The following is a 144,179-nucleotide window of genomic DNA, read 5'->3' as shown; positions in this document are numbered from 1 at the left end:
GAATCTCTTCTCAGTTTTAGATGCTGGCAGTGATGCTCCACTGAACCCAAGAATTCAAACCATGGCAAGCCTTTTAGATAGGATTGAAGGAAGGATGTTGCAATTATCCAGCTAGGCAGGGAAGCACTGAAAATCAGGTTGCTTGAGATTTGAGTCCAAGGAGGGTTTTGTACTAACTGAGACTTTGTAGAAACTGAGTTAAGCTGTTTGTGTATTTGTTATTTTACCCTTTGAAGTAAATATCCCTTTATAAAAGCTGTTCTTACCCTTAGTGACTAAATGGAGCTGGGGAGTTCCCATAAACCTGAGGGAATATTATCAGTGGAGCATAGAACTATTTGTAGAGAGTCTTATATAATTCAAAACACCTTCAGAGTGGGGAAGGAGTAAAATGTAAACCTACCTGACCTTCATGTAGTAAAGTTCAGGGTAGTTAATATTACATATAAATAGTTGGTTGTTGTCTTTCATTTTTGAAGAGGACCAAAATGACATTGCCATGTCAGAGTCAAGTTACAGTGTGTCCAACTGTAACTTACTTAATGTAAGTTAGAATCTCCCATGCATTTAATCAGTTCCATAGTTCTTTAAAAAGACCTTGAAGAATCCTTGCATTTCTTTTTTGATGTGAATGTCTTTGCATGAATTCTCTGTAAAATAATCTTTTAGGCAAACATACATTTGGCTTCTGAACAACATCGAAGTTGCGCTCTCCGCATAGAATTTGAATGTTTGGCAGTTCAACTGGCGAAAGGACCTGTGCCTGGTACCTTATCTTGCCAGGTGATCTTCAGGATCTTCCTAAGACAATCCAGATGGAAGTGATTTACTTTCCTGGCATGGTGCTGGCAAACAGAGTAAATAGAAAGTAACCATATTGGGTAATAGAAGCCAATGGGATTGAAAAAGACTTCCTGTAGAAGATGTTTGACCTGAGTCTTGAAGACAGCCAGGAATTTTAAGAAGGTGAGTAAGGAGAACATCTCAGGCAGTTAATATAAAGACATTGCCCACCATGTGAGCAGAAAAGCAAAGTCAGTATGACTGGAGAATAGAACATGTGCAGGGAGGTGTTAGGAAAGAATTCTGCAAAAGATAAGAAGCATCCAGGTGGTAAATAGATTTAAATGACAAAGATTATATTTGTGCCAGAAGTTAATAAAGAACAATTGTAGTTTGAGTGGAGGGTTACACAATCAGACTTGTGCTTTAGTAAAAATCCCATTTACAGCTGAAGAAAGGATACTTTAGAATGAAGAGAACTATAAAGCATGAAGACTGATAAGGAGGGTATTGCTATAGTACAAGGGAATAGAGAAATGAGTGGAAGTGGGGAACTACACAGGGAATGTCACTGTGTGAATGGAGAGTCATAAAACTTGACTCAGGAGCCTGTGCTCATGAGAACCCACATAGCATGCTATATGCAGAGCATCTAGGAAAAGAAGAAGAAGCTAATTTTCCTCAGAATCATAGAATTTCAAGAGTTGGGAGAAACATCAAATGTCATGCCTTGACCAAGAATCCTTTCCACAAGATCTTGGAGAAGGGACCATTTAGCCTTAAGAACTTGGGTGACGGGAAATCTGATTACAGCCAACCAAGGTAACCCCTTTGACTTCTGCACAGCTCTGACAGAGATATGTTTCTGTCTACAACTATCTCCATTCCTTCTAATTCTGCTCTCTAGGAACCATCAGGGGCAGGTGGATGATGCAATGGGTAGAGCTTTGGGCTTAGAATCAAGAAGACCCATCTCCATGATTTCAAATCCACCCTCACATGCTTACTAACAGTGTGCCTTGAGCAAATCACTTAACTCTCTTTGCCTCTGTTTCCTCATCTATAAAATAAGCTGGAGAAGAAATGGAAAACTACTTCAGTATCTTCACCAAGAAAACCTCAGATGTGGTCATGGAGAGTCAGACATGACTGAAACAACTAAGCTACAATAAAAAAAGCCTAAACAGAACATATTTTCTCTCTTTTCTACAAATCAATGCTTTAAGTTTTTGAAGACATGTTTTTCTCCTAGAATCTTTTCCTCATCAGGCTCACCAATGCCATCACATTCATGCATTGTATACACGTTTGACCTCTTATATATGTATGCTATATAGACAGATAATATAACTAGAACTACGTACACACACACATCCCTTCACACACATATAATTCTCTTAGTCTCTTTCATTATTTGTTTCTCTCTTTGTATCTCTCCATCAGTCTCTTGTCTCTTGCTTTCTCACTCTATTCTCTCTCTCTCTCTCTCTCTCTCTCTCTCTCTCTCTCTCTCTCTCTCTCTCTCTCTCTGTTTTTTCTCTATCTTTTTCTGGTTCTCTCTCCTTCTCTTTGTCTTGTCTCTTTCTGTCTATCTGCTCTCCTCTCTTTCCCTTCCCTCTTTCTTTTTCTCTCTTTATCATCTATCTTATTTATTTGTTAGGAAGTGATCTCCAAGACCAGTAAAAGTACTACCTTCTCTGTAGACTGAAATTCCTTCTTGACCTGCAAAGGATACTGACCTGAAAACAAGGACACCTGATTTGGAATAGGGTGGAAATTTAGTAAGATATTTAGAGTCAGAATTGCTGAGTTCAAATTCCATCTTTCCTCTTTACTACTTATGTGAACCTGGGCAAATTGCTTCCCTTCTCTGGGTTTCTGTTTTTTTTTGGTAACAAGAAGCATTTGGGCTTGATGGTCTCTGATAATCCCTCCTGCCTCTAAATCTAAGATGTTATGATTGTATGATCTCTGAGATCCCTTTGTAACTTTTAATCTTATGGTGTGATACCCTGGATAAAGTGTTGAACATGAAATCAGTAAAACCCTGCTTCTGACATTAGATTGTTTGGGAACCGTAGACTTTCACTTCACTTTCCTAAATCTTAGTTTCATCATCCATAAAATGTCTTAATGATGTCTGTAATATCAATCTCCCAGGGTAATGAAGCTCACTCTATAATGAAAATAAATAAATAATTTACATAGAGTAACTGCAAATGTAAACAACAAACAGATGTCAGTTGTTAATGTGGGTCTATGAGTTCTAGTTCTATCACTAATAAACCAGAGTTATGGGCATAGCTTTTGATACTACATCCCAGGAACCACAACAATAAAAGAAAAAGTTGGACTAGATCAAGAGACCTTAGCCTTTTTTTATGTCTTGGTCCTCTTTGTCAGTCTAGTAAAGCCTATGGGCTTTTCAGAAAGTAATTAAAAGGATGATGAATCACAAGACCATGTATGTATAAGCACAGGGCAGAGGATTCCCATCTTATCAAGCATTTTCCCTAGCTTTCTAATGCTCAGATGGTTTGAAAACCATGTTGCCAGGGCCATCATTTCCATCAGAATCAGGACAGCTAGGTGGTACAGTAGATAGTACACTGGTCTTGGAGTCAAGAGGATAGAATTTTGAATCTGACCTCAGACACTGTCACTTACTAGCTGTGTGACCTTGGACAAATCACTTAACCTTTATTGCCTGTCATCCAGGGCCATTTCTGGTTGTCCTGATTCATATCTGACCACTGGACCCAGATGACTCTGGCGGAGAAAGTGAGGCTGGTGACTTAGCACAGTCCTCCTGCACACAAATCCAATTCATGTGCATGTTATGGCATCACCTCCCTGATGTCATGGTATTCTTCAAGAATGAAAGACAAACATCATGAACTTATCAGAATAATGTTTTTAAGTGCATAAAATACATAGGATGACAAAACCAACTAATTATATTAAAATATAATTATAATTTTTTAAAAACATCTAGATCATAGATCCCAGGTTAAAAGACCCTCAACCTAATGTATGTATGTGTGTATGTATTCAAATATGTGCATATATATATATATATATATATGCCTTCTATCTCTTTAATACTGTGATGCATTAAAAGTCAGGATAGGAATGACAGTAATACTTCTGGTTTATCTCTGTGTAGTTGGCATAAGGGAAAGGAGCATAGTTTGATAGTGTCCTGCATCATTTTCTTAATCTTAGCTGAATCTGGTTTGGGACACTGTCCTAGCAACTTTGGTAACAGAAGCTGTCAAATTAGACCAAATGAGTATAGTAAGCAGATTTCTATTTGAGTCTTTATTCTTTCTGACTTCAGTAAAGGTAGCTTTGGTATTGAATATTTAAACCAAATGTTTCACATATAGTAAATGTTCATTGTTGTTAAACCAGTATTAATGTTGTCTGGAAACCAGCAAGAAACAATTTCATGGTTGAATTTTCCTGGATCCCAGGTTCACAGATGATAGTCCTCTTTAGAGGAATTTGAGATTTGACGAAGGCAAAGCATTAATGTAAGTTTGAAATGAATCTTGGTATGCCAGATTATTGTACATCTTTTTCAAGATGGAATTTTGGTTTTGCTTTACAGGTTAAATAAATAAATAAATATGTATATATTCACATATATGTATTTATATAATAAAATATAAAAATATATGTACATCATATGTATTTATTTATACACATTTACATCCTTACAGACAACTATATGGAAAATTCGTTTACAATAATTCTCATGTTTCTCTCTGACTTCTATTATAATTTGTAATGTGTTTCTATTGAAATAATTTTGGCTACAATATAAAATGACTCATATTGGACAGTAGGGTGTTTTATATCACATTCTCTTGTGACATACTCCCAACTCCTTGGTGTGGCAGACAGTACATGTATTTATTATTAGTACCATCTTAACAAATTAGGAAACTGAACCTCAGGAAAGTTAAATGACTAGATGACATAGACAATAAGGAGTAGACCTAAGATTTGGGAGGTAATTTGGTAGAGGGCACTCCTTAGAAACAGGAATAAAATCTCTAGATGGTCAGAGGATTTGTGTTTAAACTGGTGATTTGGGACAAGTAATTTAAACCTTCCTGGACATTTTCTCAACTATAAAAGGAAGGAAAGTGGACTAATCAACCTGTAAATTTCCTTCCAATATAGATCAGTGAACTCCTCACCCAGTTCTTTCCCCTATCATGCTATCTCTCATACTTAAGAATGTCAACATTCACTCCAAGGGGCAATTAATCTTCAATAATGCATTCCATGAGTATTTTAAGCTCCTAAATAATACTTTAGAAGACTGAATTTGAAGCCAGAGAGACTAGGGTCACTCTGTCATCTACTACCCATCTAACATTGGGCAAGTCACTTTTAAAATTCTCTGTGTCTCAGTTTTCTAATTTTAATTGATGAGGTCAGACTCAATAACCTCTAATTTCATTCTAAGCTCTAAATCTGTGATTCCTTAAGAAAACAGTTGAAAAGATAATGAATCATAAGACATATACATTTTTGTATAAACATGGGACCAAGGATTCCCATCTTTTCAGGAATTTTCACTAGCTTTATGATACTCAAACGTTTTGAAAATCCATGTTGCTAGGGCCATTGCTTCCATTCTACCAATCTAGCAGAATATACTGATCAAGAGAGCTTCAAGGTGATATATGGAGCTTTTCCTCCCATTCAAACACAAACAGTTCTCGATCTCTAAGGGCCAGGGTCTTCATATTCCTTTAAGTAAGGAGCTAATCCTGCTATCAATAATGCAAGGTCATCTGACCCACAAATTGATAGCAAAGAGACTTGAAGTACACTACCCAGTACTTTATCCAAAGAACAGCTTTGAAGATATTTTTGTTTGCTTCCATAGCTTGATGACAGATATATCGAGGACCACTGTTCTATTGGGCATTAAGAAATAACAGATATGCAAATTGTGAAATAACACTTACGCAAACTGTCTGGCTGACTGGCCTTCTCAAAGGCATAGAGCAGTTCTCCCTAAATGAATGTGCGTAAGGCAAGGTTGACATGTCATCCCTGGTAAGATGGAAAATGAATAAACAAAAGGACTTCAGCCTGAAAAAATATTTTTAAAAACATTTTAGTATCTTTTCCCAATTGCATGTAGAACAAAATATTTTGAGTTTCAAATTCTCTCCCTCCCTACCTTCATTACCCCCTCCCAGAGACAGTAAGCCATTTTATGTAGGTTATACATATGCAATCATGTAAAACATAATAGTCATATTGTGAAAGAACATAGACTAAAGAAGACTCAGACCAAGAAAAAATCATGAAAAATGTGAAAAATACTATCTCTTGCTCTGCATTCATACTCTTAGTACTGTCTCTGGAAATGGTAGAATTTTTCATGAGTCTTTTGCAATTGTCTCTGATCATTGTAATGTTGAGGATAGCTAAATAATTTATACTAGATTTTTATGCAATATTACTATTATTGTGCACAATGTTCTCCTTCACTTTGCCTTAGATCATGTAAGTTTTTCTAGGTTTTTCTGAAATCCTTCTGTTCATCATTTCTTATAGCACATTAGTATTCCACATATCCCATATGTTCAGTCATTCCCCAATTGATGGGCATCATCTTAATTTCCAATTCTTTGTCACCACTAAAGGAGATTCTATAAATATTTTTATACAAATAGGTCCTTTTATCTCTGTTTTTAATTTTTTGGGGGATAAATAATAGTGCTATTACTGGATCAAAGTGTATGCAGCATTTTATAGTCCTTTGGACTTAGTTCTAAATTCTTCTCCATAATTGTTATATCAGTTCACAACTCTACCAATAGTGCATTAGTCTCCCACTTTTCCCACATTCCCATCAGCATTTTCTTTTCCTGTTCTATCATATTAGTCAAGTTGATATCTGCCTATAAATATGAATTCTGTTATGATGTTTATCTTCTGTGAAGTGATCCAAACCTCTGATTCCTGGTTTTTAAAATCTAATCCTTCATGTATCAACTAGTTTGAGGAATGTTTTCAAAATGAATTCTTTGGTCTATTTTTATAAACCCTTCCTTCCTCCTGCTCACATAAGGTGTGCAGGCAGACACACACACACACACACACACACACACACATACAGAGAGAGAGAGAGAGAGAGAGAGAGAGAGAGAGAGAGAGAGAGAGAGAGAGAGAGAGAGAGAGAGAGAGAGAGAGAGAGAGAGAGAGAGAGAGAGAGAGAGAAGCCTGGACAGTAACTACATCTATGCCCCATTTCTTATAACTCTTCTCTTATAGATCTTAATATTATCTCTGTTCAGACTCAGTATCAATGATAAAGACTTGCAGACATCAACTGACCCATAGCCTTTGTACATCTGCCATCTGTCTTAGATGAGATTCCAATTTTTTCCCATGTCCTATCACCCCACTACCACTTTGGCAGGATTAAGTCTTTGAAAAATAAAGAATCTATTGAAAGGAGGTATCTTGTATCTTGAGGTTCATAAGGAAGAATATGAGGTGATCCTATTAAATCTTTCATTAAAAATGTTAATTCCACATTTCTGTTATGGTAATATCTTTCCAGCTGAGTAGGCAATATAGCAATGGAAATAAGTATTCTTTTGGAGTGTAAAGGAAGATCAGTGTGGACCCTGTGGAATGGGCTGCATAATTCTCTGCTTTTTTTTTCTCAGATTTTCTTGGAAATTGCTTTTTATTTCTTTTTCTTTTGAGGGTGGTGGTGAGGGGTGTTTAAGGGAGCCTGTGAGTATTTCAATATGGGACTGTCAGAAGAGCTGCTTTTCTTGAATTCCCTTAAATAGCCTTTAATCCAAAAATGAAATGAATGATTCTTTTCCACCAAATTGTAGCGTGTGTGTGTGTGTGTGTGTGTGTGTTATCTACAAGCTAAGTTAACTAGTTGTTTCGGTGTCTTGTGTGTCCACAAGATCCTTAGTGTATTTCATGATAGAAATTTATACATTCACAGAACCACAAAGCTAAAAATGTCTTGAAAGGTTAATGCTAAGATTTCTGTTTCTGGTACAACTATTTTCCCCACAGTAAAATTTACTGAAGATAAACTGACTTAAGAATCATATTCCAGCCCTAATTTTAGTATTGAACTTTGCCTAAATATTTTTCTTCTCATTTTCCCAGTTATTCCCATCTCTTTTGTGCTTTGGTTATTATGGGGAATTGTGGGAAAATGGATATATGTTAGGGTCTACAGGAGACCAAATCTACTTTGAACACCCCAGTAAATCTGGAAAAGTGCATTAAAAGAAACAAAGACAAAGAAGTGTTATATTAAGTGAAAATAAATTAAATACCTATAAATTCTTAATTTAGAAGAAGACTAATAGAATCTTTTGGAAGAAGAAAGCAAAGATAAAATAGGGTAGGTAGAAAATAAATGACAAACAAAGCCTACTAGTAGAGTACTAGTAAAAGCAGTCCAGGGGCTCAAGACGTGAGAGGAGACAGAACCCACTCATGGCCAATATGAGGTGACTTCAAGCGCTCCATCTGAGAAGGAGACTGAGAACAATATCCAGCATGGGGTGATCAAGATTCTTCATCTCAGTTCTGGAAGATTCAGGATCAGAAAAGTACCCAATTCTTAGAGATGGAGGGACCTAATTTAGACTATTTTGGCAGCAGTGAGCAGAAGAAATTAGATTGAGGTGAGCCTGGAGGTTGGCATACTGTCTGAAAGTCTTTTACAACAGTGTGATGTTTCCTTGACTTGTTTTCCAGATTGTTTTTGAAAATTTACATGTTATATTTTCTTCTTTTAATTTTTTTCATTTCTTATTATCTCACAGAGTTACTATTTTCTTTTCAATTCTTCAATAAAGTTTACTTTCTCATTATTTATTTTATGTCAACTTGTATATTATCCATTGTTCTAGTAGTTATCAATAGAGTAGGGAAACTTTTTTCTGTTTCTTGATATTTGAAACCAGAAAAACTCACAAATTTGCTTGCCACATTGTATATGCTCCTAATTTCTCAGGATTTAGAACTAGGAGGGACCTTAAAGAGTATATAGTCCACTTAGAAAAACCTGGAAAGGGGAGGGGGAAGGGAAGGGAAGGGAGATAGAAAATATGGAACTCATAAACTTGCAAATGGATGAATGTTGAAAACTATGTTTGCATGTAATTGGAAAAATAAAATTAAAAGAAAAGAAATTATGAGGGACAGGACTTCAGAGAAGTCTGTAAAGGCTTGAATTAGCTGATGCTGAGTGAATGAGCAGAACCAGAAGAACTCTGTACACATTAAGAGCAACATTGTATGATGAACCACTATGGTGGACTTAAATCTCAACAGTACAATAATTAAGGACAATTCTAAAGGACTTGTGATGGAAAATAACATCCACATCCAGAGAAGGAACTTTGAGCTTGAATGTAGACCAAACTTACTATTTTCTATTTAAAAAATTTATTTTATGTATTATGCTTTTTTCCCTCTCATGGTTTTTCTACTTTTTGATTTGATTCTTTTTTCACATCATTGTTTAATATGGTTCTGTTTAATGTAGTTATTCATGTATAAACTATATTACATTGCTTTCTATCAGGGGTAGGGAGGAAGGCAGGGAGGGAGAGAGAGGGAGAAAACTGTGAAACTCAAATCCTTACCAAAAATAAATTATTGTTGAAAACTTTCTTTCCTTATATTTGGAAAAATAATTAAATAAAATATTTTTAAAAACAAGAAAAAGAAAAATTTGAAAGACTTGCATGAACTGATGTTGAATGAAGTGATCAGAACCGGGAAAACATTGTTCACATTAACAGCAGCATTTTGAGATGACCATCTATGATGGACACAGTTCCTCCCAGCAGTTCAGTGATCAAGAACAATACTGAAAGACCTGTTATGAAAAATGCCAACCACAGCCAGAGCGGGGGAAACAAATTATGGATCTGAATGCAGAACAAAGCGTCTATGTTCGCTTTTTAAAATTTCTTTTGTTTTTTCTTTCTTTATCATGTTTTCTCTTTTAGTTCTAATTCCTCTTTCACAACATGACTAATATAGAAATATGTTAAACATGACTGTACATGTACAACTTTTATAAGATTGTTTGGTGCCATGAGAAGTTGGGAGGGAAAGGAGAGTGGTAGAAAAATGCAGAACTCAAAAACTTGCAAAAGGATGAACATAGAAAACTATCTTTGCATGTAATTGAAAAATGAAATATAGTAAAGAAAAAAGAGCACATAGTGACTCTCTTTCAAATTTTTGAGTCATTGAATCAGAGTCCCTCTAGACTGAATTTCTCCATCTCTTCCATTGAAATAGTGTGACACTTTATCCAATGCTTTACTAAAATCTAAATAACAGATTGAAAAGGAAACAAGAATAACCTGTTCTTGATTAAATCATTGATTTTTTTATGATCATTGCTTCTTTTTCTGGATCTTCATTAATTGTCCATTTAATAATATGGTCTAGAATTTTAAAAAGTATAATTTCTGAGAAAATGCTTCACAGTGACCCAGGATTGTGACTTTAGACAGGGTTTCTTAACTTTTCTTATGTCCTGCATCCCCTTGTCAGTCTGGAAAATCTTTGGACCTCTTCTCAGAATTATGTTTTTAGAGTAACTGAAAGAAATACTGAATTTCAGTTAAAGGCTAGCAAAAACAATTTTTTCCCCATTTAAATTAATAGACCCTTTGAAATCTAGTCACTCCTTGGATCACAGTTAAAAATGTTTACTTGAGAGAGTTCCTTCCAGTTGTGGGTGGTCTCTGGATATAACCTATTTGTTCCTGAAATAAATCTCTAAAATGTCCCCAAAACCTAATTTTAAAAGTGAATTTGTTCAATTTACAATAGATTATATAGTCCTACAATTTAACTAATACTTCCCTTATTTGTCTTGGTGCACATATAGCAAAAGATCACCAATACTAACAGTTACAAATTATTTCAGAAAATCAATGAGAACATCATTAATTGCTGGGTCATTGACTAACCCAAGCGGTATTTATGGTATCTCTTATAACTAGATATCTAAGATTAGGGTATCCAAAATTATTTCAATTGATATAAAGTCCTCTGCCAATATGTCCAGGTTTATTCATATTTCTCTCTTTCATATTCTCTGTGTTGAAGGCAAGTGGTCCTTCAGGCTTTTTTCATGAATAAGTATTCCATCTCCCCTCCATTCCTTTGCACATGCTCGTGCATTGATAGCATTACCTCTTCTACTGCATCTCCTACATAAGACATTTCCATATTACCCTCCTCCTTTCTGTTGAGCTCCAATATTTTTGAAAATACTTTGGATTCCTTATTGTGCTCACTTATTTGTATGCATGTTGCATTCCTGCCTTGAGGGCAGTAATTATTTTACTATTGTCTTTGTATTCTCAAGATATAACACAAAGCTTTGCACATAGTAGATGTATGATAATCCTCTCAAGAAGCTTAAATTATATTTTATTTCTGTTAAAGTCTTGTGATGAATACAGGACCATATTTCACCTTGATTTCTTAAGACCAAAGAATGAGGGCATCCTTGCCAGCATTTGAGATGATCTAATGAACTGCATATTCACATTTTGGGGGTGAGGAGGGGGAGACGGAGGGAAAGAGGCAGAGATAGTTATATGCATGTGTTCATATACAAATATGCATTTATGTGTGTATCCTATATATACATATTGTATGTATTGTAGTGTGTGTGTACAAAGAACATGGAGAAAGTTCATTTTTATTGTAGTTTTAAGTCATAAACCTGCTTGTGGGGCAGTAATATTCCTGCAAGCATCTTAATTGGCCAATTACAATCCCTGTAGGATGGCTACTGAATTGGTCTCTCTTTGGCAAACACATTTTGAAAGTCCTGATAATCCAAAGAAATTTTGACCTCTTTGCCTTTAATTACCTCTGGTAGCTCTATTGTACGTGAGATCATTATTGCATTGGAAAACTATGGCCATGGTCTGTTGAATATGGTGACTGTGTCATAATAACCATGGTAGTCCAAATGTTACCTAGTCATCTCTATATTAGTTATTCTCCTTCAAACTCGTATTCTGCTATAATCCTCTGCTTTGCCCATTGAGTAGAAGTTTCATACCACATTAGCCATCTCTACTCACCTACCCATTTGCTCTAGTTGCCATATGGACAGGTGTTACCTTACAGAAAAGAGTCAATCCCTATTTTCTTACCAAACTCCTAATACTGTATCTTCCTGATATGTAAGAATCTATCTCAGCCTTCTTTGCCTACAGTAGTTTACCCTCTACTTGAGACCTCAAAATTTCTTTACCAAGGGGGTAAGAATAATAATCTTTTCTGTTGCTTTAAATTCCTTTTCAGTTTCTTAGATTGTCCACAAAAAAAGTCTTGCCAAAACTATCTACTTTAGTTATGAGCAATTTAAAACTCCTGTCCTTGTTCTAATTCCACCTACTTATTGAAGCTTTGTCCTACAGTACCATTGGAAGAAAGTGTTCAACAAATCTAAAAACAATGACTTTACCTGGACTGTTTCTCTTGTAACCCCAATGACTGGAGAGGTCTCTGACAAAGTTCCCACTTTCATTAGATCCAGATTCCTTTGCCCATCTTCTAAATTCCTTCAGGTATCTCTGGTAAGACTTTAACACTTCTTCCATTCTGTCAACTTGTCCCTCAGCTGTACCGTCAACTCTGTACTGTTACCAATTACTACAGACAAATTCCATGCCCTTCTCTGTGATCCTTAAGATCTTTGTTTTATCTCCTCTTGAAAATCTTAATCAACTTAGCTTCTTTCTAGTTTGAATGGATCAATAGCCATTGAAACCCACTAACATAATATATTGTCATATCCTTTGTTCTCTACATCTATTGATAAATTCGCAGTAGCTCAGTCTTAATGTAGTAATAGTTCACCATCAAGAGATGTCTCTCCTCTATTAATGGTACCACTTGATTCAGTGTACACCCACCCAGTTTCCCAATGTCAAAGTCCAATTTCCAGAGATGCTGGATTAATTCTTTAAAGCTGGTCAAAAAAAAGGATGTTTTTTCACTCCATTGGTTAAAAATGGACAAAAGATGCAGATAATGTTGGGTCACTGCCAAAAGGAAGAAAAAGGTAAGATTCTCATGATCATGTATGTTGTCTGATACAAATTATTTGCAGTTAATACCTTCAACTCTTGTCATTTTTCCTCACCCCCCCAATTTTATTTGTGTGTGTGTATATATATATATATATATATATATATATATATATATATATGTATATATCTTAGTTGTTTGCAAGCTGTCTTCTCCATTAGATTGAATTCCTTAAAATCAGGATGTTTTTGAGAGGTGGGTTGCCTTCCTTTCCAATCTTAAGTGTTCAGCACATAGTAGGTATTTGATAAAAGTTTGTCTACTGAAATAGACTCGTCTAACCTGTTCAACACCTATACTAAGCCTTCAAGGGGAGATGTGCAAGAAGAAGGAGGAGCTTACATGAAGTTATGTTTTGGACTCTAACCCAAAGCTATAGGACATGATCCTATTACTGATCTCCTCATTGATGTCTTCTCTGTGTGTGGGCTCCAGGGTAACCCAGAACATGCCCCTAGGACCCCCACACACACATCCAAATACAGACATGCCACATGAACTCTTTACTGCTTTGCCAGAGGGCTGGAAGCCAGGTCACACAGAGGAAACACTAGAGAAAGTAAGAAAAACATGTACAGTAGAACCTACAGTAGAACTATCCTCAGAGGGATGCAAGTCTTTCCTAGGAAATCACTGCTACACTCTCCCACCCTGCATGTAAAACTTAGAGAAGGTAAACTCGTTTAACAATCATATTCTAGCACCAATTAAATTCCAACCCAAGTTTTTTCTTCTTCTCAGGTACAGGTAGATGCTTTAATGTTCATTTTTAGATATAATTCCTGTTATGTCTCTGAGTCCCTATACCACTGATAACATCTAGTTTCTTTCTAATTCTTCTATCTTTGGTTAACAGAGAAAGAGCAGTGGACTGAGTTCCAGAAAATCTGCCCAAGGGATGGGTATCCTAGAGTGGTCTGGGCCTGTATTACAGAAAATGTGAGAACCAAAACAAAAGTCCGAGGGTGCTAATTTGTGTGATAGCCCCAGCGCTGCTCTGCAGTCATCAGACATCTGCAATTGCTTAGACGTGAGGCGCACATGGACCAAGGCATTTCTCCATAGGAACGCCTCAGTTCCTGCCCATTTGGCACCATGTCATTGTGTGTGGCTTGTTTTTGACAAATCTTGGCAAAGATTCCCTAACAAAAAGCAGAGTCTGCTGTCGTGACTCCCTCTGCAGCAGGGTGCTCCATTGCCAACTGTCAAACCAAATTTCCAAAGACAAGCCCTCTTTTTTCACTGACCTCCTCCTTTCTCATTGCTCCACTTCCGCTGACGCTCTCATTGCCTTGGGGTTAACCAATCAAAATCCCTTCTGAATAATTCCAGTGCAGTCAGTTCCAAATAGAAAGAAGATAGACAACGCTTAAGCCATTTAGGAGGATGGGGGATTAGAGGTGGGACTTACAAATCTGTCTTTCTACAACAGTCATTTTGTCCATATTCAATAAACCCCTCCACAGAGACAATTGTTTATTCCATTAAAAAAAATCTCAATGGAAAGAAGTGAAAGCAGGGGAATGTACAAAATGACTATATAAATGAAAATGTAAATGAAAATAAGCAAAACCAGGGGAATACACAAAATAACTACATAAATGATGATGTAAATGAAAATAAGGTTAAAACAAAACCTAATTTTGAGTGATTTTTAATGACCAGTGGGAAAAGAAATACGTCTTAGCTTTCAAAAGAGGAGTAAGGAAGGGACTATGGGTATGGAATACTGTACATAATATCAGACCCTGTCACCATGATAGTTTCTTTGGTATAAGGGAGGGTCCTTTGGGGGTAGGGGAAGCAGGGAATGGAAAAAAAGCTGTGATACAAATTGGAAATAACTGTGATACAAAAATAAAACTCAGAAGGAGATTTCTTTATTCAGTCACTATAATTTCTAGTCATCCCAAACTTGACTTCCAGTTTATCTCCTAAACTTATTTTTGTGGGTAAAGTTAGCACTTTGGTGTTACCTCTGGGAGAAAAATTACTACTTCCCTCTCTAGGTGGAGTAATTGAAGTTGAAACAGGAAATGACTTTCATCATTTACTGTATTTTGCTGAATTATGTTATTGTCAAATATAGTAAGAATCATGCCATGTTTTAATAAGAAACAATTGAAGAACAAGATGATTCTCAACTACACAAAATGAATCAAATCTTTTATTTAGAATGATTCTTTTTGAGGACAGCTCTACTTGAACCCTAGTCCACTCAGTATCATTTGAGTGAATGGGTAACATCTTTTTTCTATATTTTCTAAATAATTTTGAATCAAGTACGTATAAGTACTTCAATATTATCATTTGTTCTGGGATCTTTTCAATAAAAGCATCTTCTCCAATAGAACAAATTGTAAACTAATCTTCACCTTTTCTTTTAAAAACAATTTTTCTGTTTTTGGTTCCAAATTCTCTTCTTTCCTCTACTCCTTCCCCATTCTTTGCAAAGGCAAGAAATATTTATTCTACATATGAAGTATTGTAGAATATGTAAAACACATTTCCTCACTAGTCAGTTCATGTTTTTTCAATTTGTGTGATTCTTGTCTGTTCTCCCATGAATCTGGTACAGGACATCCACCCAAGAAACTGAGAATCTTCCCCTACATCTTTTAACATTCCCTTCCTACCAGTCAACCACACAAGCTATCTACAGCAATAATGATGATGATAATAACAACAACCTTAAAATTTGCAAAACATATTCTCTCCATAATACCAATTGAACTTGACATCAGTCCTTTCAGAGCAGCACTATTGTCCTAATTTTACAGATCAAGAATTTACAACTGAGAGAAGTCGAGTGATTGAATTATGTTCACATAGATACTAAGTGCCTGAGACTGTTTAATAATAATAGTAATATTTATGTAGTGCTTTGAAGTTTGCAATACACTATACAAATATGATCTTGGTTACTTCTTCACAAAAAACTTGGGAGATAGTTGTTATTAATATCCTCATTTTACTGATGAGGAAATTGATGTATTAGTGATATTAAATAATTTGATCAGAGCCACAAAGCTAAGTGCTTAAGGCAGGATTCAAACTCAAGTCTTTTTGATTCCAATTCATTGTGCTGCTTGGGTTAGTATCTAAGGTTATATTATGTGAATTTGGGTTTTCCTGACATCAAGTTCAACACTCTACCACTGTGCTACCTAATTACATCTAGAATTTAGAGATGCAAAGAGATTTGCCTAGGATCACAATAACGTGGGATTAGAAGTGAGACAAGAACCCTGGCCTTCCCAACTCCAAAGTCAACCTTTTAACATTCATGCCAGAATAACTATCATTTTTTAAAAATACTTTGCTCATTTCTTCTTTCTATTTCTTTTATTTCACGCAAATTCTTCTGTGAAATTCTTCAGGGATATGTGACAACCTACTCATACCATATGTCACTCCATAACACTTAGGGTGACAAATTATAATTGTATTCACATGTTATTTGTGTGTGTATGTACATATACATATAGATAGTCATTTAATATCCTAGTCATGATGATTTTTTTATGCATAGCCACTTTTGAATTAGTGTTTTTCTATTCTAGTAGTTTAATGTTGATGACAATATGAAGGAAAAAGTGGACTTTTCAAACTTGAATTGAATTTTTTTGAAATGACTTTACTTTTTGCTCTTCAACCATGGAACTCTGTAACACAGACAGACTAGAGCAATAATTTCCTTTTTCCTCCTGAAGGCAGTGAGCAATCATGCTTCCAGCTGGATTTCCATGTTCAATGTGAAGCCAATTTTCCGTTAGCTGATTGGGAAATCTTGGCAGACATCTTACAATAAGAATCAAGGTTGACATGGGAGAGGCTTGATGAGGCAAGACTTTATTTTATTTGTTTGTCTGCCCCCCAATAGTGGCAAGCAGGATGCAAGTGACTGGGTGAAGGTCAGTTTGGGAAGAATAAGATGAAGTTCCAGATTCCATTCATCCCAGTACCACTTTATCACCAAAAAGAAACTGAGGCTCAGAGAATTTAAACAGTTCACCTGGGTTCCTATAAACTTAGTAAGTGTCTGAGTCCTAGTGTAGCATTCTATCTACCATAGGATTGTCATGAAGATCAATGAGATTTTATATGTGTGTGAGTATACACACACATACACACACACAACACACACACATTCCTAACTTTAAGGTATCAGCTATAATTTTTAGTTAAATTGACTCCAACTCAGAACAAGAGGTGTACAACTTAAACCAAATTCTTCTCTATGGAGATGAAATTGAAAATGAGACTAGTTTTGCTGTAAAAAGTATTGAAACTGATTTCACTGTTTAATTAGCTTAGGAGACCAAGGCTTGGGTTCTTGTCTACAATGAGTGCTCCCTCTCCTTGCTAAGGGTGAGTAAACCTCTTTTTTGTTAACTGTAAGATTAATTAACAATGTCTCATTTCAGTCTCTTTTCATACAAAAGCTACCAGAGGACCAACCTCTGAGTCAGCCCAACCCATCATAGGGTTCATGTTTTCTCTCTGAGGTGGTCACCACTGGTATGTTTTGTTTTGTGATCCTGGGAATGTACTACCTCCTCAACCTATGTTGAGACTGTCTGTCCTTTAGGCTGCCATGCCACCTTTCCCATGAGTCCTCTCTGATCATTCCTACCTTTCTTTCCTAAATCAAACTATTCTCCTCTAACTACTGACTGATTTTGATCCCAGCAAAATTTATACTAATTAGTTCTCTGTGATTGATTACACAAAGTGCCAGGAATTATTCTACCAGCAATGTGCTAAAATCACAGTTATGCTGATTTAGGTACAATCTTAGTTGCAGTCAACAGAAAAGTGGCAGAGGTAAATATTGATTCCATAAAAAGAAAATGTAAATTAGAGATGGAATTTATACAATACTTTATGATTGGCAAAGTTATTTATATAGATTCTAAGAATTGTTACCATCAGTAATGAACTTCTTATCACTGGAGGCATTCAAATAGACTGAGTAACCATTTGTCAGGGAAGTTTTAGAGGAAATTCATGCTTCAGAAATGAACTGAACTATATGACTTCTAAATACCTTTTGTTTAAATAGTATGATTCTGTGAAATTTTTTTTTAATAGTTGTTAGAAATAACAGAAACATCACAAATTAAGAAGAGACTTCATGGATAAAATATTTAGACAATTGGCAAAACTCTTTCCCTGTCCCTATATGTTATTTCCAAAGGAGATAATCTCCTGTTCAGTTCATCCAAAGCTTTCCATGTCTTAGAAAAAAAATGTTAAAAATGTTGGGAAAATTCTCTCCACCCATTCCTTTGGGGAGGGATAGTTTCTTAATTCCTCTGGGGTGGAGCCAAATTTTGATGTTCAAAAACTTTCTTAGAAATGAAGTATGGTCAAGATATTCATCCAAAGTAATTCTGTAGGGGAAAGTGGGGTGGGGGATTAGGGTCTAGAATTACATGGAATGTGAATGTGACCCATAATTTCTAAGAGGGGAAGATTTTCCATACATGGGAACAATCACGATATCAAGAGAAAGAGATTATACCAGTTAACTTTTGCTTGGCCAGATGACATAAGAATCATGGAAATTATATTACTATCTTTGATTAATGGTATGTTGAGTCAACTAAAGTAGTATAGTGAAAGCCCACAGTTCTGAATATAAGGTGGTAAACTTTTTATGTCACAATATTTTGCCACTTCCTTTTCTTGGACTCAATGAAGTGAAATATTGATACAATAATAATGTTGGAATCAATAGGTATCCCATTATAATTGTTAATATAATCTAGGAAATGCATCTCATTATGAAGAATGAAGAACTAATTTTACCAGGAGATTAATGTCATCTTAATCCATATCTTCCCACTGGACCCAGATGGCTCTGAAGGAAAAAAGACTGGTGACTTAGCACAGTACCCTCAAACTCAAATCCAAATCACATGCATATCATGGCATCATCTTCCTGATGTCATGATCTTTTTAAAGAATGAAGGACAAAGGGAGCAGCTAGGTGGCACAGTGGATAGAGCACTGGCCCTGGATTCAGGAGTACCTGAGTTCAAAACCGGCCTCAGACACTTAATAATTACCTAGCTGTGTGGCCTTGGGCAAGCCACTTAACCCCATTCCCTTGCAAAAACTAAAAAAAAAAAAAAAAAAAAGAATGAATGACAAACCATGGAGTAACCAGATGGTCAGTGTTTCATCTCTGAATCATATGTTTCATATCTATGATAATGATACACTGAGCTACTCTTATTCCCCTGTCTGTCCCCTTTCTCCAGGCTTGGAGGTCCTATTTGACCATGATGCTTTGACCCTGGACTAGGAGATCAGACTATGAAACCAATAAATCAATCAATTGGCAGACTTTTATTGAAAACCTACTAGGTGTTTGGAGATAAGTACAGTTGCCCTCTGTGATATGATTTCAAATTAGGATATATGGGGGGGCAGATTACTTATATTATACTTCATAGCTTCCAAGTGCTCTGGGAAATTTGTGAGTGGTGGTAGAATGTGGATCATTCTTGTTCACATTTCCTTCTAAGATCTTCCTGAATGATTTAGACCCTTTTGAGTATTGGATCCTTAGGCCTAAGCCTAGCCTAAAAGCAGATTGCTTTTGGCAACATAGAACACCACATGTCCCTTTGTCTACACTCAAACATACATCTCATCAAGTCCTGGAGCCTTCTTAATGTTTTGGGCTTAGAGTATATACAGAGGTGAGTTCTTTACCAATCAGTCAACAAACATTTGTTAAGTATTTCTATTTTTCAAGCTATAAATGTGGGAAAAACAAAAATCACCTGCCCTCAAAGATAATACATTCTAATGGAGGAAGACAACCCATAACAGGAAACTTTAGAGGGGAGATATTGGTCTAAATCTGAGTCTCTCATGTGAAATAACTCAGTCAATTCTTGCTTTCTTAGAAATTTCTCAGCAAATAGTACCTTTTTGGGTTCATCTCATCATGTGAAAGAAGCATGATACATTTTCCTAGAATCTTATGATTAATAATTAAATACAATAATAATAATAATAATAATAATAATAGTTGTCCATGTTCAAAGAATACCTTGTCATCATATATATCATAATACACAATGATGACATGACTTGAATATTATGTTTATTGTAGTTAGAGGAGTGTTTTGCAAAGACATTCTTCTCACTGGATCCTAGAATTACAGAAGAATCCTTAGAAGAGTTCTGGTCCAGGAGGAAAGTGAGACCTGGAGAAGTGAAGTGACATGTCTGAGCCATTCAAATAATAAATAGCAAGACTGGAATTTGAATTCAGGACTCTGATCCAAAATCTAGCATTTTTCCCCTTGCTTGTATATTACATGTATTCACACACATGAACATAGAATATAGACATTTTCAGGTAGCCTTCCCATTGCACTTAGAGCTCATCACTATTTATTATAGTACCCAAACACCACAGCTAAATCATGACTTAGGAAAAGAGCCTGGCCCTGTGATTTCATTGTTATAGAGAACTCTTAAATAAGTTCCTTTTTAAAAGACACCTCCACAATTTGGAAAGTTGCCTAGACTTTATAATGACATCAGATCCAAATAGAAATGGGAGCTACACACCGTACATAAGGCTACATGTGGACATATTTTAAATGTACTGTTATTTTTTATTGTATTTTCATTTATTTTGTTGAATGTTTCACAATTACATTTTAATTTGACTCAGGTCACACTGGGAAATGTTATGGAATGCAGTCCAAGGTTTGACAACTCTGGTTTAGAGCACTGAGAGGTTTATATGATTTAGAGGACATATGTATCAGAGATGATCCTTGAACTTTGATTTCCCTAGCTTCATGGTCATCCCACAATTCACTATAGCACACTACTTCTTTCTAAGAGAGGACAGGTTGGGGGGGGGGGTTGGAAATAAAATTATCTATAGGAAAATTAAGTGGAAACTTAGATCTGCCATATTTGGAAGGAACCTTAGAGTCCATTTAATTCAGCCCATTTCCAGGTAAGCATCTCCATCTAAAACAGTAGTGATTATTCATCCTCTGAAAACCTTCAATGAGGAACAGCATTATCTTCCCATCCAGTCCATTCCACGTTTGAACAACTTTATTGGTTAAGACATTATTTTTTTTACTGGAAATCAAGTTTAAACTTGCCTTCTCTTAGTTTCCTACTCCTTAATTCAGTCCTCTTCAACCAGATCTTGTTCTAGGTGGCAACAGTGGATAGGGCCTGGAGTCAGGAAAACTCATTTTATTAAGTTCAAATCCAGCCTCAGACATTTACTAGCTGGGTGATCCTGAGCAAAGTCACTTAACCCTGTTTGCCTCAGTTTCCTCATCTTTAAAATAAGGTGGAAAAGGAAATGGCAAACCACCAAAAAAAAACCCCAAAGAGGATTATTTAAAAAATGGAAATAATTGAAATCAATAAACAACAATGATCATGTCTTGATCATCATCAGAGCCGATCATCTTTTATCTAGTCTAAACATATCCACTTTTAAGCTATCCTAGTATGGCTTGATTTCAAGGACCTATACCACCCCAGTAATTTTCTGGGCATATTCTAGTTTGCTAATTCTCAAGAATCTTTTGTTTTTCTGTCTCCAAGACCCAGAACCAATACCTAGAAACACTGTAATTATTTAACAAATGCTTTTTGATCAAGCTGTGATTCTTTCAGCTTTTGGGAATCTATCAACTCAGATGGCTACTTATGACATAATGGATAAATCCTAAGGGGTTGTCTTACTCTAATAGAAGTAGAAGTTGAGACTTTTCCAGCTGAGACTTTGCCATCATTAGAAAGTGTTAGAAGTGTGCCTAAACTGTAGTATTTATTACTTCAAGTGCTTTACTCTATCTTCCATTCCAGGTTGAGTCTTTGTAGCCCATCAATAGGGACAAGGAAATGGACTGGACTTGTGAACTCCTTCACAGTGGAAACACAGTTGAGAAATCCTCCTGTACCAATGCTGGTAGCATATTCTCAATAATGAGAATTATTAGTCTTAGAGAACAGCCTGGACTACTTGCCCAATGCTGTGATTGTTGTTGAGTTGCTTCAGTTATGGCCAGTTTTTCTTGATTCCATTTAAGATTTTCTTGGCAAAGATACCAGTGATTTGCCATTTCCTTCTTCAGATCATTTTACAGATAAGGAAACTGAGGTAAACAGAGTTAAATGATTTACCCAAGGTGCTCATAGCTAGTAAATGTCAGGGTCTGGATTTGAATTCCTAAAGATAAGTCTTCTGCCCCTAGGCTCTGTATTCTATCCACTGCACCACCTAGCTGCCCAGTGTTACAAAACCAGCATGTGTCAAAGATGGAATTTGATTCTGTTTTGACTACTTCATTCTTGCCTCTTAACTCATTAAGATTCTTCTGAAGATATGATTGCCTTCTACTGAGCACAGAATTTGAAATGTAGGCTGTCTGGTATAGAATACATTAAGTCCCATATCTCAGATACCATCTCCTCTTTAGTGCATTTATCACATCCACTCTTTTGACTGTTATGTCATCATATGTTGACTCATATTAAGCTTGCATTCCACTAAAATCTCTTTCAGATAATAAAGTCACATTTTCCCCCATGTCTTTCCTGAGAGAATAAATGAAACATAACTGTATGTACCATTTGACCTGAAAAAAGAGAAGCTTAATGAATAATTTGATCATTCTCTGGTCTTTTGACTTAGACATGAAGGAGATGTTTCATAAGAAAAAGGATTTTAATTCCTAGAAGGAAATATTAACTCCAAGAAAGAGTTAATGAGGATGAACATAGAGTCCTTTTCTATAGGGTTCTTTAAAAAGACATATCTGTCTGGGAAGATTTGTAGTGATTTTTTCAAAGCTCAGGAGAAAGGACAAATTGACCTCTGGGGGAAAGTTCTATCCCTAAGATTCAGTGGATGGCATGATCTTTCTGGTTACATTTCCAGAGTTATTTGCAAAGACCAATTTGAGGTTAAAACAAACATATGTTTACACTCTCAGTTATCATGAAACTTAAACTGAAAAATCAAGAGCCAAATTTCAGCTTAAAGTGCAAAGTGGATGAACTATCTACCCTGGTATTAGGTTCCACCTTCTTGGAGGTCTTCAAGTAGAATTTGGATCATCCCTTGTAGAATAAGATATAGAGGAGGACTCCTTTTAAGGTCTGGTGAAGACTTGATAGCCCTGAGAACTCCTTCCAACCCTGAAGTTCAACTATTCTAGTAATCTTTTTCTTATTTAGCCCTGATGTGAATGGTGCCCTACAATTTCCAAGAGGTTCACCATTCTTCCTGAAATACATGAAGAAGATTCCCAGTGAACCAACCTTTTTAGTTTTGTAACAATGGAGTGGGTTGTATTTTAGGGGAAATATTGGTGACCTACTTTTAAATTGGGTGCTTCCTGCTGAAACTTCAGTTTAACTCTTTTGCTCAGTTGGCACGAAGAAAATGTATTCAAGACACAGGTTATTTAGCAATGAATGGCCTTTTGGAAACACTTTTGGTTTTTAACATTTGGCATCAATGAGCTTCTGGTGCCTATACAAAGAACACAGACATCTATAGACAATCCATGGATTGTTATAAGCAAGAAGCCCGGTTCTTTGCCTTGGAGAGGAAGGGCACATAGAATTTCTACACAAGTAAAGCTATTTCTAAATTTGAGATGCCATGATTTATCCATTCAGAAAGGCACAAACCAAGCTCTGTGTCCCCCTCACAATGAAGAAATGGCCAAAAATGGCTTCTTCAATGACTGAGAACTTCCAGAACTTCCCACTCTTCCATTCTTTCAATAGTCACCAAATCATCTAGTGTCATGATTTATTTTTTAACCCTGGTCTCTCTTGTTACCATGGCATTGTGCCACAACCAAGAGAACTTCCTCTAGGCCTCTAATTCAAGGTCTAAAACTTCCTTAGTTCACAAGGAAAGATCAAACCTCTTATCCTAATTAACTCTCCCCTATCTTTCAGCTTTATTCTAGCACCGTTACCTTACAGATATACTATTTACAAATAAATTCCATCCCATTAAATTGATGATATTGGTATGGGCCCATGGATAGAGTGAAAGATATAACCTCTTAGACCTATCTTATTTAAGAGACTTTTATATTTTTATTGTAAGCACTTGACGTGTCAGGGGGGTATGGTGTGATTTGATCTCATAGACTGAGTAATAGAGTAGAATAAGAGCTGTCCTTAGAGTTAAGAAGACCTAAGTTCAGGTTTTGTCTTGAATTCATAATAGCTGTAATTATGGTCAAATTGGTTCTTAGTGCCCCCAAACAATTCTCTCAGACTTTAAGTTTCAGAAGAGTTTCTGATCTAATTGATGGAGAGCTTTTCCACCTTGGGAATTCTCAATGAATCAGAAGTACAGATTATATATCTTCCCTTCCCTAAAAAATCTGTATTACTATTTGGTATTTCCATGGTTTCATTTATTCATTTATTTATTTATTTATTCATTTATTTATTTATTTCATTTATTTATTTAGGGTTTTTTGCAAGGCAAACAGGGTTAAATGACTTGCCCAAGGTCACACAACTAGGTAATTATTAGGTGTCTGAGACCAGATTTGAACCCAGGTACTCCTGACTCCAGGGCCGGTGCTTTATCCACTATGCCACCTAGCTGCCCCATGGTTTTATTTTTTAAAATAATCTGTTTGCAAAGCACCTATCATATTTTTCTTTCTTCATCACTGCCCTCCGATGAACAAGTTAGATCCCAGAATCTGACAAAGACAAAGGATTTCCAGTTTTGGTTTGCACTGCTGTTGTATTCTGATGAACAGTCAAAAGATCACAGCATATTAAAACTGATGGAACTTCTGGTCCAGAGAAGTCAAATATCTATACTACAGATTGTATTTAGACCTGATGTGAATGGTGCCTTACATATATTCACTCTCCTGGATGAGGGCAGAACCAGATTAAAATTCAATTAGAGAGTATTTAACAAAATAAAAATATAATTAAATATAGATATTACATTTTAAAAGCTAAGACAATATGCAGTCCACAGGAATTCTTTTGGGCAGATTAGTAAGATCCATTTTTATTTGAGCTTGATGTAATTGATTCAGTTCAATTCTTTTCTTTAAAGTGAGAAAAGTGGCTTAACTATGAACATGAAGTCATTATTTCTGTCTTAACTTATGGATTATGGTCCATAGCATTAAAAAAAATGAGATTTGATCAGTTTGTATGGGAATTCCCTCTACCAGATGCAGTCCATTTGTAATTTACCTCGAGTCTTACCTCCTAAGCCTCAATAAATTTAAAAAAAAAGTCAAGTTATTTGCTCATGGTCACACACTAAATGACAAAGGTAGAATTTGATTCTAGTTTGGAACTCTAAGTGGGATGCTATATAGTTTCTCTTAACATGGTAATAGACCCTGGTATTAGGATATTAAAATAAAGCAAACATTGACTAGGAGTGATTAAAATACAGCTATATGGGGCAGTGAAGACAAAGTTTAAGTCTATATCTGGAACTTCGGACCCTTGATATGAAATTTATCCATTAGTATGCAAATAATTTCAATCCTAAAATTTAAGGCTCTTAAAGACAATCCATTCTGGTGCTATCTCTGCAGGCAGGCCATTGTGACATGACATATATGTGTTTACCAGCTCTTCTGTGCTGGTTACCTTAGAGACTAGTGTTCCACCCTCTTTCCCTCCTTCCTTCAGGAACTGAGATCAGCCAACTACAGTTAATGGCTTCCAGATCTGCGGGAATGGGAGGCAGGATATTTTGCATGGAGATTTTAGGAACTGCCTTTTAAGATTTAACACAGTCTCATTTGATCATTCTTTAAGATAGGAATTCTTAACCTAGGTTCCATAAACTTATATGTTAAAAAAATACAACTAAACATAGATAATATTTACATTTTCAAACCAAGACAATATGTGTCCCACAGGAATACTTATATATAGATTAGTGGCCCTTATATAGTTTAAATGTGTTTGTTCATAGACTCTTCTAAAATATTAACATACATGCTCATAGGCTCCAAGTTAAGAGCCCTTATCCTAAAGGATGATCAAATGACACTGTGTCAAATCTGTAATGTATACACATATACATGTGTATGACATACATATAGACATATCTATACAGTACACATTACAGTATATTTATGTATAAATAAAAGGCAAGTCCAAATATACCTACATGTGAATACATGTACATGTAGATATATGCATGCATGTGCATGTGAGTATATGAACACAAATATATTCATATGGAGGGAATAAGCTATATTGTGCTTATTTTATAAGTACTATCATTCCACAATTGAGGAAACAGATAAATTTGGTTAAGTGGCTTTCTCAGGGTCATATAGCTAATAAAGATTTGGAATCAGATTTGAATTCATCTTCCTGACTCCAGACCTTGTGTTTTTTTAATTGTGCCACTTAACTTTATATATCTATATCTATATCTATATCTATATCTATATCTATATCTATATCTATATCTATATCTATATCTATATCTATATCTATATCTATATCTATAAACATAGATTTATATATATATGTACATTTTCATATATATATTAGGTGGCACAATTCAAAGAACTATATGTCAATAAAATTAATGTGTTATATATATTAAAAGATATATATGTAATATATATTTATACATATATAAAGAGAGGAAGAGAGAGACAGAAACCGAGAGATTGAGATAACGAGAAATAGAAACAAAACCCCCCTGTATTTTAGTAAAATTTATTTCCTTTCTAGCCTATGTATTTATTTTGTGAATTTAAAAACATAATTCTGAGAAAGTGTCCATAGTTTTCACCAAGCAACAAATGAACCCATGAAACTAAATAGGCTAAGGATTCCCTTCTATAGGATGAGGGCAAAACATTTTAATTTGGCTTGTTCTTCATAGTGAATAGTATTGGATGGTGAACTGTTGTGATATGTTTTTAATTATGATATTCAATTCATATAATGCTACTTGTCCTAAATAGAGAGATAATCTGGGCACAAAAAAGAAAGATAGAATCGAACTGAACTCTACTCTTTTGTAATCTACCTGCTTCATCCATGCACTGACCTACCAGCTTCATCCATCCACTGATCAGAAAAGGAAGTATAGTACAATGAAAAGAGGGACTGAAAAAGACAAGTCAGGAGATCTGAGCTCTAATACTAACTCTACCACTATTTTTAAATATCCTACATCATCTTGGGCACTTCATTTCTCCTGGGCCTTCATTTGAAATTGTCTTGTGCCTCAATTTGTAAAGCAAGGACCTGTATCTTTGGAAACTCAATCAAAACTTATTATGTACTAGGTCCTATGCTAAGTGAGAGAAATACAAAGAAAATGCAAAAGCAAGGTTTGTCATGAAGGAATTTACCTTCCAATAGGGGATACATGTAAAGAAGCACATAAAAAATTAGAAAGTCTTTATTTAGGAGATGGATATAGCTCAACACAAAATTCCTACATAACATAGCCTCATTTTCCTGAAGACTTGCAAAGTTGGGGAAGTCATTACTGCCTGATGCATTCCAATGTCTTTAAAAATCACTTCTACTTAAAATAAAAATCCTACTTTTCCAAGAGCAGTGGTTGAATTTCTCTTTTCTTCTTCTATGAAACTTGAAGGCTATAAATATCCATTGTCAAATGTGCCTGTTAAATTGATTTTTTTATTGCTATCATAAGGTTAGTAAGAATGTCTTAGTGAACTGATACATTAGCTGTGACTCACAATCCAGAGTATGAAAGAATTTTGACTTCATGAGTCTCTTTATAGATAACAACTTTACCAGATATAAAAAGAAGTGTCCAGTATGTTCCAGTGAGTAAATAATCTATTGGCTTTTCAATTTTCCTTCAGCTTTCTCTTATAACCCTACCCTTCTTTTATAATTCCTAATCCCTTAGACTGAGTAGAAGTGGAGAAAATCATGCAACTATTCTGCCTGAATCCATTACAAAATTGTTACATACTCAATTGGGACCTCACTGCTGCTAGGCAATCCTATACAACCTCCTTTATCAACTCAGTACTCCAAACTTCACAGCAGCCCTTTCAAATTTTTAATCTGTCCTCAAACTTCCCTGATTCCCCCTGCCACTGAGAACCTTGCCTCATGTTTATAGAAAAAATTAAGGTCGTTTGTTATGAGTCTCCTCTTCTCCCCTTCACATGATGATGCAGCAGCCTTACTTCTCACAAAGGTTAACCACTCTACATGTTGAAGCAATTCCATTCCATCTTGTCTCCTCCAACAGATTACCCCCTCAGTCATTCCTATTTATTTTCTTTCTTTTATTTTATGGGAATTTGGGTGTCATTTATTGAAGGCAGGTTACACAATTTGTTCTCTTCCCCCATGGCTGTTCCCATTCTATCCACAACATAAGCTACAAAACTGTCCAGAAGGTCAGTGTCTGAAAAGAAGAGCCAGGAACTCAGGACTCACAAATCATTGGAGAGCATATTCTGTCAGTGCCGAATGCAATCCCTCAGGCTGAGTTCCCTCCTGAGCATTATAAAAGGGACTAAGAATGAGTGAGATGCTTCCAGATGCATCCCCAACTTATTCCAGGACCCTTCTCCAAAGCCCATTCCATCCTTAGAACCCTTTGGAGTAGAGGATAAAGAGAAAATAATTTCCCTTATACCCCAGCAGGACCAGCTCTCTGTCAGTTCCAATCATATACACAATTACTTCCCCCAGGCCAAAGTTAATGATCGGCCTCACAGTAATGGAAGGACCATTTCTTTCCTGCACATCCACCGCACCTCCTCCTCTAAATATCTCCTCTAAACATTGTCTATAAACAAAATATTGGAATGACTGGAGGGCTACCTTCTCTATAATTATAGACAACAGCTAACTGAGGCTCTGGGTACCATCCTTCTCTTATCTTCTATGGTCAAATGGTGAGAAGCTCTGATCTACATCAGTTCATTAAAGTTGTCCACTTGCAAATCTCTCTGTCTCTCTGTTCCCTGTTCCCAGCAGCACCGAGGTTGTACTTCTCCAGAGGGTTGAGAGCAGAGTTCCCCCCAGTCACTTGTTCAGAACAGATATCAGTTCTTACTTAAAGTTGGGGTGGACAGAGAGATGTAAAAAATTAAAGAGTTTAATCTCATAGAGAAATTCAAGATCCCAAAAATGACTTTAATTTTATTTCTTTTGCGTAAGCCAAATCATTAGATCTCACAGTGATTTTGGGTGGGTGGGTGGGGGCAGGGAAAAAGCTGTGGATTAGATCATGGCTGAGTGGGGTAGGGTTGATAAGGCCACCGGCCTCACTGGGGAAGTTGGACCGACTGTCCAGCAGGCAGGTAGGTGATATTCCGAGAGTGGGAAAGTTGATAAGCAATGTCCTCTGCAGCTTCTAGCTTACGAGGCTCTATTAGGCCATCTTCTGCAGTGGCCAGTGAATTGGCAATCGGTTCAGCTGTTTTGGAGTCACCCTCTGCTGAGGTGATGGCTGCTTTCTTCTGTTGCTCAGCCTTTTCCACTACAAATCTGGCCCTTTCTGCTTCCTGCTGAGCCGCCTGTTTGGCTTCTACCGCCTCTGTGAACTCCTTCCCAAAGGTCAGATGCATCAAAGAAACATCATCTAGGATGAGCCCAAAGGTTGCTGCTTGCTCTGTGAGGTCATCACTTACTTGTCTAGAGACTAGTTCTCTCTGAGTGATCAATTCTCCAGCATCAAATCGAGCTACCACAGACTTGAGGATCTCAGTGGTTATGGATGGCAGCACCCACTCATCATAGTCCTCACCAATGCTGGTGAAGATTCAGGGCAATTGATTGGCAACAGGTCGGAAAAGAATATGAAGAGTGATATTGACATTCTGTAAATCCTTGCTACCAGTGATTACTGGGACATTCCGTGGCCGGGAACGGCAGTCAAAAAAATTGGTTTCTGTACCCATGGGATGAGAAAATGAGTCTCTTTTCCTACAACAATGTCTTGGACTCCACGGAGCCTATCAAAGATGACAGCTCTGTGGCCAGCATCCACATTATATAAGGCAGAGTTGACAACTCCTCCTACAACAGATAAGCCCAGACCAAACTTTCCAACAGCTTCAAACAGTTTAGCATCCATGTCTTCTTCAGATAGTCTTGGTCTTCTGCCCTCTCAGACCAGACACAATGCTGACCTCCACATGAATTCCCCAACCCCACTTACTGCCCATTCCTACTTATTTTCAATCTCTACTTCTCCTAGTTCATTTCCTACTGTCTACAAATATGACCATGTCTCCCCTCTCCTGAAAAATCCTCACTTGATCTTCCCTTCTCTGCTATTTGTCCTAGATCTCTTCTGCCCTTTATAGCTAGGTTCCTTGAAAAGACCATATACAAGAGGTGCATGCACTTTCTTGCCTCGCATTCTTTTTAAAAATCTTTATAATTTGATTTCTATCATTCCACTGTCCTATTCAAAGTTACTAATAATCTCTCAGTTGCCAGATTCAGTGATCTTTTCTCAGTTCTTATTCTCCTTGACCTCTTCTGCACCTTTGACACTGTTGATCATACTCTCCTCCTTGATATTCTCTTTTCTTTAGATTTATGGAACATCACTCTCTCCTGGTTTTCCGTCTACCTATGTAGTTGTTCCTTTTCAGTTTCTTTCCCTGCATCCTCCTTCAGATCACATCCTCTAACTGTAGGGGATCTGTGCTGGGCTCTCATCTCTTCTCCCTCTATACTATTTCACTTAGTGATTTCATCAGTTCCCATAGATTTAATTACTATCTCTATTTTAATGATTCTCAAATCCACCCTATACTTCTCCAAACTCTCTGCTGACCTTAAATCTTGCATCTGCAACTACGTCTCAGATAACTTAAGCTAGTGTCCAGCAGATATCTTAAATTCAATATGTCCAAAATTAAACTCATTAGCTTCTCCCCAAACTCTCCCTCTTATCTTCCCCATTATTGTAGAAAGCAACACCTTCCTCCCACTCCCTCAGGTTCACACTTAGGTGTCATCTTGGACTCCTCACTATCTCTCACTCCCCTTTTCCCATTTCTAAGCTGTTGCCAAGCATTATCAATGTCACCTTTGCAACATCTCTTGAAAAATGGTTCCTTATCTCCTTTGACACTGCCACCATTTTGATGCAGGCTCTTAATATCCCATACCTGGATAATTTCAATTGCCTGATGGTAGGCCTCTCTGCCTCAAGTCTCTCCCCATTTAAATATATCCTTGGTTCAGTCATTAAAGTAATTTTCCTGAAACAAAGATCCAAACTCCAGGGACTTCCTATTGTTTCCAGGCACAAATATAAAATGCCTTTTTTGGAATTCAAAACCCTTCACAGCTTAGCCCCTTTCTACCTTTCCATCCATTGATACTTGCCTCCTGACTGTTCCATGAACAAGACCCTCCATCTTTTGTCTTTGGACACTCTCTGACTGCCCACACCCCTGCCCCCGCCAAGGCCTGGAGTGCTCTTCCTCCTTTGCTCTGACTACTGACTACTACTCTCTGACTTCCTTCAAGTCCTAACTAAAATAACATTTTCTACAAAAAACTTTCCTCAGCCCCTCTTAATTTCTGGCACCATTCCTCCATTAATTATCTCCCATTTATCTTGTATATAGCTTGCTTTGTAAAGATATGCTTCCCCCATTAGATTGCAAGCACCTTGAAGCCAAGATGACTTTTGCATCTTTTTTGTAGTCCTACAAAACACAGGGTCTGATAGAAAGTAGATGCTTTATAAAAGTTTGTTGTTTGCCTGACACTTGTAGAGCCCTAACTAGAATAAGAGAAATAGTGCTTGCTCCAGAGAACTAAAATTTAGAAGGTACTGACTTTGATTTTGTGCCATTAATTGATTGGAAATAGCTAAGTTTGGCATCTATTAAACAAAATTAATCAAAATAGTAGCTACCAGATAACATGTAATTCCTTCCCTGGCTCTCATACCCTACATGAAGTTCTCATACTCCCACACATCCTTGAGAGTTGTATTACTATATTCTGGGGTTTCTCCTCCCTCCTTCAATTAAATTTTGACATGATCGCTGTTTTCATTTTGCCCCAGACATGTTTTGTGAAATTTGCTTTGGAGTCAAAAAGTACTAGTTAGGGTTCTGAATTCTTGCAGAACTCCTAGGTTTTGGCTACTTATTCCCTATATCGTTACTCCTCTCTTATCATCAATTTCCTCTCCTGTAATATGGAAGTTTTGAGGTAGATGATCCCTAAGATCCAACTCTCCTCCCCCCCTCCCCCATCCCCAGTACTCATATGTTATGATTCTCTGGCCCTAATCCAGTCAAACATCTTCTAAATGCTCTACTTGGAATGGAAGGCTTTGGGACTTAGGGGTAGCTAGAGCCAGGCTTGAAGTCAGAAGGACTCATCTTCCTGAGTTCTAATTTGACCTCAAACACTCACTAGTTGTGTGACCCTAGGAACTCACTTCACCCCATTTACCTCAGTTTCCTCATGTAAAATGAGCTGGAGGAGAAAATGGCAAACTACTCCAATAGCTTTGCCAAGAAAACACCAAATAAGATCACTCACAGTTGAATTGAACAGAAAATGACTGAACAACACAGCTTTATAAGACTGGACCTTTTATCTTGCTTAATTTTTTTTTTATTTCCTCAATGCTTAGCACATTGCCTTGAAAGGAGTAAGTAGAGTTCTTAAGATTGGTTGAATTTGAATTTGAAATGATCATCAAATGGAACAGATTCCTTTCAGAGGACTAGCAATCAAAGGAAATGATTCCAGGGATATAAATCAATATCCCTGATGGGAGAGAACTAGAAAAGTAAGGATTAGAGAAAAGGGATTTGGTGGCTCCCCTTATCTTAATGCTGGAGGACTTAGCTTGATAATGACTTGAGTTTTATTATTGCTGTTTTGTTTTTACAACTATATAAACATGTATAATACTGGGCCTAAGAGCATAGATGAAAAGATGCAAGAGGCTTTAAAGATCTTTACCTGAGTCATGACTTTATAGGATGGCAGGATCAAAGGATCATAGAATCAGAGATAAGTCCAAACTCATCATTTTATAGGTGATGAAACACACAGTTAGCAAAATAACAAAATGGGAATTTGTCCAGAGACTGCAAATCCTGTGAACTTTATATTATATATATTGCAATCTTCTTTCATTTTTAGTTTTTGTCTTTTATTTGAAAGAATTGTTTGGTTAGTGTGGTATTTGCCTAATTCTGTCATGATAACTACTCTTGAAAGTAAAAATTCAATTTAAAAAGGTTTCCAAGACCTGGTTGATAGGCTACTTATTCTTAGTCACATTCTATTCAATAAGATTCTAGATCATTAAAAGAATCCAAATAGTTCCTTACTATTATACATTGTTATTTGTGTTCACAATCTAGCTCTTAATGAGATTATTTGTGATTTTAAAAATTATGGTTAATCTAATAAAATCCAATTCTTAAGAATCTCCATAAGTCTATTTTCATGTTTATGTACCTCCTCTTGGAATTTCCTTCCACATTAAAATAGGAACTCTTGATGTCTAAAGTAGGAAATGGAAATTAGTCTAATTGTTCCGCAAACTTGTATCAAAGTCCTCTTTGGCAGACTCTCACCACTTAATGCCAGGCATGCTGGAAATAAAGGGTACCCTTTCCTCTCTGAAAGAAGCTCAATATGGAGTGGCTGCTCAATGTTCATTGTAACACTTTGTTTAAAATACTTTAACTGTCAAGCAATTTATCCTTTAAATGAAGGGGGAACAGACAGAAGAACACAAGTGCATTGTTTAAATGAAATATGCTTTACCTGTTTCCATTACCCCAATAGTAAGGAATTCATCCCTAGTAGCTATGTTTTGTCTCAGCAAATGTCATTGGTGTGACCAGGATTAAAACCCCAAGGAACAATATTAATACTTTAACCAGAGGCAAATACTTTGGATGTATCAGGGCAATTAGGAATGTTCTAAGGGGTTTGTGGGGTAATCCACATTTTAAAAAATATTGATAAATTTTGTACTACCTTCATTTTCAAATATATTTATTCCTCTCCCTTCCCCAAAGAGCCATCTCTTGTAACAAAGAACAAAAAAGAGAGGGAGGAAATAGTACACTAAAACTAACCTACAAATCAACCAAGTCTGACAGCATCTGTAATGTTGCCTAATCATAATGTGCCATCTCTACAAAGAAGGGAGAGAGTTGAATTTTCTTCTCTCTTCTTAAGGATCTGTTTAGTTACTACAATTGTAATTGCAAGAACACCTACCATTTGAGGATTCCAGTCTTTAAGAGGTTTGTTACTATTGAACTGAATTGAATTCTCTTCCTAGGAGACAAAAAATGACACCTGGGAAGGATAGGGAAAAGTATTAGATAAAGTGGTTCCTCAGCTTCAAAGAAGCAAGGGATTGAGGAGATGAAGGTAATAAAAATTAATGGAAAGAGCATCTTCCACAGTTGCGTAGTGCTTATTTCAACAAATGCTTATTAAACACCAATTATGGACCAAGCATATGTACTGGGAAATTAAGGGAAGGGATGGGAATAAGCATTTATATGGCACCTGCTATGGGCCAGATATTGTGTTAAGTGCTTTCCACAAATATTTGTAAAATATTTTACTCTCATTTAATTCTCACAAAAACCCTGGGAGGTAGATGCCATTATTAGCACCATTTTACAACTGGGGAAACTGAGGCAAGCAGAGGTTAAGTGACTGTCCAGGATCACAAAGCTAGTAAATATTTCAGGCCAGTTTTGAGGATTTAAATTTATACATATACACAAACAGATGTGTGTATGTCTATATGAACTATATATATAATATATATATATATATATATATATAGATACAGGAATCTATTTGATATAGACACATATGTCTGCCTGTCTGTGTGTGTGTATATATATATGTGTGTGTGTGTGTGTGTGTGTGTGTGTGTGTGTACAACATTAAATAATACAAAATAATTTCAAAGGGTAAAGGAAAATGACAACTGGGAGGGATTGGGAAAGACCAGATAGGAGGTGGTACCTGAATTCTACTTTGAAAGAAGCCAGGGATTGATAATAGGAGATGGATATGAGAAGGAGTTGATGGAAGGAGCAGTAACATCTACCACAGCTACTTGGTTTGATACTTGTTTAATCCATGTGGACAGTTACTGAACATTCACTATATTCTTGGCATCCACTCTACACCTAATATTAATTGTTTACATATGATATAAAGGAAATGCATTTTTGAGGGTATGTACTATGTATAAGGTACAATTTTAGACTCTCTAGGCAGCCTAGATTCTAATCTCAACTGTATTACTTAATGTTCTTGTAGTTTTGGACAAATTATTTACCTCTTTGGGCCTCAGTTTTCTTATTTGTAAAATGAAAGAGTTAGAGTTGATGTCTTCAAAGACATGTCCAACATGACCCATGACATAGTCTTTTGACCTTAAGGAATGTGTAATTTCTATATAGGACTGAATCAACTGAATACTAATATTAATTCAATTTAAGAAGCTACCATATGAAATGTTCTCTGACTAATACATATGTAATCATAAAAATATAAAGTGATACATGAAATAACACAATACATAGTTTAGGCTACAGGTGCCATGGGAATATAAACTCCTTTGAGGGTAGGAAGTTTTTGTTTTGTTTCCTTAGCTCCTAGTAGAAATAATAGGTGTTTCATAAAAGCCTATTGAATGAATGGTTATAAGGGAAAGAGCAATGTGGATAAGAGTAGTTAGGGGAAAGGAGGTACTGAGTTAGTCATGAAGAATGAGGAAGAGAAAGAAGTATTGTGAAACAACCAGGAGCCTGAACTGCAAGCTTGGGGTTCAATTTAGTCCAGCAACAAATGTGTGCAGTCCTGGGTGAACAGAGAACTGACCTTGGAGTCTGAAGGACCTGAGCTCAAATCTGGCCTCAGACACTTGCCACCTACTGAGTGACCTTGGGCAAGTCATTTAACCTGACTGCCTTGTGTACAAGAGCAGCTTCAGTTGTCATGAGTCATATCTGACCACAGGATTCATATGACTCTGGAAGAGAAAGTGAGGCTGGTGACTTAGCACATCACAGCCCCCCCCCCCCCGCCCAAATCCAGTTCACTTGATTGTCATGGCATCACTTCCCTGATGTCATGGTCTTCTTTGAGAATGAAGGACAAATATCACTCTCCCTCTGGGTTTCCATTTCCACTCCTCAGTAAAATTAAAATATTAGACAAAATGACCTAGAAGTAGAAGTTTGAATAAAATATGATGCTTTTATATTTTTCAAAGGATGTATTCTCACTTTAATATGTAGTAATAATAATAATAATAATAATAATGATAATAGCTAACATTTACATAGTTTTTACTTTATACTGGGCTCTAAGGACTTTGTTATTATTTCATCTAATTCATAATAACTTTATTATTATTTTTATTATTATTATGTTATTATTATCTTTATTTTATAGTTGAGGAAATGGAGACAAACAGGGTTGTGACTTGCCCAGGGTTACACTGCTAGTGAGTTGGTGTAAGGTCACATTTGAACTTAAGTCTTTCCTGACTCCAGGTCTAGAACTCTATTCACTGAGCTGTCTAGATATCTGTGTTAGAAAAAGGGTGAGAAAGCAGATTTAGGAAAGATTAAACAGTATGTGTGAGAATAATGAGAAATAAAGGTGAGGGGAAAAGGTAGAGTTAGACTGCGTAGAGTCTTTTCCAGATGGGTTATTTTTTTTTTTTTGTATAATGCTTATTCTTCATTATGGAGTATAAGATACCATGACCAAGTGCCCAATGATTGACAGAGATAATAAACACAATGTTAGGTAAAGGGGAGGAAAAGTATTTGTAGGTCAGGGTTGCCAGGGAAGATGCCAATGAGGCATATGAAATTTTAATTTTTCCTTAAAAGCATGATAGGATTTGGATAAGAAGATTGAAGACAAAAAGCTGTTGTAATGTGGATAGAGTGCCTGGAATCTGACAGATCTGAATTTATATCTGACCTGAGAAACTTATTAATTTTGTGGGCCTGGCCAAGTCACTTAACTCCTGTTTGCCTCAGTTCCTTCATCTGTACAATGGAGAGAATTACAGCATCTATAATCAAATAATCATAAAACATTTAGTTCAGTGCTTGGCCCATAATCAGTGCTATACAAAGTTATTGTTGATATTATTATTGGAAGATGGCAAATTGCCATCCTCAGATGGGGAAAAAACAACCTGAGTAAAGACAAGGTGATTGTTTAATCATTGAATAAACGAATAGATTCTTCTTGGGACAGAGTGTATCTTTCTGATTACCTTCTCTTGTTCTTTCTAAAAATAACTTGTAGGGCTTGTGCTTAATAGTATAGAAATGAGAGAGAGGAAATGACTTTTATACTTCATGCTGTGTTCCTGGAAGCCTTGTTGTGAGGGCAACACTCTTACTGTAAATGGCTATATAACAGTGAGTGATGATTATATTCCCATGTATTCATTAAAACAGATATATTTCTTTCTTTCTTTAAACAGACTTATGATTTCATCCATTTATAAGGAACTCCAAGTGAGGAGCTACCTCTGCCAATTCCTAACTACACTTTCCTATGAGACTTAAGAGTCTTAAGAAAAATAATTAGGGCTATTTACCCTGGTTAACACAGCCAGAGACAAACCTTGAACCCAGGTCTTCCTGACTGCAAAGCCAGTTTCATAATCTGCCCTGCTAACTCTCTATATGAACACATGTATGGTTCCTTCATTTGATTTGTCTTTAGAGTCCCTCAACTATTCATTCATTTACCTTATTTCTCATAGCTTTTAGTACCATATATATAGATCAATTTTTCATGAAGAGTATTTAAATAAAGAACATTTTAACTAGGTCATTTATTTTGGTTTTTACAAGGCAATGGGGTTATTAAGTGACTTGCCCAAGGTGACACAACTAGGCAATTATTAAATGTCTGAGGTCAGATTTGACCTCAGGTCCTCCTGACTCCAGGGCTGGTGCTCTATCCACTGTGCCACCTAGCTGCCCCCTTAACTGGGTCCTTTTTGGAAAAGTGTCATATAAGTGAAGACTTTGTAAAAACATAGTCAACTGAGGGGAGGCCCAAATTCCTATAAGTCAAAAGAAACCTAGAAAATCCCAGAAACCCCTGGTGTTTCAAAGGGGCAAGAAAGAATCAGCTGCCTAGAGAGATGAACTAAAATCCATGACTTTCACATTACAATCACATAAATAATTCAAAATTACCCAGGCCTGTCTGTACACAGAGGAAATAAATGATGCCACCCCAGCCCTAATCCTGAAATGCTTTATTTCAATGGATAATCCATATCCCACTCATTCCCCTTTTGGTTTTCTTAGAGGTGGGTCATTAAATCAGAAGTTTTAGCATTTGCTTGAAAAGACTTCAGAAATATGACCTTGGGTAATTTTGATGGATGCATAATATTAGACAGACCCAGGGTGGAGGAGGTGAAATCATCTGTTTGGCCACCAGTCTCTCCCCTGTGCTACATGGAGAGAGGGGAACTGGGAAGCCAGCATTATAACTAACTTGACAGAAATACACAAGAAGGGAAAGCAGCCAGAGCATAAAATATTGATAGGAAAGGATTTCTCAAACTGTGAGAAAGACAGAGTTACAAACAATCCCTATGGTTGGACAGCTATGAAAACAACAGCCACATACTGGAACTTCTAGACCTGAATGGCAACTAGACTGTAATTGTGTCTTGTATCTTCCTGACTCAACATGTGGTCCCTTATGCATCTAGAAGATAAATGCATCAATTCTGGACCCTTTATAAAGAAGACATAACACACACCTCTGTAAAGTGAATGAATAATTATCAAATATCTAGTCATTCAGACAATAGTGGATACAGCACTGGTCTTGAAATCAGGAAGACTCATCTTCATGAGTTCAAATCCAGCCTCAGACTCTTCCTAGCTTTGTGACCCTGGGCAAGTCACTTAACCCTCTTTGCCTCAGTTTTCTCATCTGTAAAATGAGATAGAGAAAGAAATGGCAAATTACTAGAGTATCTTTGACAAGAATCACCCCCACCCTCAACTGTGGGGTCATAAAGTGTCAGTTGTGACTAAAAGACTGAATAAAAACAACAATGAAATTGTGTTAAGTACTGGGTCTACTGCCCTCAAGAAGCTTACAGTCTAATGTGGAGAGAAAACATGAAAACAACTATGTACAAGCAAGATAAATTGGAAATAATTAGCAGAGAGAAGGCACTAGAATTAACAGAGATTGGAAAGTGTTTCCTCTAGCAGATGTGATTTTAGTGGGGATTTGAAGTAAGTCATAAAAGGCAGAACTTGGGATGGTGAGGGAGAGGGTCCCAAACATTAGGAGTAAGTAGGGTTATCTTAGATTCTGAGACTCCTGAATTCTGAAGATAGAATTTCTTCCATGATGCAGAGAAAATGATCTAATGTCACTTGGTGACAGAGTAGAGAGTAGGTATAAGGTATAGGAAGATTGAAAAAGTTTGTGGTTGGGCAGGGTGGATTCGGGAGACAGGTTTTGAAGGATTTTGAATGCCAAGCAGGGAATTTTATATTTGATCCTGAAGGTAACAGAGAGCCATTGAATGTGAATGTGGGGGTGTCATGATCAGATTTGTGATTTCTGGAGATCATTTTGACAGCTGAATGGAAGATGGACTGGCTTGGGGAGAGACTTGTAGTACGGAGACCAACTAGTGGGTTAGTGAGATCAACTATGAGATGATGAGGGACTGCACTAGGGTGGTGACAATGTCAGAAGAGAGAAGAAATGCACAAGAGATATTACTAAGTTGGAAGGTACAGGCTTTGACAAGAAATTAGATTTAGGGGGTGAGAGAAAGTAAGGATCCAATTTGAAATGTTCAATAAGCAATTAGAGAGAAGAGGTCAGAAGAGAGGTTAGGGCTGGATAAAATTTGACAATCATCAACAAAGAGATTATAATTGAATTCATGGGAGCTGATGATAGCTGATGATAACACTCCAAAGGTTGTAAAAGCACTATTCTACAGAACAACACTGAGACATGGATAGTGTGCATATTTTTATTCCCTTTTCACAAAAGAGGAAACTGAGACCCAAAATGATTAAGTCATTTGTCATTAGTCTGGCAGCTAAGCAGTATCAGAAAATGTCAAGGTCAGCATTTTTTCCATTAAGTTGGGAAATTTGTCTAAAATGGCAGCAAATGTTATTTCTTGGAGTTTTTATCGTTCTTCCACTTGGCACACTTGATCACAACTTGGTCATATCTGTTTCAAAGTAGAAAGAAAAATACAAAAATCCATCCCCATATGTTAGAAACAAATTATCTCATTGAAGAATATGAATTCAGTGTTTATTGTGAGTAGAAACAAAACATTCAAAGTCTCTGATTGTAAGCACTGAATGGAAACTTTCATCTTACTTCTCCATAAAGTACCTTACTACGGTATCTTCTGCAAGAAAGACACTCAACATCTGTTTTTTAGAGGGAATGACATTTTTTTAAAAAATGTTTAATAGATATGTTTCATTTTTATATTATATATATATATATGTGTGTGTGCTTTACTCTCATTTCCTGAAAGAACTTTTTAAATATATATATATATATATATATTTTCAGTTACAAATTCTCTCTCTTACTCAACTCCACCCATTGAGAGGGAAAGAAATATGATACCCCTCATACATATGAAGTCATGCAAAGCATTTTCCCATTAACCATGTTTTTAAAAAAAAAAACAAGAAAAATAAAGAAAGTGAAAAAATATGCTTCAATCTGCAACTCAGAGTTCATCAGTTCTCTCTCTAGAGGTGGATAGTATTTTTCATCATGAGACCTTTGGAATGTGATGATTCATTTGGCATTATTCTGGACCAATTTGTTGGCGCTTTATTTTACAAAGTGCCTCACCCTGTCAGCTGCAAAGACTTACAGCCTCAGTCCCACAGAGTTAAGCCAACATGATGGAAAGAGGAGACCCATTGTCTTTCCTGCTGTCAAACTAAGAAGTCACCTTCAATACTGTACTTTGAATGGGTGTAGAGCAGGACTGAGAGTTCTAGATTTGGAGACAGAGAACTGGTGTTCAGATACTATCTCTATTACATGTTATTTTGTGAATTGGGCAAGTCACTTTACCTTAAAGAGTGGATTGTACTAGATGTCATCTGAGGTTCCTTCCAGTTCTAAGTCTGTGATTCTCAGGTAGAATAAATGTGCCATTCATTCTATGTTATTGACTAATATCTAAGGCATTAGGGATGGATGGGTGGGAAGCTGTCTTGGACTTTTCCTTTATCTTTGTTGTTACCTCCTCTTCCACCCACACATATATAGTGAAATATTCAGGGGTCATTTGCAAAAATTGCACATGGGTGGATGGTAGCAGCTTCATGGGACCTTAATCTATGTAAAAGTCATCAACTAAACATTTATTAAAAAGTGCCTCCTATATACTAAGAGTTTGGGATGCAAAGAAGTGACAATATTGTCTCTTCTCTCAGATCAATTGGACAGATAAACTGCTGTTATTTCTTTTTTTCATAAACACATGTAAAGATAGTCTTCAACATTCATTTTTGGGGGGTTTTTTAGTTTTTTTTCTTGTAAGGCAATGGGGTTAAGTGGCTTCCCAAAGGCCACACAGCTAGGTAATCATTAAGTGTCTGAGGTCAGATTTGAACTCAGGTACTCCTGACTCCAGGGCCAGTGCTCTATCCACTGTGCCACCTAGCCACCCCAACATTCATTTTTGTGTAATTTTCTCCCTCCATGTCTTCTTTTCCCTCTCCCTAGCATAGCAAGCAATCTGATATAGGTTTTATGTGCCCAATTATATTAAACACATTTCCATATTAATCATATTGTGAAGAAGAAGCAGAACAAAAAAGGAAAACCATGATAAAGAAAAAAATAAAAGGTGAAAATATTATATTTTGATCAACATTTCAGACTCCATAGTTCTTCCTCTTGATATGAATGGCATTTTCCGCTACAAGTCTTTTATAATATAAGTCTTTGCTTTGAACTGCTGAGAAAAGTCTATCATAGTTGATTATCATATAATGTTGATGTTAATGTGTACAATGTTCTCTCCACATAAGTTCATCTAAGTCTTTCCAGGTTTTTCTGAAATTTGTCTGCTCATAATTTCTTATAGAACAATAATACTCTATTATATTCCTATATACCATAACATCAGCCATTCTCCAATTGATGGAATCTTAGGTGATGATTCTTTAAAAGAGGAGGTAGAGATTTTCAAAAAATAATAATAAAGTCAGTGAAGCAATATTTGTTAAGTATCTACTATGTATACTGACATGTGTACTATGCTAAGGGCTCAGGATATAAAGAAAAGCACTCACAGTCTAATTGGGAAACCAACTTGCACATGACTACATAGAAACAAAATGAGTACAGAATACACTGGAAATAATCCACAGAGCAAATGGACTTTTATTAAGGGAATCTGGAAAAGTATCTTATAGAAAATAGGATTTTAGCTGAAATTTAAAGGAAACCAGGGAAGCTAAGAGTCAGGGATGAGAAAGAAAGAATTCCTGTAAATGTCCAGTGAGTAGATGGAGGGTCTTGTAGCAGAAGAGTATTAATGCAGCATGACAATAATATATAGATGGAGGGCCCTAGGGAGTGGGGAGCAGCTGCCTGCCGTACCCCAAATCTGGTGGAGCTGTGTGAACAACTACTGTGACTAGCAGTGGAAAGTGGGTGACCACTTCTGTGCTGTCTATGAACTGCTGTGGCTACTGTGGGTTCCTAGTGCTCCCCAGTGAAAATTGGAATCTGCAGACCAAGACTAGGGCTGGAATTGGACAAAGCTGAGCTGAGCCAGACAGTGGATGAACTCTCCGACTAGCTGCCCACCAGCCACAGCAAGAGTCTTTAACAAAATGGACAAAAGGAAAAACACTTCAGATGGAAACACTCCAATGTGGGGTGGAGGAGGAGGGAAGAAGAAAGAAAAAAAGAAAAAAAGAAAAAACTCTTTTTACATTAAAACAAAAATGTAATATGACTGAATGGCACAAACATGGTCATAGTAATTCTAAAATAGGAATTTTATAATTCCATCTCATTCCACATAAATGTTGGAATGTTTGTAATATGGAATATTATAAAACAGACAGGAAAAATTAAAAGGAAAAACAATGTCTCATCAGTCAGATGAGCTTCGCAAATAGCCCTTAGAATAGACGAGTTGTAGTGAGGACAATATATGTCTTAGATATTGTGATGCAAGACTGCCATCCCACATGCAGACCTTCAGAGAAACGTTTCAATTTACTTCAAGAAATAAATAAAAGGGGGCCAGGAGAAGGTAAAGCACTGATTTTTTTCAGTTGCTTTAAAAAAAAATCCCAAATGGCTGGAGGACCAAAGAGGTCGTGGCCATGTGGAAGCACATTTCACCATTCTGGCTATGTCTATTTTGGCAACTTTTCCTCTCAAGAACAGACTATGATAGGAGAGATAACAAAGGGAGGAAGAAATCTTGCTTTGGGACAACTATAAAATGGCAATATTTGGGAATGATTTGCACCTAAGGGAACTGACTGGTGCCAATCTCCTTCATCTTGATCCACAGTGAGTGTAGGGAGGAGTCAAGAGTATGCAAATGGAGGTATTCACTCTCTAGGAATCATCTGAAGCTAGCTTTCTAAAGGTAGAAACTGAAGAAAAACATTATAGATGCTGACCCTAACATCAATGGGAGCACAATTCTCTAGGTGTGAATCAACTTCTTCTCAGTGTATGTACAATTTGAGACAGTTCTGTCAATATTGTTAATATACTCTAAACAAAACAACAAGAATTTCCAAGGTATCATTAATGTAATTTTATTTGGGGATATAGTGTTCATCAATTTAAAATATATTTAACTTTAAAAATTTTGCTTTCTATAATTACTTAATTACTTTGTAATAAATTGGAACAAAACTTTTTAAAAATACCATATATATATAATATATATTATATATATATATATATGTAGAGAGAGAGAGAGAGAGAGAGAGAGAGAAAGGGGGAGAAGGAGGAAATTCAGCAAAGAATCTAGATAAGCAAATTCATGTCAGAACTACCATGTTTTACATATATTTATATACACACACCCAAGCATATATAGTTTTATACATATATGTGTACACATTTATATATATATATATGCACAAATAATATATATATCTTACAAAGCATTATGAAAAAAATGTGGCATATGTTATTTTCTTTTTCTATTCATTTTATAAGGAAATGGTCATGTTTGTAAAATTCAGAATAAAAAATTAACCTAGAAAAATTTTTTTGAAGAAAGAAAATAAAGGTGATGTAAAAATACAATAGCAATATATTTTTAAAGGGACCAAAATAAAGTAGTAAAAGTTCTGCTTCTAATAAAAAGTCACCTTTCCTCAAATTCCTCACAAATTGTGGTTTCCCACAGGGTCTGTAATCAAAAATCCTCAGGTAGAAGCACAAAATAAACATTCAGAGCATCCCTTGTGACTTGTCTTAAATCTGTGAGATTCTGTTATTTGAAGGGTTCAAGCAGAAAAAGACAGAAAAGGTCCTAGGAGGCAGGACAAGATGAATTCCAAAGTTTCTTCCCACCCTGCAATTCAATGATTCTGTGATTCAAAAGCCCTAGTGGCTGATGAATTGAGTGGTTATATAAACCTTTTGAAAGATAGGTATGTGTCTAAATTCTGTAATGAGTCATGGAATTTTAGTTTTCAAAGGGTCCTCCATGACCATCAAGTTCAACCCATACTCATTCCAATGATGGAGAACTTGCTTTGAAGTGTTCCATTCTAGTTTCAAACTATTTAATTGTTAGAAAGTTTAGCCTTACACTTAAGCAAAACTGTTTTTCTCAATTTGTTTTCTTGTTTTTCTTCCTCAACAATTCTTTAAATGTCTGAAAGTGGTTATTATCCCTCTTATATCTTTTATCTACTAGGTGGTACAGTACATAAAACATTGGGCCTGGAGGCAGTAAGACCTGAGTTAAAATTTGATCTCACATTTACTCATTGTGTGACCCTGGGTAAGTCATTTAACCCTGTCCCTGTTTCCTCATCTGTAAAATGATCTGGAGAAGGAAATGACAAACCACTCTAGTATCTTTACAAAAATAATGTAAAATGGGGTCACAAAGAGTCAGACAATACTGGAGAGCAGCAGACACAGAATTAATGTTATTTTCCTTCTTTCCTTCCTTCCTTCCTTCCTTCCTTCCTTCCTTCCTTCCTTCCTTCCTTCCTTCCTTCCTTCCTTCCTTCCTTCCTTCCTTCCCTCCTTCCTTCCTTCCTTCCTTCCTCGCTCTAGGGTCTTTAGTAGATCCTCTAACTGCAGGATCTCATGTCCTTTCACATCCCTGACTCTCATACTCTAGATGTGAATATCCTCCCCAAAATATGACATGTAGAATTGAATACATGACTCCATCTATAGTATTAATTAGCAGGACAAAGTGCAGTGAAGCTACCACTTCCTCCTTTCTGGAATCTAAGATAATATTAGTTTTTTTGGTTGCCATGTAAAAATATCCATTCTTTGCATGTGAACTTTTTGTCTAATGAAACTCTCCCATCCCATACTTGTGTAGCTCATTTTTTGAACTCACATAAAACTTTGTATTTATCTCAATTATAAATTAATCTTATCTGCTTTATAGATCCAGAGAAATAATTGATAAATAGAAATATGTATAGAATAATATACATACATATATAAAGCTATATACAGGCTTACAGGGACAGCAAGGTGGCAAAGTAGGTAGAACACTGGACATGGAGTCAGGAAGACCTGAGTTCAGATGTGACCTCAGACACTTAATAATTGCCTAGATATGTGAATGTGGGCAAGTGATTTACCCTTGCCAAAAAAAAAATGCATACATACATATTTGTAGCTAAAGATAGCTCTCTCTAATGTGACAGAGGGAAGAAAGGGGAAAAAGAAATTTACATCATAACTTTATTTTATATTTAAAAGGAATAATAAGTTGTACATAATAGATTTGAAGTTTCATGATTTTTTTCTATTAGGTTATGGAAATACTTGTTTTATTTAAGTCCAGAATAAAATTAAAAAAAAATTTTAATCACCTTATTATATTTTACCTATTAGTTATAGCTTCCTAAGACCTTTTTAGATTTTAGATCTATTTTATCCAACATGTTGACTTATCTATCTCAACTTTATATGGAATTATATGGAAATTTATGTGGAAGTGTAAAGAACACTTGATATAGGAATACCCTCCATTGATGTAAATCAGAAACTCATCAGTAACCATTAGTCTTAAAGATTTGCTTGGAGACATTTAAAGGTTTAAATGGCCTACCTATGGTCTTACAGGAATTGTGATTTCAAGATATGTCTTTATCCCAAAACTTCTTGAGACTAAGAAGCAAATTTAGACTTAACATCAATGAAAGTTTCCTAACAATTTGAGCTTTCTTTGGGAGGGAGTGGGTTCCTCAAAGAGAGGTGTTATGAACACTTGTCAAGTGTATTGAAGAAATGATTCTGCTAATTTTAAGATTCTGTGTGTATTATTTCTGGAATAATTCTCTTATTATTAGACCAGTTCTCCAGCATACCAGTGGGATACTCTTTGGGAATGGACCAATATATTTCTTACATGACCTGATATCACTAAATCGTTGGAGACTGCTAAAGCTGATCACTGTAGTTGAACTATTTTTTAATCTTTGGGGGTCCCAGGATCAAGGAAATTGACCTTTCTCGGGAGGCTCTGAACCAAAATCACCTTGGGGTCTAGGTCTCTTGAAATCTTTTTTATTTTAGCATCTCTGACCTAGTGAGTACTGTGCTAATTATACATATTCCTAAAAGTGGTCCAGATCCTTTACTGTCTTCATTCTCTACCCCTTCATATGTTTTAGCCAATTGACTGACCATTAGATCCCATAAACTAGAGATTAGTTGAGGGGTGTAGATAAAGGAAACCTAATTAGCCTACTTACTGACAGTTTTGAAAAATTGGGTGAGATATTGAAATCACTGATGAAATGATCATTTTTCACCTCATTAAGGTAAGTTTGACTTATTCCTCAGAAAACTGAGACCTGACTATGCTACACTCCACTTCTTCCCCCACCCACACTTAGTGAGATGTCTTTCATGTGTATTGCTTTTAAAGTTGTCTTGCTTAACAATTCCACCTTTTGGAAGTCATAGCTCATTTCTTTGCCATGTTTTCCGTTCCGATTTGGGGCTCATCCTTTTTTCCAGGTGTGGTGTTGAGGGATTTTTGTTTTGTTTTAGTTTTTTTGGTATGCATGTTTTTCCATCACCCACTAGGCATACCAGAATTCTCTCTTTATTTCCATATGAAATCCTAATTATTTTCCATCTCATATTTCTAACCCCTCTAGGACTATCTGGATTGTGTCTCTCTGTGCAGAGCAGTTCGCAACACCTCTCTCCAAAGTAAGTAATGAGCACATGCAGTCTACAACTTCAGAACCAGCCCCTCGCCAATCTTCCCCCACCCTTTCCCTAGTATCATTAACCATTACACAGGGTAGAATTCAATACCAGCCCTGGGGAACCTCATTGTACACTCAATTTTTGCTCTCTTTTGGCAGCTTCTCAATCCATGCGCCTGTTTTCTTATCCTGGGCAATTTGAAACAATATTATGAGAATTGGGTTTCATGAGACACGATATCAAATGCTTCACTCGCATCCAAGTATCTAGTGTTTACTGCCTTTCCCTGATCCTTTAGCTCACATATTTGTGATTTTGTTTAAAAACATACAAACAAACCCTATCAAGCATGTTAGGCTGCCATGATTCATTGCCATTAAAGGAAAACATTTTTAGCACTCTGTATCGTAAAATTTTTCAGATGTTTACCATTTTTATTTCCCTTTGCAGGTTAACATCCTTTACTATCTCAAACTGTGTTGCCTTATAGTGACTGAAGGTTCTGGAGGACTGTGTCAATAGATTGTTTGGTCTTACCAAATTCAGAGATTCAACATAATAACTTGCTCTCTGTAAGAAAAAATTGAATTCACAATACTTTTAAATTTAATCTGCATTATGAATATTTAAAATATCAAAAGAAAGTGAAAATGAAGGTACAATCTACTCTGAGTCTCTTTGTTACCAGAGCCAAAATCATTTCAATATTTCTAGATATATCTGGCACTGTAAGAACTATTAAATATTCACTTTCTTATAAAGCTAAATAAGTTTAAAACATAAATAGTCTATCTTCTAAAATATTTATATCTAAAAAGTACTGTTATCTTGATGAACTCATTTATTTTCATAAGCCATTTATAAACTCACCAAATAGGTGTGTGTAGATTAGCCAGTTTGAACACACTCTGGCTATATTATTGGACATATTTTTGTGATAGCCTTTTAGTATGAAGGAACATTTTAAACTGTTCAATAGTAGATGTCTTAGTTAACCATTGAGGAAAGGAAATAGTTCCACTGAAAACTTGAGACTATTGAGAAGGGAAAGAGCATATATTCATTTGTCCACTCAATAACGACTTATTTAGTACTTCTGACATAGTGACTGTGTGACCCTAAGCAACTCACTTAACAGTCTCAGCACCCTGTTGGTGTTCATTGCCATTTGTCCTTTGAATTTAAGTGAGGTAGAGTTATGCAGTCATCAGCCTCACTCTCTCTTCCACAGACTTTGAAGTCCAGTGGCAAAATTGAAGTCAAGATGTCTGGTAATGGCCTGGGAAGGCAGATCTGGGTGTCTTCAGTGTTTCACCAAGCTCTAAGTCCTGCACAGCAACTGCTTCAGCTACTTTCATGGTCATTGGAATAGGTCATCCATCCTATCAATGGAGAAGTCTGGACATACTTCATTGCTTTAGACCATGGTAAGAAAATAAGTTGCAGAGAAGGTACTGATCTGCATTAATAGGAGTTTCCTCATAAAATGTTCTCTATACTGATGAAATCATGGGTTCAATATTTATTTATCTGATGTACAAAAGGGCAGCATGGATCTGGAAAACTGGAATTTAGATCCTGCTTCTTCTACATCCTAGTATATTAGATAATTCTCTAAGACTACAATTTGATGATAAGTTGTTGGCTTTCATTGGAGAAGAGGAATTTTCACTATTATGAAGTTTCCCTCATTGATGAAATCCCCCCAAATATACTAAGAAGTACAATTCTTTGTGTTTTGAACTATCAACTAATCAATAAACAAATATTTATTAAGTATCTACTTTGCTCAGTATTGGGGATACAAAAATATATAAAAATCCTACTAGCATTGGGAAGGCTACATGTAGACAGAGGACTGGCCCTGGAGTCAAGAGGACCTGAGTTCAAATCTGGCCTCAGACACTTAATAATTACCTAGCTGTGTGACCTTGGGCAAACCACTTAACTGCATTGCAAAAACCTAAAAACAAAAAACAAAACCCCCCAAAATTAAGGTTGGGTCATGCCTCCTCAGAGTTTACAATTTACTAAGGAGGGTAGGACACATACAAAGATATGCAGCAAACACCATACACAGATAGGAAAAATCATGCCTGTCCAGAGGAATAGGGAAGGGGGAGAAAGGTGGAAGTGAAGGAGATAGGGTTTTTCCTGTTGTAAGGGCTTTTTTTTTCCTTGCCAGGCATAGAGGACATCTGGATTTTAAGGATACTTAATGATATAACCCTGAACTAAGTGACAGAATGAACAAGAGTATCAGGTGGAATTTAAGGAAGTCAATTCTTGGCCTTTAACACCTTCCCCAATGCCAGAAATTATTCACTCATCAAAGGAAATAAATGGAGTTAAAGCACTGTAGTCTTACATGAAACATTCTTTTGCAGAAAAATGGTGGAGTTGAAAACTGGGAATAATGAGTCGAGACAATTCTCTAATCTCATATTGATTTAACTACATTGTTTTTCATTGCAACCCTTTGCCTCCTCTACACCCATGCCTTTTTTGTCTGCAAAATCAAATTCTTATCTGTATATGCGTAATAACCTTCCAGTCTCCCTCACTCCAGTAGAACATGAACCCTTAAAGGCAAGGACAGTATCATGTTTATCATTAATTTCCTCACACGAATTATGTTGCTTTGAGCACAATAGACATAACAAATGATAGAATGCAACCTATTTGAGAGTAGAAACACTTTTTTATTCTTATCTTAGTGAGTCTGTCATAGTATCTGATACATAGTAGGTATTGAATAAATGCTTATTAACTGATGGATGCTTTAAATTTAATTATTGATCTGAGACCCAGAAAGTAAGCAGTGATAGACCCAAGTTACACAGGTAGTGAGTGACAAAAGTATGGACTAGATTCCAGTTTCCTAACTCAATTCAGTTTCCTTATATAATCCAGGACAGCATCAAGCTCTTGATTAATGCAAGAATCATATGTACCTTCTTGGACACTTCCATCTGTGTCTACTGTGAAACATCCATAAATGGGTTTTCTGGGGATAAAACAATACCTTTTTATGCCTTGAAAAATATAGTTGACTCACTGTTCCATTGGGAATAGGTAAGACTCAAATTGAGTCATCTATCTGGTTCCCTGCCCTATAGATAAATACAAGAAAGACCACTGGCAATTTCTTCTCCTATCTAGTTTTGTTTTTGTGAGAGAGAAACTGAGGGAAGGGATGACTGGAACAGAACAGAATGGAGACCTTATAGGAGAACCTACAGCAGGAAATAAGGGAATTGGGTTGAGACCATTGACTGATGAATGAACAAAAAATCTCCTTTCCCCATCCTATCCTGCTCTCAAGAGTTTTTCAGTTCTCAGGGCCAGGGAGAAACATTACATCTTAGGCTACTGAAGTTAGAGAGAGAGAGAGAGAGAGAGAGAGAGAGAGAGAGAGACAGAGACAGAGACAGAGACAGAGACAGAGACAGAGACAGAGAGACAGAGAGAGACAGAGAACCAAAACAGACTTCACTTTATCTTAATTATATACATTTTTAAATGTCAATTTCAAAGTCTATAGGAGAGAGACTGGATTCATGATTCATTGCTATAGGTAATTTATTCCCACAAAAGGAAATTCCTTCTACTAATGCAGGTCAGCATCAATGGGTGGGCATTAACATTTTTTAAAAAATAAATATATTTATTTTTTTCAACTATATGCAAAGATAGCTTTCAACATTTATTTTTAAAGGTTTTAGTATCCACATTTTCCTCCCTTTCTCCCTTTCCTTCCCCCTCCCCTTGACAGTGAGTAATCTAATATAGACTATACATGTATAACTATGTTAAACATATTTCCATATTAATCGTGTTGTGAAAGAAGAATCAGAATGGACAAAGGGTATGAACAGGCACTTTTTAGATGAAGAAATAAAAGCATCTATAGTCATATGAAAAAAATGTTCTAAACCATTATTGATTAAATAAATGCAAATTAAAACAACTCTGGGGTACCACCTCACACCTATCAAATTGACCTATAAGAAAAAAAAGGAAAACTATCAGTATTGGAGGGGATGTGGGAAAAGTGAGACACTAATAGTGGAGTTATGAACTGATTCAGCCTTTCTGGAGAGAAATTTGGAAACATATTCAAAGGGCAATAAAACTATGCATGCCCTTTGATGCAGTAATATCACTACTAGGTTTGTATTCCAAGGATACCACAAGAAAGGGAAAAAATGCACATGGATAAAAATATTTATAGTATATAAAATATATAATATAGTAACTTTTTGTAGTGTTAATTGGAAATTGAGGGGATGTTCATGAATTAGAGGATGAACTAATTGTGGTATATGAATGTGATGAAGAATTATTATTCTGTGAGAAATCGTGAGTGGGCTGACTTCAGAAAAATCTAGAAAGACTTGCGTGAACTGATGTTGAGTGAGGTGAACAGAACCAGAATAACATTAACAGCATGATATGTGATGAGTGACTATAATAGACTTGTTCTCAGCAGTGCAATGATCAAAGACAATTCTAGAGGATTTGTGATGGAAAATGCTATCCAAAGCTTACTATTTTCAGTTTTTAAAATTTGTTTTATGAGTTTTTTCCCCCCTTTTGTTCCGGTCAGTATTAATATTCAGTAGTAACTGATAGTCCTAGAGAATTGCCTAGAGCACAGAGAGGTTAAATCACCTCCCCAGAGTCTCATAGCCAGTAAAAATCAGAGAACTTTATGAACATTTTCTTTTTTGTTTTTTTACAAGACAATGGGTTATAGATGACTTGCTCAGAGCCAGGTAATTATTAAACGTCTGATGTCAGATTTGAACTCAGATCCTCCTGACTCCAGGGCCGGTGCTCTATCCACTGTACCACCTAACTACCCCTTTTGTGACCATTTTCTATGCTATATCTCTTTAGCCTCTAAAAGCCAAAAAATATCTTTTTCCTAATATTACAGAATAGGAAATAGGCTTAACAAACTGGATTAGATAAGGAGTTAGTAGAGTCAAGTCAAATCAATAAACATTGATAAGTACTCACTAAGTGTGTAAGTTGTTTGTCCTGCGTTCTCCAAAAGGATCGATTACATCTTGGCTGGTGGGTAAATTGTATTTGAGTGAGGCAGGGTTGTACAAAAGCCTCAGCCTCATTCTCTCTTTCAGAGTCACTGAAGTCCAGTGGTGAGACAAAAGTCAAATGGAAATGGTCTGGGATGCAATGAATGACTTTGGTGTCTGACCAAGCTCTAGGCACTTCAAAGTACCTGCTTTAGCCTCCTTCGTGGTTGTTGGAACAAATTTTTCTCATCTGCCCATTCCACCAGGGAAAATCTTAATATGCATGAGGTAGACAACCCTCTAACTCACCATTGAGTTTGAGCTCTTAGTTACCCTCAACCTAATTTAACCCCCATCTGCCAAATTAGTTTACTGGAATGCAATCACTGTGCATGCTATAGCTTCTTGGAGTCATAGGTAAGAGATGGGTGACAGATGCACACCAAAGGTGGATTAGCAGCCCTAAGAAGAACTTGGCTAATATATAAGCTCTCATCATCATTATTATGGAATGGAATTATGGGAAACTGTTTGTTAAATGTTTATATACTAAATGCACTGTGGAATTCAACTAAGAAGTATATGGGGTGTTCAAGGCGAACAAGCTCCTCTGGTGTGTGTGTGTGTGTGTGTGTGTGTGTGTGTGTGTGTGTGTGTGTGTGTGTGTGTGTAGGTGCAAAGAGAAAAAATAGTCCCTGCTTTCAATATTACAATATTGAAAAAAGTTTCTGCTTACAACTACAATACAATAGGAGAGACAACATGTAAATAACCACTGACGGTAATCTCAGAGGGACAGCACAAGTTATTGAGGGATCAGAAATAATACTGAGACATGGGCTTGTGTATGGAGCAGGACCTGCCTTAGTTCAAGACTTGATTTCTGCTGTAGGATTCAGCTTTCTAAAGTCCTCCTGGAAGGTTTTTTCATGCACTCTGATGAGGATGAATATCAACAAGTAATTGTACTGATTGTACTAAGTGCCAAAGATACAAAAAAGGAATAAAAAAAAACCCTGCCCTCAAGGAGATTACATTCTAATGGTAGAGATGTACAAGATGCAAAGTAGAAGAAACTGGGAAAATTCTCCTGAAAAGACAAGATTTGATTGCAGTTTTAATGAAACTAAGGGGCAAAGGTGATGGAGTATGGGGGACAGAGTTGGCAGAGATAAGAGACTGCAGATGGAGGATTGTGTTGGCATTGTTGGCATATGGATCACAGAGTATGTGGAGGGGAGGAAGCTACAGGAAGACTGGAGAAGATAGGGGCCAGATACATAAAAAAATTGTTTTCTTTTCCTTAGAGGCTACAACAAATAAGATCACATCCTGATTAGATTTGTGACTATACTTTTTTTTTTCCAGGGAATTTGGGAGCACAGTGGATAGAATGCTGGACTTGGACTCAGGAAGATCTGAGTTCAAATCCAGCCTCAGACATGTAGTTGTATGATCTTGGAAGTTACTTAACCCGGTTTGCTTCAATCTCTTCATCTGTAAAATGAACTGGAGAAAGGAAATGGCAAACTATAATGGTATCATTGCCAAGAAAACCCCAAATGGGATCATCATTAAGATCCTGACCTGACTGAACAGCAACAAATTCTCTTTTCTATTTCAACTCAGAAATAAAAAGTGAGCACAATTTTTCCCTCAAATACCAAACATCTGTGACTTGGTATTTCCCCTCCTCTCCCTGGCTTCTACAGAAGCATTCTTTTGCCTAAGATCCTGTGATTCAGCACACAGAGATAATTCAGGCAGATAACTGATCTTTCCTATAGTATGAGAGACTTTGCAAGTATATAAAAATAAATTACTTCTCGATTTGTATCAATTAGTTAGTTTCTCTCAGGTTTAAACAAAACTCTAACTATTGCTATTTTGTCCACAGACCCTTCTTCTAGGCCCTGACCCTGTGAGTTGCAGTTATTCTCATAATTCTGTTCTCTAGACCCACTTCAGCTTTCTTGGGCAACCCCCTTTCTAGTCTCTGGAGCAATAGTTCATGCTTTTTAAGGCCTCTGATATATCCTTTTGACTTCTCATTTAAGCTGTTCTTATGAATCTTGCCCATTAGCTCAGCTCCTCAATGTTAACAGGAGCATACACATATAAGTGTTCAACAAATATTTGCTTAGTGCCATTTTTACTTTCATTCTTTTTAAAAAAACTTTGAGTTCTCTTGCATAAAATAATTAATATGGAAATATGTTTTACAGGATTACACATGTATAACCTATATCTGATTGCTTACGACCTCAGGGGGTGGGGGTGAAGTGAGGGAGGGATAGAATTTGGAACTCAAAACTTTAAAAAAACAACAAATTTTATGAATTCTTTTAATATGTAATAGTAGGATAACAAGATACATTTAAATAATATATTTTTGCTTAGGAATCCAAGTTTCTCTGTGTCTTGTCTCTAGCAAGGGACATAAGCTGCCCCTTGAGATATCCTTGAAAAAGTTAACTAGCTTTGGAGTCAGAGATCTACGTTAGAATCCTATATTTCCATGCCATTAGAGGGGCCCTGAGTGAATTGTCAAACTTCTCTGGGACTCAGTTTCCTAAAATACAAAATGAAAAGGTTTCATTAAGTCTGTAGTCTTTAGAATCTGAGTCTATGATTCCATAATAAACCTCACTCAATTCAGAGTCAATAATTGAGGGATTTTGTTGTCATGGTCAACTCTATCCACTACACTATATTATCTCTCTTAAATCCTTCAAAGTACTTAAATATCTTTCTCTCAGCATGGAAAACCTCTTATTTATACCATGCCATCCACCTCCTCCACACACAAAGACACACTCACTCCTTAGGGGAAAGAATATTTCTAGTCTATTAAAAAATTATCACCTTCTTCACAGTCATGCCTTAGCGAAGACATTCAGAGAATGGATTCTTCTAGCCTTTTCTCCAATCCCTCATTACCACTTCACTCATTATTTGTATTCAGTCATAATCACTTTGACCTTTCTCCATTGCCTGGAATGCAGGATCATAGGATTTTGAAGCAGAAGGAATTTCTGGGATCATCTGTTATTCAATCATTTTTTAGTCATGTCTAATTCCTTATGACCTCATTTGGGATTTTCTTGGCCAAAATACTAGAGTGGTTTGCCATTTCCTTCTCCAGCATATTTTGCAGGTGAGAAAACTGAGGAAAACAGGGCTAAGTGACTTGCCCAGAGTCACACAGTTGACTGAAACCAGATTTGAACATCAGGAAGATGAGTTTTCCTGACTTCAGATCTGGTTTTCTATCCACTGTATAACCTAACTGCTGATCCTACCTCCTCCTTTTATTGATGAGGAAATTGAAACTCAGAGAGATGACTTGCTTAAGGTCCCAAAGTTAGTAAGTAGCAGGAAAAAGACAAACTAAATTTTATGATTCCTAATGATTCATAATCTCTTCTATGGTCTCTGTAGATCAATATTTCTCAGACTATTGGTCATAATCTTAGAGTGGTTAGCAGAGCCTGGGGCAGTGGGTGAGAACTCATGGTGATCATAATCATAATCTTGAGAACAATTACAGCTGTAACATGGATGGAACCAGTCCAAAGGGAGGATAGGTGGTGCTGTGGATATTGGGTTTGGAATCAGTAAAACTCATCTTCATGAGTTCAAATGCAACCTCAGATACTTACTACCTGTGTGATGCTGAACAAGTCACTTAATCCTAATTGCCTCAGTTTCTAATCTGTAAAAAATGAACTGGAGAAAGAGGTGGAAAACCACTTAAATATCTTTGTCAAGAAAACCTCAAAAAGCAGTCATGGAGAGTTGCACATGACTGAACAACAACTACAAAAAACAGTTCAGAGACAAACCTGGGTCAGAATCAGTAGACATGAGAAATAACTTCTATCTGAAAAGCACATCTCAGATTGGAGATTCCAGTCTAAGGGTCACAACCAAGGGAGCTACCTGCCTACTAACCTAGCCATCTAGTTCAGGTCCAAAATTCAAAACTTGGGTGGGCCATCTAGGTGACGCAGTGGATAGAGCACTGACCCTAAAGTCAGGAGTACCTGAGTTCAAATCTAACCTCAGACACTTAATAATTACCTATCTGTGTGGCCTTGGGCAAGCCACTTTACCCTACTGCCTTGCAAAAACTTAAAAATAATGATTCAAAATTCAAAACTTGGGTTAAGAACAAGAGGAGAAGTAAAAGCCAAGAAAGGCATGATGAGAGGAAGAAGCTGTAGAACTAATAGCAGTAAGCAATCATTTTGCTTTTTTTTGTCTAATTGATCAATAGACCACTACTCAGTTTCAGAGTCAGCAAGCTGGGAAACATCTTGATCAAGGCAGAAGTCCTCATTCAGGGGACCAAGAAAAGAGACAAGCTCTGGGTCTGAAGGTCAGAAACACATTAATCCTTCCACTCACCCAAGTTTACAACTGGTTTCACACAAATTCAGTGTCATCCTTGAACTTCTCTCTCTTTCTCTGTCTCTATCTCTTTTAGTCTCTTTGTGTGTCTTTCTCTGTCTCTATTAATTTTTCTGTGTCTCTGTCTTTCTCCATTTCTGTCTGTCTCTGTCTGTCTCTTTTTGTCTCTAATAAATTGCCAAATCTTATTTTTTCTGTCTCCACAGAATCTTTGCAGCTCAGGCCTTTATTCCTGACCTCATATATTTTGTTGCAATAGTTTCATCTTTGATATCTCTGACACTGCAATCCATCTAACAAACTGTTTTTGAAATGATTTCCTAAAGTGTGTCTACCCTTACCCTACTCAGTAATCTTCAGTTGTTTCCTCTAAACTATAGGACCAAATGTTAATACATGTTTGGTCTTTAAAACATTATACAACAGGGAACAGCTAAGTGGAACAGTGGATAGAGCACTTACCCTGGAGTCAGGAGGCCCTGAGTTCAAATATGACCTCAGACACTTAATAACTACCTAGCTGTGTCACTTAGCGAGTCACTTAACCCCATTGCCTTAAATAAATACAATTAAAAAAAACCTCTATATAACCTAGTCTCTTCCTATCTTTCTGGCCTTTGTATATATTACTCTTCTTCACTCTCACAGTGAGAGGGTACAGCCATACTCTCCAATTTACTGTTCTGCCCACATGCCCCTCCATGTCCCTTCTAGTTTTATACTGACTAGTCCCTAATATTTGCATTGCTCTCTATTCTTATCTCCACTTCCTGGAATCCCTGATTTTCTTCAAAATTCACCTAAATAATCACCCTCTATTTAAAACCCTCCCTGATCCCCCCTTGCTGATTACATTCTCCATTCCAAAGCTACTGCCTAGCTATTTGATATCTATTGACCTATCTATCTATCTATCTATCTATCTATCTATCTATCTATCTATCTTTCTATCTATGTGTGTAATATATGTATATATATATATGTGTGTGTGTGTGTGTGTGTGTGTGTGTGTGTGTGTGTGTGTGTACTTTTGTACATTTATAGTTTCCCTCCTCTCCTATAGAATTTAAACTTCTTAAGGACAGGGATTGTTTTCATCTTGACTTTCTATCCCTAGTGCTTAGCTTTGTCTCAGTAACAATGACTGTTAAATAAATGTTGACTAATTGATTACCCCAGGATAACTAAACTATTTTCATTCCAGATAAGATCCTGTAACAGTATTTCAGAATCATAATGAACCTCAAAACCCATTCAGCCTAAATCATACCTGAACAAAGACTCCTACTACAACATCCTTGCAAATTAGTCATTCAAACTTTTACTAAAGTCCTTCCATGAGGAGAAATCCAATTTACTCTCCTAATTGATAACACACACACACACACACACACACACACACAAACACACACACTTGATCTCAGAATCAGAAAGACCTGGTTTTGAATCTCACTTCAGATACTTTAATGTTGGGTCACCCTAGGTCAGTTACTTAACTTCTCAGTTTCCTCTTTAAAATGAATATAATAAACATGTATAGTTTATATTAGATTGCTTTCTGTCAGAGGGAGGGGGAGGAGAGGGAGGGAAAGGGAAGGTGGAAGGGCAAAAAATATAAAACTCAAATCCTTGCAAAAAAGATTGTTGAAAACTATCATTATATATGGTTGATAAAACAAATAAATGAAATATCTTAAAATTTTTAAATATGGGAGGTTAGGTGGCACAGTGGATAGAGTACCGGCCCTGAAGTTGGGAGTACCTGAGTTCAAATCTGGCCTCAGAAACTTAATAATTACCTAGCTGTGTGGCCTTGGGCAAGCCACTTAACCCCATTGCCTAGCAAAAAACTAAAAAAAAATTTTTTTAAATATATAGTGCTCATCTTACAGGGTTGCAATGAAGATTAAATCAGATTGTGATTTAATAAACTCATATGTGCATGTGTTTTTAAGTGTGTATAGTAGGTGGCATAGTGGATGGAGTACTGGACTTGGAGTCAGGAAGACTCCTCTTTCTGAGTTCAATCAAATATGACCTTAGATACTTATTAGTTGTGTGACCTTAAGCAAATCACTTGACACTGTTTGCCTCAGTTTCTTCATCTATAAAATGAACTGCAGTAGGAAATGCTGTATCTTTGCCAAAAAAAAAAAAACCCTGAATGGCATCATAAAGAATCAGATATAACTGAAACAGCTGACCAATAAAATGCATGTATTATTTCTATCATGACCTCAAAATCTTATAACTGGTTTAAGCTGTAATGGATTAAAAGTTGATAACTTACACATTATTAAAATTTTTAATGCACCAAGACTTTTGGGACATGTTATACATACATACATACATACATACATACATACATACATACACTATATCATCCCAGGTTTCTTTCTTGGTCCAGATTTATGATTTCATTGGTATAGAAAACACCAACATGGAAACTTCTTTCACTGATAGAGATAAACAATTCATTTGTAATAGTCTAGGAGAATTGTTTGGTACTCTGAAGGGTTAAGTAATTTGACTTGTGATCATACAGCTTGTATTTGTCAGAGATGGTACTTGAATCCAGTTCTTCCTGACTGTAAGAAAACCTCTACCCACCAGGCAATGATGCCTTTTAAACAATTCTAATTGTTAGAATTTTTTTTGTCTCTTGGCAAACTTCAAAGATCCTACTTCTGCTCCTTTCACTAAGAAGCAAATCCAATTCCTCTTCCATGAGAGAACCTTCCAAATAGCTGGAAGCAACTCTCCTGTCCCCCTTGATTCATCTCTTTGCCACAATTACCCTCTAGTTTCTTCATTTTCATAGGGCATGATCCTGAAGCCCCACACTATCCAGAAAAACACCTCCCAGAAAAGATGAAAAGAAAGAGGGACTGAAAGGTTTGGGAATGGTACATATCAAAGCTAGCCAGAAATAGCCTAATGCAAATCGGCAGGTCATCCCAGAAATATTTCTGGTTTTTCACCATTTCATCCTGAGTTAATTTTGACCTGACAAACCTGACTGGTCAACTAAGATACTTTCTCAGCTAAAATCTCCAGTCTGTCCTGACCCAGCCTTCTCTCCCATTCTGATGGCTACCCCAGCCACAAGAGTGGCTGGGCTCTCAGCCCATAACCCAGGAAATGTTCATGTAGAAATGAAGCTTCCACATTCAAGCCAGATTTGTGGTGAGATTGTGCAAACTTTACAAGGTCAAAAAGTTCAGTTGGCTTCCACAGCCTTGAAAGAGGGAGATTTCTCTCAACTTTTCCAGACCCCAGAAATGGAGATAATTTGTGAGAGAAGGCTTGCACAGGAAATGGGAAGTGTTTTCTCTTTCACAATGAACAGTGAGGAACTACATTATCTGAGTATGTGAATGTTTAGACTTGGGTTCAACCTAAATCTAGAAATGCAAATACACACACACACAGACACACACACATTTTTAAATAATACTTTATTTTCCTTCAATTTCATGTAATTAGAGGATCTATGAAATATTCTAGAGAGAGGAAGCAAGGAAGGGAGGGAAAAATAGCATGTGTCAGTCTACATTCAAATGCCATCAATTCTTTCTCTGGAGGCAAGATAGCATTTTTTATCATGTGTCCTTTGGGATTGTCTTGGATCATTCATTGTATTTCTGAGAATAATCAAATCATTCACAGTTCTTCAATGTACAATATTGCTTTTATTATGTACAATGCTCTGCTCACTTTGCTCTGAATCAGTTCATATAAGTCTTTTCAGTTTTTTCATCCTGGTCATCATTTCTTATAGCATAATAATATTCCATTACAATTATATACCACATATATATCCATTCCTCAACTGATAGGTATCCCCTCAATGTCCAATTATTAGCCATCATAAAAAGAGTTACTATAAATATTTTTCTACAAATACATTCTCTCCCCCACTGAACTTTTAAAAAATTTCTTTAGGATACAGACCTAATAATGGTGTTGCTGGAATAAAGTGTATGCTTCCAAATTATTATCAAGAATGGCTGAATCACCAACAGTACAACTAATATTGATTTTTGCATTGTAGAGTAAGGAGAGAGGGACAGAACTGGCCAATGAGATCATAATTCTTTGAGCATGATGTCTATGCTTGTAAGCCTGAGAAGAAATTTGAAGATCCTGAAATTTGTGATGATACATCATAGAGGGACCTTGCTCCCAATCAAAGCATGAACTTGTATTACTTAACTGTTTTCTGTAAGCTTGTATTATGCTGATGAAAAGTATTCAAATGGTTTTTGAGCCAGAAACAAGTATGTACATAAAATGTATAACCCAGTGAGTAAGAAGGAAAAGAGGGAACAAGTATCACTGCTGGTAGTCGAATCTACTCTCCATTTCCTGGGCCACCATGTGGCTGTCAACACTTCTTGTTTCTTCTGTGTTCTGTTTCTTTTTCTCTAATTTTAAAACAAAACACAGAGATGGAATGGACCAGATTATATCTTATAAATGCAGAAATCAACTAGTATCTATAGCAGAGTTTGCTTGCAATCAGAGTAGTCAAGTCAATCTGAGGAATAACCTGCCTGATGCAATCCAACAATGAATCTACTTAGCAACTAAGATACCAAAATCCTATAGGCAATAAAATAATTTGACCATTGGCTCTACTGAGAAAACTTGGTAGGGTAAATGTGTAGAAGCAGCCCCTCTAAGTTTGCACCAACTAGAGAAGTGGGTCCTAATCTCATAAGTTTTATGATTTGTTTTTTCTTTATTTTTCTTTATTTGTAAAAGCTAATAGCTATTAATTGGCTATTAATTAAATCAAAGTCTTGGTTATATTGGGATAGTAAGTCACTGGTGATCAGTACTGAGGGAAACATACTGAATAAGGGATCATGAGAACTAGAACTATTAAGCCACTCCTTGATTCCTTAAGGTTATTCCCAAGAACTCTGAGGGAAGCTGTAGCCTTGCTCTGGGATCTGATTCTTAGTGGAAGTGGAAGTGGAAATTTGGAAGAGTAGCTCCAGAGCCTTTGAAGATTTTTGTAAGCTATATTGCTGGTAGTTATAGCCATTCATTCTCCAACTACTGGCCATCCTAAAATGCAATGTGAAAATGAAAGACAGGGTTAGGTGATGAACCTTTTTATATTTAGCAAGGCTGGTCCTATCACAACATATTCACAGTCTGTCCCTGGACTTGTATTTGAGAGCTTCAATCCATCTTTGTAGTGTCTATCAGTGTTTACAAGCCTATTGGCATTGCTTTAAAAAATAGAGTGACCTCCACAACATGATGAGGTCACAGAAGAGGGCTTTAGTGAAGGATCTGTTTAAATATCTCAAAAAATTCTTCAGATGAATTTAAATGAGGTTTAAAGTAAAAAGGATGGAGGAGAAGAGAAGCCAAACTAGCTATTATAGAAATAAGATAAAATTCAGAAAGTATAACTGTGACCTTGATTTAACTGATAACCAAGTAACAGCAATTAGCTTTTACAAGAGGGAAAAAGAAAGGATGAGCCAAACAAAAACTTATGAAATTGGGAGTCCATGAAAAACTAAATAAACTCAAGAAAATAGCAGTAACAAAATTCCAACATGTCATCCCTAAACACAATGCACAAAATTCAGACTATGAGTAAAATGAAGTAGAAGTAAAATGAAGTTCCTCCAAGGAGGAAAATTTAACTTCACAGGTATCACAGAGACTTGATAACAATAGAAGCATGACAAGAATGTAATTCTAAATAAGACTTCTTCATTCAAAAGAAACAAGTGTGAGGGTTGAGAAAGGGGAAATATGAAATTTTGTATTTTAAGAAGGCTTATGTGCATGTGAGGAAATCTCAGAATCAGAGGAGAAAAATATAACTATCATTTGGGAAGAATGGATTCATTTTATGTCCTTTTTTGAGTAGCATCTTTATTTTTTCCATTCATATGCATGTGTATATTTTTAAGTTACAAAATTTCCTTCAACCCTCCCTTCCCATCCCCCTCCCTTCATTGGTGAACTGTCAGATTAAACTTGTACATACATATTTTTGATAAACATGTTTACAGATTAGTCATTTTTGCTATGAGGAATTAGGATTAAGGGAAAGAGATATATAAGCGTTCATCATATTCTGCAGGGTTGTTTTTGGTTTTGTTTTCTTTTATTTTCCTCTGGATGGGGATAATATTGTTTATATCCAATCTAATACAGTTGTCCTAGCTCTTGAATTGCTGAGAGGAGTTGCTTCCATCAAGGTTGATTATCTCACAGTGTTGTTAATGTATACATTGTTCTCTTGGTTCTGCTCTTTTCATTCAGCATCAGATCCCATAAGTCATTCCATGCTTCTCTAGAGTCGGACCATTTATGGTCTCTTATGGAACAACAATATTCCATAGTGTTCATGTACCATAACTTCTTTAGCCATTCCCCAGTTGATGGGCAGATTCAGATTCATTTTATCTCAATTCAATTCTGCAAGTTTGTGATGTGTACAAAGTACTAGTACTATTTGATATAAATCCTGAGGGAGAAACAATAATAGTAATTAGCACTTTATGGCTTACAAAACACCTTACAAATGAAATCTCATTTTTTCCCCATCACAACTTTGGGAGGAAGGCACTAATACTATCTCCTTATAAATGGGGAAACTGAAGCTGACAAAGATTAAGTGATTTGCCCAGGATCATATGACTAGTAAGTGTCTGAGAACAGAATTTAACTCACCTTCCTGATTTCAGTTCCTGTTGTATATCTATTGTGCCACTTAACTGCAAGTAAGATATAATACCTGCTCTTAACACATCTTACAGTTTAGTAGCATGAGGCAAAGGTCCCTTACTTTTTGAATATGAATCTTCCATAGGTTGATAATAGAGTCACAGACTCTGACTATTCCCTAACTGTGGGCATCTGAAATACTAGTGAACCAATAGGAAATTGGGTATGAATGGACAAGACCAGCTTGAAATATTGAAGGCAATATTCAAAGAGTTCATGATGACATTCTGGAGAGAAAAAAATCAAGCTTTCTTTGATGTCCAATTTAGATTTGAGGAGGGTAAATTTCAGAGAATTTAGGGAAAAGGTGGGTAGGATCCTGATACCTAAAATTCCTGGCGAGTCTGTTTCAAAAGACCTGGAAACTCATAAGAATGAAATTCTGAAGATTTCAGCAAAAATTATACTAATGAGGAGGGACAGGAAGAGCTCCTAACATGAATGATGTAATTGTTGTTGGTGATTTGTTTCTTGGGTTCGGCTCTACCTCACTATGAATCACAACTCAGATTCGGAAATGCCGCTTGGAAAGAAAATAGAGATTTATTAAAGGAAGTTACAACATATTAAGAAAGTAATATAAAAGTTAAAAGAGTTTACAGAGAAGACCATGTGGATTGCTGGTAGAATAGGCCAGGCCAACTGACCAGGGTTCAGTAGGAGGCTGGAAGGTAAAAGAGAGCAAGCCCCTCCCTGGATCTCCTTAAATTCTCCCTCAGAGTCCATGGGAGGGATGGTGACCATGGAAGTGACCCTGGGGTGACCCAGGTCCCACACTGGAGATTTCACCTTCTAGGGAGAGATCTCTTTTGGGTGGTCTTGGGTGTTTCCAGGGCCTGTGCTCCCTGGCTGCCCTTCCTGAAGACAATGCAATACAAATCAGGTTGAAGGTCAGGCCCTCAGGTGTGGCCTAAATTAGATGATAAAGAAAGAAGATTCCCTTTACAATGCAAACAAAAGATTTATAAAATTTGTCTCCAGCTGATCTTGTCACTCCCATGCCCAGGTTTCTCTGAATCATGAAAAAATGGGGAATTCACTGACCTACTCAAGTTTTAAAGGACATGTATAGGAGATGGTAAGAAGAGCAGGTGTTGAACATGAATTGAAAAGATTAATAGAGCTGTAAGGATTGTATCAGGAGCTTAAAATATGGGCAGTAGTTAGTGTTAAAGACAGCAATAAAAAGGTTCTAAGGCATTGGGAGGAAGCAGAGAACAAAGAAAGGATAGGGATATTGGTTGCTTAGATTATTTGGAATAAATAATAAAAAGGAGTGAGAAGGATGAATTGTTGGATTCTTTTGTTTTTCTTCATTCTTCCAAAGAGAATAATTTTGTTTTTTTGTGGGAAGGATAGAACAAAAATGGTTAACAAGGAATTAATATAAATATGGAATAGTAATTACCTTCCATCTACTCTGTATATATCTTTGTTTTTCCTTTTTGTTAAAGCAGTCAGGGTTACATAGCTTATCCAGGGTCACAGAGCTACTAAGTGACAAGTGTCAGAGGCTGAATTTGAACTCACGTCCTCCTGACTCCAGTACCAGTGCTCTATTCACTGCGCCACCTAGCTTCCCCAGCTAGGTAGTCTTTTGACAAATAAACTGTATACTCAGGATATTGAGGACAGCTAGGAAATCATATAAAGTATATCCTAAAATGCAAGAAACTCCAGGTATGGAAATTCTCCTCACTGATGAAGAATACCAGCTGGCCTGCAATACATCATCTTACAGAGTTGCCTAGGACACTGAAAGCATAGCTGACTTCGTCATGGTCATTCAGAGGATAATCAGGCAGGATTTGATCCCAGTCCTTCATTCCAAGGCAGTCTTATTATATCCTCTACCATACTTCCTCTCTCATAGTTGATATAAAAATAATAATTTAACACTCATAGTATTAAGTTGGTATATTTGGTAAAATAAATTAGGTTATGCCCTTGATGATTTAAAATATATTATGTCCAACTTTTCATGATTCCATTGGGATGGGTTCTCTTGGTAAAGATACTAGAATGGTTTATCATTTCCTCCTCTAGCTCATTTTACACATGAGAAAACTGAGGCAAGCGTGGTTAAGTGACTTTCCAGGGTCACATAGAAAGAAAGTGTCTGAAACCATATTTGAACTTAGAAAGAGGAGTCTTCCTGACTCCAGACTTGGTACCCTAACTGTGCCATCTAACTGCCACAAATGTGTATACAAAAAAAGTGAAACATCAGATGGGACTGGTATCAGTTATATTTGAAATCTTAGAACAATAGAAGAGGTGCAAAGATGGTGGAGAGAAGACAGGCACAATGCTAGTCTCCTGATATTCTCTCCTGATCTTCCCTCATGTGTAATATGAAACAAATCTCTTAACAGAAATCCAATCTACAAAACCCAGAAAAAGAACCAGGAGAAGAAAGTCTACCTCAAGGTTTGTCCTCTATGATTGTAGGTGAGCCCAGCGCAGAACTCTATCAGAGAGAATATACTTCGCTAGAAGTGATGGCTACTCGTGACTTTTCTGTGACTCAGAATAATTTAAAATGATACCTCCTTAAAAAGGGGGACAGTAAGGTAATGGGAGGATGGAGGAGAGTGAATAGAGTAAATCTCATTCATTTAAAAGGCCTATTGTTGTAGAGGGGAAGAAGGGAGGAGCTGAGAATCACCTGAATGTTCCTCTCATCAGACTTGGCTTAAAGTTAACTTTCAAGGGAAGCTAGGTGGCACAGTGGATAGAGCACCAGCCCTGGAGTCAGGAGGACCTGAGTTCAAATCTGACCTCAGACACTTAATAATTGTCTAGCTGTGTAAACTTGGGCAAGTCACTTAAACACATTGCCTTAAATAAAAATAAAAAAATAGTTAACTTTCACAAACACTCAGTTAAATTAAGAAACTTATCTTACCTTTCAAGTATTAAAAGGGGGAAAGGGGAGGGAGGGGACAGGGGGATAAAGGGAAACTAACAGAAGGAAGGGAGGGAAGAAGGAAAAAAGGGAAAGGGGAAAGAAAGGGGAGGGAGTTGATATAGAAGGGCAAACGCACTGAAGGGGGTGGTATTCAGAAACAAAATACTGGGGAATATGGATAAAGGAAAAAAGGGGGAAAAGTACAAACAGAGGGAAGGAAGATAGCATGGAGGGCAATAAAGAGTTAGTAATTATAACTTTGAATGTGAATGGAATGAACTCTCCCTTAAAACATAAGCGAATAGCAGAGTGGATTAAAAATCAGAATCCTACAACAGGCTGCTTATAAGAAACTTATTTGAAGCAGGGAGATACATATAAAGTAAAGGTAAAAGGTTGGAGCAAAATATATTTTGCTCAGATCTATTCCAACTAAAACTACTATTATTATTATAAAACTACTGCTATTCCTACTAAAAACAATAGTGTAGGAATAAATGGTTTGTTCCTTAGAATACCTATCTGAAACCATCAACAAGCATTATATGCAACGGGGTTAGACTTTAGGTATTCCCAATAAGATCAGGAGTGAAACAGGGATGCCCATGATCACCACTACTATTCAATACCATATTAGGAATGTTAGTCTGAGCAATAAGAGAAGAGAAAGAAATTGAAGGAATTACAACTGGGAAGAAAGAAACAAACTCTCACTCTTTGCAGATGACACGATGGTATACCAGAGAATCCCAAAAAAATCATCTAAAAAACTGCTAGAAATAATTAGCCATTTTAGCAAAATCACAGGATATAATATAAAACCTCATAAATCTGTGATATTTCTATATATAACTAGCAAGATACAGTAGAAAGAACTAGAAAGAGAAAGTCCATCCAAAGTAACCTCAGACAATATAAAATACCTAGGAGTCTATCTGCCAAGGCAGACTCAAAAACTTTTTGAAAACAATTACAAAACACTTCTCACACAAATGAGACTTAAATAACTGGGCAAGCATCAACTGCTCATGGATAGACCAAGCAAACTTGAAGATCAAGGAGTAGTTTATCTGTCATATCTATGGAAAAGGAAGCAGTTTATGACCAAGGAAGAGATGGAGAACTTCATTAAAATCAAACTAGATAATTTTGATTACATTAAATTAAAAACCTTTTTCACAGATAAAACTGTAACCAAGATCAAAAGAAATGCAGTAAATTGGGAAACAATTTTTTACAACTAGATTTCTGACAAAGTACTCATTTCTAAAATATACAGAGAACTGAGTTGAATTTTCAAAAAAAAGGCGATTCCCCAATTGACAAATGGTCAAAGGCAATTTACGGATAAAGAAATCAAAGTGATCCATAGTCATATGAAAAATTGCTCTAAATAATTACTTATTAGAGAAATGCAAATTAAAGCATCTCTGAGATACCACCTCACACCTCTCAGACTGGCCAATATTACCAGAAAGGACAATGATCAATGTTGGAAAGGGTGTGGCAAATCTGGGACACTAATACATTATTAATAGAACTGTGAACTCATCCAACCTTTCTGGAGAGCAGTCTGGATCTATGCCTAAAGGGCAACAAAAATGTGCATGCCCTTGTATCCAGCAATACCATTACTAGATCTACCCTAAAGAGATTATGAAAAAGGGTAAAAACATCACTTGTACAAAAATATTCATAGCAGCCCTGTTTGTGGTGGCAAAGAATTGGAAATTAAGTAAATGTCCTTCAATTGGGGAATGGCTTAACAAACTGTGATATATGTATGTCATGGAACACTATTGTTCTATTAGAAACCAAGAGGGATGTGAATTCAGGGAAGCCTGGAAGGATTTGTATGAAGTGATGCTGAGTGAGATGAGCAGAACCAGAAAAACATTTTACACCCTAACAGCAACATGGGGGTGATGATCAACCTTGATGGACTCGCTCATTCCATCAGTGCAACAATCAGGGACAATTTGGGCTGTCTGCACTGGAGAATACCATCCGGATCCAGAGAAAGAATTGTGAAGTTTGAACAAAGATCAAAGACTATTACCTTCAATTTAGGGGGAAAAATCCATTATCTTATTATGTAATTTTGTGATCTCTTATACTTTATTTTTCTTTCTTAAGGATATGATTTCTCTCTCATAACATTCAACTGAGATCAATGTATTTCATAGAAACAACAGAATGCCTTCTGTGGGGGGTGGGGGGAGGGAAGCAAGAATGGGGAAAATTGTAAAACTAAAAATTGATAAAATCTTTCTAAAGAAAAAAAATAGAAGAGATGCCACAGGACTGGAAAGGGACAAATATAAAAGAAGACTAGAGTCTTGCAACCAAACAAATCAATGTGATTTCAATTCCTGGAAAGACCTGAGGACCTAATTGGTAAAGGAATAGTTTATGAGCATTTAAAAAGGGAAGCAAAAACCCAACATGACTTCACCAAAAACAGATCAGAGAAAATTCATTGCCTCGTTTTTGGTAAGGAGGATAGACAGACTGGTAGATACTATTGACAAAAGTTTTTCATAATATCTTTGTAGACAAGATGAAGAGATGTGAGATAGAGGTTTTTTTCACATTGGATGGAATTAGAATAGGTTGAATCACTGGAGTAAATCACAAGCAGTTATTAATAACTCCATATCAACTTGAAGGATGAAGTTTCCTACAGACCTGTCCTTGACTCTCTGCCATTCCATAGTTTAATCAGTGATTTAGATAAAGGTTTAAATGGTATGGTTGTCAAATTAATAGATGATAGAAAGTTAAAATGGATAGTTATTATATGATTGAATCGTGACCCCAAAAAGAGCTAGGTAGGTTAGAACAATGACCTGAATCAAGTAAAATGAAATTTAATAGGGACAACATGAAGTTCAACAGTAGTCTAAAGCTTTAACTACACAATTACAAAATGAAAGCACCCTTCTATGACAATAATATTTACGAAAAAGATTTGGATGGTATAGTGGATTGTAAGGTCACTATCAGTCAACAGTGTGATATGGCGATTAAAAAAGCTATTGACATCTTGGGCTACAATAAGAGAAATAGAGTCCAAAAAAGAAAAAGAAATGGAATGGGTAGTACCACATTTTGCTGAGTTTTCCATGTCACATTTTGCTTTCAGTTAAGTTACATCCAGAGGAGGGAAGAGGAATTTGAGAACATGCCATGCAAGAAACCAACAAGGTGTGGTGGACAGAATGATAGACTTGGAAACAGGAAGACTTGGGTTCAAATCTTTACTGAGGTACTTTCTGAGACTCTGGATAAATCACTTAACTTCTCAGAGTCTCAGTTTCCTCATCTGTAAAATAGGGATAATATTAGGTTCCCCACATAGTTATTGTGAGGATCAAATGTGATAACATATGTATAGTTCTTTGTAAACCTCAAAGTGCTGTAAAAAAGTTTATTATTATCATTGTTATTATACAGAATAAGAGTCCTCATCTGTGAAAAGAGCAAGATGACTCAATGAATTCTAAGTTCCCTTCTAGCTTTATTCTCATGACCCTAAGGATCAGTTGAAAATATCTGAGGATGTTTAGCCTGAAGAATAAAATTGTTTTAACTATTTGAGGGGTTTTTAATCTTTGGATAGAGGAGTCTAATTTTGTTCTGTTTGACCCTAGAGGGCAGAACTAGAAACAGAGCACACCCAGAGAGAGATTTAGACTATGTAAGGAAAAATTTCCTAACAATTACAATTGTCTACAAGTGGGATGAACTGCCCCAGGAGGGAGTTATTTCCTCATTCTGAGGGGTTTCAGGAAGAGTTGGGAAGACCACTTGTCAGCAAAATCACAAAAGACATTCCTTCTCAGGTATACATTAGACTGAGTCCCTCTCAGGTCCCCTTCCATTTCTGAGATTTGTGATGCTGGCTCTCTTCTCCAGATCCCCTCCCAGAGCTCACTGTCAACACCCTTCCTCCCAACACCCTTCATGAATACAGAAAGGCTAAGATGAGGCAGCAAGTGACTTGTCATCACAAAGTATTGGGAAGATGGGCCATAAGGAAGAGCTCCGGGAAATGTTCCCAGCTGCACCAAGTCAAGATATCTCCTTGGAGTCTCACAGCATCTTTATTACAATCTCATCACATACCGTTCTCTCTCATCTCATTTGGCCCAGCAGTAATGAGTAATGCTAAAAGTAGCCAGAGGCTTGCTTATGCAGGCTGTCCATGTCGCACATGTGGAGCAGAACTTTTTTTTGGGGGGGGGGGCATTTCCCTTTTGTCGGCTCTGAATACCTGGGTGTAAGGTGGGCTTCAACAACATATGACCTGGGCAAAGACTATTCCTCATTGGAAAAAATAGGACTCATAAACAACTATTTTATAGGGCTTCCATGAGGAGAAGAAACTTAGTAAATTGTGTTTTATCATATGAGTTGTTGCTGTTGTTGTTGTTACAGGGAGGTGATTCAGTGGATAAATTGCTGGATCTGAAGACTGAAAGAGCTGAGTTCAAATCAGCTTCAAACCAAGGCAATTCACTTAGACACTATTTGCTTCTATTTCTCTTTCTGGAAAATAGGAATAATAATACTATCTATTTCTCAGGATTGCTGTGATGATCAAATAAGATAATAATTGTAAAGCACCTGGCAAAGTGCCTACCACATATATAAGTAGCACAGTAAAACTCTATAAAAATGTTAGCTAAATATTTATTATTATTGTAAAAAGATTCTTCATTTCCACCAGTTGTGAACCAGTTTAAAGTTCAAAGTAGTTCTCTGACTTTTCAGAAAGAAGTATCCTTTCCATATGTAAGTCAGAATAAGCTATTTTATTTTTCTGGGTATTCCTTTGGCCTTATCACTAATAATTCATTATTGACCTTCCACCCTGCCCTTTCTTGCCATTAGCATATGTGCTAGCATCAGCCTTTTGATAATAACCCAGAGTCTCTCTCTTATCCCTTTAGGGCAGTGAGGGTCCCATGGAACCTATTCTGATTGAAAGTTCAATTTATGGTTGCTTCATGTATGGTTTGTGTTACTTGCCGCAAGAGGAAAAATTCCCAGTTTAAGCTTAGCTCACACATAAAAGAGAAGGTTCATCATGACTCTGTCATTGGTTTTCAGTATCATCTTCAATAAGTAATTTAAATGTTTTTGGTCTTAGTTTCCTCATTCATAAACCAAAAGTAACAGCACTGACTTCCCCTAAAGGAAAGGTCTATGAGATCAGATTGTGGTCATTCTGTAGTATCTTCCAAGTAACAAGGAAAATTAATTAAAAAGATAATCCAATAACTAACTTGTTTCTACAAGAAATGATTCTTAGTTGGCATGGTATCCTTAAGAAGAAATATCAAGGGCGGCTAGGTGGCATAGTGGATAAAGCACCGGCCTTGGAGTCAGGAGTACCTGGGTTCAAATCTAGTCTCAGACACTTAATAATTACCTAGCTGTGTGGCCTTGGGCAAGCCACTTAACCCCATTTGCCTTGCAAAAACTTAAAAACAAAAACAAAAAAACAAGAAGAAATATCAAGATATCGTCTTTGTAATATTTACAACTATATTATCAAAGATGTATCCTGGTGTCACCCACCATTTCCTATTAGTTAGAAGTATCCTTCTCATGGCTGTATTCTTGTAAATGAAGTGTATTCCCAATAAAGCTACCCCTGCAAAGAGGAGGAAGAACTAAGTGATTGGTAGTAAATTATGGATATGAATGGGATCGACTATAAATTAATTCTTATAGATATAAATATAGGTCAGTCAAACATATTCATTCCTCCATTCCTTATAAGCCCTGAAGAATGAATAAGTGAATGAATGAGACTTTATTAAACCAGGCACTGCAGAGACACAAATAGAAATAGAAATACCAAAGCAGTTCTTTTCCTCAAGGAGGGAAAAACAATGTAAATATGTACTGGTATGGTATTTTGGTCAGGGAGGCTCAAGCATGACAAATATAATCATAGAACATTTTTTAAAATGATAAACTATTGTTTATTTATTTCTCCATCTTGGTGACCTCTTATCGAAAATGGAATAAAAAAAACCCCAAAGTGATGGGAGATTAGGCTAGGCTGGAAATAGTAAATGGTCACTATTCAGAAGCTAAATGACCCTTGTAGAGTATTGATGATCCTGAGACTTGTGATCAACATTTGAACCAAATATCCCATCTCTCAGAGAGCTCATAGTCTAATAGAGGAGACAAAATGGAAACTATTACATAAAAACCTCCTGCCCAATCCTATCTTTTATTTTCACCTTTATGAGGTGGCAATTAGAAAGTGAATGTTATTGAGACATAGCCCAACTCACTGAGTAATCAAATGGCTGACTCTCAAATTTATTTGCAATCTGGTCCCACTGAATCTAGTCAGTCATATTACTTTCTTTTGTGCAGTGTGAACCCTGTTCCAATCAGGATCTCCTTAGGCTAAACCTAAAACAATGCATAATCTAACTGTCATCTACCTTCCAGCCTAATCTTATACTATTCACCTTTGTATGTTTTATATTCCGGTAAGGTTGGCTTACTAGCAATTTCCAGAACTTAATATTCCATTTCCTACCTCCATGCACTTGCATAAACTTTCTCCATACCTAGAATGTTGTGTTCTTCACTTCTTAGAATCATTATCTTCCTTCAAGAATCAGTTCAGATTCCTTCCTCTCTGAAGTCCTTCCTGGTCTCCCTAGCTGTTAATACAGTCTCCCTCCACAACTTCCTTGTATTTACTTATGTTATATGTCAAGGGAAAGAAGCGACTACTTTCATGGACGTAAAATAAAGAATGTATGACCAAGAATCAATGGACTGGTTGGTCATGGAGCAAGAAGAAGAAATATCTATCTACCTATCTCTGTATCATTACCGTAACCAATGACTTACATAAACTCCTTGAGGTCAGGCACTGACTCATTTTTGTCTTTTGCATCTTCTATACATAATCTAGTACTATATATATAAAGTACTAGATTGCCTTTGAGAAATTACCATTGTTTTGATGATGCCAAGCTTCTTTCTGAGATAAAGACTCATCTTTGTGCAATCAATATTCTTCTAGAAATATTGTATGACTTTGAGTTATAGAATACCATAGTCTTCAAAGAGATAGTCACAAGTGAGGACAATGAAGATGTTCATTGCAGGTAGCCTATTAACTAACCAAGTCAAATGAAGGAGCAATTACTATGTGCTAGCTCTGTGTTTAGTGCTGGAGATATAAAACAGTTCCTTCCCCAAATATCCCAACTCTTAGAGAACTTATGGTCTAGTGGAGGAGACAACATGGAAACAATTACATAAAAACAAACTATATACAGAATAAATTAGAGATAATTAATACACAGAAAGAAGACATTAAGAGGGATTAGGAAAATTTTCTTATAGAAGGTGGGGTTTAAGCTGATACTTAAAGAAAACCAAGAAGACCAGGGGATGGTGAAGAGGGTGAGAATTCTAGGTATGGGGACAGCCTATCAAAATGCCTGAAGTTGGGAAATGGAGCATCTTATACAAGAAAAAGTAAGTAGTCCCAGGACACTAGATCACAGAATAGGTGGAGAAGAATAGGTATAAAAAGCCTGAAAAGAAGTCCAGACTATGAAAGTTTTCAGAAGTTAAACAGGATTTATAATGAATATTGGGGATAATTAGTAATTTTAGCAAAGAAGCAGGATTGAAAATAAATCCTCGTAAATCATCAGCATTCCTATTATCAACTATCCTATTATGCATTACCTTGCAAGAAAAGATAGTAAGAGATATCCTATTAAAATTACTTTTTCCAAGGCTACACAATGGCAGTGTCAAAGGAGAGAAGTGAAAGCTTTTCCAAACATAAAATAAAGTATGTCATTGTATAAGTGTATGACCTAAAATCAATGATCTGGATGAACTTTCTGAGGAAGATTTAAAGGGGAGTGTAGATAAGAGAGTCACTGTATATAAAGCAACAGATGTCTCATGTTCTGCACCATTAGAAGCAGTATTCATACAATTATCAAAGATGTTTCAATCCAGGTCTCTCTTGATTCTAGTTCCACTTATTTTTCCATTAACCCATGCTGCTTCTCAACCTGTAGAATAAATGGGAAAAGATTTGAAGGTACAGAGACCAGTAGTTCTAAAAGCTTATACTTCAAGAAGGCATGGTTTCATCAGCCTTCCACTACTGTAGATTACAGCCCCACTTGGCCCCTAGTCAATGGTAATGAGTTGATATGGTCAAAAAAAAATTAATCACCTGGAGGTCAACCTTTGGGTGATGAATGAGCCTCTCTGAACTTAGCTAAATCAGTCTTCAGATAGTCATTCATCACCAGGTACATATTCGGAACTTTTCCAGCTTGGTAGGACCTGCCAAAGCTTGTGTTTCTCTGGCATAGACTTCAAGAACAAAGGGTCACCTCTATCCCATAACCAGGCATCAGAGAAGAACTTTAATGGAGGGATGAAGGGAGTGAAAAATGTGGAAGCAAATAAAGCAAATAAGTCTGTAGCAATGATTAATTGCTCAAAAAGAGAGTGACAAAAAGTTGGAAATGTATTAGAAGTTTAAAATATAATCAAGGCTGGGAGGGGTGGAAAAGTATAATTTATGAAACAGTAGTTTGTTTTCAAGATTATGAGACGAGTTGAGTAGCTTATTGTATTTTAAATTTTTTGTGATTGGCAAGGAAGACCTTGGAGAAGATCCAAGTCATAGGAATGACTTTCAAAAAAGTTCTTGGGTTTTTTCTTCACCTCTAACTTCTCAAAATCCCTGTACCCTCAACTTCCTCACCTATACTCATAGATTTTTTCCAAGACAAAAAAAAATTTCTTACAAGCTACAGAACAGAATTTATTGTATTTTGTTCTTCTGTTGCTCTTCATTGATTATTGACTCACTAAATATTTACCATAGCTTTTGGCAAGAGTTCAGATCTATTGGGTGACACTATAAGCATAGTAAGGAATGTTTATTCTGCCTCTACTTACTGACTTAAAATAAAAAACAAACTCAGTCTACACTACCTCTCTTTTAAAGCCAGATTCTTTTCCCTTTTTGATATTTTATATCAAAACATATATGTGTGTGTGTATTTTTATATTTTTTGATCCATTTTAAGTGAAGATACTGTAATGTGTATTATATGTGTGTGTGTGTGAATATGTATCTATGAATAATTTCTGGTTGGAAGGAAGAAGTTTCAACCTGGAATGGAGAATTATAGATAGGACTCACCAAGAATAAATAAAATACCTCATAAAGTGTTGGTTATCAGGCCTTGAGCTAGGATAGAGTTCTATGATCTTATATACCTATATATACATTGGACCTTTCAGATTCCTTCACCTTGACATTTTGTGAATAATAGTTTTTTCTTCAACTCTAACTACTGGATTTCACAGAAGTCATGACCATGGGAAGCACCAGCAATATTTCATGGTTCAAGTTGAAAATCTCTTTTCCCTAGTCAGTTTTATTGGGTTATGCCAGGAAAGGTGACCAGAGGACAACTCAAAAAACTCTATTTTAATAATGACCCAGGAAATTACTCTTACCTATTTACCTTCATTTTTCATCTTCTTTTCTTTCTACAACTATATTTTTAATTCGCTTCAGCATTCGATATTAGTGAATATTCTTTTTATGATTTGCCATTATTTGCTCATTTATTCATTTCAGAATAAATTTTGTGATGAGGAAATAATAAAATATAGATTGCTAATAAGCCATTTCTCTTTTTTAGGATATAGCCCTTCTTTTCATTTTAAGTTTGGACAAACCTGAAACCTAAAATGTCAATGGAAGTGGCTGTGAGATAGTAAGTGATAACAAAGGACAGGCAAATCTAATTTGAAGTCTTTTGAGAAAATAAATTTCCATTCCATTTAAGAACGGATAGTTGTGAGCAACAGGAAAAGAGAATTCCAGAAAGTTGTACAATAGTTCTTAGAAAAACCATGAATGGAGACAAAGTGGGTGTGCATGAAGAGGTAAATTATAGAAAAGATCACAGGGAACCAGGATTAGCATGAGGACACTAAATACTTAGGAGAGTCTTGCTCTGGGAGATGAAGTGAGCAAAAGAACCAGACAAGTACAAAAAGTGGGCTAAAGTCCAGGTCTGAGATAGACTGGCATGCTAGAGATTAAGATCCTCACCATGGCCCATGATTCAAAGTGAGTCAAAGTCCAGAGATCAAGGCAGCAGCAGGAGAGTCTGAGGTCTCTCCCTCTGCAATAAAATTATTTATTGTAAAGTATACAGAGTATATACATATATATATATATATATATATATACATATACATATACATATACATATACATATACATATACATATACATATACATATACATATATATATATATATGTAGTAAGAATGGGCAAGAGTCATGGAATAGTTGAATTTGAAGGTCAAAGATTGGAATGTTCATGGTTTCTATTCCAAGAGTAGGAAAAAGAGGACGAACTAGAAGAGAGAAAGACAAGGTACCTTTGGTTTGTTAGTGGGAAAAAAAAATCAAAGTTCCAAGACATAATTCAAAGTGGAGAAGGGAAGGAGTAAATGGATATACTAGTCCAAAGAAGACAAGTGTCTAAAATCCAGGAGATCAGCCTGCTCCTCAAGAACAATAGTCATCATTATCTAGGTTTCTACTTAGATATTGTCTTGTTTTAAACTCACAGGTGCATATAAGAAGTAATAGTCACACTGAACTATACAATGTATAGTATAGAAAGCAGATGACACAATACATTTCTCTTGGTTAAGAGGTGGCAGTCTACAAGATTTTGCTCTTTTACATGATCATTTTGACCATTTTTATTTATTGCAAAGAAAGTTTCAGCAAGAGTGAAAGATATCAAAATATGCCTGTAACATTAAAAAATAGGCATGACTACAATTTGAAAAGAAAAGGGAACCATTGTAACAAATGGGAGAATAGGAACATCATGTTTGCAAGTTTCTGTTTGTCCTAAATTTTCTTTTACTTTTAGGCTTTTGCAAGGCAAATGGGGCTAAGTGGCTTGCCCAAGACCACACAGCCAGGTAATTATTAAATGTCTGAGGCCGGATTTAAACTCAGGTACTCCTGACTCTAGGGCCAGTGCTCTGTCCACTGCACCACCTAGCTGCCCCTGTCCTTCATTTTCAAAGAGGACCAATGACATCACAGATTGATGTCTTGACTCATTTGTGCATTGGATTTAAGTGATGTATAAAGTCATCAGCCTCACTCTGTCTTCTGGAGTCATTGAAGTCCAGTGGTAAGACAAAAGTAAAGACAACTAACTAGTGATGGCCCAGGTTAATCTTGGAGTCTTCAGTGTCTGACCAAGCTCTAAACATTCCACAGTGCTTGTTTCTGATGCCTTAATAGTTTTTGAAACAAATTGTTTTTATCTGCCCATTCTGCCAAAAGAAGTCTCCACCTCCCTAACTCATGAATGGGTTTGAGGCCCAACAGTTATCCTCAAACTTGTTTAGTCCACCTGCTGAAACAGTTTACCAGAGTGTGGCCACTTCTTAGAGCTAGAAGTGAGAGTTGAGTGCTAGGAAGACATCAAAGGTGAATGAGTCATGGATAGCTTGTCCTTGTGTGAATATAAATGAAAGGAAAAATCCAGGAGACATGTCAGAGAAATTTGGAAGATAAAATGGTGGAGCTGCAGAGGCCCCAAACATCATCAAAGAGCACATTACTGACAAGGTCAAATCTTAGATCTTCACAGTGTTTACACGAGAAGGGACCTTTCTGATCATCTAGTCTAGATGAGTTAACTGAGACTCAATGAGGAGAAATTATTTGATCAAGAGTCACCTGGCTATTATAGAACCTAGGTCTCTTGATTCTCACTTTAGGCACATTTTTATATATATGATATCTTTCCCTTCTGCAAATAGGAGGGGATATATATATTCCTTAGTACAAAGAGGAAAATACCTGAGATACTCAATTTATTAATCCTTTAAAATTAGTCCAACTCCCAGAGTGGGAAAACTTTAAAATGGCAATTAAATTGTGTTATGTTGGACATATTAGTAGGGGAGTTATGCTGAATATCATTGTCATATTCTGCTGCATACAGTGTCCTCTTATCAATTGTGCCCTCCAGCTTTGAGCTTTAGGAGTCAATTACTTTTAATTGTATACTCTTGGAAATTTAGGAATAGCCCAACAGGATCATCTTTCCTCTGATTGGTCATTTGAAATTCACCCTGGAAGTTTAAAAATATTCCACTGATCCCAGGATGAAGCCTGCAGTTAAATAGTCTTGACAATAAGCTATGTCCTTTTCAGTGTCCCAGGGAGACATGATGATATTAATGGTGACAGCATCAGGCACTGCAACCACTGCTGAGTTACTGCATATCTCCCATTAGAACAGTCTGACTCAATGAGAAAACCAGAGTCTGCAAAATGAGTCCAGGCATCAATTACTGAGGCTATTGGGGATGGCCAAGAGAGAAGCTTAAGGGGGCACTATTTGCCATTGAGAAGTTTATTAAAATCATACATAATAGAACTACATGTCTAGGAGAGCCTTTGGAAGACCCATTAGACGATAGCTCTCTTTCAAGTAGAATAGCTACCCAAAAACCCTTCCAAACGGGATACAGAACAGAAGATATCATGTATTCAAAGGATTCTTTTTTAAAGAGTCTTTTTCCCTCCCTTCCTTCTTCCTCTTCCACCTCTAGCATTCTTGTCTCCAGGTAAAGAAAAGTCCTAGTTTCTTTGAGTTTCCCCATCCAAATTAAAAATCTTTAAACCACATATTTTTGATATTCTTTCACAACATGAACCATATGGATCTATGTTTAGAATGGTTTTAATTGTAGAGCCTAATATTAGATTTATTTATTAGCCTATATTAGATCTCTCTGTCAGGGAAAAAGGGGAAAGAAGGGAAAGAGGGAGAAAAATGTAAAACTCAAACCCTTGTGCCCCCGCCAAAACAGATCAATATAAACAACTGTTGCATGTAGTTGGAAAAATAAATGAATAAAATATTTAAATTAAAATTTTAAAATTAAATTTAAAAAACCTTATATTTTATAGGAGTGGAAACATGAAACTAGAGAGTAAGATGACTCCAAGGTAATACAGGTTTCCTCACTTCCTATCTGGGACTTTCTTCACTTTATCTCCTTATTTCAATTGCTTTGCTTTTGTTTACATTCTATTAGCTCAGATCTCCAAATAAACAGGCAATCAAAAAGATTCTAACCCATCCCTACTTGACCACATTCTTTTTTGTGTCCAATCATTGTTGTTTACACATAGAAGAATGATTTGTTAATTGGATGATGATAGGAATCATCATATCATGGGAAGAATTTAAACCTTAAATCTTGGTCTACTTTATTTCTAATGGTATTTGACATGATTAAATTATGACTGATCAAAACAGTTCATATCTAGATTTAGAGCTCCTTTAAAAAAGTCTCTTATAATTCAAGTTAGCATTTATCCATTTGATGAAAAAAAAATGTTTTTTCCTTTAAGTGAAAGTGACCAATCTCTTATCTCTCGAGTACAGTCATGGGAACTCTCATTTTGTACATTATTGGATACTAAAAATTTCCCTGAAGAAAAATACAACTTAAGAAATAAATGTACAAAAATGTAATTCTCATAAATTTCATATTCAAAAAGTAAGAAGTTAAGTCTACCTGGTGACCTTATTATTTAAGGGAATGAAACCTGCACTGTGAGAGGCACTATGAGATAGGCAATGGATAAGAGAACTAACCTCAGCCTCTAGAAGACCTGGGTTAAACACCTACCTCTGACCCCATACTAGTGTATGACTAAGCAAGTAATTCAACCTTTCAATGACCTAGGCAACTCTCTAAAATTTTATATAACAATAAGAATTCATCTACATTAATAGAGAGTTTTCTCCCCACACTAATGGAATATCAAGGAGGGGAGGAAAGGAGTGAGCATTTTATAGAGTGCCTTCTATATACGAATCACCATACTAAGCAATTTACAAATATTATCTTGTTTGCTCCTCACAAAAATCCGGGGAGGTAGAAGAGGAAACTGAGGTAAGCAGAGGTTAAGTGACTTGCCCAGGGTCACACACTAAGTTTCTAAGATTAGTTTTAAACTCAAATCTTCCAGGACCAATGCTCTAACCCAGCTGCCTGTAAGTTTATAGACATGTAAGTATAAGGTAAAATCAACTTATCATAATGGAGTCTGAAATGAAGTAGAAGTCAGGAAACTCAAAGTTGAATCCTGGTTCCACCATTTCCTGGCTGAGTGACTTTGAATGTTATATCTTTTTTTGGAGCCTTAGTTTTATCATCTATAAAATACAACTCATAATAGGTACACAATTATGTCACAGTTAATAAGAGATAACTACATTACAAACTTACAAAGGATCACAACGAGGTGAGCAGTTAATATTAATTTGGTACTCAGAAGTTCTATGACTTCATAATTTTGGATGTTCAATGCAATCAAAAAAATTCTAACCCACTCCTTTTTGCCCACACTTTTTTTGTGTGTCCACCTAAAAGCTTGCAGAATTAGTTTTATTCTATGTCATAAGGGCCAGGTAGGGAAGGTATTTCTTACTTTTTTCTCCTGACTTCATAAGAATTCCAGTGTAACCATTAGACTGTCCATAAATAACCCTTCATTCTTGCTATATGGCCAGTCCATCTCCTTTTAAAACCATACATTTCTCCAATGGCATCCTTTACTCCAGGTCTTTGAAATGTTGCCCTTCTCTCATACCCACCTTGCTCCTCTCCATTTGTCCCTAATAACCTATAAACTATAGGCAGCTAGGTGAGTGCTGAGCCTAAGGAAGAGACTCACCTTTCTGAGTTCAGAACTGGCCTCATAAACTTACTCTGTGAACCATGTTTGCCTCAGTTTCTGCATTTGTAAAATGAACTGGAGAGGGAAATAAGAAACTACTTCAATATCTTTGCCAAGAAAACCCTAAATGGGGGTCATAAAAATAAGCCTAAATTCCAAAATTTACTTTTAAAATCAAAAATATAAGCTACAAAGAATAGGTTATGGGAGATACTGCTAGATGATCATTTATATAATTTATGGAGGATTTCAAGATCAATGAGTTGAGTGTAAAAGAACAGTCAAAAGAGCTAATGTGACTTTAGATTTCATGAACAGAACCATTGAATTCAGAATAAGGATTGGGATATTTTTGGAGCAATCTACCCTGGACAGAACACATATGGAGTTTATGGGATGATTTAAACTATTACAGCGTAATTTTGATCTAAGGCTTTGAGGGAACTCTGTACATATACATATTTAGGGGCACCATATTTTAGAGGAAGACATTGATCAATAGAACATGATAAGTTGAGAGTGACTAGGAGGATGAGGGAAAAGAAAGCTATGGTGTACAAGGATCAGTGAAAGGAATGAGGATGTTTTAGCCTGGAGAAGATGACTTTTTTTAGGGTTTTTTTTTTTTGCAAGGCAAATGGGGCCAAGTGGCTTGCCCAAGGCCACACAGCTAGGTAATTATTAAGTATCTGAGACTGGATTTGAACCCAGGCACTCCTGACTCCAGGGCCGGTGCTTTATCCACTACGCCACCTAGCCACCCTGAGAAGATGACTTTTGAAGAACATAAAGGTTGTCTTAAAATTTTCAAAGAGACATTAGAGATATGGAAGAGACATTAGAATTGCTCTACTTGACTTCAAGAGAAAGAACTGTAAACAATTAAGGGAAGTCACAGAGAACTAAATTTGGTCTTGGTATAAGGGAAAAAATGTCCTTAGAACTAAATAATCATTCTAAGATTAAATGGATTATGTTGGAAGATAGTGTGTTGGATTCCAAATTATTGTAGATCTTCAAATGAGATTAGATGATCACAGAACTTCATAGAGCTCCGGTCTGAATGGAATTGAAAAGTCATCTGGACCAAGTCAGACATGAACTCATCATTTTATTGCACACCCTACAAGGAACCAACCATCTTATCAGTCATACTCTAAACGTAATTCTGGTTCAGATATGATCTTTGAGATCACCACTAATACTGAGACTCTTTGAATAACTGAAGGTAACAGAGAAATAATGGTTTGAGGAGAAGGATAGTTACACTTTCAGAGATGTTAAGCGAGGAGAGATTAAGGAAAGAGGAAGTAGACAAGATACCAAATACAGTAGAGAGATCAAGAAGATGAAGGCTGAAAAAGGGGCCCTTATATTTTATATTAAGGAAATGGCAGATGATCACTAAAAGTCAGTGTGATGTACTGGAAAGAGCATTGGCTTTGAAGGACTGAGTTGGGTTTTTTGAATAAGTAAATTCACTGAATCTTATTTTCCTCATCTGTAAATGAGTGTAGTAATACTTGTATACAAATTCTTATAAAAAGCCTTATCATCTACCTCAGAAGTTGGCTACGACAAAAGTATTTTTCATAAATATTTTAGAGACACATGAAGTATTATCAATGCTATGATTTTGAGAGAGCTATGCCAGTCAAGTGGTAAAGATCAAAGTCAAATTTCAAGAATTTAGTGGGTGTCAAAGAACTGATGGCAGTAATTATAAATAGCTCTTGTTAACTGTTTGACACAAAAAGATAGACATAAGTGGAACCACAGATCCAGGGGATGACAGCGGCAAGACAAGCTCAAGTCTGACTCTAAACATGGCAAGTTGTATACAGTTAACTTCACTATTACAATAGAGAATTATTTTCTGATGTAAGATAATTTATATTTCATTCATAATAGTAGAGAGAAATAATTGTAGTGATGTTTAAAACAATATTTTAGAGTGATAACTCAATGAAATCTGAAGAGTATCATTTCTTGAGAAATTAATTTAAGGGGTACAAACCTTTCCTGGCAAAGTTCAGCAGGTTTCAAATTTGAATGACCAGAACTGTGATTAACTCTGCCAAAGATGAAATGGTTGACGTCAAACAGTACCAAATTATACCCATGCTTGACCTGTTATTCTCCTGAAGGCTCCTATTACTATAGAAACCCATAATCGTTTGGTAGGCACAAATTGAGAGCATTTAATAAATCTGTGATTATAATGTACTACATAATTAAACCTTTGATGAGACTTTAAAAGAATGGGACTCTTACCAAGATGGAGCCTGCACCACTACAAAGGCAGAAGGCACAATTAAGAAAGTGCTTTATGTGTTTGGTGGTGCTGAATGAAATTTCTGGCTCTATCTAGAGTGTAATTACAAAGGGCTCTCAATAGATTCAACTCATATACAAGACATTAAAGAGAAATCCAACTAGATGTCAAAGACATCTCAGAATGACCAAAGTGCTCTTGTATACTGAGGGTGCATGTTAAAGACTTTTAATTAACTAAAGAAATGGATTTGGTCTTACATAAATTCAGCCCTATAATAATATAAATTCTTTACAAAATATATCTAGAAATTAAAGTAAAATATTTGATAAAATAAAGAATACTTTTTTTAGGATACTTTGCCTCTGAGAGGTAAAATAATATGCATAAGCCAACTGATTTACTTAGTGAATGTACTTGGTGTATGTACTCACTAATCACTTCTTTATATTTATCTATATTTTTATCTTTATATTTGTCTATTTCTTTATGTTTATCTATATAATTTCCTATATCTCTGCTTATCTTTATGTTTATATTATCTATCTTTGTCTTTTTTATTTTTATATTCATTTATACATTAATATTCATATTTAAGAAATTTTTTCCAGTTTCCCAATGCTCCAAAGACTACTGACTTGGCAGATGTGCTACAGATTTGAGCATACCCTGGTAATCAAGTGAACACCATGGTCACCAGGTTTTAAAGGAACTTTATGAATATAATTCTTTCTAAATCAGGGCCATTTCAAGTGATGGAGCCAAAATGAAGTTGTAAAGGGAGTTTCTCCCCCTTCCCCTCCAAAGAGATCTAGAAAATACACTACAGTGAATCCTGATCAGTACATCCAACAAAAAACAAAATCACAGTGAGTCATTTTTTTTCTAATCCAAGTTGGCATAGAGAGGCTGATAGAAAGGTCTTAAGGACTAGAGTCTGAACAGAAGCATAGAGAGAAATAGCATAAGAGGAGGTCTTAGATCCAGAAAAAGCACATGATCTTTCTGGGGCTCATTTTCCTCATTCATATAATGAGAGGATATATTATATAATTTAATATTGGGCTTCCAACAGCTCTAACACTCTGGTCTCTTAGTCCTCTTTTCTATGACATTCCTAAAAGTTTCAATTTTTGAAAGGACCCCATGAAGTAGCATTTTAAAATATAGTCAAAACTGTTATCTGGATAATCTTTGGATATTTCTGCTGTTGAGAACTCTGTAATTGCAGAGAGGTAATTTGTTTCAGTCAAGAAGTTTAAGAAGGAGATTGTGCTAAGGGTTAGTACTTAAGTACACTTAAGCCAGAAGTATACAGTGAATGCAAAAGAATTATCCTTATGATACTTATGGAGTTGTAATAATTGCTGGTAATTCAAAAAGCAGTAGAAAGACTTCCAGAGAATGCTAAGATGCTGCAGTATGTCATCCATGGTAACTTGGATGCAACGTGTGATGTTGGGTTGCAAAAGATGGGAAACCCAAGTGATAACATATAGATAGCCTGTATGGTGTATTCATACCTATGTAATGATAAAAGGCATGAAGGAAGAGTTCTAGCACATTGGATAGAAGTAGTCTGGTGTAAACATGAGCAAGAACAAGAAAGCACAAGATTAGAAGACAGGGAAGGGTGCTATGATCTCTGTGTGAGTGTGTGAGTGAGATCTGAGATCGTTTCAAGGTACATGACCTATAGATAGACCTCTTGATAATAAGACTGCTTTATCATGGCAGTAGATGTCTATTTTTCCTGCCATTTAATCTGGTTATTCATTTAGCTCAACTTTTTACAAACTAAAGACAAATTCCACAGAATTAAAGAACTGACATTAGCAGTAATCTGACCTGATACCCAATACATGCTTCTGTTTTTCATCATCCCTGACAAATGAGTCCTACAACATCTGTTTAAAAATCTCTAGTGATAGTGAGATCAGCACCTCACCAGGCAATATATTCCACTTTGAATACCTTTAGTTTTTATGGAAGCTGCAGGATGGGAGTATAGTGGATAGAGCAATGGGCTTGCAGTCAGGAATATCAGAGTTCAAAGCCTGCTTCAGAGACTTGATACCTAATCTTGTGCAGCCTCAGTTTTCTCATCTGTAAAATGAGGATTATAATAGTTCTACCTCTCAAGGTTGTTGTGAAGATAAAAGCAGACACTACTTGAAAAGTGCTTTACAAACTTTTAAGCACTATATAAATATTAGCTATTATAATACATTAGTAATTCTCAAAATGCTCAAGTATGAATTTGATTCCACATTGCAGTTATTAATGCTCTCTCCCAGGTACAATATCAAGAGATAAAAAGTTTTTTGTTTGTCCCATGTCTCTAGTCATCCCTTCATGCCAACATTGGATTTTCATTTGTGAACATTTCTATGTCTATATTACCATTGTTTTAAGAGGGGATACTGCTTTGAGGGTCAGGCTAATTATAAGTATGAGCTTCCAAAGAATTAAGGGACTTTCTGATACTCATTCCTAGCTAGATTAGAAAGGGGAAAAAAAGAATATTGTTCATGGATGAGTAGACAGAGGCTTATCAGAATCCTTCTGCTAAATTGTATAGTATTTCCCACACTTCTAGAGTTCACAGAGTAAGTCCTGGCTTGAGGTTGGTAGATACAGAAGCTCCCCTAACCATAAAATTAATTGTGATCCAGCAGTTCTAGTCTGAATCCTCTCTTGAGCAGGCAAAAGAATGTAGCAGCATGGTTCCCTCAGAATATTTGATTCACACTTTCCACAGGATTAGTTACTAGATGCTGAAGCAGAAACACTAGAATTGGGGTTTCTGACCTTTGGTGGAGCAGGGAATATGGAATGTGATAGAACTAGAATTCAAGGTGAATTTTCACTGTCTTAATTATTTGGCTCCTGATGGGGATCTTTACTCTCATGTAACTACAGTTAATCCACCTCTTTCTGTCTTTCACTCTCTCTGTGTCTATCTCTATGTTTATCTGTTTTTCTGTCTCTTCATTTCCTGTTGTCACCCCTCAGCCCTTGTCCCTGCTGCTTCTGCATTCAAGTGGAACAAATGAACAGAATAAGGGGGTGCTTACATCTCTATGCCCATGTAGCTGTAGCTATGAGTATTGTTGAGGTTTTAATCATGTTTTTGAAACAAGACATAAATCAATTTCATCTCTCCCTATCCATAGTGAGATGGAAGGAAATATGAGAGATTGTACTGCCAGGCTAGTTCTCATTCTTGAGTTGGGAGACAAGACAGAAACATTAGCCCTATCTTAGAAAAAGTTACAGTCTTTGGAAAAGTCCAGGTCAAGGGACCAAATGGAGTATCTAGTGCATATTATTAACAAATAATGGACAATATTATCAGCAAACTAGGAGATCAAGGAATAGTTTACCTGTCAGATCTATGGACAGTGAAGCAGTTTATGACCAAGGAAGAGATGGAGAACATCATTAAAAACAAACTAGATAATTTTGATTACTTTAAATTAAAAAGCTTTTGCACAGACAAAACCACTGTAACCAAGATCAAAAGAAATGTAGTAAATTGGGAAACAATTTTTACAGCTAGCATTTCTGACAAAGAACTAATTTCTAAAATAGAGAACAGAGTCAAATTTATAATTAAAAAAAGCAATTCCTCAATTGACAAATGGTTGAAGGATAATGTGTATGTGGAGGCAATTTACAGATGAGGAGATCAAAGTAATCCATAGCCATATGAAAAATTGCTCTAAATCATTATTTATTAGAGAAATGCAAATTAAAGTATCTCTGAGGTACCACCTCACACCTCTCAGAATGGCCAATATGACCAGAAAAGACAATGATCAGTGTTGGAAATGATGTGGGAAATCAGGGACACTCATACATTGCTAGTGAAACTGTAAACTCATCCAACCTTACTGGAGAGCAGTCTGGATCTATGCCTAAAGTGCAATAAAAATATGGATACCCTTTGATCCAGCAATACCATTACTAGATCTATACCCTGAAGAGATGATGAAAAAGGGTAAAAACATCACTTGCACAAAATTATTCATAGCAGCCCTGTTTGTGGTGGCAAAGTATTGGAAATTAAGTAAATGTCCTTCAATTGGGGAATGGCTTAGCAAACTGTGGTATATGTATGTCATGGAACACTATTGTTCTATTAGAAACCAAGAGGGATGGGAATTCAGGGAAGCCTGGAAGGATTTGCATGAAGTGATGCTGATGCTGAGTGAGGTGAGCAGAACCAGAAAAACATTGTACACCCTAACAGCAACATGGGGGTGATGATCTACCTAGATGGACTCTCTCATTCCATCAGTGCAACAATCAGGGACAATTTGGGCTGTCTGCAATGGAGAATACCATCTGGATCCAGAGAAAGAATTGTGAAGTTTGAACAAAAGATCAAAGACTATTACCTTCAATTTAGGAATAAAAACAACCATTATCTTATTATATAATTTTGTGATCTCTTTTACTTTATTTTTCTTTCTTAAGGATATGATTTTTCTCTCATCACATTCCACCAAGATCAATGTATATCATGGAAACAATGTAAAGACTAACAGAATGCATTCTGTGGGGGGGGGGGGTGGGGGAGGGAAGCAAGAATGGGGAAAATTGTAAAACTAAAAATTGATAAAATCTTTCTAAAGAAAAAAATAGAAGAGATGCCACAGGACTGGAAAGGGACAAATATAAAAGAAGACTAGAGTCTTGCAACCAAACAAATCAATGTGATTTCTATTCCTGGAAAGACCTGAGGACCTAATTGGTAAAGGGATAATTTCTGAGCATTTAAAAAGGGAAGCAAAAACCCAACATGCCTTCACCAAAAGCAGATCAGAGAAAATTCATTGCCTCTTTTTTTGGTAAGTAGGATAGACAGACTGGTAGATACTATTGACAAGAGTCTTTCATAATACCTTTGTGGACAAGATGAAGAGATGTGAGATAGAGGTTTTTTTTTAACATTTGATGGAATTAGAATAGGTTGACTCACTGGAGTAAATCACAAGTAGTTATTAATAACTCCATATCAACTTGAAGGATAACTCCAGTGAAGTTTCCTACAGACCTGTCCTTGACTCTGCCATTCCGTAGTTTAATCAATGATTTAGATAAAGGTTTAGATGGCCTGTTTTTCTAAGAAAGGGTCCACAGGTTTCACCAGACTGCCACAAAGTATCCATGACACAAAATTGGTTTAAAAGCCCTTCTCTAAGACTCTATATTTGCAAAGAAAGTACTGACCCAAATTGGTCGGAATTTCTTCATCTGGGAGTCAATTATAGCAATTAATTTGTAAGTCCAGTAACTATCCTCCAAAATTTGTATTTGACCCACCCACAGGCAACAAACTCCCTCCTCTCCCCTCCTCTCCCCTCCCCTCCCCTCCCCTCCTCTCCCCTCCCCTCCCCTCCCCTACCCCTCCCCTCCACTACCCTCCCCTCCTCTCCTCTCCCCTCCCCTCCTCTCCCCTCCCCTCCCCTCTCCTCCCCTCCCTCTCTCTCTCTCTTGTTTCCCTCCTTCCCCAGAAACACACATACCTCTAATTAATAGACTTCAGCAAAGAGATCCTTTCCTAGCTAGTACTGTACATTAGGCCAATATGTTCTTTGTACAACTCCCCAGTAAATGCAATATTTAATAAGATAATTATTCAAAATCTTTAGAGAGATTATGGCCCAATATCTTAAACCTAGGCTTTAATGATGAAACTTTGTGCTCTTTCACACAAAGAGACTATTCTTCCTGATGATCTATCTTTATGTTTTGCTTTCCCTGTGACTCCCAGCCAGGGAAACTCTCTGTTTCTCTCTGTCTCTGCATCTGTGTCTATGTCTGTGTCTCTGTGTCTTTCTCTGTCTGTCTGTCTCTGTCACTGTCTCTGTCTCTGTGTCTCTGTCTCTGTCTCTCCCCCTGTCTCCCTCTCTCTCTCCCCCATCTCTTTCTCAGTCTCTGTCTCTGTTCGTCTCTGTCAATTTCTGCCTTTCTTTCTCTGTTTCTCTGTCTCTGTCTCTTTCTGTATTTCCATCCACTTGCTTTTGCTCTCCTTCCTTCTCTCCCTTACTCTCTGTCTCTCTCCTTGTCTCTCACCTTTCCCTTCCTCTCCTCCCTCCTCTTTTTCTCTTTGTCTTTCTGCCCTTCTCTCTCTTTCCCCTCTCTTTTCCTTTCCTTCCTTTCTCTTCTCTCCCCCTTCCTTCCCTCTCTACTTCCTTTTCTTCCTCTCATTCTCTTTCTTTGTCTCGCTCCCTTCCCTCTCTCCCCTCTCTCTTCTCATTTTCATAGTTGAGGGTTTTTCCTTTTCCTCCTGTTTCCTCTTCGAGAATGAAGGACAAACAACACCAGTAGTAATAACAGTAGCAGCAACCTTCTCCTCTGGTACACAACTGCCTTGCCTACATTAGGTGATAAGCTATTAGCTTAGAGGAGTGGTCTGCTTTTTCTTGGGACTCCCATTCAAACCTTTGAAATATTTCCTTCTCTGCAAGGTTCCCTTTTAGGAAGGGTCTGGATGTTGCTTCTATTTGTTTTATATATATATATATATATACATATATATATATATATGTATATATATATACATATATAAATATATATATATATGTATATTTGTTAAAATTGTGAGTCCAAGTTACAGAAGAAAAACTGATCTAACTTGGTGACCAGTTTCTTGGATTCCTTCCCCTTGGTGACCTCTCCACTCTGTTGTTGCTCTTATTTAAAAATAGTTTACAGCATGTTTTTGTCTTTTGCCTTCTGAGGTGACAGAGCACTTCCACCCAGCCACACTCCAAGAAAACTGATCCTACTGTTAACAGTTCTGGGACAACTAGCAAAAAAGAAAAAAGTGTTAAGTACTTTCCCACAACAAACCTTTTAGTTTTGTTGGAGTAATAGCTTTCATTCAGGAGTCTTATCAGCCTTATCAGTTATCTGAATCATACAGGTGAAAAGATCAGCCTTTAAAAGACATGATAGACCAGGAGAAGAATGGATTTAAATGTTTCTTCTGGCTCAAATTCTTTGGTATATAACTCTGTTCTTCTGGATGAACTCATTGAACTTTCCTCATGTACCATAAACACTTGTGACAGGAAGACAACTGAACATTTATTCTTTCTAGTATCTCTTTTCTCTCCTCTACATCTAGAATTGTAGGATCATTAGGGTTAGGAGGGACTTTGGAATTCAACTAGTCCATTTTGGTCACTTTACACAGGAAGAAACTGAGGCTGAGAGAAATAAAGAGAACAACAGTAGGCATTTGCATTCAGAAACAGTTATTCTGATGACTGCCAGCCAAGCTACTTCACGAGAAAGTTTTATTTTAAATCAGATAGTTATTTGCTTGGGTTCCTTAGTAAAATCTGAAGCCTATGAAATTTCCCCCAAGGTCTGCTTCTCCAGGCAGGTATATGGGAGATATAACCCTGAGTCATCATTAGGGACCATTGCAGGGAATGTTTAAAGTTCCTGTCAGTCTAAATTTTGGGACCTCCCCCCAAACACTTCAAATATCCCTCTCCTTATCTTTTGATAATTAATTAATAAACATCTCTAGTAAAGAAAGGGTTTTCCCCTTTTCATGGATCATCCTCTCCCCCTTTCATGTGAATGGGCTGCTTAGCAGTATTTATCCATATTCGTATACATTTTGGAAAAAAAGACAGAGCCCAATTTGAGAGGTCTTCAGTTAATTGATTCTGATTTAGTTTTAGACTCTTTGAAAAGATGGGCATAAAAAGCAGGGGTAGCAATCCTTATCTCAGACAAAGCAGCAGCAAAAATAGATAGTGTTAAAAGAGATAAAGAAGGAAACTATAGCCTCCTAAAAGGTACCATAGGCAATAAATTCATTTCAATATTGAATATATATGCACCCAGTGGGACAGCATCCAAACTCTTAGAGGAGAAGCTGAAAGAATTACAGTAAGACATAGACAGCAAAACTCTACTAGTGGGAGACCTCAACCTCCCGCTATCAGATCTAGATATATCGAATCATAAAACAAACAAGAAAGAAATTAGGGAAGTAAGTAGATTGTTAGAAAAATTAGATATGGTAGACTTATGGAGGAAACTGAATGGGGATAGGAAGGAATATGCCTTTTTCTCTGCAGTACATAGAACTTATACAAAAATTGACCGTGTACTAGGACATAAAAACCTAATGATCAACTGCAGAAAGGCAGAAATAGTGAATACATCTTTCTCAGATCACAATGTAATAAAAGTCATATGCAATACTGGTCCAAGGAGATATAGACCCAGAACAAATTGGAAACTGAATAACTTCATTTTAAAAAATGAGTGGACCAAAAAACAAATTATAGAAAGAATTAACCTTTTTATCCTAGATAATAATAATAATGAAACAACATACCAAAAACTATGGGATTCATTCAAAACAACTCTCAGGGGATATGTTATAGCTCTAAATGCTTATATGAATAAATTGGAGGAAGAGGAAATCAATGAACTAAACATGCAACTAAAAAAATTAGAGAAAGAAGAAATCAAAAATCCCCAATTAAGTACCAAATTAGAAATTCTAAAAATTAAAGGGGAAATTACTAAAATTGAAAGCAAAAAACTATTGAATTAACAAATAAAACCAAAAGTTGGTATTATGAAAAAACCAATAAAATTGATAAACCTCTGGTCAATTTGATTAAAAAAGAAAGAAGAAAACCAAATAGCTAGTATCATAAATGAAAAAGGTGAACTCACCATCAATGAGGAGGAAATTAAACTAATAATTTGAAATTATTTTGCCCAACTCTATGCAAATAAATTTGATAATCTAAGTGAAATGGATGAATATTTACAAAAATATAAGTTGCCCAGGTTAAATGAAGAAGAGATTAAATACCTAAACAATCCTATCTCAGAAAAAGAAATGCAAGAAGCCATTACTGAACTCCCTAAAAAAAATATCCAGGGTCTGATGGATTCACAAGTGAATTCTACCAAACATTTAAGGAACAATTGGTTCCAATCCTATATAAACTCTTCAGAAAAATAGGGAAAGATGGAACTCTGCCTAACTCTTTCTATCAAACCAATATGGTACTGTTACCTAAACCAGGAAGAGTTAACGGAGAAAGAAAATTATAGACCTATCTCCCTGATGAATATAGATGCAAAAATCCTAAATAAAATCTTAGCAAAATGATTACAAGTCATCACTAGGATAATACATTATGATCAAGTAGGATTTATTCCAGGAATGCAGGGTTGGTTCATTATTAGGAAAACTGTTAGTATACTCAATTATATCAACAACAAACCTATCAGAAATCATATGATCATATCAATAGATGCTGAAAAAGCTTTTGACAAAATACAGCATCCATTCCTATTAAAAACACTAGAGAGTGTAGGAATAAATGGACTGTTCATTAAAATAATTAGCAGTATCTATCTGAAACCATCAACAAGCATTATATTCAATGGGGAGAGGCTAGAGGCATTCCCAATAAGATCAGGGGTGAAACAAGGATGCCCATTATCACCACTACTATTCAATATTGTATTAGAAATGTTAGCGTCAGCAATTAGAGAAGAAAAAGAAATTAAAGGAATTAGAATTGGGAAGGAAGAGACAAAACTCTCACTCTTTGCAGATGACATGATGGTCTACCTAGAGAATCCCAAGAAATCATATAAAAAACTACTGGAAACAATTAGCAATTTTAGCAAAGTTGCAGGTTATAAAATAAACCCTCATAAATCCTCAACCTTTCTATATATGTCTAGCAAGAAACAGCAAGAAGAGCTAGAAAGAGAAATCCCATTCAAAGTAACCTCAGACAATATAAAATATTTGGGAGTCTATTTACCAAGACAGACTCAGAATCTTTTTGAAAACAATTATAAAGCACTTCTCACACAAATTAAATTAGATTTAAATAACTGGGCAAATATCAACTGCTCATGGATAGGTAGAGCTAATATAATAAAAATGACAGTTCTACCAAAACTAAACTATCTGTTTAGTGCCCTACCAATCAAAATTCCAAAAAATTACTTTAACGAGTTAGAAAAAATTGTAAGTAAATTCATATGGAGAAATAAAAAGTCAAGAATTGCCAGGAGCTTAATGAAAAAAAATGCAAAAGAAGGTGGCTTAGCCCTACCCAATCTAGAACTATATTATAAAGCATCAGTCATGAAAACTGTTTGGTATTGGCTAAGAAATAGAGTGGTGGACCAGTGGAATAGACTAGGTGTAAAAGCAGGAGATGATTATAGTAATCTGCTGTTTGATAAACCCAAAGAGTCTGGCCATTGGGATAAAAACTCCCTCTTTGATAAAAATTTCTGGGAACATTGGAAGTTAGTATGGAAGAAACTTAGATTAGACCAACACCTCACACCCTTTACCAAGATAAGATCCAAATGGTTACAGGACATAGACATAAAAAACAATACTATAAGCAAATTAGAAGATCAAGGACTAGTCTACCTGTCAGCTCTATGGAAAGGGGAACAGTTTATGACTAAGGAAGAGTTGGAGAACATCACCAAAAACCAATTAGATGATTTCGATTACATTAAATTAAAAAGCTTTTCTACAGATAAAACCAATGTAACCAAGATCAAAAGAAATGTAGTAAATGTAGTAAATGGGAATGTAGTAAATTGGGAAACAATCTTTACAACTAATTTTTACAACTAGTGACTCATTTCTAAACAAAGGACTCATTTCTAAAATATACAGAAAACTGAGTCATATTTTTAAAACAAAAAGCCATTCCCCAATTGACAAATTGTCAAAGGATATGCAAAGGCAATTTACAGATGAGGAGATCAAAGTAATCCATAGCCATATGAAAAAATGCTCTAAATCATTAATTATTAGAGAAATGCAAATTAAAGCTTCTCTGAGGTACCACCCCACACCTCTCAGATTGCCCAGTATGACCAGGAAGGATAATGATCATTGTTGGAAGGGATGTGGGAAATCTATGACACTATTACACTGTTGGTGGAGCTGTGAACTCATCCAACCCTTCTGGAGAGCTATTTGGAACTACGCACAAAGGGCAACAAAAATGTGCATACCCTTTGACCCAGCAATACCACTACTGGGTCTATATCCTGAAGAGATGATGAAAAAGGGTAAAAACATTACTTGTCCAAAAATATTTATAGCAGCCCTGTTTGTGGTGGCAAAGAATTGGAAATTCAGTAAATGTCCTTCAATTGGGGAATGGCTTAGCAAACTGTGGTATACGTATGTCATGGAACACTATTGTTCTATTAGAAACCAGGAGGGACAGGATTTCAGGGAAGCCTGGAGGGATTTGCATGAACTGATGCTGAGTGAGATGAGCAGAACCACCAAAACACTGTACACGCTAACAGCAACATGGGAGTGATGGTCAACCTTGAAGGACTTGCTCATCCCATCAGTGCAACAATCAGGAACAATTTTGGGCTGTCTGCAAAGGAGAGTACTATCTGTATCCAGATAAGGAGCTGTGGAGTTTGAACAAAGTGCCAGGACTATTCCCTTTAATTTAGAAAAAAACAGATATCTTATTGTCTGATCTTGTTACCTCTTAGACTTCTCTTTAAGGCTATGATTTCTCTCTAATCACACCCAATTTGGAACAAGGTACAACATAGAAACAAAGTAAAGACTGACAGAGTGCTTTCTGTGGGGGGGAGGGGGAAGGGAAGCAAGATTGGTGGAAAAACTGTAAAACTCCAATAACATCTTTAATAAAAATAAATTTAAAAAAAAAGAAAACCCTCCAATGAGGGTCGGGAAGAGTCAGACACAATTGAGCAACAAAATATATTTGATATTTAGTCACCTGGGTACATGTTGCCATCTCCTTCCTTCTCTTTACCCAACAAAATGTAAACATCTTGAGGGCCAGGGACTGTCTTTCTTTTTTGTCTTAACACCCTAGTAATTTAACACAATGCAGGACACATGGTAGATGTTTAATAAAAACTTGCTGACTGAAAAAAAAGATGGGCATAAATTTTACTAGAACTTCAGAAAGAAGAGGGGTATATGAGCAGAAAAATTAAGGTCTTTATTTACAGGTGCAATGAGAGATAAGCCAAAGAGAACCCAAATGTGTGAGCATACACTGGGGACCCATAGGGACATTTAGTGAGCCTGCTTCTGGGTTTGAACAACAGAGGGCCTTAATCACTACTTCAGAACATACTGAATTTCTTTGAGTATTGATTGGCTGCTGAACTTAAACTGGCTGTGCAAACAGAAAACGTGTTCCCTTCATGGACTTTTTCATTGGCAAATCCCACATTACCTCAATGGCTTTCCATGTAGGGGGACAGAACTTTTGTCTGACCCTTGGTTTCAGTCTAAAGCAAGTTGGTCAATATTGGGTGCCTGAGAAATAACAGGTCAGAACATCCCAGTTGAAATAGTTGTTCTGATATTCTAAGCCTTTTTCCAAATAGAGTCACTGACTGAGGCAAGTCTGAGTGGAGAGAAACAACTAGCTGAGGTCTGCTGCTCTAACTAAATGGCAATTTTGTAAATGGGAAACTTGACATTGTAACAGGACAGAAGCAGAAGGGGGTAATGGGGGAGAGGGGTCTGGAAAGCATACTGTAGTGAGAGGCTCTAGGAAATCAGAAATTATTGGCATGACACTGAGTACCTGAGGGAAAGGGAATGGGCAAAGAAACAGAGGTGGGAGAATGTTAAAGACCTGCTTTGAGGCTGGCCCTGAAGAGGAACACAGAATTCCACATAAATTTGACTTTGGGAACAATTCAACATCTCTAAAAGCAGCTGTTGTTTATAAAATAACTGCTAATGCTAGATTTTATGATGACCCAGAAGTAAATGAGAACATTCTATTACCCAGACAGTTGTAGCAAGAGGACCACGTTCCTGCCTGGAAATCTCCTAGAGCAACCCCCGCCCCAACTATACAAACAGCTCTTTTGTACACTCTGGTACAGCTGCTACTTTCAATTTGACTCAGTCTGGAGTCCGAAAAAGCAAAATCTTCCCAGCTATCTAGGGACAGGTTTAATAATTACCATTTTTCATTTTTGATTTCTTATTCTCCTGTGTCTTATAAAAGCTCCATTCTTTCCCAACTACTTCATTAGGACTGTCAGCTGCTCCTGTTCAAGAAGCTCTCAATTTGACAACCCCTAAACAAGATTTAAAACTATGTATCTCCCATTACTATCTTTCAGAGAATCATCAAATTGTTGAACTGGAAGAAATCTCAAAGGTGTTCTGTCCCATCTCCTGACCAAGGTATGTCTTTCATCTACAAAATTTCCTATAAGGAACCAAAATCTAACTCCTTGGAGTTATACCTATTTCATAAATTAAGTGTATGATTAAAAAAAAGTACATCTAACCTATCATATACTAGGGAAAAAGCAATCGTATCCTCTAAGTCGTCATCTTCCCAATCTGAGCATTCCCAATGGTTTCTCATATAGTAGAGTATCCAGTTTTCTCATCCCGATTTTGCTCCTTTGGATAAATTTCAGTCTGTCAATGCCATCCATTATTAATGCAGCATATAGAATTGAGAACAATATTCCAGATGGGATCTGAAAAAAGTAGACTAATCAGAGGAACCATCATTCCATCTAGTATGGATTTCATTTGTATACAGGAGAACTTCCAATGAGGAAGTTCTCTGAGAATGCAAATCACCTCTACTCTTATAGAACTGTTTGGAGCATTGAGATCATAAGTGACTTCCTCGTCTAGACAGTATGCTTTAGGAGAGTGATTTCTAAGTGAGAACAACTCTCAGAGTTGTCTGCTGGACCATGTCCTTATAATCATAACTGACTGCTACTATATTCTAAGGTGTACAAATTACTTTTCCCACAACAATCTAGAGAGATAGTTACTATAAATATTATTTCCTCAATTTTCCTAATATCTAAGACTCACAAAGGTGAAGTGGCTTTCTGATGGTCACATCAATAATGCTGAGATTTAAACCAAATTCTCTAGAATCCCAGTTTGGCTTTGACTCTTTGTTTAAATGTCAAGTCTCCCATCTTTCCCTTCTTCAGTCTCTTTGCACAGATTGCTAGATTCCAAAATATAGCTCTGATCATGTCATTCACTAGAATCAATCTGAAAAATGGGGGTTGATGCTAATTAGAGAAAGAGTTTTACATTTATTTTTGTAAGTTCTTATTATATTCCAGAACATATCATTTAGACTGCCTTTGAACTCAGAAAGAAAGTGAATAAAGAAATAAATCTGGGGGGGGTATGGGTGAAGTGAGGGGGATGGGGTTCTAAGTGCACCCCATAGCAACAGAACTTTATATACATTTAAAATTATTCTAGCCTAGCACTCTACACACCCACACACCATACTTCATCTCATTAATTGGTGAGTCTGTCAGCATATTTTTGAATCCTAATTTTGTCACTCAATATATTAGTTATTCTTTTTAGCTTCTTATTATCCACAGATACAGTACATGTGCTGGCTCTCCCTGTCATATGAGGATCATTTGAAATAAATGGAAATGTTTAACAAAGAAATTAAAAGACTCAAGAGGAGATATAACAGTATGAGACGGACTGCTCTATGGCAATAGGATAGAATTTATTCCATTTGTACACAGAGAAGAGATTCCAGAGCAATGAGTAGAAGTTGTAAAAAAGACAATTTTAGGCTTACTGGCCTCCCCAAATGGAATAAGTTACCTTGAGGTGTACTCAGTGTAGTACATTGCCTGATACACAGCAGCTGCTTAATAAAAAAACTTGTTCTCTTCCCTTTCCCTTTGCTCTCCTTATAAGCTTTCAAATAAAAGTTAGATGACCACTTGAAAAATGTTATAAAAGAAATTATTTTCAGGTATGGCTTGATCTAGATGTATGCTGAGGTCCCTCCCAATTCAAATTCTGATACTCAAAATCTATGATTCTCTGATCTAAATCATGATAAGCAGGTTGAACAGAACAGGAACAATAAATTGCTGGGATACTCAGGTTTTTTGGTTTGTTTTTTAGGCTCACCGCCATTAGCTAGCATGACTCTGAGTAAGTTATTTAACATCTCTAGGTCTCAGATTTCTTTACCTGTCAAAATGGAGTCTTCTCAAAGCTGTAGTATCAAATGAAGTAATGCATGTAGCAAAGTGAAAGACTCCTCAAACACTAAATGGTTACTGTCAAATAACATTTTGGATAATATAAAAGTTAGAGAATCCAGTATTACATTTCTTGTGAATTTTACTGTCTTAAAAAAATTAAAGAGGAAAGTTTTCTTTGTAAAATGTGTCTTGAAGGGTGGCTAGGTGGTGCAGTGAATAGAGCACCGGCCCTGGACTCAGGAATACCTGAGTTCAAATCTGACTTCAGACACTTAATAATTAGCTAGCTGTGTGGCCTTGGGAGAGCCACTTAACCCCATTGCCTTGAAAAAAATTTGAAGAGACTTGAAAGATTCCATGGATCCTGATGCAAAGTTCCCTGACTTAGTAAATTGTTCTTCCTTGTTTAATTTTGTAGATGATCAGCATCTCAGGGTCTTTGAAAAGAATCTGATTCTTTCTTTCTGTGACCTAGAAAGAATGTTTCATTATCATATTCAACCAGCTTCCAATATATTAAATCTCTCTCTCTCTCTCTCTCTCTCTCTCTCTCTCTCTCTCTCTCTCTCTCTCTCTCTCTGCCAATAGCAAGGATATAATTTGTAATGATTTCAGGATCCCTGTTTTCTTCCATCCAGACAATGCTTAATGTTTTCTAATATGATGAATTTATTAGTCATGAACTACTTAAGAGTTTTAGAGAAAAGAGAAAAATACTTGCCTATAAGGTAGAACTCCAGGAGAATATGTTTGACCTTTCAAATATTCATTTTCTGCATCTATAAAACATGAAAAATTTTTGCTCTGCTGACCCCACAGGGTTGTATAAGGAGTCAATTTGTAAAGTTTTTTAAGGGGGATTCCCAACTTCCCACCAAGGACCTCTAAGGTCCCTTTCAACTTGAAAGCTATGACTTATGATCTAGTAGATCTGTGATTCATAGTTGTTCAGTCATATCAAATGGGTTTTGGGGTTTTCTTGGCCAAAATACTGGAATGGTTTGTAATTTCCTTCTCTAGCTTATTTTATAGATGAGGAAACTGAGGCAAACGGGGTAAAGTGATTTGTACAGGATCACACAACTAGTAAGTGTCTGAAGCCAGATTTGAACTGAGAAAGATGAGTCTTCCTGGTACTCAGTGCACAACACCACCTAGCTATCCTGTGACATCCAGAATCAGAGAAGACTTATTTATGCCTTCTCATCCTATTCCATTCTTGTCTCTGCTTTCTGATCACTTTATCATAGGAGTGACCACCAATGTATCCTGGATTTTGCTCTAGAGCTCTTATCATTAAGTAGATACCAGTGTAACCCTTTGGTTATCATTCACTCTTATTATGAGACTATGTCCAATGCAAATGTGATTTATTCATGTTTATATTTGTGTTGCCTTGATAAATCTCCCTTGGCACAAATTAAAGTTACTTGTAAAAAATGGGAGTTTATCCTAGCTTTGGTGATATCTCTTTGTGCTGCTTCCTTAGTTAGACCTAGTAGGTAAAGCAGAATCTACCCAGACAATGCTGATTTTTGTCACATTTGACTGAATTCCAAGGAGGGAGGGCTCTGGGCAGCCACATGTTCTAAATAATCATCATTATCATCATAACAGCAGCCAGCATATATAACTTTAAGGTTAACCATGTGCTTACATATATATTTTGTAGATATATATATATATATAGAGAGAGAGAGAGATAGATAGATAGATATGTATGTGTGTATGTATATAGACATAGCTTCATAACAATTCTGGGAAATTTAAGCTATTACTTTCTTCATTTTACAGATTGGGAAACTGAGACTGAGAGAGGTTAAAAGTTGGTAAGTGTCTGAGGTAAGAGCTTAGTTGGGTCTTCAAGTTGAGCATATTCTCCAGAAGACATGATCTCTTTTGAAGAAAGAAGAAACAAATTATCCTTGAAAAAGAAATCTTGAGAGTAAAATACCCATTTGCAACATGCCCATTTGAAGACCATGACAAAAAAAGCAACAGAAAAATGATCCCTTACATGGTGGATTTATATATTGTCACTGGGAGTCAGAGAACTCCATAGGACATTTTATAAACTAGCAGCAAGGTGGCCTAGTATGTTGAGCCTTGGATTCTGAGTCAGGAAGATAAGAATTCAAAATCTTCCTCAAATATTTTATTAATTGGTAACCAACCTCTAGTTCCTGGAGAAGGAAATGATACACCACTCCAGTATCTCTGCCAAGAAAACCCCAAATGGGGTCATGAAGAACTGGAAAAGATTCAATAACAAAAAATAGACAGCTAGGTGGCACAGTGTATAGAACACTGGGCTTGGAATAGGAAGACTCATCTTCATCAATTTAAATCAAGCCTCAGTCACTTACCAGCTGTTTGATCCTAGGCATATCACTTAACCCTATTTGCCTCAGTTTCCTCCTCAGTAAAATGACCTGGAAAAGGAAATGACAGATCACTAGAGTATCTTTACCAATATCTATAGGAACAGGGTCACAGAGCATGTTCAGATTTGTAATTTTTGGTGAGTTGTACCAAATACACACAAATATTCTTTGCCTACTTTCAAGCAATCTTGTGAGATATTGGGGGCTGCTTCCTCTTATTCTGTGACTCATTTCCCTAAAGGATTCTACCTTTTAAATATGTTGTAAAAATGAGCAGACTCCTACCCTGGGATAACAACAAAGGGGTAGAAGTTTTCTCTGGTGAAAGAAGAGACCACTTCAAATTGGTGTTGTCTTGGCTTTGGATCTCCAGATGGCATGATGTGATTTCCTGTGAATCACCAATGGTGAATAGTTGCTGATAAATGGGGACCCCATTATTGATCCTCACTTGGAGTATGGACTCACAAGGATGACTTGCATATGATCTTTAACTATCTTTGCCCTTTTCATGTGTGCTTTATCCTGATGTTACTCTAAGGAATACATCAAGAAAGACATTTCCTGAGTTCAGAAGATCCAGACATTTTCTTGTGTGTTCCACCAGCAGTCAGAACTGAATGGTCACAATGACATAACAGTTGGAAATATCCACTTCAAAGGAAAAGGAAAGGTCAAATTTAGCCATTTGGTTGGAAAGTGCCCAGTGAAATGTGAAATGTCTAATTTGCAATTCACTATATATGTACATATGTTCTTATGGCACTTAAAATATTAGCCTCCCAACTGATTGTAATATAAGTAGTTAAAACTTACTTAAGTTATATACTGGAGGTCATTCTAATTATTCTGTTTATGTTCACTGCAGTTCTTTTATGATGAATATTTCTCTCTGTGTAGGGATCAATTACCTACTCCATAAACAATTGGGTTCCTCTTTTTTCCCCTTTGGGGAGATTTTGACATAAGCCATAACTTTTACTAAAATTAGTAACTTTTCCAAGGACTGGGGTGGTGGGAGTTTTATATGGAGACAAGGAATATGTAAATGGAGAGCCTCATCTCTCTAATTAGAAGTCAGGTTTCTGTAGGAATAAATCCTGTACAAACCACTTCCGGGAGAACAGGAGAGGGACATTCATACTTTTCTGTTCTATACCCAGTCATTGTGGTTGGATCATAAAGAATCAGGATGGGTTCACTAGAAGCAATTCACATCAAACTTCATTTTTTTATAGGATTTACTAAGTATATAGGAGATTGCTGTAACAGAGTTGTATATTGAGATCCAAAAGTTATTTGACAGAGTTAATCACAGTAAATTTTGGGACAAAATGAGAGTCTATGGACTGAAATATGATGTTGTTAGATGGATTTAAAATGAATCCAATGAACATTTCCAATGGGGAATAATTGGTGGAGGAATCTCTAGTGAGGTGTGGCATGTTTATCATTAAATTGGTCAAAGATATGAATGGTAGGGTTATAAAATTTTCAAAAGACACATAGCTAGGAATATACTGGATTACAGAATCAAGGTCTAAAAAGAATGCCATGGGTTCAAACAATGATCTGTTTAACAAATTTAAATTTAAATTTAAATCTAATAGTGATAAATGTCAAATCCTATAATTTGAATTCAGTCAATTTCTGTAGCGCAGGAATAAGGAAAGATATAGCAGGAGCAGTTGGCTATATTTAGTTGGCTATGAATTCAGAAGGATTGTGACATGGCTCCCCATCCTTACCCAAATCTCAGACCCCTCCCAAAGCTAATTGGCAATGAGTTATATCAATAGAATATAGTATATGCTATGAAAAATAGTAAGGTATAAACTAGGCTTACACCAACATCTCTCACCCTTTACCAAGATAAGGTAGAAAAGGTTTCATGATTTAGACATAAAGGCTGATACCAAAATTCAATAAGGAAAACAAGGAATAGTTTATCTATCAGATCAGTCACAAGAATTTGTGACTAAACAAGAGCTAGAGAACATTATGAAATGAAAAATGGATACTTTTAATTACATTAAATTAAAAAGGGGTTGCACAAACTAAACCGATGCTACCAAGAGTATAAGGAAAGCAGAAAGATGGAAAACAATTTTTATAGTCAGCGCCTCTGATAAAGGCCTCTTCTGAAATGTCTGGAAAACTGAGTCAAATTTATAAGAAAATAAGTCACTCCTTAAATGGTTAACTTTCAAAGTATATAAACAGGCAGTTTTCAGATGAAGAAATTAAAGTTATCCTTAGTCATATGAAAAAATGTTCTAAAACACTACTGATTAGAGAAATGAAAATTATAACAAGTCTGAGATTCCACCTTCAACCTATTAGATTGATTATGGATGGAAAAGGGAAACAATAAATATTTGATCCAGCAATACCACTACTCGATCTGTAATCCAAGAGATCAGAAAAAAATGGAAACAGACTCACATATACTTGTTATATTTTTATAGCAGCTCTTTTTGTGGTTACAAAGAATTGGAAATTGAGATGCCCATCAATTGGGGAGTAGCTAAACAAACTGTGGTTTATGAAAGTAATGAAATATTATTATTCTTTAAGAAATCATGAGTAGGAAGATTTTAGAAAAACCTGGAAACACTTACATGAACTAATTCTTAGTGAAGTAAGCAGAACCAGGAGAACATTGTACTCTGAATAAGCCACATTGTGTAATAATCAGCTATAATCAAAGACAATTCTAAAAATTGTATTGTTTGTGAAGGAAAATGCCATTCAAATCTAGAGAAAGATCTATGGAGTCTGAATGCAGACCAAAGCAAACTATTTTCACTTTTTTAAAATTTGTTTTTTATTTGCTCTCTTTTCCCCTTTTGTTTTGATTCTTCTTTCATTATACCTCTAATATGAAAATATGTTTAAAATGATTGCACCTATATAATCTATATCAGATTACTTGGTGTCTTAGAGGGGGGAAGAAAGGGAAGAAGGGAGTAGAACTCAAAATCTTATAAAAATGAATGTTGAAAAAATGGAACATATATATATATATATATATATATATATATATATATTCTGTGGATAATGAGGCAGATGATAGTACTATTGTCCTTTGCATTGTTAGAACACCTTTAGAGCAATATTTACTGAATACCACATAATTTTTTAAAAATTACTTTATTTTAAATTCATTCATTAAAATAAACATTTCTATAACAGTATAATAAAAAAAGATGATAGCACATGAATCTGTAAATCTATTATGTATACCTTTAAATATAAGGACAGCTAAGTAGCACAGTAGATGGAGTACCTGTCCTGGAGTCAGGAGGACCTCAGTTGAAATATTACCTCGGATACTTAATACTTGCCTGGATGTGTGACCTTGGGGCAAATCACTTAATCCCATTACCTTAAATAAAATTTTAAAATAAATAAATATATAAGAAATTTACCATGTAAATTTTTCCCTTTTTTCTTTCCTTTTCTTCTGCCCTACTGTAGAAGTAGCTACCATTAGACACAAATAAGTACATATATATGTAAAATTATTCTATACATACTTATGTTTATCAGTTCTTTCTGTATTTTTTTAGGAGAGGGGTTGGATTTTTCAGCAGGGCAATGGGGTTAAGTAATTTACCCAAGGTCACACAGCTACATAATTATTAAATATCTGAAACTGGATTTGAACTCAAGTCCTCCTGACTCCAGGGCTGGTACTCTTTTCACTGCACCACCCAGATGCCCCTTTTTTAGATGCAGATAGCATCTTCATTTGTTCTTTATTTTTAATTTATGTATTTAGTCACTCAAAGTCATTCCTAACAGACTATTGCTATTACAACATACAGTGTTCTATTGGTTCAGCTCAATTCATTCTTCACTATTTCATGCAAGTCTTTCCATGACTTTTTCCGATCATTGAGTTAATCATTTCTCATAGAACAGTAGTATTCTATCATAACTAAGCATTTTGAGAGAGACAGATGAACTTAAATGTATTAAGTGGAGCATAAACAGGTAAGGAAAGGACCAAGAGACCAATTTTTTTGACAAATAATTAAAGATAATATTTGTCAATATGTTCTGCCTAGAGAAGACATAGAAAGTAAGTGCAATCTCCAAATATAACTGTCATGTGAAAGAGGGGAATGGCCATTTTACTGGTTCCAATGGGCAGAAATTACAGGGAGGCAAAATTGTGGTGGACAAGACAAAAAGTTTTATAACAGAATTGTCTAAAACTGCAAATCCAGAGGCCAGCTGACCATTTGTCAGAGGATATTTTACAAAGGGATTGATGCTTTGACTAAAGGATTTGGACTGGAAGCAAAATACCATAGACCTGAAACTGGAAGAGATTTCAGAGGAGATCTAATTCAATCCCTTCATTGTATAATTGACAGAAGAGATTGAGTCATTTATCATAGGTAGGAAGCATCAAAGGTAGATGGATGGATGCTGGGCCCAGGTCTTCTGTTTTTAGGACTTAGTGTTTATTTTATTATCAATCTGATTCTAAATAACTCTAAGTTCCCTTCTTCAAAGTTTGCATTTAATTTAATCATATTTTCTGTTTCTATTGTGTTAAGAGTAGATAATGTTCCCTTACATGTTGGGGATAGATTTTTAATAGTTCTCTCTTTTTAACTTTGATATATATCATTATGAATAAAAAGCTGGGATTTTAAAGGTCACTTACTTGGGATTCAGGTCCACAGTAAAGTGTCAAATTAGGGCCAGAGGATCATAGATGGAACAGACCTCAACAGTCTGAAGCAAGGTTAAATCACTTGACCAAAGTCATACAGGTGAATAGTAACAGCACCACAATTAAAATCTAGTCTTTTAACATCAAATACTATATTCTTTCCACCAAACCCACACCGTCTTCCATAATTTCCCTAGAATTGTGAGTGAAATTGCTGCAGGGGAAGGGGAGTAGTGTATTGTGTTGTAAATGGTCTCTCCTCCTTAAGACTGAGTCACCAGGGACAACATTGTGACTCTCTCTTTAAAGTCTTCATAATTTAGACTAAGGGACATTAAATGCTATTTGATACTGGTGTTTGTTTCCTAGTCACAAGCCTGGAAAATGCATTTGATTTTTCTTTACTATTAATGAATGTAAATTTGTCAAGAAATCTGCATGGGGCCAAACATAAAAAGACCCTGAGAATGAATTTGGTATTTTGCTGCAGCCGATGAAGGATGAATTCCAATCTGCAATTAAGTGGATTGAGAAAATAAAGCTGCAGGTGTTGCCAGTGGGCTGTATACATCTTAACAGAATTAAAAGGACAGCATGTAATGCCCTATTGATTCATTTCCATGTTTCCTTTAAATCTGTCCCCTGTATGCACCACACCATACACATACAGTGTTCTGGAGATGTCTCAGCAGCTCACACACTGGAATGGTTTCCAAGGAGATGCTATAATGAATACTGTCAGTCTCTCAGAGGAGGCAGGCATCTTAATAAACAACACTGAAGCACCTCCCATCTTCTCTAGGCTGAACCCTTGTCCCTTTTCTCCTTTGCAAAACACTTACTTGAAAAATATGAGTTTATGCCAGAACTGGGAGGGTTCCAAACCCGAGTCAAAGCTGCAGGAATTTTTCTCACTTTAGGGTAATGATTCCTGGTGATATAGTAGCCTTATATGATCATCAATAAAAAAGTGCCCAGATGGTCTGTACCACCATTATGGCAGAGTCTTCACCTCAAATTTCTTGTAGCCTTGATTCGAATCTTTCTTTTGCATGTAGCCTACTCTGCCTTGGATTCCAGTGAGTCTTTCCTTAAGGTGGAACCATGGAGTTCTGGAATCATTGGACCTAGGTTTGAATCTTTCCTCTGATTCTTACTATCTGGAGAATCCAGCTGGTAGTTACATAGTGCAGATGATATCACACTGAGTCTGGAATAAGGAAGATTTGAATTCAAGGTTAGCTTCAGATAGTTGAAATCCTAGTTCAAAGTTAGCCTCATATAGTTGACATCTATCTGTCTGTGGGCAATAGTTTTAAATGTATTGAGATACAGCTCTCTCTCTCCATATACATATACATATATATATATATATATATATATATATATATTCATGGAAAGGAGAGAAAATGGAGAAGAAATTAAGGGGCTTTTTCAAGTTTTTATACTGATCTCTTGAATAGGAGATACGTGAGGTACTATAGAAAGCTAATGGGATAGTTTAATAGAGAGAGTGTCAGACGTGGAGTCAAGAAGACTCATTTTCCTTAGTTACTAGTTGTGTGACCCTAGTTGAGTCACTTCATCTTTTTGCTTCAATTTCCCCATGTGTAAAATGAGTTGGAGAAGGAAATGGCAAGCCATTCCGGGACCTTTGCAAGAAAACTCCAACTGGGGTCATGAAGTGGTGAAAAGGACTTAAAAACTATTCATTTTATATATATATATACATATATATATATGTATATATATATATACATATATATATATGTATATAATTAAACCTATCTTTCCCTTAAGCTTCATCTATAAAAGTGATGGAATAGAATTAAATAGTCTCTTAAGTTACTCACCCATTTAAGGGAGATCTTTCCACCTATCCTGTAAATTATCAGAAACCAGGCCATTTTTCTTTCCTGTGATTCCTGTGATTCAAGAATAGACAGTGAATTAATTATGTTGAATAAAATTTATTTTATTCAGAATGAAAAAAACACACCAGCTAAGAGGAGGTCCTTAGGTAGCACCAAAGTAGGTCCCCCCCACACACACACACACACAACCCTCTAAACTGCTCTAACAGATGCTCTGGGCTGAATAATACCCCTCACCCTCTGCATGTAATAGAGTATGACCATTTTTGCCCTATAAACTTTTTCCCTCTCATCTTCAATCTGCATTCTTCAAATACTCAAGTTTCAAGGGAAGGTCAGAGTGGTTGAGTTTCCCAACAGCTGTTCAAACCTTGACACTTACAAAGAAAATCCTGGCTCTCTTCTCAACTCCAGCATGTGACCTCAGAGCCTGATTGTTTTAATAAGCCCCTAAAGCTGGATTCTCATAGCTTGTAACTTCAACAGTCTCCCTCTTGGATTCCAAGGTTGTGGTTTCATAAGGCAAACTTTCAAGTTTGCTCACAACAGGCTAATGGATAAGGATAAGTCAGGGACTATCATTTGATTTAAGTTCCAAAAATCACTGAAGATTGAATAATAAACAAGTAAGCAAGCCTCCCATCCAGAGATCTCCTTCATAAAATCAATGAAATGTTCATTTTCTATTTTAATTTGGCTTTATATTATGTGTTCTGTTAGGAATTCGAGTACCTTGAATAAATTCAATTGTAGAATGCAATTGGAGAAAGATCTCTGCCTCAGTTTTATGGGTAGCTTGTCTCCCAAATGGCATGGTAGAGAAAAAAACAACAATTACGCTAGCATAGAAGTCAGAGGATTTGACTAACTTTTAGATCATGGATAACAACTTCTATTCTCAATTGTCTCGTCCTGAAGGAGAGAATTGTACTAAGTAACTCTAAGTTCCCTTTCAGTTCTAAATCTATATTTATTGATTACCTTGGCATCATAAATACGGGTAGCAGTTCTGGGCAAAGGGAAAACCAGATGAAGGGTAGGAAGGGGAAGAAGGAAAGAATGGTACTACAGCAAAAAGACTCAGAGGTGGCTGAATTGCTTGGTCTAGAACCAGAGGAAATCAGGAAATGACTGCAAGAAGCATACCCCTCCCCAATATCAGCATTCTGAGACAAAGATCAGATTAATCTATCCTGGTTATAGTTCTATCTGCTTGTCTCAGATTTTTCTAGCCTCTAAACTATAGACCTGACTATTGACTAAATGGGTCCTACTCATCTAACACCTAGCAGGGGTTGGCTTGTATTATTAATTATCTTTTGTCTATATATGAATGACTTCTTTTTAAGTTTATTGCAAATAAGAACACGGCAAATGCCTCTTTACATCCCCTGCCCTAGTGGCATTTGGTATAGTTGTAAGGGTTTAGAAAATAACTTCTGACTTATTGAGAAATGTTGAAAAGGAAAAAACAGAAAGGATTAGTAATATTTGATACTTAGATAGTTATTTAAGGTTTTCAAAGTGTTTTTACAAACATTAACTCATTTAACCTTCATAAGAACCCTGTTGTGTAAGTATTGTCAATATCATAAAAGCTCATAGATGGAATAGATGAATTTATTGGCTTGATTAAGGTTATAGCTAAGATTTGTCAGAGGAGGGAATGAAACCAAGGTTTTACTTACTCCAGATTTAACACTTGTTTTATTATATTACATTGTTATGAAAAATATCACTGAAGTAGGAGGTATGGTACTATGCAAAGGAGAATGGTAAATTTTCACCCTCTGAACCTATATAAAAATTTGAAAATCTTCACCCAATAAAAGGGTTTAGAAACCTGGATAACAATATTGATAATAGAATCGTAGCTGTTCTATCCTGTCCTCCTCCCCATTTTATAGATGAGTCTTCTGAGACCCAAAGAGATAAAGGTCTTGCCCAAAGAAATACAGCAAGTTTGTGGCAAAACGGTTATTCTCAGACCCAAAATTTTACTCATCAGCTTTTCCCTTCTTCCTTCCTCAGTTTTCTATTAATGTCACAGTTTTCTATTAATATCACAAAATCTTCCCAGTCATCCAGACTTGTAACTTAGTTGTCATCCTTGATTAATCATTCTCTCATCAGTTGCTAAATTCTATTGATTCTATCTTTGATCTCTCCTATATATACCTTCTTCTCTAATTCTTTCACACCCTGTTGCAGACCCTCATCATTTCATGCCTAAACTATTGGAATAGCCACCTAGCGTATCTGCCTGCATTAACATTCTCCTTGGTCAAGTTCATCCTTTACTCACTGATAAAAGAGATTTTCCTAAGGAATGAATCTGTCATATATGCCCTCAATAAACACCAGTGGTTCTCTATTACCTCCAGGATCAAATATAATATCTTCCATTTTAAAAAAGTTTTTAATGATGGCTTTTGTTTTTTACATCATCAGTTTTCCCCACTATCTTTCCCCTTCCCCCTCTCAAAGAGCCATTCTATATAACAAATACTATTTTTAAAAGAAAACAATTCAGCACAGTCAAGTCAATCAATACACTAAAAAAGTTGGAAAATCTGTGCAATATGCAAAAGTTGTGGACCTCCTAATTCTATTAAGTAGTAGTTTGGGAGTGTCTTCTCATATTTCTTCTTTCAATTTATTCTTGATCTCTACAATTTTGTTAAATTCACTTTTGATTTTTGGCAAGTTATTCTTTCCCATTTTTCATTAGTGTAGTTATTAAATATGTTGTTTTCTTGCCTCTCCATATTTCAACATCAGTTTGAATAATTTCTTTCATGTTTCTCTGTTTTCATCACACTCATCATTTCTAATAGCAAGTAATATTTCATTGCATCCATGTACCACAATTTCTTTAGACATTCTTCAATTAATGGACATCTACTTGGTTCTAATTCTTTGCTATCACAAAAGAGTAGGTTACATTTACATAATTTGGTGCATATAAGGACTTTCTTCTTTAATTACTTCCTAGGGACATAAGTATAATAATGGAAAATTTGGGTCAAAGGATATTGGCATTTTAGTTCTTTTGCATAATTCCAAATCAGTTCACAAAATAAAAACTCACAGCTCCACCAACAATGTATTATTGTGCCTCTTAACCTACAATAACTCCTACATTGACTATTGTCATTTTTGCCGCCTTTGCAATTTACATGGTGTGAGGTAAAACTTCAGGGTTGTTTAAATTTGCATTTCATCCATCATTAAGGAATTGGAGCATTCTTTCACTTTGATCATTAACTTTGTTGTTCTTCTTTTGAAAACTGTTTGTTCATATCCTTTGAATGTGGTAGGTATTTAAAGTGTTTTATTACCTAGCTTCTTCCTTTCTAATTTTCTTATATTTTACCCTTCTCCACATACTCTGTAATCTAGTGACAATAGTCTCCCTGTCATTCCTCAAATTCAGTGCTCCATCTCCAGACTCCATGTCCAGAATTTTCTTCCTCTTCATCTCTACTTCCTGGCTTCCCTTGCTTCCTTTATGTTCCAATTAAAATCTCACTTTCTTCAAGAAGTCTTTCCCAGTGCCCATTATTGATAATATCTTCCCCTGAAATTGTCTCAATCTTGTTTGTACACAATGGTTTGCATGTTGTCTTCCACATTGCTACTTGAGGGCAAAGACTTTTTATCTTTCTTTGCATGCCTAGCTCTAAGCAGTGTCTGGTATATAGTAAGTGCTTAATAAATGCTTGTTAAAGCAACAGTATCCAATGATCAACTATGAATAGCTAAGTTCTTCTCAGCAATCAATGATTCAAGACAATTCCAAAGGACTCGATGGAAAATTCAAAGCACACCAAGAGAAGGAACTAATGAACTCTGATTGCACACTGAAGTATACATTTTTCACTTTATTTTTTTTCCATTTTTTATTTTGGTCTGCTTCTTTCACAACATGACTAATATGGAAATATGCTTTACATGATTACACATATATGACATCTAATTGTTTGTCATTCTAGGGAGGGAGAAGGGAGGAGAGGAGGGACAAAATTTGAAACTCAAAAAATATTTTAAATGAATGTTAAAATTGTTTTGATATGTAATTGGAAAAAATAAAAACAAAAAACTATTTAAAAAATAAATGTCTGTTAACTTGACACTAACTATATAGATATTGGACATTCCTAAAAACCCAGAGTGATATAATCTTTTTTGTAGGGTAACCAATACTTGTTCTAATTTTTGAGTGAGCTCTATTCAATTTATACAGGTAAAAATGTTTGCTATTTTTTTTATTGCAGTTGGCAAAACTAATTTTCTTCAACTAATTTTTCCTGTGTATTTGCCTGTAATTTGGTAAATTGCCACCAGATGGATAGTGATGCCTACACTACATAGCTTCCATGTACTACATTCCTAGGTTCCCCATAAATAAAAGAAGGGAAAGGGAAAATATCCCCCCCCAGATTATTGTAATGACTTCCTAACTGATCACTTACCTCCTAATATTAACTCCTGTTCAACCTCTCCTCCTCATAACTGCAAAAAAGTTAATAAAACAAAAAGTCTGTGTCACTTCCTATTCAAAAATCCTCAGTGACTATTTCCTTTATAATAAATGTAAAATCTTTAGCTCAGCATTTAAAATCCTCTGCAATCTAGTTCTCACATGCTTTTCCAGACATTTCATAATGTAATTCTTCTTTCTTGCACATTTTCAGCTCGTATTAGTCTATTTGCTATTTTCCAAACTTGCATTTCATTTCTTCCCTCCCTTTATCCAGACTTCCATCCATGCCTGGAATGATCTCACTCCTCCCATGCACCTTGAGGAATTTTTATCTCCCTTTAAAGCACAGGCTGAGTGAAATACTTCTAAGAGTCTTTAATTTTGTTTAAAAGCTTAATTTAGGTGTCACCTCATACATGAAACCTTTCTGATGCCTATTCTAGTTCTTATTGTTTCCTCCCTCTTCAGATGACCTGGTGTATTATATTGTATAGACCCCTTAGAATGGAAATTGTTTGAATCAAGAGACAATTTATTTTGTTTTATTTTGTTATTTTGCCCAGAACCTACTGAAGTGCCTTGGACAGAGTAGAGATATAATACATATTTGATGATGGTGCAATAGATAGAACAGGAGAAAGGAAGATCTGACCTCAGACCTTACTAGCTGTGTGACTCTGGGCAAGACATATAATCCTGTTTGCCTCAGTTTCCTCATCTATAAAATGAGTATTATAATAATAGTACCTACCTCCCAGGATTTTTGTGAGGTATTGATAAATGATATAATAATTGTAAAGTGCTAGTGTCTCACACATGGTAAGTGCTATGTAAATGTTTTTATCATTATCATCATCATCATCATTAGTATTATTATTAAATTAAGCTGAATATGGGAGTGAGGTATTATGAAAGGAAAAAAGAAGGATCATATGATGACTTCATAATAGAAATATTTTTAATAGATTTTCCTTTCTGTGGTTCACAAAGTACATAGGTGTATGTCACAGGGAGGGGAGGAGTGTTATAAAATCAATGTCATCTCTAGTATTTATTCCTCTCTCTCTCTCTACAATGTATTAGAGTTCATTGGCAGACTCTCCTCTTTGATCAATGAGGATTTGTATAATTTTTTTTCTCCTTTGAAAATATCAGAGGACCAAAGTCATCATTTTTCAGAGCTCTCTTTCTTAATAGTCCTATCTTAGAGGAGCTCTTGTTGCCATTGTTATTTTAGTCATTTTTAAGTCATATCTTAATCATCCTTTGGGGGGGTTTCTTGACTAAGATACTGGAATAGTTTGCCATTTTCTTCTCTATCTCATTTTATAGATGAGGAAACTGAGTCAAATGAGATCAAGGGACTTACCTAGAGTCACATAGCTAGGAATTATCTAAAGCCAAATTTGAACTCAGGTCTCCCTGCTTCCAGGTCAGTGTTCTATCCACTATTCCACATAGCTACCCTCATAGGGTCCCCCAGAATAATACTTTTCCAACATTAGACTGACTTTCTGCTTTAAACAAAAAGTAATTCTTCCATATTTGCCTATATTCTCAGTTTGTACTTTCTGATTAAATGAGAAAGGAAGCAATAGTTATGTTGCTTTTGTTTGTATCCTCAGCTCTAACCTTGTATATAGTAAATGCCTACTAAATGCTTATTGTCTGGTAGACTGATTGAACTATAACTTTGGAAATTTACTATTCACATGGATCACTAGGTATACCTGACTCACATATCAAGGTCAAGAGGCAAATACCTACTGTAGAACCTAAGTGCCCCGGCTATAGCAACACCTGGGAAAATGAACCTGTTTCTAGATTAGTGCCAGAAACTAATTTCTAGGGAGCCTTTCATCCTCATTACTTCCACCAACTGCTACCATAGGTAAGTAAGCCTAAGAGGAATGAATCACTATACACCTAACTCCACCTCCTGGCCTACTCTGGAAGCCAATGACCCTGAACTCCTTGCTATTCCTCACACACAACACGTCATTCTCCATCTCTGGACAATTTTCCTGGCTGACCTCCATCTCACTCCTTATCTCCTTTCTTCCTCTGACTGCCTTCAAGTTCCAGCTTAAAAATACCAATTTCTATGAGAAGCCTTTTCTAACACGTCTTGATTCTGTTGCCTTCCCTCTTTTAATTATATCCAGTTAACCTGTATATAGCTTGTTTGTATATAGTTCTTTGAATGTTTTCTCTCTTATTAGATTGCAAGTTCCTTGAGGACAGGAGCTGGCTTTGTTTTTCTTTGTAGCTCCATGGAAACATGGAAGGTGTTTAATAAATGTCTATTGACTGAATGACTGACACCATCCTCTCATTACTACCATGCCTGCTTTGCACAACAGATGCAACTCCTAACTCTGAAAAAATCAGAGCTGCTTAAAGACTCAGAAAAGAAACTAGTTCCCACCGATGTCCCATAAATTATGAATTGATTCAACATCAGAAACAGATTGGATTTTATCAGTGAAAATTATATTAAAGGAGATATGTCACAATGTGTCTTGCCCCTGAACCATAAGGATCACTGAGTTTTCCCAGTTGTCCTGCAGCTGAACTGTCCTATAGGTAAGAGCTTTAAGAGCAAAGTCTATATCTCCAGGGCTTCATGAAGAGAGTGATTAATTGATAAATTATTTTCATTCATTTATTCACTCAGTCATTCAGAGGAGGTAAAATATAAGCCCCAATTTCACACTTGGTACAACTGAAAGGGAAATGGTCTAATTTAACTGTTACATTCATGCTTTTATTGATGTCTCTGATGACAATACAACCCTTGTGACAGTTTGATTTGGAATTTCAAGATTTCAAATAGATAAAGGGTCACACCTAAATGATTTATACTTCATCTGATGCAATGGATCACCTAAAGCCCGAAATCAAACAATTCATTTAATAAAAATATATCCAAATACTCCCAATTGAAACAATTTCTGAGAGGGTTAAAAAAGCAATTCAAGACAGTAAAAACACATATAAGTTTTGGGAAAGGCGATTAAAAACAATAAGAAGATTCTCAAAGTTCTGAGAAGCTTCCTACTGAAGTCCTAAAAAAACACATTTATATTATTCTAACTCAAGGAACCCATACCTGGGTCTCAGGTTAATGTAGCTAGAGGCAAAGTTAGCCCAAGCTGACCTAGCTTTTCACTTTAGCTCCCTAGCCCACAATGAGCCAAGCTGGTATTATAAGACTGTGGGAGGTTAATTCACACCTCACTAGTTCCATTAGCATCCTTGCCCTATCAGGTTCCTTGGATAACATACAAATCACATAGATATATTCACTGATACAGAAAAGGTACTAGAAATTAGGTGCATTTTTTGGTCCATCTTAAAACAAATCATTAGGTCCCCAGCTTTGATCTGGGAAAATAAGATTGAACATTCAATTATTCCAAAAGGTCAGTTCTATCAAAATAATTAAAGGACTAATCACCAGATAGACCACTTGTTTAGGGGTTATGAGATATTATAATGTCAAATAAAGAGAATTATAACCTTTTAGAAGTACCTCCAGGTTAGACAAAACAAAGCATAGGAGTCAGTAGGATAATTTTGGAGTAAAAAGCATCACTCACATTATAACCATCTCTTTCTACTTAGAGAGGTGGCATATTGTGGTAGATGGAGGAATCAAAAAGAACTGGTATAGGGAGGCTAGGGTGGCACAGTGGATAGAGCACCAACCCTGGAGTCAGGAGTACCTGAGCTCAAGTCTGGCCTCAGACACTTAATAATTATCTAGCTGTGTGGCCTTGGGCAAGTCACTTAACCCCATTGCATTGCAAAAAAAAAGTTTTTAAAAGAACTGGTATCACATTTCACTTTTTATATTTATTATATGTATGAGCCTTGACTCACCATTTCACCTCAGTTTCCTCATTTATAAAATGGGAATAATAATACCTATAATTCCTAGGGCACAGTATTATGAAGATGAAATGACAAATATAAAGTGCTTTGTAAATTTAAAAGCAATATATAAATGCCCATTTTTGTTATAAGAGACAGTGAAATGGAGAGAGGCCTTGGAACCAAGAAGATCTAGGTTCAAATCTAACCTCTGACACATACTAACTGTGTGAACCCCTGGATAAGTACTGTTTAGCTCTGAGGTATGAATGTAACTATCCTCTAAACCACCTCTGAGAATCCCAGGACCCAGCAGAGATCGTGAGGTGAAAAATAATGACAAATAAGTTTCAGCAATTGTGATTTGCTAAAGCCTAATTAAGACAGATACCTCATCTATATAAAAATGAAAATTGATTGACACAGTTGGAGTTACAGGTAGCACAAATTTGATGATGAGAATTTTACCATCAAAATAGATTTTTCAAATAGAGACATCAGCCCTGAAAGAATCCAAAGATTTTTGTCAGCTTAGGTCAATGAGGCAATTGGCTAAATCTCCTTGAATTAAAGATGGAATCTCAACTAGAAAGGTTGGGAACAAAGTATATATGGTACCAGTGGAAGCATCTTTAGGGGCTAGGTCACTTTTCACTGGCCAACCCTGACTAACAGTAGCTCTTTCTTCAATTTCCTCATTTGTAAAATGAGTTTAATTTTAATGTCCTACCAGTTAAGAGATGCTGTGAAGTTACTTAATAGCCTTCCTTTCTTGTAAAATGGAAATAATAATCATCATTTTATACATGATATTAAATATAAAGGAGTCTGAGGGCCATAGATAATGAATCTTCAATGACCACTCCCATAAGGGAAAGGACTATTTATGTAGTATTTACTATACTTGTCACACTGTGTTATTATATAACACACTGTTATTATATTAATATACCTTGTTAAGCAAAGTTTACAAATTTTATCCCATGTGATTCTCATAACTACTTTGAGAGATAGATAGTATCATTATCCCTCATTTTATAGATGATCAAACTGAGACAAATAGCACTTAAGTCACTTGCCCAGGTTCACACAACTAGTATGTGTCAGAAATGAGATGTGAACCTACACCTTCTTGATTCCAAAGCCTCTCTCTATTTTTATCATCTCTCTCATAATAAGATAGATTATTTCTATTTGATTTCAGTTCACTTCAGTTCCACCATCATTTATTATACCAGGTACTATTTGAGGTTCTGGACTACTAAAATAAAATGAAGAGTCCCTACCCTCAAATCATTTGCACTCTCCTTGGGGAAAGCAACAGTTTCACATATAAATGAGACTACTATGGAGTCTCATAGCCTGAGTGCCAGGGATGTTACATTTCACTCTCCTTCCAAGATTCTTCTGTATCCTTAAACAAGGTCAGAGATGTATATTGTATCCTATATAGCAGTCCCACAAAGTTCCACATTCAAAGTTACTCTTGAACTTTAGTCCCACACACTGGCTTCTCAGGGATTTCCTGAGGGACTAGCAGCAACATACGGTCACAATATTGTCTCCAAGTTCACCATCATTCAAGTCTTGGTCAAGCAATGCTTCCATTGCCTTTTCCAGGAACTGAAAAGGACAAATGAACAGACCAGAACAAAACCCCCAAAGTGACTTGCCAAAGGTCACAGTTGGAAAGATCAGATCTGAATTCAAGTTTTCCTGACTTCAAATCCATTACTTTATCTAATGAGTCACCTTGCTAACTTTTTAGACTATCTCTAAGTGTCTATATATATATATATATATATATATATATATATATATATATACATGTCGATAATATGGACATCCGTATATATATATATATATATATATATATAAAGTCACACATATACATATATGCATATATAAACACAAATATAAGATAAATGCTAATATAAATAAGGTAATTTGAGAGGGAGGGCACCAGCTTTTGAGAGGTCAGGAAAGATTTCATAAACAAAATGGTTCTTGAGTTGCATCTTAAGAATAGAATACTCTAAGTCTTTAAAAAAATAAATACAAATCTGATGAGCTGAAGATGGGGAAAAATTAGAAGTGAAATTAAACAACCATGGTGTATTAAAACTCAAGTAGATGGAAATCACCGATATAAATATTCTCAGAAAAAGATTTCTCAGAATGTATAGTCACATAGGAAAAGATTCACAAAGGAAGAATAACTGAGGATGTCAATCAGGAATCGAGCACTGAGGACCCCCAAATTCCTTTATTTATACTTGAATATTAGCAAATTACTTTCAGATGCAGTTACTTAATTCATTTATGCAGTACCCTAGTGCTGACATGGGGAGAATTTCATCTTGGTTAGACTGGGGATCTCTCAAAAGTCATGCTGCAGAAAGATGTGAGAAAGTTCCACAAAGGTGGAAATTGGATTTTGGTGGCTAGGGCCAAGGTTATTATTTCATTTCGAGCTGTGAAGATACAAAATGAAGACAGATATCAGGGAGAATTATCTCAGATTTCCCCTCTTCCTTGGGCCATCTGTATGTTTGCCCCCTCCAACATCAATGCAGTAGAGTTCATTTTACTTTAGAAATAGAAAGTTTCTCTTTAAAACAAATCATGAGATGTTTCGTTGTATTCAAAGAATTGGCTTTAATCTGACAGAATTAATCAGTCACACAGTTTGGGGGTTAGAAGATCCCCAGATCAGTTCTTTTCTTTGTATCAATAAATAAACATCTTAATCCTGTACCTTCTTAAAACCACATCAACAACAATCAGAGCAATAAACTATATTTTTTCACCCAAAACAATGTTACAAATCACATCTTGGGTAAATAGTACCAGTAAGTTCTCAAGGGAGGTGGAGTAGGAATGGAAACTGCCCTGAATAGAAGCAAGAAGGGTGCTGGGTCCTCCAATATGGGGCTACTGCTAGAGAGGCTGGAAGAAAGTAGGAGCACAAGGGAAGACAAAAGAGACAGGATTCGAGAATTTAGAGTTTAGAGTTTGATGACTTCCTGTTTTAATTATCTTGCTGACTTAGGTGCCAATAATAATAGTCCTCCTTTGATTTCATAGAAGACCACACCAACCAAATTAATGGTAGAATGACTTACATATTATGATTATTATAGTGAGGGGTATGTTATCCAAAGACAGCTTTCTAGAAGCCTTTTCTAGAACCATTCCACCCCTGGCCTGATTTGATAGAAAATAGCATGATGATCTGGTGATGGTCTGGATGTTATGGGAGTCTTTGAATATGGATTCCTATCCTATATGAGTGAGTCACTTTGGTGCCTTACAGCATTAGATAAAACTTCAGTCGCCAGCTAGGAACAATGGAATAGTATCCCAGTTCTATTTTGTTAATTTTCAGAATTGGGGTCATGATTAAGGGGGTGACTGAGGACATTCATATTGCGCTACTAGAGGTGAAATTCTTGGACGGGCACAAGATGGCAGAGTTTTTGCTTTTTGCTTTTGCATTTGTCAAGAATGTTTTCATTAATCAAGAGTAACTGTAATAAATTCAAAGATGTAGTTCTGACCATAAATGATGCCAACTAGTGATCCCACAGTATTATTCCCATAACCCACCAGGCAATTTCTGGGAAATCAAACTCTTTGGGTTGGTGGGGGGGGGGGAAGAGGGGGGGAAGTATGGTTGAAGGACTGAGACAAAAGCCTGCCTTGATGCCCAAAGAGAGTCAGATTTGGATGTGCCTTGTTGTTGCAGCCTGGAATTGCCAAAACATAATGGTGCCTTGGAAATATATGAGGAGTTTGATTGTACTAACAATTATTCTACAGAGAAGCAGGTTTGCATACACCATGATTTCATCATTCTATCACCAGGTGCTAAGTGACATTGTTTCTACATAACTGGAAGTCCTCTTCTACTGGAAAAGACACTGATTTTGGAGTGAGTGTGGCTAGGTTCAGATTCTAATTCAATCACTTATTACCTATGTGACTTTAGGCACATCTCTTAATCTCTCTGGACAGCTAGATGGAAAAGTGGATGGAATGCCAGGTCTAACCAGGTCAGACTCATCTTCCTGAATTCAAATCTGGTCTCAGAATTACTAGTTGTGTGACCTCGGGCAAGTCACATTACTCTGTTTGCCTCAATTTCTTTATTTTTAAAACGAACTGGAGAAGGAAATGGCAAAACTACTCCAGTATCTCTGCCAAGAAAACTCCGAATGGAGTCATGAAAAGTCAAGCATGACTGAAAAACCACAGAACAGCAAAAACAACTTAATCATTCTGCATGTCAGTTTTCTCATTTTTAAAATGATCTGTATTGATATTGGAAGTTCCCTAAGGGCGAAAAAACCTTATGGGTTGTTTCGAGCTTCTCCTTGAACACAGACTCATCTTTTCAACATCAATACTTTACTGTGGATGTGAATCAGAATATATGATAATCTCCTGAGAATTTCAAACAAGAGCAATGGGAAGGGACTTTGTTGTTGGGAGTAGGCTACAATACTTTCCAAGTAAGAAATCATGAAAGTTAATGTTCTCCAATTGCATCTAGGGGTGAAGGTCATATAACTAGAGTATGGGCACCATGCAACTGTACAGAAGAAGGCTCACCTTTCCCTTCTCTTAAGGTCCCATTGCCTGAGAAATAAGTTTACATTTTTGCCCAGTTTGGTTTATCCTTTGGTGTAGAGGTGGAGTCCCATAGACCCAGGAGTACTGACTATTGAGAATTGACAGGATTCTAGGTTCGGTGTTACAATCAACCTAGCAAAAGAAGCCTCAGAAAATGCTGTCCTGGGTGGCAAGGAGACGGATGTGGGACTGGATAGGAGTGGGGGTTATGGACAATAATTGTGCTTAGAATATAATGAGAATAATACTACATAAGGTACTAAATACTACATAAGTACTAAACTGTGAAGCTAATCCTTCTCCCCTCTCCAGAGAATTAGGTGATATGGAGGGGAAGATTATGTCCCTCTCAAGTACTGGGGGGACATGCTTATTTGTTTGTATTTTCTCTACCTTTAAAATATTCTTCTCTGATTTTTTTTTAAAGAAGAGTAAAGGCCATCAAAGAAATGTCATTTGTTAGTGTTTGTTGTTCCTTCTCAAACAGAAGTGACATTGGGAAGATGATGTCATAATTTGCAAGTGGATTGAAGTGAGGGAAGGCTGAGCAGAGTCACCAACCTCATTCTCTCCTGCAGAGCTATCTGGGTCCCATGGCAAGATATAGCTCAGGATGACTGGAGATTATCTTGAATGCAGTAGGAGATCTTGACCCTTTAAGCTAAAGTCTTTCCTAGGTTTGTTTGTCTGAGGTAGTGCCCCTTCTGTGATTAAGGATAAGTAAGAAAAGGATAAGCAAAGAATAGCCTCTTTTTCCTAATAAATCTATTCAAATCAATCTGGGAGGGAAGAACCTCAGAGTTTCTGGTCAAAACCAGAAACAATTGCTATTTACACACACACTCTGAACCATCTGGAGCTCAAACAATGACCAAATGAGGCTTGGGGGGGATCTATTTTTGGCCAATCAATGAAAACCTGAGAAATACTGAGCTTTAAAAAAAACCAGGCCTCCTACTGCACCCAACTCCAATTGTCCTGATCCATATCTGACCTTTGAAACCAATGGCTTTATGGGAGAAATCGATGCCAGTGACTTAGCACAGCACCCCCTCACTCAAATCCAATTCACATGCTTATCATGGCATCACCAACGAGAGTCAGATTTAGATGTGCATGTCGCATGCTGGAATTGCCAAAACACAATGGTGCCTTGGAAATATATGAGGAGTTTGATTGTACTAACAATTATTCTACAGAGAAACAGGTTTGCATACACCATGATTTCATCATTCTATCACCAGGTGCTAAGTGATATTGGTCTTCTTCTAGAATGAAGGATAAACATTTATTATTATTATTATTATTAATAATAATATTAATATTTTGTCACAATTGTATGCCAGAACTTATTCAGACTTTTCTAAACTAATGGGCATTCTCTCATTTTCTAGTTCTTTGCCTCCACAAAGAGAGCTGCTATAAAAATTTTATAATGTTTAAGTTCTTTTTCCTTTTTCCCTGTTCTCCTTGGGAAACAGATCTAAGAGTGGTATTGCTGAGTCAAAATATATACACAGTTTTATAACTCTTTGGGTGCAATTCCAGATTGCTCTCCAAAATAGTTGGATCAGTTTTTAATTCCACCATCAGTGTATTAGTGTCCCAATCTTTTCACAACCCCTGAAATATTTGTTATTTTTCACTTCTACCATTTCAGCCAATCTGCCAAGACCATTTTTCATATGACTATATATAGCTTTGTTTTCTTCTTTGGAAAACTTTGATTATTTATCAGTTAGAGGATAATTCATATTCTTATAAATTTGATTCAAGTGCCTATATATTTGAGATATGAGACTTTTATCAGAGAAACTATCTATAAAATTCCCCCTGCCCTATTTTCTGCTTTCCTTCTAATCCTGATTCCATTGGTTTTATTTGCACAAACTCTATTAAATTTAAAGTAATCAAAATTATTCATTTTACTTTCCAATACTCTTTCTCTTGTTTATTCATAAATTCTTTTGTCCATAAATCTTATGGGCAAAATGTTCCATAATCTTCTAATTTCCTTCTGAGGACAGCTAGATGGTACAGTAAGTAGAACACTGACTCTGAAATCAGGAGAACCTGAACTCAAATCTGACTTCAGATACCTACTAGCTGTGTGACCTTGAGCAAGTCACTTAACCCTGATTATCTCACATCCAGAGCCATCTTCAGTCATTCTGATCAATATCTGGCTACTGGACCCAGATAGTTCTGGAGGACAAAGCAAGGCTGGTGACTTAGTTCAGCCCTCTTCTCATCCAAATCCAGCTCATGAACTTGTCATGAAATCACCTCCCTAATGTCATGGTCTTCTCCAAGAATGAAGGACAAGTATCAATTTACTTATAACCCCCCCCAATATGTCTAGGTCATACAGTCATTTTGATGTCATCTTAGTAAATGGTGTAGGATATTAATCTATACCTATTTTCTGCCAGACTGTTTTCTATTTTTTCCCCAATACTTTTCACCAAATGGTGAGTTCTTAACTCCAAAATTTAAATCTTTACATTTATCTAACACAATTTATTACTTTGTATTATATACTTACTCTATTCCACTAATCTATCATTTGATTTTTTTCATCAGTACCAGATAGTTTTAATAGGAGGTAGAGAAGGAAAAGCAAACCACTCTAGTATAGTTGCCTCAAAAACCCCACATGGAGCCAGATAAGAGTCAGTCAGGACTCAAAGGGCTGAACAGCAAAACTATTAGACTTTTCTTTACATTTTTATTCATTTACTCCTTTGATAGCATTACCTTTTGTACTCCTGAATGAATTTTGTTATTATTTTTCTAGCTCAATAAAATAATTTTCGATAGTTTAATTGTGATGAAACTGCATGAGTGGATTAATTTAGGTAGAATTGTCATCATTATTATTATATTGGCTTAGTTCACCCATAAATAATTACTATTGCTTCAATTATTTAAATTGTACTTTATTTATATAAAAGTTTTGTAATTATGTTTATAGACTTCCTAGGTTTGTCTTGACAGGTATACTCCCAGGCATTTTATGTCATCATGGTTATTTTATATTTCTTGGTACTTCTTGCAAGGATATGTTGGTAATATATACAAATGCTGACAATTTGTGCTTTTATATTATATCTTGCAACTTTGCTAAAATTGTTAGTTGTTTCAGCTAATATTTTAATTGAATCTCTAGGAAATTCCAAAAATGCCATCAAATCATCTACAAAAATATAGTTTTATTTCCTCATTGTCCATTCTGATTACTTCCATTTCTCTTATTGCTATGGCTAATATTACACTAGAAAGCTGAATAGTATTGGTGCTAATGGGCATGCTCGGTTCCCTCCCGTTCTTACTGGGAATGCTTCTACTTTATCCCTTTTACTGACAAGGCTTGCTGGTAGCTTTTAGATAGACATTTCTTTTCATTTTAAGGAAAATTCTATTTCTACCTATGATTTCAAGTTTTAAAAAAATAAAATTGGTTGTATTTTGTCAAAAACTTTTTCTGCATTATACATATAATCATATGATTTTTGTTGTATTTCTTCTCTTTTAAGAAAGCAACATTATCTTTCAAAGAGAGTGGCAACTTCTATCTTGGTCTATTTGGATACAATGGTAATATCCATCTCAGAACCTGCCCAAGAATCTGGTCCTAAATTTCTGTGGACATGCCCAAGTTTGTGACTGAAGCACTCTTCCACTCTAATTATTTTTTTTTGCCATATATGACCTCGTTCTTTTTCTTCTTCTTTCTAGCAAGATAGTCAGTTCTTTTAAGTACTAGGTCAGGATATGGATGAAAGTGACAAATATGTGGGATTCAGAGAAACTTAGGAAGATCATGCAAAATGATGCAGAGGGAAGAAAGCAGAACAATAAACACAGTGTCAAATAACGTTAATGGTAACAACAAGGAAAAGTGGTCAAACTCTACTGGATTATAGTAAAGCATCTTGGAGCAAGAGAACTGATGAGGAAAGACCTTCATGCTTATATTAGAGATATTGAGACTATGGATGGAAATGTGGTATGTACTATTATATCAACACAGATTTAGGATGGAAGAGATCTTTAAGATCATGTAGTTCAGTAGTTCTTACCTCTTTGTGTGTTCTAGACAACTTTAGTACTCTAGTGAAGCCTACAGATATTTTCTTAGAACAATTTTTAAATATTCTTAAATGATGGGAGAGGAAAAGGGCATAAGCATTTTTGGTGGTTTTGTTCAATCATATCAGTTATGCCCAACTGTTTGTGATCCCATGTGAGGTTTTCTTGGCAAAGATACTCGTTTCCTTCTCCAGCTCATTCTATAGATGATGAAACTGAGGCAAACAGGGTTTGTGACTTGCTCAGGGTCACACAGCTAGTAAGTGTCTGAAGCCAAATTTGAACAAAGATGAATCTTCCTGACACTAGGCCTGGCATTCTATCCACTGTGCCACCTAGCAGTCCATTTTAAAAGGCACCTATTATGAGCCAGGTACTATGCTAAGCACTTTAGAAATATTATTTCATTTTATCTTAACGAGTCTATGAAGTAAGTGAGGACATACTAAATTTCATTTAGAATCTAGTGAAAATATAAATATAATTTTCTCCCATTCTTGAAATCTATTCAGAGACCCTCAGTTAAGAACCTCTCTTCTAGCCTCCCCCCTAGTTCTATAGATTAGGAAACTGAGATCAGAAGAGGTTAAATAATGCCCTCTTAGTCACACAAAGAAGCAGGAAAGAGCCAGGATTCAATCTCAGGTCCTCTGACTCCATATCTAAAGCAACAACTATATCTGAACTGTCTTTTTAAAAATGCTTTTGCTTGTTAAAAGAAAGGTAGGGTTAATGAGGGAGGTAAGGGGAATACTGGGAGTGACTTGGGGAAATTACTACAGGGTAAAAAATAAAGTAATAATAAAACATTTTAAAAAATATTTGAGATAGGGGTGGCTAGGTGCCCCAGTGGATAGAGCATGGACCCTGGAATCAGGAGTATCTGAGTTCAAATCTGGCCTCAGGCACTTAATAATTCCCTAGCCATGTGGCCTTGGGCAAGCCACTTAACCTCACTGCCTTGCAAAAACCTAAAAGAAAATGTTTGAGATGGGGGTGGTTTATAACCACTTTCTAAATGTTTCCCCCTCTCCAGGTACTTCTTTAGGAAATTTGAAATTTTCAGTCCCATCCAAAAAAAAACAAAATCACATTGTCTAGCACAGACAATGTCTTCCTTATAGAACACTCTACCCCTGCCTAGAGATTCCATTTCAGTCTGAAGGATCTCTTTAATTGTGTCCCCATTTCTGATTAATAGTATTTCCAAAGACATGAATGCTTTATGTAAGCTAGCATATCAAACCTGCCGATATTGTCCCTACTCTCTGAGTCCAAACAGAAAGAACCTAATTCCTCTTCTGAATGACAACCTTTCAACAAATGCCAACTTGCTTTCACAAACTTACAGAAAGTTAAAATAGGTCACTCACCAGCTCCAAGCTTTCCTTTCTCTAGGTTCCATATTTTACAAGGCATCTTCAGCTCTATCACCTTCCTCTGGAAGCTCTCCAGTTGGTGATGAACTTCTTGAGATGGAGCACTCATAGCTGTACCCAAAACATGTGATGTAATTTGATCCAAGAGGAATACATCAGAATTGTCGACTCTTAACCTTTACTGTATGTTCCTTCTAATGTCACCTAAGCTATTGTTAACATTTTGGGCTGACATTTATTTTTTTGCATTGTGGACTAAAATTCTTAGACTTTTCTTTTCCTATGTCTCTCTAGTTTTCATCAGGTGCCAATACCTTTCTGTGACTATCTGTTATTGTCTCTTCAGCCCTCCAACTTGTAGTATTTTCCATTGACAGTAGAAAGGAAAGGAGAAAGGAAGAAAAATTCCAGTATGGAACATGGCTATATCTACTAAGGATCAATTTGCTACAGGATCTTATTGTATCCACCAAGCCCTAGCATACTTTAAAAAAATTATTCATTCTAGCAGCTTTCATATATAGTCCAATAAATAAAAACCTGAGAATGGGGCAGAAAGAGATGAAGGAAAACTCAATAGCTCAGAATGATTTTTCAGTCCTTTATCCCTACTTATAGCACCTTCAAAAAAGTGTCATTTTTTTTAAAAGAAAAGGATATAAAATTTTTCAACAGAAAAATATATTCAGAAATTAAAAATAAAAGCTTTTTCCTGAATATGAATGTGCCATCCAAGCCTTTTATCTTTCATTCTCCTTCCCACAAATAATCCAAAGCAAAATTCAAAAGTGATTATTGCCAAGGAGATGCCACCTCTGGAGCATTGCAGTGAGAATTCAGGATTAAAAACTCAGTATTTATGACAAGAGCTTCAGAGGCAGGCTGCCTTTGTCCAAGTAATGATAATTTGCCTAGCCTTTTAAGGACAGCAAAGTACTTCAATCCTATAAGGTAAATCCTAGACAGATTTTTATGACCATTTTACAAAGGAGGAAACAGACCCAGAAAGATAAAAATGCCTTTCCCTAATCTCAGAAGCAGGATTTGATCCCAGGTTTTTTCCTGACACTAAATTGTTATATTACACTTTGCTTACACAGTACAGCTAAATTTGCATCTCCTATCTCCATTATCTTAAAAACAAAATGAAGTTACCAATATGACTGTTTATAAGAAATATGTGGAGTTTTTTCATGTTTTTACTAAAGGTAAGAACCTTGATAGGTACTATAAAGGTATATAAAACATAGAGTAGCATTTTCCCTCAGGATATTGCATTCTATTTGGAGACACAGATCCACATGGGAAGCCAATTAAAAATTCAAGGTAATACATATTAGTAAATTGTTAAAATAGTAAAACCAACAATAACAACAACAACAAATCATTTCTGGGAGTCAAGAAAAATTGAATTTAGGCTTTTGTCTTGCCACTAGTTAATAAAAGCCAGAATTTATATAGCATTTTAATATTTGAAAATATCTTTATAAATATCATTGCATTTTAACTTGATTCCCACTATTATCCTTCTCTGTTTCTATGCCTTGCACTCTGTTCAGCCCTATCCATCCTCAAAACCTAACCAGAAAAGAACTTGATAAAATTAAAATAGCTATGAACTTTTGCAGATTACAAGACATTTAACCATATTATGAATAAGTGTAATTAGATTGTTTCCAGCTTTCTTGTTCTGTACTGTGATGATTTTTGTTCATACTGATGTCTGTAAGGATCTAGTCAAATTTATAGTTTAAAGGATATATGGGACTATGACTGACTTAAAAGTACTGAGATTAATTTTAGGTATTTTATTCTCTAGGTTATTGTTGTTTGGTGGAGGGAAGTGAGAGTGAGAGGGAAGAAGAGAAAGTGTCTGGTAGCTGCTTGAATTAAGAATGGCAAGTTAGAAGGCCTCCTCTCCAATATATCTTAATAATTAAAGATCCAATAAAAAATTACTTTTATTTTATAGGTCCAATGTTCACTGGGAGAATTAACAAAACATGGGATAGAAATTTCAGAGAGGCAAATAAAAGCCCAATATAAGGAAAACCTTTCAAACAATTGAGTCAGGGAAATTTCCAAATAATTAGTGTTATTCACAAGAGGAATGGAATGTCCCATAAGGTAAAGTTTCCCCCCACCCTGGAGGTACTTCAGCAAAGACTGGTTGATCACTTGTGGCTATGGTAAAGAGAGGATTCTTGTTCAGGTATCAGGTATAAATAGGTTGAACTAGAGAGTTGCTAAAGTTCCTTCTAGTCTTGAGAATCTAAAATTCTTCACCCCCTACAAAAATCTTGTGAGGTCAGTAACTTACAATTATTATCAGTTCTGTTTTACTAGTGAACAAATTGAAGGTCAGAGAAGTCAGGTGATATGCCCAAATTTATGTCATCCCAAAATGATGGAACTGGGCCTCAATTCTAGCTCTTTTGATTCCAATTCAGTGGCTTTTCATCTTTGCATAAAGCTAACCTTAGCCCCCAATGTGTAAAAAGTTTTTCTTTTCTAAGGCATAAATGAATTCATGGGTAATTGAAAACATGTATTGAAGAATGGAAGAATGGATAAATGAATATAAGATAAATGAGTGATTGAATGAATGCATGAGTGGTTGAATAGATGGATGAATGGATGAATGAATGAAAAAAGAATTTATAAAGTGTACATGCAAAGTACTGAGTTTGAAATAGAAAGAGTGAGTCAGTCTTTGTTCTCAAGAAGCTCATAGTCTAATTAGAAAGGATAACCTATAACAGAATATTCGGCTGCCAGAAGGATGGAAATATGTAGGAATCCAAAGATTCAGTGTTTGTGGAGACAGAAAAGGCCAGGAGACCTTAGGTGAAAACGGAAGCTCAGATGTCAGTGCCAGGAACCTTCAAGACACAATAGAAACTAAAGCATAGATAACTATGGAAAACACTATGAGTAGGGAGAATAATGAAAAGACCTGGGAACTCAATCATAGGATCATAGTAGGATTTAAATCTGGAAGGAATCTCATGGGCCATCTAATCCAAACCTTTCATTGTATAGATGAAGTTGCAAACCAGGAAGTCAGGAAGATGATGTCATGACTTGGAAAGTGAAATTGGATTGTGCGGAAGTCACCAAATTCACTCAGAAGTTAACATTCAAGGAGGTAAATTAATTTATCCAAGATACTACAAGTTAAGAATATTAGAGGCAGACTTTGAACCTAAATCTAATTCTCCATATTGCTTCAATTCTGGGTTACTGCAGGGCCAGAGAGCCACATTTGCAAAGTAACTTTAATCAAAAAAAAGTACAACATAATAGCTTAATACAAAAGTTGGAGGTCTTGTTGACCTGAAAGATATCTGTGAAAGAGACACCAAAAGTTCGAGGATGGTTGTATGAACATCCTTGTCCTTACTGCTTCCTTGGAACCTTGAGGTTCCCGTGGCTCTCTCCCTCACTCCAGCTACATGATGCACAACTGGACCATAAAGAAAAATATGAAACAAATATCTATTTCTCAAAGCAGACAGATCAAGGCATCAGAAGAGCCACAGAATTATCCAATGTTGGTAGAAAAACACTTTAGAAAAAATGCTTAAGTCAGCCTGTCCTCCCACCTTTTGTCTAAAACCTCTTTCTTGACTTTTTTTTGCCTATGTTTCAAATGTCTAAAACAGAACTTTACTTAGTTTCAATTTCATTCTTATTCAGATCTGAAAGTAAATCCATCGTGTATGCGTAAGGAATCACAATGTTCCAGGCAAGAAAAAGAGGGGACAGGAAATAAATTATTTAAAAGGCATTCATTAGGCTACCACAGTTTTTATAATATGCATTATTTATTTGATACAGAAAGATATTATTTTAATTTATGCAGATAAATTAGCAACAATCCCATAAGAAAGGAGTATTTGCCTAAATAATCTTAAGTATGGGAGAAGCTACATAGCTAGCCTTAAAGAGTCAGAAAGACATTATGCTTGCTGTGTGACCTTGGTCAAGTCACTCTCAGTGCTTAGGACAACTCTAAGTGTGGGCTGCAAACTAGTTGTCACTCTAAAATAGGCAGATAAATACCCACACTGGGGTGTGCTGGTGCCAGTTCCAGCAGTTGGACAAAGTCAGTTGTGAAAGTTTCCTTGTGAAAATGTTCACCTTAGAAATTGGCAAATACTACAAATCAGGGTTTGAGTTATTGTTTTTGTTGATTTTTCAAGACAAAAGAAAGTAATGAGAAAATATAAATATAAAGCTTAAAACTAAAAGCGTGTTATATGTATATCTCATCTACCACTTGAAACTGGTTGTTAAAAATCTATCGGCACAGTACTGAAGTTTCCATACCAGGGACTTCCCCACACAGATGAAATCACAGGTCATGACCAAAAAAAAAATCACAAATAACATAATTCGAATATGGCATTTTGGCCTATTTGACAAATATGGCAAACAGAAAACATTTATTTTTATGTTTGAATAGGGATGTATCTGCCTCCAGAGTCTCCCCTCATACTTTAAGCTCTTTGTTAGTAGGGATGCTTCATTCATTGTATTCACATTCCCCAGTGCATAGTAATTAAATAGGGTTGACTATTGATTAGTTAATCTACCTTCCACATAGTTGACAAATTGATATTCCTAAAACATGGATTCTGAGTACATTGCCCTCTACTCAAAAAACTACACTAATTCCTTCTTGTTGATAGGATAAAATACAGATTCCTCAGCCCTAGAATTTAAGCCCATTCATCTTTGAGAATGAAAACTGAACAGCAACAAGAAAATCTAGCAATGTCCGACTCCCACTTACCTTTCTGATCCCAACTCATAGTATTCTGATGGGCATTCTCTCTGTTCTGGTCAGTCTGGCATGCTAAGTTATACTCCCCCGTGTCTGGAATGCATTTGTAGCTCCTGGGTGTTACTGTTATGTCTGACTCTTGTTTTTCCTCTTATTTTTTACATGACCCACACTTCCAGCCAGAAAAGGGGAGGGATAGTTAAAGACCTCATAGATTGCCTTATCCACCTCCAGGACCAATTTTCTCCTGTTCTCTCTCTCTCTCTCTCTCTCTCTCTCTCTCTCTCTCTCTCTCTCTCTCTCTTTTCACCCTCTAGAGCCTAATAGATAGGTCATCACAATTGGTGATTAAAATTAATAAAAATGAAATACAAGCTCATGGTTTCAGGGACAGACATAAAGTCTCAGATTACATTCTAATAATGTCCTTAGGACTTTAGCTTTATATAGGAGAAACACCTCAGATAATATGACCTACAAGTGGTCTTGACCTTCAAACCAAAAGCAAGGTCTTAGATTATATATTATGTGAAATATAAAATGGTCTCAGTGTTGCCTCTCTTCCCTGAGCTCACCCTAATCACACTTCATAGAATTGAGAGAGAGAATCTTCTTTCTATCCCCACCTACCTTGCTATCCCTCCAAATTACCCTATAATTGTTATGTCATATCTTATATGTACTTTTTAATGCATATTTTAATGTATATTAAATATTTTAATTTATATTAGAAAGAGAACTGTACTTTTTTGAGAGAGAGAGAGAGAGAGAGAGAGAGAGAGAGAGAGGAGCCCAGGGAGGTGGGGGGTTTTTTAAATGCTCTTCTGTAGTGGGTTGGCAAATGGTGGCACTTGAGGAGTGATCTTGCTCCTTGTTCAAGTATCCTCCAATGGGAAAGCTATGTACTGGTCTTTCTTGTCCAAGGTACATGACCTCTATGTTCAACATGTCATTTCCTGTCAGGCCAGCATCAATGGGCAAGGTCAGGTAACTGGAAACTGAAAGGTGGGGGAAGCTGTAGGAAAGGTAAAAACTCCAAGGCCACTCCCATCCTGGAATGGAGTCATTTTGAACAACAGAATTCCCCAGATAGATTCAAATAATATTTTTCTTCCACAAAATGTGTTTCCAATCACAGCATCCCCCACATCCATAATTCCCTGCATCAATAATCAGTTAACAGTGGAGAACACAAGATTAACATCCACTATATAGTGAAATGTCTGTGTTACAAGGGAGAATCACTCAAGGGGGAAATACTTTCATGTACAGTCAGAGGGAAAGGAAGAGAGGAAGAGAGAAGGCAAGTTCATTCTCTTTCTTACCCAGACAAAAGAGGGAAAAAGTCAATTCTTCATTTGTCCTTTGTCCCTGGAGCTCTTTTTTTACAGACTCCTCTCTGTAGGAGCCCACCCAGTCTCTGGTCCGGTGCTATATCCTTTATCTGATCTCTCCTCTACCTGTGGTCTCTCCTTTTCCAGCTTCCCTCAACTCTTGGAACATCTAAATTTTGTGCAGTAAAGACATCCCCTCTGGATCCAAACCTGGCTTAGTCGTGGTCATACCTTTGTGAAGGAGCGATTTCATTATTCCCTGGAAACTTGCACCAGGGTGGTTACATTTTCTCTCTCACTCTTACAATCTCTAAATTCCTTCTAACTATAATTAAGGCATCACTCCTTCATGAATCTTCTTTCTATCTCCACCTACCTTTGCCATCCCTCCAAATTACCTTATAATTGTTACGTCATATCTTATATGTACTTTTAATGCATATTTTAATGTATATTAAATATTTTAATGTATATTTCTCTTTCAATAGAAAAAGAACTGTACTTCTTTAAAACTGTTTCATTTTTGTCTATATATATCCAGGTCCTAGAACATAGTAGTCCTTAATAACTGCTTGTTTTTACCTAGAGTGAAAGATTCTTGAAAGCAGGATTTTTTTCACTTTTGTTGTTGCATTCTACCACCTAGTATGGCATGTGCCAATAGAATACATTTAACAAATGTTTAATCAGTTAACCAGGCATCACATCCCAACTCTTACTAACTATATGACCTTGGACAAAACACTTTGGTTCTCTATCTCATCTCTAAAATGGGGGATAAATATACTAACACTGCTAAATTGACAGGGTTCCCTTAAGGAAAACATTTTGTAATCTTGAATCGCTAGATAAATGTGAATTAGGTATAAAGTGGCTAAAGCACTGGACCTGGGGTCAGAACACCTTGAGTTCAAATCTCACTTTAGACGTCTGCTAGCTGTGGGATATTGGATAAGTCTATTAGTCTCTGCCTGCCTCAGTTTACTTATCTACAAAATGGGGATAACAATAGCAAGACTGTTGTAAGAATAAAATGAGATAATATTCATAAAGCACTTGGCAAACTTTAATTTGCTATATAAATATTAGTATTTTACTGCCACATTTTGAGAATTCACTTCAGTAGGAATAATGAAGAAACACTATGAAGCAAGGGAGAGAAATTGTAATTATATTCACCTTTTCTATCCTCCCTCCTGCTCCACTGCTTCCAAATCTCTGCTGTTTTCCGGGAAAGAACAGAATCATTCCTAACTGATGAAAAACCATTGCCCAGACATAACCATCTTCTTTCTCTTTCCAAATTGGCTCTGTCTAGATTAGACCTTTTATGAAGATAAGGAAACAATAGTGTTTTGTCATAAAAGAAAAGACCTCAGATGTCTTTCCCCTCTAGCTTCTGCTAAAATTCAGGTCAAAATTAAAAAGAGATGGGAAAGTTAATATTCTGAAGAGACACTAATGTCATAAAAAAGTTAAATTGAGCCAATGAACCAAAATAGCAACATTACATATTCACTTCATCCTAAAGCTTCATTGATCTTGGACCAGAGTGCATAGTTTGATGTGCACCCTGGATTTAAAAAAAAAAAAAAGATTCTAAAGAGTTCAGAAGAAAACTGAATACAAAGGCTTAAAATGCCACAGAGCAAATGGGATGAAGAGGGATAGTAAGCTTTGAAAAACAAACAAACAAATAAAAAGAAATGCTGAAAATAACTGGTAAAAAAAAGTTCATGGAGAGGGGGAGAGAAGAATATTGTGTACAAGATGCCTGGCAAGGAGACATTCAATCTTTCCTTGAAAAGCAAGGGGGAATTCACTGTCTCCCAAGGGAACCATTTGATTGTGAGAGAACTGGTTTTCCTTACATCAAGCTGATACCAGTCTTTCTATCAATAAATGTCTCCTAATTTTGCCTTCTAGATCTGCATAATTATAGACTTCACAGAAGCTTGAATAAAGCTTCATTGGTGATCTAGTCCAACACATAGAAAGCAGGATAAATCAAACACTTCTTTCAAACATTGGAATGTTATGTCTATACTAGGTCATCTCTTCTCCTGGGTAAAAATCTGATTTTTCTTCAACCTTGTCCTTGTATGGTAGGCCCTCAGTGTCCTTCTTTATCCTGATCATCCTCTACTGGATGTTTTCTAGCTTATCACTTTCCTTCCTAAATATAGCTCTGAACATTGAACAGAGGCTGACTACTACCCTTGTGCTCAGTTTTACACCTCTCTTAAAGAGGTCTCAAGTTGTTTTTACATGTTTTGGTTGTCAAATCAGACTGTTGACTCATACTGGTTTTGCGATTTCCTAATAAATGGCCTAGATGCTTTTCACATGAATGCTTTCCTTTTTTAAAATGTATTTATTCTTATCACATGAATTCTTTCAATCATACCTTCCTTATCCTATACTTGGGAAGTTTTTTTAATACCAACATAAAATTTAACTTATAGATCTCCATTAATTTCATCACATTAGATTTGCTCCATTGTGCTAAACTGTTGATGTCTTTTCTGATCCCCCACCTGTCATTCAATGTTTTAAGCTATTCTTCCAAGTTTCATGACATTTTCAATTTTGATAAGATTCAAGTCATTGATAAACAAAGTTGAAAAGCATAGGACCAAGAACAACTCTTTGGGACATTTCCCTAGAGCCTTCCTTCCTTAACAATATAGACCCATTTTTTAATTCCTTTGTGGCTAGATACTAAGCAAGTTTGGAATATGTCTCTCTACATTATCATCTAGCCCATACCCTTCCATTCAATCCACAGGAATAACACTAGTTGATATTCTTCAGTCATTTCAGTTGTGTCAGATCTTTTTTTAACCCTATTTGGGGTTTTCCTGGCAAAGAAACTGAGTGGTTTGCTATTTCCTTCTCCAGCTTATTTGACAGATGAGTAAACTGAAGCAAACAGGATTAAGTAACTCACCCACGATCACACAGCTAGAGCATCTAAAATGAGATTTGAACTCACTTGACTTCAGGCCCAGGACTCTATGCCACCTAGCTGTCCACTGAATGCTTTGTTGAAAGCAATTTCCCTACCATCTCCCAGATGGATCACTCTAGTTATCCTGACAAAAATAAAATGAAAAGTTGGTCAAACAAGACCTGTTCTTGATGAAGCTATTCTGTCTTAGTAATCACTCTGTCCCTTTCCAGATTCTCATATACTATTTCCTTTCTTTCATGAAATTTTTAACTTTTCCAGGAATAGACATCAAGGACCCTCACACTTATAACTCACAGATTCCATCCATTTCTGTTTTTAGAAACTTAGGACAGCATTTGTCCTTCTTTAGTCTTCTCCTTCTTTAGAGTCTTTGACAGATTACTGACAACACCAAGTATTCACATTTCTTAGTTCTTTCAGGATTCTAGTAAGATATTTATGCTAATCTATGAACTTAAACTCAGCCAGGACAGCCAGGGACCTACTCACTACCTTGTTAAATGACTCCCTATTGAAATCTATTCTTCACAGTCTAAAGATAATTCTCTGTAAAAATCTGGATGCAAAATAAAAGTTGAGTTTTTGTATCTTCTTATTTTTATCTAATATCATCATTAGTAATAGGCATTCATTTTAAAAACCCTTTTTCCCCAACACTGATAATCACTCCCCCTTTTCCTACTCAGATCAGATTTTTTAAAAAATCATATGTAGAAGATAGAAGAAACAGCAAGTAATGAAGGCTAAAAATAAATTGCACAATCCTATAAAGATAGCATCATAAGGGACAAATCTCAAAATAAGCTGAAATAAGCTTTGTATATAAAAGGAGGGGGAGGAAATTTTTTTAGTATTTAGGGACACATGAAGATGATAAAAAATAGAAGCACACTGTTCAAGTTGGTTGGGATAATAATTACATAGAACATAGAACAAGGGGTAGGATTTTCATCAATAGAGACAGTGGAAAGAAGATATTCCAAGTATAGTAATAACATGAATAAAGGCCAAGAGTCAGATGTGTTGGGGGAGGGGTCATTAAGTAGTTCAATTCAGATAGAGTATAAAATATTAAAGAAATTAAGGAAAATCTCTTCCCAACTCAGATGCAAGTGGAAAAGGAGGGAATCCAACCACCCTCCTTCATGAACTTCTTCCAGGAAAATCAATTTGAGGGCAAAGATTTTAGGAGACTTGTAAAAGAAATCAAGTTATGTGCTCTTCCCCCTTGAACCTCTGATTCTGAGTGCTTCCTCAGGACAGAAAATGGATTCTGTCTTGATTCTTGATGAATGATTAGCCACCAAAGATCTCACATAGTACCGTGCATTGGATTGTTGGTTACTCAGTAAATATCTCTTGGAATGTCTTTATCTGGCAGGAGAACTGCTCTCTTTCTATTTTCCACCCAAATCCCAGTGTATAGAGTGACACCTCATTAACAAGATATTAGTTCATTCAATATTAGGTTTAAATCTGAGTAAGTCCAAGTCCCTAGCTACAGATAGGAGCTTCCTTTTTAAACTGTCTGCTCAGCTTGAAGTAGCCTAGCCTAGTTGCTGGCCTGATGATAAATTTAAATTTTTGTGTAAAGAAAGAAGAAAATATATCTTTTGTAAAAGGCTCCTACTGTTCTGGTTGAATATTATAGCTCTGTAATGGAAAACTCTGTACAAGAACAGTTCATGAGCAGTAGCTGTTGCTAAGAGGAATGCCGTTAGCCATAATAATCTTAACTACATTTATGTAGATTTCCTCATAGCAATCTCATACGTTTGCTGTGTCTCCATTCTACAGAGGCGGGGATCAAGACAAAGAGATTTGTAGTGATCTATGCAAGGTCACATGACTGGTAAGGAAGAGAAATGGTACTTGAACACACATTTTTTCTGAGGTCAAGTTCAATGCTTTTTGTACCAAGCTTCCTCTCCACCTACACAACAGGCTAACATAAGAAATAACTGTAAAGCAATAGGATGCTCAACTGTTAGAATTTAACAGCCTTTAACTGGAGAGAAATTTATCATAATGAGGGGAGGAATAGATAATACTTTTATCCTTTCTCCTTTCTGTTTCTGAGAGAGAGTATGCTTAAGTAGATAAAATCAGTCCCATGTGTACTCTCCCCTGTCTCAGTCTTAGATGGGTAACCACTGGTATTACAGTTGCTATCATATGTCCTTCAGAGAAGTTCAACCTAATTCAAGAAACAATTCTTAGATGTCTACTATCTGAAGGTACTATGCTAGTTGCTAGAGAAACAAAGGTAAAAATAAAACAGTCCATGTCTTTAAGACATGAATGGTCTACTTAGGGATATAGATGCAAGTAAATAAGTAAATACAAATATATACTATATGTTATATATTTATGTTACATATTATGTTATATAAAGATATTTATATAGTATATAAATTATATAGTATATAAATAGTATAGTATATACATACTAAATACTATATACTGTATATAAATATATAGTAAATAAATATATACTATAAATAAAGATATATGCAGTGTATAACTTTATAAAGTGTATAAATATATACTATAAATGTAGTATATAAATTATATAAAATATTTATATAGTGTATATATAGCACATAAATATAATATAATATATATTTATATAGTATATAAATTATATAAATATAGAGAGAAGCAGAGATACAGATAAATATATAAATCTATCTACTGGGGGCAGCTAGGTGGCATAGTGGATAAAGCACCAGCCTTGGAGTCAGGAGTATGTGGGTTCAAATCTAGTCTCAGACACTTAATAATTACCTAGCTGTGTGGCCTTGGGCAAGCCACTTAACCCCATTTTCCTTGCAAAAGCCTAAAAAAAAATGTATCTACCTATAAAGCTATATATATATATATATATATATATATATATATACATATATATATATGTATATATATATACATATGTATATATATGTATATATGTGTGTATGAATATCTAAATATATACATGAATATATATTTATATATGTATACATACTACATACACACACACACTCACAGAGAGAAAACTAACAAGGAGGAGGACAATCAGGAAAGGTTTTGTGTTGGGGAGAGGTTGAACTATGCTCTGAAGGAAGTATAAGGGTAGAGTTGATTGATACTTAATCAAGTCACTCTCATCTCACTTAAAGAAAATTATAAAGTCCTAAATAAATAATTATAAACTTTAGACTAAGTATACAGAATTCATTTGATGACATGAAATGCTGGCAGATAAGAAACCTATTCAATTGAACTGAGTGACTTGTTGACACTCTCTAGGTCCTATATAAAAGCATCAAGTTAGCTAGAATCCAAGAATATTGGCAGTTAAAATAAGTTATTCTTCCAAGTAAAAGAAAAAACCCTTAGTAGGAGTTTAGAGGTAGGGACTCTTTTGCTATTGCCTTACCAAGGTCTCCCTCCCCACCCCCCGCCACACATGTTTCCTCTTTGACTAGTGATGGATCTTGCTGGCTTTGAAGGGTTCAGAAGATTTGTACCTCCTATCTCATCAGCATACTAGCATCATTCCCTGGGACAGCTGCAACTGGCAACAGTATTTCTATCAGGGGTCAAGGAAAACGGGATGTAGATTCTCCATACTTAAGGAATTCCTTGGGTATCCCATAAGTGACAGAAAAGGACTTCCAGAAACAAAAGCATTTTTACATCTTTGACATGTATGTTCTCTAAATTTGACTCCATTTCCCTCTGTACTCTATGTATATGTAGGAGAGTATGTCACAGTCTTTGGAGAGAATACTTTGTACCAAATATTTTTTATTTTTACCACTTTTATTCATGACAATGCGATTACTTTAGATATTTAACGCTGACTGACTAAATGATTCTCAATTTATAATCTTGGTGAGAAACACACTAGTGAAATGTCAAACCAATGATATTTAGAAGTCTTCCCCAACAACAAGAATTTTTCCCCAGCCCCTCATGGGTATATCTATAACTATGAGGAGAAAATGAAGCCTTGTTTCATGACTAGAAACATCAAAATATTACTTCATCAGATCTCCTTTGTAAATTCCCTAACTTGTTACTTATTCACAAGGGTATAAAAAGATAATCATTTTTCTTCTCTTACTGATAAGATACATTCAAAGTCTTGTTTGAAATAGCAAGAATCGGGGCAGCTAGGTGGTGCAGTGGATAAAGTACTGGCCTTGGAGTCAGGACTACCTGGGTTCAAATCCAACCTCACACACTTAATAATTACCTAGCTGTGTGGCCTTGGGCAAGCCACTTAACCCCATTGCCTTGAAAAAAAATCTAAAAAAAAAAAAAAAGAAATATGTATTGGGCGGCTAGGTGTTGTAGTGGATAAAGCACCAGCCCTGGAGTCAGGAGTACCTGGGTTCAAATCCGGTCTCAGACACTCAACAATTACCTAGCCGTGTGGCCTTGGGCAAGCCACTTAAGCCCATTTGCCTTGCAAAAACCTTAAAAAAAATAGTAAGAATAGCATGGTTCTGTGAAAATAAACGAACCATGGAATTTTTAGACCTGGAAGAAACCTTAGAAAACATTTAGTAAATGGGTTCTTAGCCTTATTCCAACTTCTGCTCTAACAGTTGTCTCAGGTCAAGAATCAAGGTTGCATTTCCCTCTCAGGATTTTAGGGGACTCAAGGGCTGAGGGGCTGGTTGATGGAGGTAATTCTCTAATGTTGTTCACTCTTTTTTGTCATGGATCCCCTCTGGCAATCTGATGAAGACTATGATCCCCTTCTCAGAATAATGTAGTTAGGATTTTTTTTTTTAAAAATCAGAATTGGAAATGCTAAACATTAGTTAAAGGTTAATGAAAATAAGGATGTGGTTTTTTTTTCCTTATCCAAGTTCAGAGGCTCCCTGAAATCTCTCTCTCTGGACCTGCATTTAAGAACCTCCGATTTAGTGCAACCCTTTTTTGTGCAGATGAGGGAACTGAGACTCAGAGACATAAAATTACTTTCTTTACCACACATCACTAGAGACTGAATTGACCCTGGGAGTTGGGTCTGACCCCTAACCTGGTACTCTTCCCCTGATACTATGATGACTTCAAAATTGAAGAATGTGATGGGGAATGATCCTTTGAATTTCTAATTAGCTAATTAGCAAGATTTCTTTGCACATTATGAATGAATAATTGTGTACTAATATATTTTAAAAAACCAAAGTTTACCAGATCTGTCTATTGCTGCTGGGGTTGCTTACTATATTATATGTAGCTACATGGATCAGATCAATAAAACTTTCTATAGAACTGACTGAATTCTTCCTATGTCCTAAGCCTCAGTGATTGGGGAAAGAAATGGCAACCTTATCTATTAGATATAATAATCAATCAGTCAACATTTATAAGCACCTCCTACTATGCTAAGCCCTGGAGATACAGAGATACTGGAGATATAGGCTATATACAGGATTAATAAAAAAAATATTAACAGAAGGAAGGCATTAGAATTGAGTATAGTCTCCTGAGGGAACTATAGTAAGGACTTTGTAGACCATGAGAGAGAAAGAGAAACAAAAAGTCTATCCCTTTCCTACAAAGGACTCATTTCTAAAATATACAGAGAATTGAATCATATTTTTAAAACAAAAAGCCATTGCCCAACTGACAAATGGTCAAAGGATATGCAAAGGCAATTTACAGATGAGGAGATCAAAGAAATCCATAGCTGTATGAAAAAATGCTCTAAATCATTAATTATTAGAGAAATGCAAATTAAAGCTTCTCTGAGGTACCACCTCACACCTCTCAGAATGGCCAATATGACCAGAAAGGATAATGATCATTGTTGGAAGGGTTGGGTGAAATCTGGGACACTATTACACTGTTGGTGGAGCTGTGAACTCATCCAACCCTTCTGGAGAGCTATTTGGAACTACGCACAAAGGGCAACAAAAATGTGCATACCCTTTTGACTCAGCAATACCACTACAGGGTCTATATCCTGAGGAGATGAGGAAAAGGGGTTAAAAACATTACTTGTACAAAAATATTTATAGCATCCCTGTTTGTGGTGGCAAAGAATTGGAAATCAAGTAAATGTCCTTCAATTGGGGAATGGCTTAGCAAACTGTGGTATATGTATGTCATGGAACACTATTGTTCTATTAGAAACCAGGAGGGGTGGGATTTCAGGGAAGCCTGGAGGTATTTGCATGAACTGATGCTGAGTGAGATGAGCAGAACTGGAAAAACACCATATACCCTAACAGCAACATGGGAGTGATGATCAACCTTGAAGGACTCACTCATTCCATCAGTGCAACAATCAGGAACAATTTTGGGTTGTCTGAAAAGGAGAGTGCCATCTGTATCCAGATAAAGAGCTGTGGAGTTTCAACACAGTTCAAGGACTATTCCCTTTAATTTAGAAAAAAACAGATATCGTATTGTCTGATCTTGTTACCTCTTAGACTTCTTGTCTCTTCTTTAAGGATATTCCTCTCTCATCACACCCAATTTGGGTCAAGGTACAACATGGAAACAAAGTAAAGACTGACAGATTGCTTTCTGTGGGGGGGTGGGGGGGTGGAGGGAAGTAAGATTGGGGGGAAAACTGTAAAACTCCAATAACATCTTTAATAAAAATAAATTTTAAAAAAAGGAACATTTCTGCAACATGATTACCATGGAAATACATTTAACACAGTTATACATGTATAACTTATATTATATTACTCTCTGAAAGAGGGAGGGGAAAGGAAAGGAGGGAGAAAAATCTGAAACTCAAAGCCTTACAAAAAATGATTGTGGAAAACCATCTTGTCATATAGTTTAAAAAATAAATAAATATATATTTTTAAAAGGATAAAAAAAAGAAAAAAAAAGTCGATCCCTTAAATAGCAGTTCCTTAATAGTTCTGTCTATATCTTTGAGTAAAAATAATCTTATATAAGAAAAGGAAAATGCTAAATGTTGGAGAAGATGTGGGAAAATTAGAATACTAATGTACTGTTGGTGGACTAGTGAGCTGATCCAACTATTCTGGAAAATAACTTGGAACTATGCCCAATGGGCTATAAAATTGGGCATACACTTTAATCCAACAATATCATTAATAGGTCTGCATTCCAAAGAGATCATAAAAAAGGGGAAAGTACATGGGCAAAAATATTTATAACAGTTAATTTTGTGGTGACAAAGAACTAGAAGTTGAGTGGATGTTATCAATTGGGGAATGATTGGACAAGTTGTGGTAAATGAATGTAATGGAATATTATTATTTTATAAGAAATAATGAGCAGCTTTTTGTAGCAGAAAAACAGAAAATGAATTGGAAACCAAGGGAATGGTCATCAATTGAGGAATGACTGAACAAATTGTGGTATATATGAATATGATGGAATACTATTATTCTTTAATAAATCATAAGCCAGTAAGAAATCAGAAAAACCTGGAAAGACTTGTATGATCTGATGTTGAGTGAAGTGAGTAGAACTAAGAGAACACTGAGCACACTAACAACAATATTGGGGGATGATAAACTGTGATGAGCTCAGCTCCTCTCAGCAGTTTCCTAACCAAGGACAATTCTGAAAGAATTATGATGGAAAATGCCATCCACATCCAGAGGAAAAAAAATGTGGAGTCTGAATGCTGATCAAAAGCATACTATTTTCACTTTTTAAAACTTGTTTTATGTTTTTTTTCTCAAGTTTTTTCCCCCTTTAATTCTGGTTCTTCTTTTACAACATGACTAATATGGAAATAAGTTAAGCATGACTATACTTGTTTAACCTATATCAGATTATTTGCTGTCGGGGGGAAGGGGAAGGGAGAGAGATATAGAAAAATATGGAACACAACATCTTACACAAAGATAAATGTTGAAAGTTATCTTTGCATGTAACTGAAAAAAAATAAAAATAAAATAACATTGGAAAAGAAAAGAAGTAAAGTGAAGAGAAAAAGGAAAATAAAATGTAATTGGAAAAAATACTATTAAGTGGAGAGAAACCTTGTATAAGAGAAAGACAGATATATTATTTCTATTGGTTCTATAACTCACAAGCATTGGCAGCAGAAAAGATTTAAAACTTGCTATTTCAATTACATAGGAGGGAAAAAATCTTTGCACATTGATCACAGAAAAGTATTGGAATTTTCTCTAACACTATTTCCCCCAGATCCAAATAGAGAATAAAGGAGCCCTATCAGTTAATCATTCAATAGTATTTCATTAATGATACATCTAAATGATCTCATAATGTCATTTCATCTATAAGAGATCTCGTGGCATAGATGCTAAGGATAATGCCAGTGAATTTCAAGGTCATTTGTATAGAGGAATTTATCTATTAACATAATTCTCTTATTGATATTAACAACAGATGGAGTGTAAAAGAGTAAGCCTCAGAGACCCTTGCTTATTATATTTTAATTTGAGTTCAGCTAATAAATGAATATTCTTGGCTTATAGAGCTATGCCTGCCTCTTATTACAGTTGTGTCACAGCCAAGTACTGTTCAAGATGACTGGCATAGAGTTTAGCCAGTTTCAGAGTGTACTAAGCATAATTGTGTGGTAGGTTTACCTTCAATTGATGATGAACTTTTCCTGTTTCCCCTTTGATATTTCTAGTATCTTCCTAAGGTTTCTCTGAACTTCAGCACCACCCAGTCCCAAGGGAGGCAGTGATAAAGTAGAAGATGGAAAAGGCTGCTAGATGGCCCAGTGGACAGAGCTCTGGACCAAGATTCATCTTTGTGAATTCAAATCTGATTTCAGACACAAAATGTGTAATTCTGTAAGTCACTTAATGCTGTTTGCCTCATTTTCTCCTCTGTAAAATGAGTTGGAGAAGGAAATGGCAAACCACAGCATTGTCTTTGCCAAGAAAACCCCAGATGGGATCATGAAGAG

The 144,179-nt window shown here is 36.1% G+C and overlaps 1 long non-coding RNA gene and 1 pseudogene across 2 annotated transcripts; both read right to left on the bottom strand.

Moving 5' to 3' along the window:
* Positions 1-29,202: 29,202 nt before the first annotated feature.
* On the bottom strand, positions 29,203-32,181 carry LOC141488371 (prohibitin 1 pseudogene; annotated as a pseudogene).
* Positions 32,182-51,633: 19,452 nt separating this feature from the next.
* On the bottom strand, positions 51,634-131,089 carry LOC141508227 (uncharacterized). Of its 2 annotated transcripts, none has more exons than XR_012474367.1 (4): positions 130,994-131,089; positions 126,190-126,306; positions 107,707-107,778; positions 51,634-63,411 (listed from the first exon to the last, which is right to left on the bottom strand). It is a non-coding gene; the product is annotated as an uncharacterized LOC141508227 (long non-coding RNA). The 2 variants fall into 2 exon arrangements; XR_012474366.1 differs by lacking the exon at positions 51,634-63,411 and adding an exon at positions 104,234-107,063.
* Positions 131,090-144,179: the final 13,090 nt, after the last annotated feature.

This window comes from Macrotis lagotis, chromosome 1, assembly GCF_037893015.1.
Source record: "Macrotis lagotis isolate mMagLag1 chromosome 1, bilby.v1.9.chrom.fasta, whole genome shotgun sequence".
NCBI lineage: Eukaryota > Metazoa > Chordata > Mammalia > Peramelemorphia > Peramelidae > Macrotis > Macrotis lagotis.
The sequence above is the reverse complement of the archived record's forward strand: the minus strand, read 5'-3'. Positions and strand labels throughout refer to the sequence as shown.